The 143,189-nt window shown below is 40.5% G+C and overlaps 1 protein-coding gene across 3 annotated transcripts; it reads left to right on the top strand.

Annotated features, from left to right (window-relative positions):
• The first annotated feature begins 23,435 nt into the window (after positions 1-23,435).
• Positions 23,436-142,305, top strand: FOCAD (focadhesin). 3 transcript variants are annotated; one of them, XM_086628996.1, is made up of 43 exons: positions 23,436-23,492; positions 27,132-27,206; positions 28,739-28,893; positions 34,257-34,361; positions 41,661-41,762; positions 44,268-44,472; positions 46,686-46,892; positions 47,340-47,427; positions 48,115-48,314; positions 53,478-53,735; positions 64,563-64,667; positions 65,155-65,256; positions 65,783-65,913; positions 67,505-67,631; positions 81,046-81,180; positions 81,571-81,621; positions 82,276-82,359; positions 83,863-83,995; positions 88,523-88,711; positions 89,506-89,627; positions 100,305-100,397; positions 102,939-103,027; positions 105,164-105,205; positions 107,674-107,782; positions 108,509-108,625; positions 110,119-110,357; positions 112,739-112,828; positions 120,172-120,319; positions 121,907-122,026; positions 122,983-123,105; positions 123,915-123,992; positions 124,374-124,445; positions 124,621-124,723; positions 125,933-126,013; positions 127,117-127,245; positions 130,559-130,674; positions 131,909-132,169; positions 132,802-132,891; positions 136,120-136,297; positions 137,897-137,994; positions 138,843-139,094; positions 140,242-140,317; positions 142,232-142,305. In XM_086628996.1, the coding sequence occupies exons 1-43, from the start codon at positions 23,436-23,438 to the stop codon at positions 142,303-142,305; spliced, it is 5,409 nt and encodes a 1,802-aa protein (XP_086485122.1). The 3 variants fall into 3 exon arrangements, with proteins under 3 accessions (XP_086485122.1, XP_086485123.1, XP_086485124.1); XM_086628997.1 differs by lacking the exon at positions 34,257-34,361; XM_086628998.1 differs by lacking the exon at positions 64,563-64,667.
• Positions 142,306-143,189: the final 884 nt, after the last annotated feature.

Here is a 143,189-nt window from a genome sequence, read left to right as displayed (position 1 = left end):
CAAAGACCCTGGCTCGAACAACTACACAGTTACAAAGGTGAAGGCAATTTACTAGTAGTACTATCCAGTACTGCTAAAACAGGATAGACCACAGAATAATTATACAGCTGCTGAAAAATTAGAGACATTTGGGTCATGTTCTTAAAGGTATTTAACTACCTAAAGGTTCGTGTAATCAGCCACTGCGATGCTAAAAACACTTGCACATTTTATGTCTGCTGAAATAACTGGTGGAGCTGTAGGCTTCCCAGTAGGCACCAGTCCCTGTGTTCAGACACCTTCAGACATACCTACATCATGCTGTGAAGCGTGGTGCACAGATCCCAGATCCCTGACTTGGATCGAACATGAGTCAACATTTCTGCCCAACAGAGAGCTAACCCTGGAAGCAGCATAGCTGTGTTAGTGCAGCATTGCACCTGACCTAACAAGAGCTATGTTTCAAAGCTCTACTGTCAGTGGCTCCACAGAAGGCTGAAAGGAATTGCTGCCTTTCTCCGTTATTTTCTTACACAATACAGATACGTCACAAAAAAAAAAAAAGAAAAAAAAAAAAAGAAAAAAAAAAGGAGACTGTTTCCCAGCTCACTTGGACATGCTGAATTGTCTTCGGTGTTTCAAACACAGCTGTTTTAAATTTCCATTTGAAGTTCAATTTTTGTGACCCAAATGCTTGGACTGACTTTTACATGGGTCTTGTTTTCAAATGTTTCAGAAAAGCAACTAGCTGAAACAGCTAATATTACTGGCTATAAAGGAAACCACAGTGCCTTTTAAATAGATCATCAGTCTGAAATTCTCTGTATTTGAGATCTTTTAATTTCCTTAGGCAGACAATAAATAAAATGATAGCCCATTCCTGAAACAAGCCAGATACTTTGATTACAATGTTAAGATGCTGGTCTGAACCAGAGCCAAAACTTAAAATGAGTCTAGAGCTGATCTGACATATACAACAAAGAATACGTACGAGCTGCTTTTTAATGTCACTCTGGCTGCCAGGAACTGATGGCAAAATACTCTCTCTGGATTGGCCTTTTTTTGAGTTAGCTACATAGCTGAACAAATGCCAAATGGCCTGGGCCAAGTGTGCACCTGTTACGAGGTTTTATTGGCTTGTCCACTTCTAATCACAAATCAAACAGAAAATATGCATGTTAGCTGGTAATATACTAAAGTCTTAGTCAGTGGAAAAGATCTTTAAAATCAAGGGCTGCATGTTTTAGAAAATAATATAAAATAGATTATAACTCGCTACCACCTACCTCAGAAGGACATAGTAATGACAAAAGATAAATGCAAAAAGTGAGTCTTGGCTATGCACAATATTACAGTATAGAAGGTTAAAAAAAATGTTTAAGAGTCTCTAGGGATGCATAAGGAAATCTGTTCAGAGTGGAAAATGTTGTTGAGAGACCTACAAGGAAGTATTTAGTTTTTGATTTCTTCTCAATGGTGCAGCCCCTGGAGGAAATGCTCCTGTTTGTTAGACAAAGAAACACAGCCAAATTCTCTGCTCAGTTCAGGCCTGTGTAATGACCAAGTTCAGAGAACCTGTTCTGGATTTCCACAACCATAGCCAGGACACAGTCTGGTCATGCATGCAAGGGAGCTACCAAGGAGTAATTTCACTGACATCGTGTTCTCTGTTCTTGGCCTGACAGGTGAGCTCCCGGCTGGAAATCAACCAAAGAGTGTGAAGGAATTACGTGATTGTCTTCACTCTGCATCAGGTTCTTGTGCTGGCCGCTGTATTAGTTAGCTTAGTCGGCCGTTATCCAAGACAGGAGTTTATATACAAGATGACCAGTATGTCTTGGTCATTGACTACTTGTCTTACGCTACAGCCTGGTTACAGGAGTATCAGAAAGGCTGAGTAGTCTACCTTCACACTTGCTGTTGCGAGAACCATGAACCAGCCAAAACCTCCTTGTTCCCAGTATCATTAGAAAGTGAGTGAGAAGCTGGAATGGCTTAGCATTACCTTAGTTAGAAACTCCTGGGAAAAAGCAGAATTCTTATCAGTGACAAGGTCTTAGTTGTCCTCATCTTTATCGAACTCATTCTTACACTCTCACTGTGACTCAGAAAGTAGTTTTAGCCAGATTTTATGAATAGGCAATTGAAATAAATAATAAGGGATTAAATGACTTGATCAAGGACAACAAAATAAGGCATGAAGTGGGGCAAGCAGTTAAACCTAGTGAAGAAAAAGCTTGTCCCTGAAAAATAAATTGAAAAAGTAGAAAAAAAATCTGTCAACAAAGGTAGTATGGGAGAACAGAGAGACTGAAATTTACAGCTAGCTCAAGAATTAGTAACAAATGCTTTGACAAATGTGGAATTTGGAAGAACATTGCAAAGTTTGAGGAATGTATTATGTATGTATTTGCAGAAGCCTGACCTTAGGGGCTAGCTAAGCATATTCCAGAAATCCAAACAGTAATCATACAAATGACAAATAGCTACTTCTACACATGATGAAGTTGTAAGGCAAGACTGTCCAACATATAGATAGATGCCTGAAAGCCAGCTAGTGATCACAGCATTGCAGGGAAGCTGGAGGTAATTTTTATAAAGGCACAGAGGGGAGCAAAGCTGAATTAAGATGGGTGGAAATGCTCTGCTGGTTGCTGGAGCAGGACCAGGGGAGCTGCAGCCTGTATATTCTGACTTGCCATGCGGAGCTCAGAAGCCATTCCATATAAGCTCTGTGTGGTCCACTGAATTCAATAGAATTTAACAGCAGAGCAGCTGCGCTCCGTTTACACTCGTCCTAATGGTAGGCACCCCTCAATGCACAATGAATTTCCTATCAGAATACATTCCATCACCATACGACATTAAATCCAGATACTTCTCCATACATTTACAATTTCAAATGAAACTCCTCAGCTCTCCAAAAGACACAAATGCAAAAAGCATGGTGTCCTGATCTAGTGCAATTTCCACCTTTCTGTGCTCCACTGCGTCGTTTTTACCCATTCCCTATTAATCTAATCCCCATACAACATATTTTAAACTGACCAAAACTATCAGTTTTATCTGCTTCAAATTGCAAATACATACAAATACATGTGTGAGATATATATACTATATATATATACACACACACACACACAAATTCAGAGAGAGAGCTATAGTTTCCCAGTGCATCATTCATCAGTGTTCTGTACTTGCATCCCCATCTCCAGGAAATCCTTGAGAGACTAGAGTGAAAAGGGGCACCACTTCCTATGAAAATGGATGCCAAGAGGCATGCAAGTCATTCAGGGGAGTACTTGGATCATATAATCTGCTTGTGGAGCGCAAGCCTGGAGGCAGAGGGGTCAAAATGTACTTGTTCTAAAAAGCCCCTCTTCAGTGGGAGTAAGTTTCACAGACACTTTGTAAGGCCAAGAAAAGATGGAAAGTTTAAACTGCTGTAATTTATCTTACTGCAACCTGGAAATCATTTCAATACAAGTGGTTGCATTAATAACGAGATTAAAATCTCAAGGGTTCCAGAATGCAGACTCAAATGGAACCGAAGGAAATTTAACTCCAGTGAGTCCAGAAAACGTAAGTCATCAGAAACACAGCTCTAAAAGATCCCTGAAGAATGTAACTGGCAGTAAAAATATATAAGATGGAAAAACAGAAAAAAAACCCAAAACACAACAACAGGCAAAAGACAAAAATGCAAAAGCACCTTAAGCAGTAACAAAAAATAATATTTCACCGAAGAATTTTCAGCAGCAGATTCACTCATGTCATTAGTCTTTCCTCATATTGCTGGTCCCTTTCACGTAACTAGCATTGCCTATGAGAAAAGAAGTGCAAGTGCTTGCAGAACTTGCCAAAAAAGGCTCACATCAGCTCTTAGTTATAGTTTTTGCATTGACGGTTTAAGTGAAATCCAATGGACTTCAATGAGAACATTAAAATTAAAGCCTTGTCTTGCAAACATACACTGAATAAATCTAAACAAATTAGTAGTCTTATTAACCTCAATGGCAATGATTGGAATGCTCATCTATTTTAAATTACTCCTGAGTAGTCTTCTCACAGATTTATGACATTAACTACATTAACTAATGCACGCTTAAATAAATGTAGAGTCTAACAGACTTGTGTTTGTGCCAAAAAAAAAAAAAAAGAAAACAAAAAAGTCTTAAATAGAAAGCTGGTCCATCAGCAAAGACGAATTAACTGGAAGGACTAAAGAGACCTTAACCCTTGCCATTGATCCATGCTTCCCTGTGCTCCACAAGCATCACCCACATTCTCATCTGCTCTATAGTTTCCTAACTGACTGCATGGAAGAAGAAAAGTGGTGGCACAGCATCCAGGAAGTTGTCTTTTGAAGATCTATGTCACTTTCCTGTCTTTGGCATAAAAGCTGACCCAGGAACTTGTCCTCATCGTAGGAATTTTGAGTATGGTCCTTTACCCCAAGTTGGAAGCTACCCATAAAACTAATCCAGCTAACAGAGGCCATTCTTTACATATTTTGTAAAATGAGCTTTTTTCCCGGATACTGAAATATTGCTTCACCCTCGACCACAGAGTCTAGCCAGATTCTGCTGCTCTTGGAACAGAATCACAGGGCATGATTCCGGAAACTGAAATGCCTGTGTTGGCAGACATAATACAGTCCTCCTTTCCGACATACATGTACAGTTGTGATTGGCAGAATTGTATAGCCATATTGCTCTGAGACGAGCCATCCAAGAACTGAAGGTTACCAGGTGACTACCAGGCATTTAGGCAGGTGGATCATGAAGACGATAATTTTAATCTCACGTAGCCTGAAATGTGCTAAAGTAGGAGATCATCTGTTTTAAACGGGCACTTTAATCTTTTGAAAGTGGAGCTGAGGCATAAAACAACCTAAATGACATCCTTAATTGCATTCCTTGAATCCTCCTTAGGTTTTGCTGTGCTGCATTTTTTTGTGTGTGTGTAAGTGAAAGTAGAATGCAGTTTGTTGTTTTGAAGTCACTTGTATACCAGACTCATGTTTTGTTTTGCTGCAACTGGCAATCTTTTGTCTTGAATGCAAAATCTAGAAGATTATTAGTAATTAAGGTGCTGCCATAATATCAAATCTTATTTCAAAATAAAAGTTTTAGGGGACTTCATAAACTGATGGGAATATAGAAGAAGGTAGTGAGGTGGCCTCAAGGATTTGCAGAAACATTCAAAACATTTGACAGTTTAAAGCTGTAATATGTTTCTGAAAGTCACTTACTGAGTTTGAATTTCCCACTAGGATTCTGATGTTCAGATAAAGACTCTTCATAATTACTAATCGCTTCAGAGAACAAATGAGTTTCTGGAAGACACGTTATCTTGTTGCATTGATCATCACAGGTTACGAAAACACCAATGAGATTCTAACTTTATGTTTGAGTAAGTATGACTATGAAACACCTATTCTTACTTCAAAGCAGAATTCTCGCTCTCTAGAAAGACATTAAATGTTGTTTCTAAAAATCTGATCCAAAAAATCCTCTTTGAGACTTACTGAGGTTATCTGAATCACTCTTGAAGATGTGAGGCAGCACTGAACGCAGTGTCAGCCCCTGGTGTACACCACTAGTGACTGGTCTCCAACTAGGCATGATGCTGCAACTCACAAACTTCTGAGCCTGGCAGTGCAACACAATGGATATCACTTTCTGATACATTAAAGAATGCACAGGGTGTTCATACCTATCAGTTAAAATCATGCTAGTGGAATACAGTCTACATAATAGTAAGCAGAGTTGGAAATTATTTCTATATTTCAGAAGAACACAAAAGAATGTCCATTCAACCTAAAAATTCTTGTTGTCTATGAGTCACCCAGTCAGTGCTCTCTTTTTCTGAAAATACACTAAGAACTCTTAATATAGTTGCAAGTCTGCCTGCTCTATCTTACTCATTGGAGCAAAGCTAATTTTCTGGTTTTGAATGTGAATTTCAGAGAAAATTATGCTGAGTATACACATTATGTCCTAGTGAAAGATACAAATATTTCTGCAATCTCCCCACATCCAAATATCCCCAAAGGAAAATGTTGCTCATCATAGAATCAGAGAAATTAAAAGACAGAATGAGCCTCAGGAAATCATCTAGTGTAACCCTCTGCACACAGACAAGATCAAAGATACGTGGAACTAACTCAGATCTCTGACCTTCACTTTATCTTGCTCTAGTTTCATTATGAAGACATGGGCAAATCTCTTTCTTTCTTCAAGTTTCCTGCCTGTAAAATGGGATAAAACTATTGGAATTAGCATCTGAACAGTCCTCTGAAATTTAGCATTAAATATGACTTCCCTCTCTCAGTTACAAACTATAACTGTGCTTTTGATCCCACATATTGGAGGGGCCTGATATAAACAGAATATAATACATAGGAAGAGTTTCAGCTCTTTTCTGTCAGACTGTAGAAAATAGTTCTCATGACATGATACACAAATGCATTTCTAAGATTACAGAGAAAGACACAGATTTCCCATAGATTTCAGGAGTATCTTTATTTGCATTAGCTGAAGATCGTTTGATAGACTTATGTAATTATTAATCAGCAAGTCTGAGCAACTAGTTACAGACATTTATTGAAATTAGGAGCAGAATGACCTGTGCAAGTTTGGTTCAAAAAGCAATTCAGGATTAGGATATTTAAAATGTGGCCTACAAGATGACAAGTACATTGCTTTGGGACCAAACTCTTCACAGATGCCACCGTGGGCTCTCTGAAGCCAATGAGAGCTTTACAAACAGGAAAGCTGGAAGCAAATGAGAGCTTTTCAAGAATAACGGATCTCAAAATGCAGAAAGGAAGTATTTACAGTGAACTTGCACAGTATTAAAAGCTTCCCGGGATTCCTTTATTTTAACTACAGTCACGCCTCAACAATCAAAATCTGATTGCGATTTTCATTTGTGCTCAAAACCAAATCAAATTAACAAATTAGCAAATGTATAAACACCAGGAGATTGCTCAGACAGATAAATGACTCAACAATGCCAAGGCACACTCAAATCTACGTGCAAATCACAGGAATAAAGCAGTTTAGTGCTTTATTCTCAGTTCTTGTCCAGATGCTGTGTGATTCTGCTTTGGCTACTGCCTGGTTGTACATAAAGCCTTCTCTCAACTGACTTAGCTGCTGCCTCTGAACTGCACAGTACCCTCAGCTCCATCCAGGTAACAGTGCTCAGGATCTCACGGTCAGATTCTAGGGGGTTTTAAAATTTTTTTCTTACTGTAAATCTCCTCACAGATACACTGCTGGTCTTCTAGCAAACAGAAACTATATAACGTTGGATATTCAAATATTCAATTTACATATATTCATTGCAAAAGGGTTTGGACTCTACCTGATTTTTTCATATTTAAATCAGTCTATGCAAAAAAAGAAGCTTCTTTCCCCTGAAGAAGCCTAAAGGAGCTTCAGGCACGGGAGACTCTAAAAGCAACAAGAAAGGTGGGAGTCCGCACTCAGTAAGTGACGTGGAACTGTGCTGTACAGACCATCTCAGTGTCTAGTAAATAGAGATGGGATATTGTGGCAGGACTGGTCGGGTCAGTGCACGACCCAGCCACCAGACACTCTACAATTGGAGAAGGCTGTACAACTCAAGGTAAACAAGCTGCTGCCTCCCACCACTTCCCATCTGTCCACTTGCATCCATGAGCCAAAGTGTCAAATACAACAACGCTTACCAATCCAAAGCCATTTCACCTCGCACGCAAAGTGCCTGTATTTGAAGGACAGTTTCCTTGTCTTGTCATTCGATCTGGATATACGACCCAGGAACCCTCAGTCAAATACTTAGCACTATTTCCTCAGTGTAAAATAATTATTATGTTAACGTATGTCACAAATACTTAATTACAACTACTGAAACTTACAAAGAAATTTACTCAGTCTGAATTTTGCACCAGATTTGACTCATTAATGGTTTGAAGTCCACCAACAAGATGTACTCTACTGGCTCTAGCTTTACTTGACCAATCAATCCCTTTGTCAACATAGCAGCACCTTACAGCCACCCTTAACAAAACCAGAAGGGAAACAGTACCTCATCCAGGAATGGAGGAGACGTCATATATCTGGAAATGTAGCAAGCTCGATGTAAAATGTGCTAATCGTCCTAAGCAGCCTTCACTTGTAGGACAAGAAGTTATTTAAATTACAAAAAAAAATTGGATCTTTAGTATAGTGAATCCTGGAAAAACTCCATATTAGTCATTCAGTTGTAGATGGACATTTTCAGTCAGCTCCCAAACAAGATCAAATAATGACTGGATGGATGAAGAAAAACCGTGGAGAGCATGAAAGGGGAATTGGAAACTAAGAAATAACACTTCTTTGCTCACAAGACCATGAAATATGTTCCTACACGTAAGTATAACTACCTTGAAGGTTTATTAGATTTTGTTGCAGCCACTAAACAAAAGGAAGGGATGAAATAATATCATTTGACATTCGCTTTATAGGCATGTTTAAAGTAAAACTAAAAATGATAAATGCAGACAAGAAGAGGTAATTTGGGTTTTATTTCTTTTTTTTAGGGAAAAATTTAGCGTATTTAGGGTTTAATACCTCACTATCTTGGTGCTCTCTGCCACTCACTATAATCAATGGGAAACTGAAATGCTCCAGCAGTGATAGCGATTAGATTTTGCCAGAGGATTTGTCTCAAACTTTCTACATTTACCCTCCAGCAGAAAAACTGCTGTATAGTTACAAGCAGCTTAGCTCTTCTGCGGGCCTTGCATGCACTAATAGCAAGGGAGTTTTTAATCTATGCACTGCTGCAGGATAAGGTTCAGTAAGGCATTTCAAGCCTAATCTCGTGAGTTGCAGAGCACTCCCTGGCAAGTGTTAAGCAATTTAAACTCTCATTAATCTCAACAGGCTTTGAGGATACAAATCAGGGACTTTTTGCTCAATTTTACCCTCATGCTGAACTTCCGTTGAAGTCCATGGAAGCTCTATGTGTGCAGAGTAATGGCCCTGCATAGCTGACTACTCTTTGCAGTAAAAGCAGCTGCATCTCAAAGTTTAACGTGTTTTAAATAAGCCTAAATGTTAGTAATAAAGACTAAAGACATAGCTGACTTAGGCCCATTTGCTAAAACCATATTTCATTATCAGGCTTAAGAGATCTAAAATAAATAAACAGTAGCAAGATTTACTGCTGTTGATTTCTGCAATATATTCCGATCTGTGACTTTCCTTATTCCTTTCCTTCATTTTTAAAGCTAGGATTGCTTTCTGGCTTGGATAAAACTCTATACAAGAAATGAGATATGCAGATTAGGTCATTATCAGTGCTGTTACTGTATGATTTTCATTTGGATAATAACCTTCACTGGGAGACCTCAAAGCACATTACAAAAGCTGCCAAGAGAACCTTCTGGCATTTCTTGGAGAGCATTACCAGCACATCACTCCTCAGAGGATGACTGTCCCCTGACAAAACAACTTGGAATGCCCTAGAAAAAGTGTAACCGGAGCCAAGGACTCCTGTCTAGTGTCTCTCCTGGAGAAGAATTCACAGGCCAGTGAATAAGGCAGTTTCCATGAATTGACTGACCTTTGCAAAAACTCTTGTCACAGGAACTGGACGGTGATAAGCCTATTTGGCAGCCCAGTCCAAGCTAAGTGAATTCTACTTTATTGTTTTACGTACAACAGACAGGCCACATTAAGACCAGCAGGAAATCATGTTGGAGACACCTCCCAGAGATGTCAAATTTCTTTCAACTTTGACTAGTAAAAGGAGCTTTTGTGGAATAATCTGCAGCTGGTATGAACCACTTTGAATCAAATCCAATTATGACTTTGGCATTGATGCTGCCTTTGTAACTCCCAAGTATTTCTTTTACTTTAATGGAAGACCTTGGAAGCTGGGGACGCCACTTCTGGGAACTACAGAAAGTGTACCTCAGTTTCACAGCCAGGCTCTAGGAGACCTGCAAGTTTAAAGGCAATCAAGAGCAGTATCTGTGACTTTAAGCATGTCCATTAAGAGACATCTACTTTTTTCCTGCTTCTGAGGTCTGGGCATAGAAAAAAATGGTATTAAAATAGATTGAGACCATAGGACAGTAAATGGTTTCATACAGATGATGGATTCCTTTTCTTCTCAAGCCAGGACTGAGTCTCTGGAGCTACCAAAAGCCCTTTGTGAGAGTGTTTGGGTTACGTACACTCAATGTCCTCATGTATCAGTCCTTAGATGACCTGCATGAAAGTTGGGGTTTTGAAACAGTGCTGGAAATCAGGCACCAAAGTGAATTTATCCAGATAACGGATGTGATATCACTGACATCCTGATGCCAAGCATGAAGCCATGCAGGTGAGGTGCTTCTCAAAGCAAGATGCTCCACAGTATAAACAGGATCAGAATTGTCATCACCGAAATATTTCAAAAGGCTACATGCTCCTTTCCCCTCAAGAGATCTCATTGCAATTTTCATTCAATTGAAAGCCATTTTAGCTAATGCTTCTTTGGGCAGTAGCAGACTTTGCACTGTGCTCAGAGACCAGGGGTCTCCCCTCTTGGGCTGAACATGGAGCTGACACATGGCTAGAGAAGTTTCCTTGGTTATCATGATACTAATATTCACTTTGCCTGTCTAGACAAGTTCTGCAACATGGCAGCTTCAAAAAGAAAAACTGATTGGCTAAAAGGCTATGTAGCAACAAACAAAAATAGTTTTTACCAAGGTGAGCGAAAAAGGGAAAGAGAACAGCAAAGAAGCATGCCAAATGCATCCACATTCCCCATGTCTACCTACTGCAAGAGTGGATGTGGTGGCAGTTGGGACTCGCTTGCTCTCTGCCCCAGCAGCATGCAAGGCAGGGACAAGCTGTATTGGGAGTCTTGGGGAAGACATTGTATCCTAGGAGTCATTGATCTCGAACAGGCCATGTCTGCTCACTTTGTACTAGAGCAGCCTGTTATTAATGCAATCTTTGGAAAAGGTAACGTGTACGAGGAACAAGGGACGGAATGTATTGATCCTGACCAGGAGACCACTGTACATCGAGGAGTCAGAGACCCGTATCACAGCTGACCTGAGGAGGTGCAGGACTGCACTGTGCTGTGCTGCACGTCCAGCGTGGCTTTCAGGGCTGCGTTATGCTGCACAGGTCCCTTGGCACAGGACAAGTTCACCCAGCGCGCTGTAACCAAGGAGCCCGCATGCAGTGCCCGCTCGCTTCTGGCCATTAACGCTACTCGCGTGGCCTTGCCCTTATGTAAAATGCTGCATGAAGTTCTCATGCAAACATCATAGAATCATAGAATGGTTTGGGTTGGAAGGGACCTTAAAGATCATCTAGTTCCAACCCCCTGCCATGGGCAGGGAAACCCTCCACTACAACAGGTTGCCCAAAGCCTCATCCAACCTGGCCTTGAACATTTCCAGGGATGGGGCAGCCACAACTTCTCTGGGCAACCTGTTCCAGTGCCTCACCACCCTCTGAGTGAAAAATTTCTTCCTTAGATCTAATCTAAATCTGCCCTCTTTCAGTTTAAAGCCATTGCCCCTTGTCCTATCACTACACACCCTTGTAAAAAGTCCGTCTCCAGCTTTCCTGTAGGCCCCCTTTAGGTACTGGAAAGCTGCTATAAGATCACCCCGGAGCGTTCTCTTCTCCATGCTGAGCAACCCCAACTCTCTCAGCCTGTCTTCATAGCAGAGGTGCTCCAGCCCTCGGATCATCTTCGTGGCCCTCCTCTGGACTCGCTCCAACAGTTCCATGTCCTTCTTGTGTTGGGGACTCCAGAGCTGAACACAGTATTCCAGGTGGGGTCTCATGAGAGCAGAGTAGAGGGGCAGAATCACCTCTCTCAACCTGCTGGCCACACTTCTTTTGATACAGCCCAGGATACGATTTGCTTTCTGGGCTGCCAGTGCACATCCTTTATGAACAGAGTTGTTCTGTTGTAAGAAAATTGTACAGCAGCTCGAACAACCAAAAAGGAGGAACCTTTCTCCACATATGGGATCTACGCAGCCAGCCAGAAGAAGATCCATCTGGGGTCCGTTCAATGCTGCATGAAAGCAGGATTCCCACTATCTGAAGGGACACAAGATTTATATGCTATCTCCATTCCTCTTTGTGTTCTATCAGCTATTTTATTAAGCCATTTGCTGCCAAGCATTTCTTACTGAAATCCAGAAAGAGCCCCGCACCGCCTCTCTCTGCCACCTCACCCCCACTCCCTGGTACAGAAGAGGGGCACCCCACTCACACCCTCTACTACTGGGAAAATGCTTGGCTGTGCAACTCTTCCACCAAGTCAAACTTAATGTGATGGGGGAAACTCACACTAAAATTTCCACAACAAATGCCCTGCCTTCCCTTGATCTGATCAGCAGGCGAAGGTCTCAAAACCCTTAAGACAGCCAAGTTCACTAAAAGTCTTTTTTTGTCTGCTTCCAAGTAAAACTAGCAATGGCCAAAATTATGACCTGTTTTACTGCACAGACTCTTCCCTCTCTGTTCAGCTTTTATTTCTCTAGCCTGACTGAATAATAAATTATAAATACTTCCTAAACTTTCAAATATATAGCCATCTACACCTATTTATAAAACACCATGAAAGATTTTTAAGCATATTTAAGATTCAATGATTTCACAGACAAATTCAACAGGTTTTGGGTTTAGCTGTTACTTAGGTTACTAACAGAACAGGGTACCAAGCAGCATAAATCGGGCCAAATCCACTTCATACATCACTGTATGTCCTACCGTGTCTCAAGATCTAAATGGAGAAAATGAGACCACAAATATTGCACAGCGTGTCGATAACGAACCAACCTGTCAATAGTGAGATGCTCTTGGACAAAGCAGAAAGGATGAAATGGGAAGAGGAGACTGAATGCTGCATTTTGATTCATGCCATCGTCCACAGTCACCTAGAGATACACTGAAATACATCACTGTGAAAGGTCCTCTAGGTCCTTTTAGCTGATCTTGAGATACTGCACCTCCAGCAGCAAGCACACTTGTGAGCCCATTCTGGGCTCAGCGTACTGCGCCACATCACAGATACTTGTACGTGCTGTTTGCAAAAAGTTACTGTGGAGAAGTCGTGTGGAGAAAACAAGCAGTCTACATCAACTGTGGGATCTGACTGATCTTCATTCTGCATGGACACACATTGGTAGCTCAAGAGAATACAATTTTGTTCTCTGAGTCACTTTTGGTTGGACGAGGCTTTGAGCAACCTGGTGTAGTAGAAGGTGTCCCTGCCCATGGCAGGGGGTTTGGAACTAGATGATCTTTGAGGCCCCTTCCAACCCTAACCATTCTATGATTCTATGGCTTTTTCTGGCTCTTGAAGTGTCAATGCGTACTTTTGCATCGATTCCATGGTAGCAGGGGCCGGATCCTTTGGATGCCATAAACTGCCTATAGCTTTAGTTGGTGAACCTGGAACCAATACATTAAGATACTAAGCAATTTCCTAATCTTTTAAAACTAAAGAATTGTTAAAAAGAAATAGATGGACTTGCTTACATGTACTTTTGATTTGATTTTGTCAGCATTTCACTACTTCCAGCTGAAACCAACTCACAGTACACATCCTTGAGTTACATTAGAGAACAATCTAGCCCTTTTCAAACAAATTCCTTTCAAAATATTTGCGACTTTTTCTGAAGATCTTTTTAGTGAAAGCCGTTCTGATTCTTGTAGAAGTTGCCTGTCACTTCGGTGTTCAGGAATGGAACTGCTGTTTTGTGTTAAACAATCTTAATTGAGAATACAAACTCTTTAGCATGGGGCTTTCAATCTGTCGGTAGCACAGTGGTCGTCAAAATACATCAGAGCTGAGCTTAAACTGCTCGTCTGCCTTTGAGAAAGCTGCACAACACACAGCTTTTGAACCTTCTTCATGTTCAGTGTCTTCCTGATGCCCCTCCAGCTTGCTGATCACCGCTTGTTGAAATATTTGGAAGACCGAAGAGACTCACTCTGCAGCAACTTTGAAGCTGATAAAGATTTGGGTGGGTGTTTTTCATATTTAGAGAATATATAATGAATTACCTTATCCTTTACAACACAAGGTATATTGCTTCTGTTCAAGTCTTCGCAGTTAAGCTTGTGTTTCAGTTCGGATGGAAGGAAGACTCCGAGACTTCAGTTTCCGTTTCGATTTGGATGGAAAGAAGACTCCGAGACTTAAGTTTGTGTCTTGGCCTGGATGGAAGGACGACTCTGAGACTTCAGTTTGCATTTCGATTTGGATGGAAGGAAGACTCCGAGACTTAGGTTTGCGTTTCGGTTCGGACGGAAGGAAGACCCCGCACCTGCCCCAGCACTAGCAGACCAATTCGTGCCTCGCACCCCATACGTAACGCTGCCCTCACCGCGCGCTCACACAGCCGCATCCCGGAGAAGCGCCCCGGGGACTCAGCCCCGTGTCGCCGCGGCGGCAGCGTGTGAAGACACCACCGGGGTCGCGTCATGGCGCACAGCACCTGGCACCGCCGCCCGCCCCTCCCTCCGCCCGCCCCGCAGCCGCCGGGCAGACTGCGCATGCGCCGCGCAGGCGCTGGCGGTGCTGCGGGGGACCGAGTCTCCGGACGGCGCCCGCGTCCTCTTTCCGCCGGGGAGCGGGTGGGACGCGCTGCTGGAGCCGGCCGGGCCGCCCGGCGAGGCGAGGAGAGGTAGGGGATGCAGAGCGACGGGAGGCGGCTGTAATGTCGGCGCGGAGTGCACCGCTAGCGCTGCGGAGGGCGCAGGGCCGCGGGGCGGGCGCCGGGCGCCCGCCGCGCCCGGGCGGGAGCGGGGACCGAGGACCGAGCCCCGGCGGGGCAGCGAGGGAGCCGCTTTTCCGCCGCGGCCGCTCCGGGGAGGCTGCCGGGATGTGGCCGTGCGGGGCCGGGACGCGCGGTGCGCGCAGCGGGGTGGGCGGCCTCCGGCGGGGCCTGCGGGGGTTGCTGCGGGGGCGGGGGCGCTGGCACGGTGTCAGGCCGGCAGCGAAGTAACCACGACTGCTGCTGTGGGTCGGTTCTGGTCACTTGTTTTTTGTCTGTACCTGGTGGCTTTTAGGAGTTGTGAGGTGCCGCACATGTGACACAGAAGCGGGAGGAGCGTGTGCGGGTGTTCTCACGCTGCTGGTTTGTTGGGAACAGCGGTTTGAATCAAGGAGCAAAAGGCAATAAATACAGCAAGTGTGCTCTTAGGGCTCCTGATATGGACCAGGTCTAAAGGCGTAATGCCGTGACAACCCCTCTCTGGCTCAGCTTCATGAGCAAGGCTTGTCCTTCTTAGCGTTAGGATGCTGTATTGGATTTATGTGGCAAAGTTTTGGTAGCGTAGGGGCTACTGGGGTGGCTTCTGTGAGGAGGTACCAGAAACTTCCTCCATGTTGGATGGAGCCAGTGCCAGCTCCAAGACAAGCTGTTGGCCAAGACTGATCCACTTAGTGATTGTGGTAGCACATCTGTGATAATGTATTTAAGAACGGGTAAAAACTGCTGCACAACAGCGGCTGGAAGAGAAGAGAGAGAATGTGAAAGAAACAACCATGCAGACACCAAAGTCGGTGAAGAAGAAGGAGGAGATGCTCCAGCCATGAGGGCGGCGATTCCCCTGCAGCCTGTGGTGGAGACCTGCACCATGGTGAAGCAAGTTGTACCCTTGCAGCCTATGGTGGTCCACAGTGGAGCAGATATCCACCTGCAGCCCATGGAGGACCCCATGCCAGTGCAGGTAGATGCCCGAAGGAGGCTGTGACCCTTTGCAGAGGAGCCCATGCTTTAGCAGGCTTCTGGCAGGAGTTCTGACCCCATGGAGAGGAGCCCATGCTGGAGCAGGTTTTTCTGGGAGGACTTGTGACCCCATGGGAGGCTCATGGTGGAGCAGTCCATTCCTAAAGTATTGCACACTGTGGAAAGGACCTACGCTGGAGCAGTTTGTGAAGAACTGCAGCCCATGGGAAGGACACACATTGGAGAAGTTTGTGAAGGACTGCCTCCTGTGGGAGAGACCCCGTGTTGGAGCAGGGGAAGAGGTAGAGAAGTTTGAAGTAAGGGAAGTTGACCCCAGGAGGAAGGGAGGAGTGGGAGGAAGGTGTTTTTAGATTTGTTCTTACTTCTCACTATCATATTCTGATTTGATTGGTAATAAGTTAAATTAATTTCCCTGAGTTCAATCTAGTTTGCCCATGACAGTAACTTGGGAGTCATCTCTCCCTGCCTTTATCCCGACCCATGGGCTTTTCGTCATATTTTCTACCCTTGTCCACTTGAGGAGGGGCAGTGATAGAGTGACTTGGTGGGCACCTGGTGGCCAGCCAAGCTCAGCCCACCACAGATGCTTACCATTCACATTGATTATGTTGGGAAAACAAGCAAGGGTCCCTTTCTTGTACTTTGTCTTTTTTTTTTTCCTTATCTTTAGGATGTGTTTGTATGGGGTGAGTTTATCTGTGTGGTTGATGGTGCAGAGTGCCTCTTCAGCCATGAAAATAGGAAAAATACAGCTTGGGACAAACAAACAAAAAAGATGTCAGGAGAAGTGAGCTGTAATTATTTACAGCTTAGCAAGGTAGGCTGCTGATGCACATGGGATAAGTTTTGGGATGTTTAGTAGCTTGTGTATGCCTGCTGAGACCAGCTATTTTGGCAGGGTCCTTCACACTGTCTTAGGAGAGGACTACTGTAAGAATCTGCAAGATGATTATTTCCTTTCATAGTGTTCCTGTGTTATTTTTTATTTCTAGAGGCAGGGAAATAACAAAGCTTGCATGGAGCTTGTTTTGTATATGGCTGGATTTGTTTCAGGGTGATGCTGCTTCTTTTGCAAGGATTGTATTTTGTATAACACTAATATATCTGTTAGCTGCAACATGGAAATAAATTATACAGTGGTCAAAGTTGTTAACGTTAGCAGAATCTTCTTTAAGTGGTGGTGGTTTTTTTTTTGAGGCAGAATGCTCTCCCAGATGTTGTAAACTGGGATGAAGCTTGTCAGTAGTTTTCAAGGCTGTTGTTGATAGGCTGTAGAGACCCTTGCCAGCTCTCATGAGCCTGACCCTCATTGCTCTTGTGGTAAAGACAGTCAAAACCAGGAAACACTGTTCTGCTGTTGCTTTCACAATTCTGGGGACTGGTAATGGTGCTGTTCCTGGGAAGGAGAGAAAGGGCTGCAAGAAGTACTGGTGCTTATACCTATTTATAGAAGGGGCTTGGCATACTGACAAGAGTGGGCAGTAGACATGGTTTGTAAAGATGACAAAGCAGTTGTTCAGAATTTGTTTTTTTAAATTAGTAGAAAATGGTTTCCACGTTAAAGTAGCTACCTAAACTGAAGACGGGGGAAAAAACCCTCACCTTTTTGTTTCCTTTCTTTCTTTTCACAGTGTCTTTTTCACATCTTCAGTGCCAAAAAGCAAGACACTAGGTTAAGAAAAGGATTTGCTTGGGTTTTGGGGTTTTTTATACTGACTCCAGATTTAGGTAGTGCTGAGGTTCTGTTTTATAAATCATACTTGGAATTTTCTGCATTGATTTTTGGTTATCTTTTGGCTCTGCATTTATTACCAACAGCAGCTGTGCTTCTTCTAAATGTGGTATTCTTACTGTCTTTGTCTCATTATATCGTCACTCTGAGTGCACAAATTGTACGATGTTTCTGTGGAGGTTATTTGCTGTTGGGGAGACTGGAAATGATGCTTTGAGAAGTGGGATATAAATGAATAAATAGCATTGTGGGGAGTTGTGCCCAGCTCAAGAGTGTATTTAGCAATTCCTAACCTTTTCCTGATTGAAGTTTTGAACTGCTAAGTTCATTTGGCCTCCAGGTGCCAACATGAATGTTAGGTGAAAGTGTATCTCTTCAAAGCTTTCAAAGAATAGTAGCCACTACCCTTTGGCTGGGTACTGCTTCCTTAAAGTTTTCCTTTTGCTGATTTTTAAATTTGCTAAATGTTGTCTGTGAATTTTTTGCGTTTTCTCAAAAGAATGGAATGTTATTGGTTCTCTGACAGCACTGCCAGTGATCACCTTCCGTGATCTGTTTCTCTGGGAGTGCAAAGTCAGCAGAGAGAAAGTAAGTGCTCCAAATAATGCATAGCAAGAAGAAAGACTTATTGTTGCACAGATGAATAACCATAAAATCATGTGCATAGATTAAGAGAACTATAAAATAGCATTTAATGTTTGTATTTTATTGGAGTGAAATAATAGCGTTCCGCAACCTAGTTATGAAGAGATATTCTATTAAGTATGTATTTGAGATCAATAGCTTTCTGCTCTTTGTCCCTGTGCAAAATGCATTTTCGAAATAGATAATAAAATATATTAAAAGTAAGCTTCATTCTCTTTTTTTCTCTTCGCAATACTTGAGCATTATATACTTCAGCCTAACTATATTAACTATCTAATTCTTAAAGCCTTCTTGCTTACTATTAAGCATGTAGTCAAATCCACGTGCAATCAGCAGACTCCTTTAATATCGACAGAACTGCTTTGTTGAATGATGATGTCATGATGCTTGAAGTTCTTTTTGTACTTAAGAGTGATGGTGTTATACTTCTAGCTTGTCAGATTTCCAATACTATGTGTTTCAATGTGCTCTTCAAAAAATGCCATTAAAGTTGGATGCAGTGGATTCCTGCATTTTTTGCCATGTTTTCCAGTTGCGTTGCCCTGTAAGCTTTGCAGCAATGTGCGGGGTGGTGTCTTTTTTATTTTTGATTCATCTGGTTCCCCATTCTAAAGTTCAGGTCAGAAGCTATGCAAGTGTCTGTTCAGTTGAGGATGCAGCTTTCTCCCTCTTTCTGCAATGAGGTTTTATTTCCTTGTGACACCTTTGAGTCAAGAAGAAGTGGTATGAGGAAGGCCAATAGCAAAGTACAGACCTTCAGGACTTGAGGAGAGCAGATTTTGACTTATTCAGGGGACACTTCCATGAGACCCTGTGAGAGGTAGCTTTGAAGGGTAAAGAAGCTCAGGAAAGCTGGCAGAGCTATAAGCACTGCGTAAGGTTCAAGAGAAGACCATCCCAATGCTCAGGAAACCAACCAGATGTACTGGGAGACTAAACAGTGTGTTCCAGCACAAAATTGGCAGCATACAGGAGGCAGGAGCAGTCTACAGAGGTGCTGTTTAGAAACGTTACTTGAGCATAATAACAGAGATGATATTAGAAAAGCCAAAGCTCAGTGCAAGTTGAAACTTGCAAGGGATGTCAGCAGCAACAAGAGGAGCTTCTACCCTTATATTAGTAGTAAAATGTCGAACAAAGAAAAGTAGAACGTTTCCTTGATGCTAAGAGCTGGCCGATGCCCTTGTGAGGTTGCTCTCTGTTAATCTTCCAAAGGTCATGGAAATCTACAATGACTGCAGAAAGGCAAACGACCCATTTTTGGGCAAAAAGGTCAGCATGGAGTACAGCAAGCATGTCAACCTTACTTCAGTCTGCGATAAGATCATGGAGTGCATCCTCTTGGAGCACGTTTCTGGGCAGGAGAAGTAAGGGGAGGAGGACCCAGTCGACTGCAAGCTAGTCAATATCACTTCAGTCCCTGGGAAGGCTGGGGAACATGTCTTTGGAGAAGCCATTTTTAGATGCAAGAAGAATAGGGAGTGACTAGGAGCAGTCAGTGTGGATTTAACAAGGGCAAATCATGCCTGCCTGACCAACCTCAGTGCTTTCCATAACACGTTTACTTGTGGTGTGAACAACAGGAGGGCAGTGGATGTTGTATACTTTAGCAAGCCCGTTGATACAGAATTACATTGTCTCCCTGTCATAAATTGGTAAAATATGGCCTGGGTAAGCAGACAGTATAGTCCATGGAAAACTGGGTGGATGATTGGGCTCAAAGGGTGATGGTCAGTGATGCAAAGTCTTATCAGACTGGCAAGTAATTATGTCCTGCGGGCATCAGTACTGGGCCCAACGCTGCATAGTGCCTTCGTTAATGATTTGGATGATGAGATGGAGTGCCTTCAGCAAATTTGTGGCTGACACAAATTGCAGAGAGCATTCAAAGCACTGGTGAGTAAGGTGCTCTTCAGGTGGACCTGAGCAGTCTGGAGAAATGGACTGATGGGAACCTCTTGCAATTCAGCATGGAACAGTGCAAGGTCTTGCATCCGGAATGAAATAATCCCATGCATCAGTACAGACAGGGGCTGGCTGTCTAGGAAGCAGGTCTACAGAAGAGACGCTGTTGGGGTGTCCTGGTAGACACCAAGATGAATGTGAGTCCACAGTGCAGTGTGGCAGCAAGAAAGGGCAGCTGCATCTTGTGCTGTATTAGTAAAAATGTGATGTCTGTGACCATGATTGTTCCCTTCTGTGTGGCACTTGTGAGGTAGCGTCTGGAGTGCTACACTGAGAATTGGAGCTCCCCACTACAAGAAGGACACTGGAGCAAGTCCAGTAGGGGCCACCAAGAAGGTCAGGGGTCTAGAGCACAAAACATATGAGGGGAAGCTAAGAGAACTGTGCCCAGTCAGCTTGGAGAGGTGAAGGCAAAAGAGAGACGTTATTGCTGTTTGCAACTGCCTGGTGGGAGGATGGGGAAAAGATGGAACTAGGCTGTTGTCAGAGGTGCACAGCAATAGGATGAGAGGCAACAGGCACAAGCTGACTATATACAAAGAAAAATTTTCTTATATACACCTGAAAATTCTCTTATATACAAATGAAAATTCCTATTAAGTATAAGAAAACGTTGGTTTTTTTTACCATGAGGGTTGTTGAGTATTGGAACAACTTGCCCAGGGAAACTCCATCCTTGGAACCTTTCAGGACTTGACTGGGCTTGGCATAGAGCAAACTGATCTAATCAGACCAGTTTTGATGGGAGGATTGGACTAGATGACGTCTGGAGATCTTTATTCCACCCTAAACTCTGATTCAGTGGTTCTTATTGAGAAGAGTAAACATGGGTGTGGATTTACCAAGGAAAAATTACGCCCGACCCACCTGATTGTCTTTACTAAGGATAAAATAACTGGATTTGTAGACAAGGGGAAAGCAGTAGATGTCGTTTACCTCAACTTGAGCAAGGCTTTCAGCACTGTCTCCTACAGTGTTCTTGTGCCAAAGGTAGGATGGTTGCCCGCTGGCAGATCTGCCCTCTGGACAGATGAGAGGAGCAGACTGATGGGAACCTCAGCAATTTCATCAGGGACAAATGTCCTGTCCTGCCCTTGCCCTCACAGTACAGCCTGGGGATGGGCTGGCTGGGGAGCAGTTCTGTGGAGATGGCCAAGGACCCTGGCAGGCTGTACCCCAGGCAGTATGAACAGGGCATAGCCTGGGAGCCAGGCTGGGGTGGGGCTTATCCCACTCTCCCTAGCACTCGTTAGACCTCATATCAACGTGTCTGGTTTTGGATCCCCCAGTACAGAAGGGACACTGACCAGTAGGAATGAATTCAGGAGAGACCATGGGGGCAGTGAGGCTGGAGCCTTTCCCCTGTGAGGAGAGGCTGGTTCAGCTGGGAGGAAGGACAGCTTCAGGGATACCCAACAGCAGCCCTAGCACCAATGTGAGGGGAATGAAGAAGACAGCCATGTGGCAAAAAAAGCTCAGGCTAGTGATGAAAAGTTTTATGAATCAGGACAGCTCAGTAAGGTGGTGCCTTCTCTGTTCTTGGAGATGTTCAAGCCCTGATGGGACAAGGCCCTGAGCAACCTGATCTGAGTGCATAGCTGAACTTCCTTTGAACAGGAGGTTGAAGTAGAGGTGTCCTTAGGTCTCTGCCAGCTTTAATTATCCAATGATCCTGTAAAATTTCCAGGTGTTCCATATGCACGTGCAAGTGCCTTTGCTGAGGCTGAGTGACAAAGATTGAAGAACTGTTTATACTGTATTTAAATTAATTAAATTGCATCGATGTAGCTGCTGCATTGTAATAATCTTGTGGATGTTTAGTGTAGGTTGATTGAAATTGAGGATTTGTTTCTGATGGGAAATGGATAGACTTCTAGTCTGCCTGAAATAACTGATTTGTGCTTCCATTGAAAGTATGGACTGTGCTTCTAATGATTCTCTACTGTAGTTTCTCCTTTTAATATCAGTACTATAAATTACCTGGTGGCAGATAGCATATAATTCCGGTGTGTTTGTGTCAAAACTACCCAGGAAGGAACCTTCCATCATTTTGCTGCTTGCTAGATAGAACTGGAGGGGGTTGTTTTTCTGTATATACAAATAGATTGAATGCATCTAGATCTGCTGGAGTTGCTAGACATACTCAACATGTGTAAGTATGTCTGGAATTGTTTGCTGTAGTGATGATATGTCTTTTTTAAAAAAGTGAGATGTCAACTCTAGTTTAATTTATGTTCATTTATTTTATGGACACCTATTGTCTCAAAACGCAATGAAATCTGTTCTAAAATGATACAAACCCATACTGGCATAATTCTGAGTACAGTTAGGAGGTTTTTTTTCCTCCACAAAACTGTGATTCACAAGTATATGGGAATATTATGCTGTTCAACAGCCAGGAATTTATATTCCTTGAGGTGGTAACTGTAGGGTTTTCCTGCTGTGAACAGAATTTGTTGTAGCCCATGGTGCATTTCCATGTTTCCAGGGTTTGGTTCTGTCTTTTTGAAAACAAGTGGCAAGACTCTGAACGCATCACACTGATAGCATATCTTGAAATTGGAGTACTGCGCATGTGGGGTTTCTCAGTGCTTATTGCAGAGGTTACCCTTAGGTTTTCAGCAAGTGCTGTGTGGTGGTTTGTTTTTATTTAAGGAAGCCATCCCAAGTGACTGGAGGTGTGTTTACAGTAAACTGAAATGTTTTAATGTTTGCTGTTGGGCTTCATTTTCAGTGGTGTGCAGCATGGTAAGCTGAGTTGTGATTTCTCTCCAATTTAGGTTCCTGGGAGCTTATGGGTTCCTGTGTATTCCAACTTATAGATAAGGGTGTTTTTGTCAAATGTTCCAGTCCCTAACTACAATTACCATTTACAGGCTCACAGGTGGGTCTTTTGTTTGTTTTAATTCTTTTTTTGCATGAAATAATTGAAAAAATTGTGGAGAATTTTGCATTTTAAATCACGTTTTAGAAACGGTGAAGACTCCTCTGGAGCTGTCCTATTTTCAAGTCAATGAGATGTGCTTTGAGAGCATGTATTCTTGGAAGCATTTTAAGTGTGAGTGTGCTGTGCCGTATGGAGCTGTGTGTTTACTCCAGCTTTAGGAAATGTTGATCACCCATGCTTTGTGCAAGACCAGTGAGTATTTGGCATTTCTTGGGTTTAAGCCCATAAAACAAGGTGATGTGGTAGACTTAGGAGGCAGAAGAAAATTCTCTAACACTTTCATCTGCTGTTAAGTACAACATAAGTCTTGTGGGTTTTTTTCTGGCAAATAGCATGCTTTCTTTCCTAGTCCTAAGTATATTTTTTTAATCTCTCTTGCAGAGTGAGCGTCATATGACAGAGCCAAAATGTTGGATGACATCAAGAAGCGGTTTGAATTTCCTAATGCAGTTATTCAGTCACAGGTAATTTTTTTAAAAAGCATTAAACAAATTGAATTGTCTCTGTAAATCTTTGTTCCACGGTCTGCTGCCTGACTGTAAGAAGGTGATAAGGAAGAGCGTTTTTGGGTTTTGGGGGTTTTTTTGCTCCAAAGGCAGAAAACCATAGAAATAGGGTGTTCTTAAGTTGCAAACAAATGCTAACTGCCCTCTCTGTGTAATCCAAACATTGGGCATAATTGATGATCACTGTAAAGTCTCTGTGGGAAAATGAGAAACTTTTCTGGGACTGAAAGGTTTAAGTGGGGCCGAGTGGTTTTCAGTGACCCTGTGATCTCAAGAGAAGCCAGGGGTTACCAGATGTCATCTGTGGGATCAAATATTTGACAATACTTTACAGAACCATCTTTAGGACTGATCTGTTTTCTTCCTGTATGATGAGAGGTGATGAACTGCTGCAGTCTTGTCTGTCATCGAAGTATAACTGTATACAGCTCCACTGTGATCAGCTGACCAAACCCCTTTATTTTCAGATTCATGCATTGACTCCTGTTCACCTGAGATTTTCTCGTGTGCATAAAGTGTTTATCGTAGTATTTTTAGTGGACAGGAAGTAAGTCAGTCATAGGCTCTGTTTAAAAAATACACTTCCCTTGCTTCGGCCCTCTCTCATTTCAGTGTTAAAAACGTATCTCTTCAGCTGTAAGATCATTGCTAACTTTCCTGTTTTCTTCCTCTTCTGAATTCAGGATTAAATATGTATCCACTTGTTTGATGGAATAAGTTGAAGGTAATGCACTCTGTGCAACCTGGTGTCTCTGTTGCCTTTTCAGTTCGATTCAGTCCACATTGGCTTACAATAATTAAGTTTGAGACACACACAAGTCCCCTTGTGATCAACTTGGCATTTAGGAGAGGAAGTCATGTCCCTGAAAGCCACAGTTCATCTGAGGTCTAGCAAAGGGTCTTGTACTCAAATTAGTTCACATCATTACCGAGCCTGATGAGTAGGACTTGGCATCTAGTTAATGTTTCTTCAGTGCAGAATAGTGTCCTCGTGGTACAAGTATTGCTGAAATGCCTTGGCTCATTACTACAGCTGCACATCATTAAGGGCTACTGGTGTGCTTTGGTTGTTTTGCTGGTTTTCACTTATGTTCTGTGACCCCTGAAAGGCAAGCTGAAATCTGCAAACTGTCATCAGGCCAGGATTCATGGCAGATTCTCTTGGTTGGTCCCAGAAAGAGAAGACGCCTGTTCTGCAGAGTATGTAACCTACACAGATGAGGATCAGTGAAGTGAGGAACTTGAACATAGTCTTTTAGGTGAAAAAGTTTTGCTGGTGCATCAAGTTCTTGGAAAGTGGTGAGCACTAACACGCATTTTGACTTTCCTATATAGCTCTCTGCAAAAGCCAGTTTCTGTTGATAAGCCCCTTTCCCAGTGTATTGGAAGTGTTTTAAGGATTTGACTGTGAATTAACTTCTGAAGTTCCTTATAGGCAGGAAAAAGAAAAAATAATAGAATATTCACTTGGTAAGTGCACTTAAAAAGATCTAATCTGTCTGGGGAGCATGTTGTTGCTCTTGCCATGCAATAGCTGCAGACAAAGAGAGATAAATACCAGAATTTGTTCCATTTTCTCTTTCTGTTTTCACAAGAGTAAGATTCCCAAATAATAAACTGTCTTTTTAAGTTAAATGTGATAAAGTATATATACAAACCTTTGAAAAGCATAATTCTTGTAGTCTAGGAAGGTTTAAAGTGTCATCTTTCCTGGAAACATGAACTGTTGTCTCAGAGTGCTACTGCTTGTCTTGACAGGCTAGCAACTAGTATCTAAATGAAGTTGTCCTGGTTTTTGCTGGGACAGAGTTATTTCTTCTTTTTATCAGCTAGAAGAGCTCTGTTTTGGTTTTAGTCTGAGATTGACTATGAGAAGACTGTTGATAACACACTGATGTTTATAGTTGGCACTGAGACATCATAGATTTTTCAGCTTGCCATGTTTTGCCGGAGTGCAGGAGCACAACAGGCTTGGGGGGACCATGGCCAGGACAAAGGGTCCACAGCTTTCCTTATGATTTGAATTTAGGATTGAAGGCTAAATTGGCCAGTTAGGTATTCCATATCATGCAGCATCATGCCCAGTATAAAGATTAGGGTTAATCGAAAAGAAGGACTTTTGCTTTTCCAGAGGCGCGCACTCTCTCTCTCTGTCTTGCTGTCTTGTCGGGCCTCTAGCTTGTCTGGGATTGTGGTGTCAGGACTTACCTGTTTCGGGATCGCTAGCGGGGACAGGACAGACCTTGGTCACTGGGTGGTCAGCAATGATACTGTGCATCACTTTGTATATATTATTATTGTTATATTATTATTATTAAATTGTTCTTATCTCAACCCACGGATCTCTTTCCCTTTTTTCCTTTAATTCTCTTCCCCATTCCCTCGAGAAGAGGGAGGGTGAGCGAGCGACTGTGTGGTGTTTAGTTACTGGCTGGGCTAAACCATGACAGAAGTGTAAATAAATCCTGAAAGGAGAAGGAACCAGAAAACATGAAAAATAATCCGTTCCTGTCTTTTTATACACTAATGAAACAGAAATGTTACTACTGTTTTTTTCTTCTTGGCTTTCTAGTTTTCTTTTCCAAAAGTAAGGATCTGTCCTTACCGTAGAAGAGCAGATGCAGCTGCTGCTTTGGGTACACTGATAATCTGAAACATTTTTCTGGTCTTAACTGTGGAAAGATATCTCTGCCTCTCACAGAAAGGGCTTTCTGTGTAGCACCATCAATGATTATGAAACAAGACAGAGTAAGGCATTAGAAATGAGTCAGAAGACAAAAGGCTGGATTTGAACACCTTGAAGCCTTTGAGGGTATTTCAGTATTTCAATCCACATTTAGATTTTTTAAGGCAGTTTGACAAAGTCAAACATTCCTTCTATTAAAATAGAATGAGATACTTAATCTTAAACCTCAAACATATGCTGTTCTCTAGGACTGAAGCATTGTTTTGGAGGACCTTGAAAATTTAAATCTTATTCATGATCTGTGCTACAAAATAGCTTTACAAGGAATGCTGTTAACTTTAAATGCCTTGTTTAAAGTAAAGGAAACATTTCTGGCAGTAGGTGTGCTAGAAGAAACGTCAAGTGCTTAAGGTATGATAGTATGTGTGTCATGAATGTTTAGCAAAACTTGTGATGCAAGAATTGAGACAGGTTAATTAGATTTGCTGTGTTCTGCTTCTGCTCCCCTATGTAGTAAAGGGTTTTAATAATTACCAGTACTGTTAAATAGACTGAGATCTGTACAACAGTGGAGGTGTAAATGCCTATTACAGTCGATGCATTAAAATATCTGCAGTTCCTGAGAACGTACCTGATTGTTATCCTATAAGAGATTCTGTACAAAGAGACCCTTGGATCTATGTGGAGCCCTGTGAAAGTTTGTTTCTCTTCTGCCTCAGGATAGCAGTAAAAATCAGCATGCCAGCATTATGGAGACCATAAAACATATTTTAGCTTCCGTACCAGTAAGTTTGGTATTTCAAATCATGATAAAATGATTGTAGGCAACAGCAGTGTAAATCTTTCCTAGTGGAGAAGTGAAAAATAATGCTTGATATGCATGGGTTTTTTTATTTTTTTTTCTCTTTTAGGCAGTGAGTCATCTGATTGCTGCAGTACTGAAAGAAAATGTTTCTTCAGAGAAGATCAGCCAGGCATCTGATCAGGTCTGTGATATTCTTTCACTTCTATCTCCTCTCCCATCCATATGTGCTTACGTTTTTCTATGGCTTCCCCATTGTGTAATTTCAATAAATCCTAGAGGTTAAGTAAGGTAGTTAATAATATGCATCTGGGCATATGGGTAGAAACAGTAAATCTCTGGGACGAGAAAAGCAGTTTTATTTCTATCAGAAGTCTTTGTGGCAGAAATCTTAATTCTGCAGAATACCAACATCTAGCTATGCTCTGTTTAAGAGACTTTTATTTGACTTTGTGCTACTGCAAGTCAAGTGCCGTATGGTGAGACATCGTCACTAGGGTAGGAAGGTCTTTTACATCACAATAAAAATTTCAGTGTGACATTTCACATACCTGTATTAGTGTTATATTTCGTATTAGCTAGGTAGAGCTTGTATTTCATGAAAGAGCATGATGCAAAGGCATAATTAGCCTTGTAGTTGAGTCGAGCTTGCTTAAACGCGGGTCTGGCTTGTTAACTGAGAGGCATATGAAATGCTGGCATTTGCAAGTGTCACAGCAACCCAGGAGAGGTGTTAGTTAGGATTTGCTCTTCTGGGTTTTTCTCTCCAAAAGCTGATTTGTACAGAAATGAGCAGATAATGATTTGTGGGGTTTTCGTCCCAGTCTGAAGTCTTAAAAACCAAACAAATCCTGAACTAGGAAACCCATACCTGAAAAGTGGTGAGTTTTGGTGTGAGGGAATGTTGGAGGTGAGTAGTTTCTTTAACAGAAACTCTTCCAACAGTCCTGATCATAATCATGTTTCCAAATGACATTCTGTTTTGAGCTACGAGCTGACTTTTCCCATTTAGTACTCTATGAAGGTATTAAACTGAAATACAGCAACCCCTTCTAAAATGCTAAGAATCAGAAGATTGTGCCACTTAGATGTTACAGGCTCCCTTTTTATTCAAGAGCATTTCAGACTTTGGTTGTTGAAAAATGTTCCTTGTTTCTCCATTTGGAAGCCAAAAAGTCACCAAGCTAACCTAGGAATCCAAATCTAGCATGAAAACAAGCAGCAGTTTTGAAGGATTCTGCCCAATCTTTGTGCTTACTAGCAAACGGAGAGAACTGAGAACTCCATATAGCGAGTAAAGATGACTTACCTTTGGATAGCCCTTTGCATGCCTGCCTCTAGCTGTCTGCTTGCTGTAGGCATAGCTTGACGTAGCAGTTCCTGAGTTGTCTCCAGGTACATCTTGATCTTTTTATAGAAAATGAAATGGATGATAGCCTACCGGTATAGGCACAGCTGAAAAATTAGTCCGCCTTACCCCCTTCGCAGAGACTCCTGTCCCTGTTGAGGGCCTAGGCAGTAGGTGGCAGAAAGTGGGAGCTGTCCTGGGAAAGGCCTTCCTTAGGTGTGGAATCTGTACCCCAGCTTCCCATCTTGTGCTCTCTAAGACTTCAGGAGAAGCTGTTCAGTAGGTTTTTACTTAGAAGCATGTTTGAAATGGATAAAGAGAAATCAGTGTCAGCCTTCTCATTGCTTGTGTCATGCTTTTGACTTCAGACTCCTGCTCTGAACTTGCTCTGGGAGAAGTGCTGCAGCGAGAACGTTGCCGTGCGAACAGCCTGCTCTGAGGGATTGGTGGCACTTGTAGTGGAGAAACATGCTGAGCTCGACTATGTTCTTCATGGAGCTCTCAACTTAGTTCCCTCAGCAAGGTATTGTTTGGTTGCCTCATTTTGTGATTTTTGCCAGCTGGTTATCAGTCATTGTTTTTCCCTTGTAAGTACAGGTGAAGAGGAGAGGTTCTGTAAATGACAGTATTTTCAAAAAAGTGGTAGCATTAAGGACTTGCATTGCCCTACCACTGTGCTGAAGACTGTTGTTTTAATCTTGGCAGCGTGGGTCGGACTGGAGAACTCAGAGTATCCTGTGCGTGTAAGCTGAAACGGTTAGCAGTTCAGACTAATGCTCTGAACTGTGGAACCTCAGAAGTCAATGCACTGCCTGGTTTTGTTGCCTCTGTCACAGGGAATGGGGAAGCAAATGGCAGCTACTTCCATTATGGAGGAGGGAAATAACTTCCTAATCACTCTGTCCAACTAACTAGTGGCTCAAGTAGTCACCATGTGACTGTGGGTAGGGATTAGGAGTTCTGGGCTTTGTTTCCTTGTCTGCTGAGGAAGAAATCACTTTACCTAACTCTGCAGCTACTTCCTCTTAATAAAATTCTGCAAATATAATGCCTGCATCTCACAATGGTGTTTTGAGCTAGACTGACTATGCAACATACTGAGAGAATGCAGTTGTGGAGGAAGAAGATACTGCATGAAATTTATAAACGGGAAGTCAAATGATTATTGGAAAGATGTTTCCATTCAAATCTACCAACCTTATAAAGTTCCTTGGGTTATCTTCCTCTTCTGATTTTTGATAGCTAACTGGATTTCTGCACTAAGCCTTCTCATTCTCCTGCTAGAGAATGCTAGAGTTATTTTTCGTCAAGCCAGCTAACTGGTGCAGTAGCTGTGGTGTATTACACTGGCAGGCTCAGCATAGAGGTTGCAAGAACCACAATATTCAAGACATTTTTCACCCCTTTTAACCTTCATATGATCAGTTTTATGGTGAGGTTTCTCATGGAGTATGTAGGTTTGAGTTAACCTTAAAAACAGAATGAGAGTTATGTACTGAAAGGACTTGGATCTGCCCCATTCCTACACCATTCTTAGATTATTTTTTTTTCTTTTGTGAAACCAGCACACGTGACTGATTGTTATAGTAAGTGCTGGCAAATTACCCAGGAACCTTTTAAGTATTTTCAGCTTATCCCTCCACCCATGCTGTTACAATTCAAACCACTATGGGTTGTAAAGCAGCTTTTATATAGCCTAGCCACAGAAGCTTGTGGGTTTAAAATGCCTGTAGCCTCAGGAGCTGATTAAACAGACAATTTCAGATCGGTTCATTTCAATGCTGATACTTTTTTCTTGACTCTTTTTAGAATTGTAGCCTGCTGTTCATCATCCTGTTCCCTGCCAAATTTTCATCCAGGTTTGCTCTGTGGCTTTGCACTACTATGTGCACAGTGTCTCTAAAATAAAGTAAATATGAAATTGGCGGCCAGCAGAAAGTGACATGCAACTGTGGAGCACCTTGTAGTGCCAAATGGAGTTAGGGGAATGTTTTATTGGCAAAGACTCATGTTGTGTTCTTGCTTCTCTTCCTTCTGTTATGATGAATTTAGCAGGAGCTTAGTGCACCTGGTGGGTTTTATTTTGTTTACCAAATTCTGAAGGAAAAGTGTTTTTCTTTGTCAGAGGTGAACATCCTGTGCTTGTCTGAGTTGACTTACGTGATTCACATGATCTGCTCATTATACAGATGTGAATCTATTCTTGCCTCCCTGGTGCATCACTGTACCGTAACTGTCTCTTAGGCCCACTGTTCAGTTTCCTCTGATGCCTCTAGACTTTAAACTTGATGGAACATGATATTTATGCGTGTGTTTGTGTATGCATGTATGCGAAATATGTATACATGTGTAAATATATGTATATATAGTAATGAGAACCTCATGAAGTTCAACAAGGCCAAGTGCAAGGTCCTGCACGTGGGTCGGGGCAATCCGAAGCACAAGTGCAGGCTGGGCAGAGAATGGAGAGCAGCCCTGAGGAAAAGGACTTGGGAGTGCTGGTGGATGAAAAGCTCAACATGAGCCAGCAATGTGCGCTGGCAGCCCAGAAGGCCAACTGTATCCTGGGCTGCATCCAAAGAAGTGTGGCCAGCAGGTCGAGGGAGGTGATTCTGCCCCTCTGCTCTGCTCTCGTGAGACCCCACCTCGGATACTGTGTTCAGCTCTGGAGTCCCCAGCACACGAAGGATATGGAGCTGCTGGAGCGGGTCCGGAGGAGGGCCATGAAGATGATCCGAGGGCTTCTGCTATGAAGACAGGCTGAGAGAGTTGGGGCTGTTCAGCCTGGAGAAGAGAAGGCTCTGGGGTGATCTTATTGCAGCCTTCCAGTATCTGAAGGGGGCCTACAGGAAAGCTGGAGAGGGAATTTTTACAAGGGCATGTAGTGATAGGACAAGGGGCAATGGCTTTAAACTGAATGAGGGCAGATTTAGATTGGATATAAGGAAGAAATTTTTCACTCAGAGGGTGGTGAGGCAGCGGAGCAGGTTGCCTAGAGAAGTTGTGGATGTCCCATCCCTGGAAGTGTTCAAGGCCAGGTTGGATGAGGCTTTGGGCAACCTGTTGTAGTGGAGGGTGTCCCTGCCCATGGCAGGGGGGTTGGAATTAGATGATCTTTGAGGTACCTTCGAATCCAAACCATTCCATGATTCTCTGATTCTATGATCTCCAGCTCTCTGTTTAGATGATGATGGGAAAACTCTGGCCTATATTCAAAAATGAATGAGCATAAATATTCAAATCAATCTATTAAAAAGCTGTGAAATAATGGATTATTGTGATCTTTAAGAAATTGTCAGAAGGATTTCTGTTGTGTATGTGTGTTTTCAGAATGTTTTGATCACATGAGTGTCCACACCTGTAGGGGGTGGGGAACTCCTTGCAATATGTCATACCACTGTGCTGCTTGTGGTCAGGAGCTGAATGCAAAGCCTAAATTAGTCATTCTGCTCCCACTTCCTGCCTGGGAATTAGTACCAGCATTACAGGAGTTTCAAACAGGGAAGCCTGTTTCCTTATTGAGTGTTTTAGGGTTTGTTTTTCCCCTTACTGCATAGTTACCTAGTTGAAGCTGAGGAATATGTTAGCAAACTCCTGTTTAACCGACTCTTTCTAGCCATGAAGTATCTAAAAGGTGGTTGTTCTCTTTCTTCCCTATAGCCATCCAAAAGTCTTTCCTTCCTCCTCCGTGTGTTACGTTGACTGTATAGAGATTTGGAAGCGTGCTACACACCTTCCCGTTGATGGCTTTGCTGCAGAGTTCTGTCGAACCTCATGTTTTCTTGGATAGTCAGGTTTCAGTGTTTTGAGAGCCAGGTTCCATGATAGCCAGTCATTTTAAAGATTTTACAGGCACATCTTACAACTGATCCATTTTTGGAAGAAAGAAGGAAAACAGAAGCATATTCTGTCAGTTTTGATCTGGATCAGTGTTTTCCAGCACGGTTGGCACAAGTGTGAAAGGCATGGAAGAGACAATATACTTCTTTGCCTGTATCTGGAATATGAAACCAAACATTTATTGGCAGAGAGGTCCACTGTGGGAATCTCTGGATGTTCCCTGGTGTGCCATACTAGCTTATGGAAAAGAGTCTGTCTGCAGGTGGTGATAATTATAGTGAAGGTCTGGCAGGTAAGTGGTGTTTGCCTCTGTGTTCCCGTTTTCTCTTTTGAATGATGCGAGGGGTTTTTAGGTTATGGCTCTGTAACCGTACGATCCTTTGCCTTTGCAGTTTTTGAATCTTCAGTACGGTGTTTGTGAATATCAAATCATGATATTTCTCTGTGGTTGTATGTTGTTGCCACACATTGTTGTGCTGACGTTGGTCCAGCCTGTGTGTGTAAACCCCCGTCTTTGAAAAATGTTCACATCAAGTCTCCCTATCCTTCAATTAGAAATTGCTTAAATTTGTTCAGACTTTTTGGTACAGCTTAACAATCTAAATGTATTTATGTCCATTCATAGTTTAGGAAGATGTTTGTGGAGCATGCTGTACTGTATGCCAGACAGTTAATATTACTGTAACGCAGTAATGAGGATGATAGTGTTTCTCCTATGAGAGGGTTACATAAGTTCGGCATAATTTCTTGTTTCCAGCTTGCCATCTGAGGAGTTCCTGCAGTTTTCCATTCACTGATGGAGAAGAGGAATTACAGATAACATAGATTTTTCAGATTTTTTTTCCTGCTGGAAAGGAAAGAAGGGGAAACAGTTAAAAACCCAAAAACTAAAGAAACCCAAACCAACCAACCAAAAAATAACCACAAAAAAAAACCCCGGCACTGAATTATGTTTTTCCTCCTTTATCTTGCCCTGTGTGATAGATGTAACTTTGTCAGGTGACAGTCTCATAATGGTAATTGTGTTAGCTCTTCCTGTTCCTTGTGTGAATAAATTGAGGAGTCATTGTGGTTTATTAACACGAGTGGCAAACTATTTAGCAGATTGTTAGGGGATGATGATGCAGGTGTATAGCATGTTCTAGATGAAAAGTCAAAGAATCAACTATGACTTTTTTTTTCCTCTGCTTCTGCATTTTTGCCTTGTGAAAGAGTGTTTTGTTGTAGAACCCAGGCTGTTTTCTTGAGAAGGGCTGGGATTAGATCTGGCATGGTTTAGTTGGAAAGGTGTGGAAAGCACTTAATTATGAAGAGGAGAGCCAAATTTTGAAAGTTGTCCTTTTAATCTCAGCCAAGCAGTCATAAGTTCTAGGCTTCCTGATCTCTTTACTGCATGGTCACGGAGCTTTTTTTCCCCCTTGTGGTGGACTCTGTTAGTTTCTCTGTTGTGTCTCCAGGAGAATATAGGAAATCCTATCAAAATGCCACAAATACAGTGGTTTCTTGAGTTTTCCTGAATGGTAAATTAAACAGAGTAGGAAGAGGGAGATAAAGTAGCTGTATCTGTCTAGTCCTTGGCTTCTGAGATCAAAAGTCAGCACAAACTAGATGTCTAAAGTGTCTTTTCTGACAACGTGATTTCTCTTGCTAGATAGTGGCACGGTTGAAATTTGTGTATCATGGCGGATGTTTACTTATATATTTGCATTCAGAGAAGAGTTAATTTTCCTTTTTTGACATATTAAAAGCACCAGTTTCAGTTAAGCTGGGGACAGCACGTTTAAGATATGGTAGAAGCAAACAATCAAAAGTTTTAATTGATGCATTAATTATTCTCTCTGCTGTTTTGCTCATTTTGTGAAAAGGAAAACAAAGACATGTGGATGCAGAACTTGTCCAAAATTGTGTAGGCAGATGTGAGGAGGTCCTTAAGGAGAACTCAAGATTTCTTGAGCATCAATGTTTGTTCCTGGATTCCTTCTCTTATGGAAGAATCAACTAATATCACTACATATATGACAGTAATTTATTTCTTTTTGTCAACAGGAATGTGCATGGTTTAGTAAAAACTATTTCGAAATTACTACAAATTCAAGCTATTCAACTGGGAAAAGATGGAGATGAGGCTGTTTGGAATCTGTATGGAATCAGGTTAGTTTCATGTTGATTTTATTTCGATTCTGTAATAACTTTTTGTCTGATTTCCCAAAAAAAAAATAGATTAAGTGTTGATACTGGCTTTCAGTCTGTCTTCTTTTTTTTTTTTTTTTTTGTATTTTTTAACTGTTCCGGTAATCAAGCACTGGCACAGGTTGCCCTCAGAGGTTGTGGAATCTCCATCCTTGGAGATATGAAAACCTGACTGCATGTGATCCTGGGCAGCCTTCACTGGCTGACTCTGCTTGAGCGCATGGGTTTTACCAGATGATCTGAGGAGCTCCCTTCCAACCTGAACAGTTCTCTGATTCTGTGATTATTTTCTTTGGTTGAAAGTTTTAAGAGGTTTTATAGTACAGAGGTAAGATTGCCACCATAAGCTCAAAAGGGGCAATGGCAACATGAAGGCTGTGCTTGAGAAAGAATAAATAAATACTGAGACTTGTTCAAATGCAGTAGCTGGATGATTGCTAATGGTCCTTTTAATAAGTCTTTTCTTTTAAGACTGTGGACTGCTTCCCTCTCACTTGTCTTTCCTGCTTTATTCCTGTTATCGAAGTAGGGTTCCTGAATGCTTTTACTGTTTAAGTGGCTGCCATGTAAAAATAAATTATTTAGCATCCAGACCTACTCATATAAAGCTGCTTGTCATGCAATAGCAGCCTTCCTAAAGGGACACATTAGTGACTTCTTCCGGCTCTTGAGAACCATGAGTCAGTGCTGATATAAACGACTATTGTATCTTTTTCTGGAGAAGATCCCAGCTTGGTAGATCTCATGAACACTTTTTAAGTTGCTTTTTGTGCAGTTCAGAGATATCATTGTAGCAGGCTGTAGCTATAATGCTTTAAGGATATAAAATACACTATTTGGAAGACAGGAATCATATCTTTGCATAAGCAAAATTAAATATTGAAGGAAAGTGAAACAGACTTTGCAGTGATGAATGCACTTACATTCCTGGGATCTTGTGTGCCTTTGTTTTTCTAACTATATCAGTTCTTTCTACAAAGTTCACACTATTATAGAACAGTTTTTATTGAAAAGGCAGGTAATGAAGGATAGTAAGATGGAATTCTTTTGGAAACTTTCTCTTTAGTAGTAAAATAACTTGTTTAAAGTCTCCTATTAGAAGAAGCTAAGTTCGAGTGACTTAATCCAGGCTCCTTGTGAAAAAGAGGGTAGCAGGATGTGGCTGGAATAAAGAAAGAGCCTCTCTCCAGTCAGGTGAAGAAAGATTATTACTTCTTCCATTCCAAAAGAAAAATTGCTGGTAACATACAAGGAAGGTGAAATTCAGAATGGTTTGAAGTGAAGTAATAGAGAATTGAAATTAAGCAGCAAACTTAGCCAATATGGTTTTTTGTTTTCCCTTTTGCTTCCAGTTGACTTTAATCAAGAGAGATGTCAAATTGTTTGACTTAGTTTTGAATGCCTTGTAGGTCAAGGCCCTGTGATTTTTGACATTTGGCTTTTGGTTTCTCGTGTGCAGAAAGGCCTGTCAATTCAAAGGCTTGTTACGTAAGAATTTTTGTAGTTTTGTTCTATCAAGTGCCATTAGAACTTGATTTCTGGAAGAAATAAAAGAATGTCTACAATAACTCAGCAGTGGTAACCTCCTGTTACAGTGTTCATACGTTATGCTGTAAACGATGCAAAAGTATTCCATATGGTGAAGATTCAAAAAGCAGCAGTATGTTCTCAAGTAGCTTGCTATTGTCGTCTGTCTTAGGAAATTTTAAAATTAGTATTACAGAGTAATAAGTGTATTTGATTTAGACTAATGTTAATTCTGGACAGTAAAATCACTTCTATAATACTGGTTCTTGTGATGATGTAATATCATGAACAGTTCCTGAGAAGAAATGGGAGAAAATAAGTCCTGCAGTTTTGGAGGTTTTGCCTGGTTATGTTGTGTTTTGTTTGTCTGGGATGGAGTTAGCTTTCCCCTAGCAGCCATCATAGTGCCATGCTTTGTGTTTGCAGCTAGAACGGCATTGATAACACACCAGTGTTTTGGCTACTACTGGGCAGTGCTGCCTCTCCAGCCCACTCCGACCCCTTCCAAGTTCAGTAAGTTCAGTAAGGGCAAGACTTTGGAAGGAAACATAGGCAGGACAGCTGACCCAAGCTGACCAGAGGGGTATTTCATACCATGTGATGTCATACTTGGCAGTAAAAGCTAAGAGAAAGGAGTCGACAGCGGCATTCATCATTAAGGCGTTTGACTTACGAAGCAACCGCTACCTGTACTGAAGCCCTTCTTCCCTGGAAATGGCTGAACATCACTTGCTGATGGAAAGTAGAGAATCAGTTGTCTTGTTTTCCTTTGCTTTTGCATATGGCCTTTGCTTTTCTTTATTAAACTGACTTTATCTTGACCTACGAGATTTTAATCTCATTTTCTCCTTGTCCTGCTGAGAAGGTAGAGTGGGAGAGCAGCTTGGTGGGCACCTGGTGGCACAACTGGATAGGTTTTCTGATTTCATCTGGAGAAGCCTCTCTATTTTAATGCTGGGATTCTCCACTTTTTGTAAGCAAGTTAACCTTGGAAAAGAGTGGAGTTCCTACAGAAAGTGGGAAATGTTCCTTTTATCCTAGTAAGTTGGCAGAAAACTACCTTATATATCACTGAATTCTGGGATTCCTAATTGTTTCCATAAGCTATGTGAGTACCACTGGCTGTTTTTTCTTTTTCTTTTTAATAACTTGTATTCCAATGGTGGATAAATACCAAAACAAATATGCTGGGGTTTTTTAAGGATATGTGAAAAAAGTGATGTGATTTTTATGAATTAACACATGGGCTGATAGGCACTTTTTCTAACAAAGTTAGAACCACCTGCAGCGGAGGTAGTCTGCAAGTTGGTCTCACTGTGGACTAGAGCTGAGCATTCCCAGTGGATTTATTATCTCTCATCTGGCATAAAGTTGCCTGTTTCCTCTGCGTATTAATCATAGAATCATAGAATCATAGAATGGTTAGGGCTGGAAGGGACCTTCAAAGGTCATCTAGTCCAACCCCCCTGCAAGGAACAGGGACAGGGATATCTCCAACTAGATCAGGTTACTCAGGGCCTCGTCCAACCTGGCCTTGAACGTCTCCAGGGATGGAGCATCCACCACCTCTCTGGGCAACCTGTTCCAGTGTTCTACAACTCTCATGGTAAAAAATTTTTTCCTAATATCCAATCTGAATCTACCTCCCTCTATTTTAAAACCATTACCCCTTGTCCTATCACAACAGGCCCTCCTGAACAGCCTCTCCCCATCTTTGTTGTAGGCCCCCTTGAGGTACTGGAAGACCGCTATAAGGTCACCCCGGAGCCTCCTCTTCTCCAGGCTGAACAGCCCCAACTCTTTCAGCCTGTCCTCATAGGAAAGGTGCTCCAGCCCTCTTATCATCTTTGTGGCCCTCCTCTGGACCCTCTCCAACTGGTCCGTGTCCTTCTTATGTTGGGGGCTCCAGAACTGGATGCAGTACTCCAGGTGAGGTCTCACGAGGGCAGAGTAGAGGGGAAGAATCACCTCCCTCAACCTGCTGGCCATGCTCCTCTTGATGCAGCCCAGGATGCGGTTGGCCTTCTGGGCCGCAAGAGCACATCGCTGGCTCATATTGAGCTTCTCATCCACCAGTACTCCCAAGTCCTCCTCAGGGCTGCTCTCGATCCATTCTCCGCCCAGTCTGTATTTGTGCCTGGGATTGCCACGACCCAGATGTAGGACCTTGCATTTGGCCTGGTTGAACTTCATGAGGTTGGCACGGGCCCACCTCTCCAGCCTGTCGAGGTCCCTCTGGATGGCATCCCTCCCTTCCAGCATGTCGACAGCACCACACAGCTTGGTGTCATCGGCGAACTTGCTATCAATAGTAGTAATAGTAATAGTAGTATAGTAATATAGCTGTCCAGTGACCTAAGCTCACACTGAATTGAGTGGGAGGGCAGGCAGGAGGGTTTTTGAAGAGCGCTTGTCAGCATTCTCAGTTCAAGTGAGTCATGACGTGCATGTACAGAAGTTTGGCTATAAATTTTTGCTGGAAGACTATTAACTTTTTTTAATGAACTAGTATTTTACATTATTCTTAATGATTCGCCATGCATGGTTTTTATTATCTTAAAATTCTGGAGAGCTGCCAATTTTCTGAAATCAAAATTCAGAGCAGGTAGGAAAATGCTTTAAAGATGTGTGTTTGATGGAGTGAAGTGCTGTTCCAGTTTTCTGAAAGGGCCGGGGTCACAGCTGCACATGCAGAAAAGTATGTTGACTGCAGACGTTGTTTCCTTACACAGAAAATGCAATCTGTGACTGAATTTGTGCTCTAAATCAGATTGGAGCTCTCTTGTGTTCAGAGCTGTAACAAAAAGTTTGAGATGACCTAAAAGTTAAAAATAATTTTTGTTTTGTTGTTGCCCCTCACGTAATATTTATCTTTGTTTCCCTGGGCACTTTTGTGTTTACAGGTGGATAGCTGCTGTATCTGCTTGTGCATTTTGCTTTATCCTGAACCCACTGGCAATAATTTAGGGTAGTGGCACTGTAATGTCATTTAAAGATATGTGTTTTACAGTGCTGTGCTAGCAATTCTTAAGTTACTGCTGTCAAAAAAAATTGGATCTACGTGCCTTATTTTTCTGCCACTAATGGCATTATCCAGTGAATCTTTTTCAGGCTGTGTGTTTTGTTGTTTCATTGTCAGTCACTGTTCAATGGAGAGCTTAGCCGATATCTTTCATCATGCAGTTTTATTAGATTTCAATGCAGTTATATTAAATTTCAGAGCACAAAAAATCTGTCATAGAAGGCTTGCTTTTTTTCTGGATAATAAGCCATTTTAATTTTAGACTCGGTGTGTCACATGTGCTGACTTCATGAAGGTTCCACTGACTTCAGTGTCATAGCAGCACTTAGATCACTGGGGACACGTTGTTCTCATTAGAAAAGGTAATTAATTCTTAAAACATGACAAAGATGTGGAAATAAGCAGCTGCTATAGTTCTATGTGTCTATACAGAGCTGTGCATTTTCAAGGTGCTGGCATGGTATGTGAACAGTATTGCTAGCTTGCTGCCTAGTAGATGATCCTGTCTGTAGTCTTGTTGGATTGACATGCTAGACAGGCAACAAGTTTTTTGCCTCTTGCATCCTGTCATCTTTGAAAGTTACAATGAGACAATAACCTTATCCTTTCTAGTCTTTGTACACAGATTGTAAAAGACTCTGTAACTTTACTAAAATGTTTACAGAATCAAGTAATGTGGACATATGAAGACCATGTATGTATGTTAACAAATTTTAGAGAAATTAATGTGGGAAGTGCCAGGCTTCTAGCTCCAAATATGAAGGCCAGACCTGTAACATGTGCACACTTTGTGCGCTTAGTTAGCATCTGTTTTCTGAACATGCTTCAAGAAGTTCATCACAACAGCCAGCTTTTCTGAAAGTCCCTGTGTCTTCAGTTATTTATTTGTCTGAACAGAAACACACCTCTTTGGAAAAAAAAATTGTTTGAGGAGCAGAGGAAGAATCCAGTGAAAAAAAAAAACGTACCAAAAACTATTTTCTGAGCTTGATAAATGGTTCCAGTGACTGATTCTTCCTCAGTGAAAATACATCCTCTTTTTTTCATTCTGAATTTGCCAGTTTCAGTTACTAACCTCTCATTCTTGAGTCTCTTGGCATTTCTTGCTGTATGAAATTTCCGTTCTTGATGAAGGTACTTAAGCTGCAATGATCCTATCCCTTAATCTAATCCTTGTTAGCTTGTACTTACACTGAGAGATGTATTTTTCTAGGCCTTCATGAGACAGCCATGAGAATAATTAAACTTCTGCAGATTTTTAATAACTGACTTGAAAGATGGGCACCAGAGTAGACGCATAGCCTGTAGATTGAGGGAAACAATTATGCTTTTTTCCCTGACGCTTGCCAGGTGGTATCTAGAGTACTATGTCCAGTTTGAGACCCTCAGTACAAGAAAAGTGATAAACTGGAGCAAGTTTATTGGAAGGCCTCTAGGGTGGTCACAGGGCTGAAGCACACACTGCTCGCTGAGGGAATTAAACATGTTTGGGCTGGAGAAGAGACCAGGTGGAGGGGACCTAACAGCAGCCTTCCCAAGGCCAACTTTCCTCTCTTGCTGTTAGGAAAGTTGTTTCTGCTCTGAGGGCAGGGAGGTATCTGGTTGCCTAGTGTTAAGCTGTTTGTGTCCCAGAGAGGAATCTACACTGCTCTGCTTGTAGTTGGCTGAAGCAGGAAAGCAAACTGGGGGAAATAAGGACACTTAGCCAGCAGGTGGAAATAAGAGGGCCAGTCATAGCAAGGACAGTGGGTAAACTCCAGAAGGAGGTGATGGAGGTAGTGATGCCTTCACATCACCAGTTCTTTCTGATTTCCCACCTCTCCAGGAAATTTAATGTTTGGACTCTCATATTCTGTTTTGCTTTCTTATGCCAACTCGCTCTAGTTGAATGACTTTGATTTTGCTTCTGAGAGAATAAATTACATGCTTCAGGCTCCCTTCCTGCCCAGCTTTTCCTCCACCTGCTACTGTACAAGGCTAGTCACTGTTTGATGCGAGCATCACACTTCTAGACCGTGTAGATGGCCTTCAGTCATTGCCTTTGAAGGTGGGGAAGGTGTTGGTGATTGATTCTTCTGAGAAGAACAGGTGACTACTAGACCACAGTGACCTTTTCAAATGCAACCAAAATCAGACAGCTGGCAGTGGAGAGGAGGTCTCTAGGCTGGTGATATGGCCAGCCTTCCTCCTTTCCTGCCTCTCTCCCTGCCTAAAAAAAAAAAAAAAAAAAAGGAAAAATAAATAAATAAGTTGGAAGCAGATTTAAAGTGGTAAATGGGATGATGGTCATCTCAGTTGGTCTCAGGTGCTGAAGGTTCGTACCTATGCTTGAAAGATGGACTGATGTGTGACTTTGTGGTTCAGATTTTTTCTGTGGGTATTATTTGGAGCCCACTGCTACAGCCTGGTTCTGCTACCAAGGACTCAAATCAGGCCACATGTTTGAACAGTGATCCTTAGACATTTATTTAAAAAAAAAAAATCAGACCAAGACTTTTCGAATAGAGGTTTTGTTTTAATCTTGTTTCCTGAAGTTCCTGTAAAATGTGCCCTTTTGACAGTGTAGCAGTCTTGGCAAAGCTGGTAAAGGGAGTTGGTAATATGAAGGGGTTAATTTGTCTGTTTCTACAACTACTTTTATTTTGAAGATAGTTATTTTGCACGTTCACTTTCTGTATTATAGATTCAAATGTAATTTCTTTATGTTTCAGGAACACTCCTCATCCATTAATCAGTGTCCTTGAAAACAGGCCTGGTTGCTGGCCAGTTCTACTGCAGCAGATAACAGCATTTTTCCATCAGTGTCCAGAGAGGTAAATGAATGAATAATTAAAAAATAGCAAATGTAGATAACTGCATTGTATCAATGTAACTTTTTTTCTTGAGGGCAGCTGCAATAAGTAGTAAGAATTCTGTCTTTAGAAAGAGATAATTATAAAATTTAATTACATCATTTAGAAGTTACAAATAGAATATTAGTAGAATACTAGAGTAATCCATAAAAAATAGATTTTCATATTTTTTTCCTTTATGTTGATATAATATTTATGGATGTGGAAAACCATGCAAAATTGACAGCACCTTTGATTTTTTTTTTAAAAAATAAGCAATTTTGATTATTTGCTTTGTCAAGATTGTGATTGCATAGTCAAATAAGATGACTAATATGCAGGTATATCTCATCTAACCAAAATGGTGGTATGATAAAGGGAAAGAACAGGCATTGATAGTTCACCATAAACGTTGAGGTCTTTAAAAGTTATGTATGCTTCTTGATTTTAAAAAAAAATAATAATTTAAAAAAAAAAGCAACAGGAAAAAATCAATGCCACAGCCTTATGAAGTATCTTTCAACAATGAACAAATATTCAAGCTACCAACAATTTCATGGTTACCTCCAAGGAACTTGTAGAATCGTGGAATGGTTTGGGTTGGAAGGAACCTCAAAGATCATCTAATTCCAACCCCCCTGCCATGGGCAGGGACACCCTCCACTACATCAGGTTTCCCAAAGCCTCATCCAACCTGGCCTTGAACACTTCCAGGGATGGGACATCCACAACTTCTCTGGGCAACCTGTTCCAGTGCCTCACCACCCTCTGAGTGAAAAATTTCTTCCTTAGATCTAATCTAAATCTGCCCTCTTTCAGTTTAAAGCCATTGCCCCTTGTCCTATCACTACACGCCCTTGTAAATAGTCCCTCTCCAGCTTTCCTGTAGGCCCCCTTTAAGTACTGGAAAGCTGCTATAAGATCACCCCGGAGCGTTCTCTTCTCCAGGCTGAGCAACTCCAACTCTCTCAGCCTGTCTTGATAGCAGAGGTGCTCCAGCCCTCGGATTATCTTTGTGGCCTCCTCCGGACCCACTCCAGCAGCTCCATGTCCTTCTTGTGTTGGGGACTCCAGAGCTGAACACAGTATCCGAGGTGGGGTCTCACGAGAGCAGAGCAGAGGGGCAGAATCACCTCCCTCGATCTGCTGGCCACACTTCTTTGGATGCACCCAGGATACAATTTGCTTTTTGGGCTGCCAGCACACATTGCCGGCTCATGTTGAGCTTCTCATCCACCAGCACTCCCAAGTCCTTTTCCTCAGGGCTGCTCTCAATTCATTCTCTGCCCAGCCTGTACTTGTGCTTGGGATTGCCCTGACCCACATGCAGGACCTTGCACTTGGCCTTGTTGAACTTCATGAGGTTTCCACAGCCCCACCTCTCCAGCCTGTCAAGGTCCTTCTGGATGGCATCCCTTCCCTCCAGCGTGTCCACAACACCACACAGCTTGGTGTGGTCAGCAAACTTGCTGAGGGTGCACTCGATCCCACAAAAGCCTCAGTGTAAGATACTAAATGGTGCGGCAACCTTCAAGCCAAAGGTTGATTCAATTTTCCGTGAATTTACACCTATATGTATGCTTTTCAGATAAAAAGTATCTCCTCCTGTTTTCTGGAAGACTCATACAAATCCAACAGAGCAATAGTGTAGTGAAATAGACTTGTGTATTCTGTTGTTCTGAGTAAACAAATAAGATTATTAATTTCTTGAATTTCTAGTGGGCCTAGATTACATGATCAACAGTAAGATTTGAAAGCAGAAATGTGGTTTGTTCAATTTAATTGATCAGTATTTTTAAAATACTGTTTGCAGACTTGTTCTTCCACTCAACTGCTAAATCTGGGACTCATGAAGAGTCCTGTCAAATGTCTGAATGATGGAATGAACTGTGGATTTCTTGCTGGTGGCTTGTTTTGAATTAAAACAAGAGTTGTTATGGCTGAACAGAAAAATATCTTAAACTTCCTTTGCTGCTTTTCGTGCAAAGGTTTCTACAGAATAAAGTTCTAGACTGAGAACATAGAATCATAGAATCATTTAGGTTGGAAAAGGCTGTTAAGAACACCGAGTCCGGCCACTAACCAAACACTAGCAAGTCCGTCACTAAACCATGTTCCTAAGCATGACCTCAAGAAGCGTCACGTATGTTGATGTAGATCGCTGAGCTCTTTGTAAAGCTCTGCATCATCATAATTAAAAGTATCATAATCTGCAAGTGTATCTTCAGTAGTATTCACTCTTAAATATTGAGTTGTTTCCCAATGGCACTTCATTGTGTGGTTGCTATACAAGGTCTCATGACAGTACTTCGTCCTAATAAGTCAAAGGTTTTATTTGTGAGATTCAGTAGTGCCTCTCATAACACCTTTCTGTTAGTTGCATCCAGTAAATTATTGAAGGGAATGTCACATGGTATGGGTTTTCCTTGCTGTTTGTTAAGTTTTCGGGAGAAAGCAGTCTTGGCAAACTTATTTCTTGAACTGCAGGGCACAGAGTTCATGTGTTGGCATAATGGCTCCATTTCTAAGATACCTGTATTGTGAACCCTCTCAGCTACGGGAATATGCTGAACTGCGAATGGGTTTGCTGAAGGTCTTACTTCAGCCCCATGGTCCAAAGCACAAAGGAGCACCCTCCGTGCTGGAACGCCAGATTCTTCAACTTCTATATGATTTGATTCCACACCTTCAGGTACAGTTGTTGCCCAGCTCCACCTTTTACAAATAAATTATATCAAAGTGATTATGATTTTGATGATGATGTGCAAATATAGCATCCTCTTCCATTTCGTGTAGACCTAATTTGTCTGTAGTACAGAAATCTAAACAACTGGCTCTTTCTGGTAGAAGGTGAAACTTTTTAATTGTTCAAATCTGATACGCTTGGTAAGCTGTAAGTTTAAACACGTTTACCATAATTATTTGCCACTGGTTGCCACAGTAAACATACAGTAAACTTGTAGAGGTATTCATGAGAGAGAATGTTGTTAAATGGTAAGATATTTGTCAAAAACATGCAATTTTTAACTTAACATAGATAATATTAAAGTGAATATTAAAGCTATAAGAAGCATGATTTAGGTACTCCTAGGTATTTCTTTCTCACTCTTTGTAACAGAGGGATTAGTGGATCCGAAAACAAAACTTAATGCCTCTGGAATATGCTAAAGCTTTTGAGTGTATTTTTAAGTGCACAGTGATACTTGCTGTGAGCTAGAGATTTAATCTTTCTGTCCCCTGTGGTTAGGGCTCTAGGGTGTTGGCTAAGGTTAATAGCTCTGCGTTACCTCATGCTTTACTGTGATGTTGGTTAAGCTTTTTTGTACCTGTGTACCTTTTCCCTCCTCTTTAATGTTAGAGCAACATCTTCAGTTTCAAATATATTCAGTCAAACATGAGGTGTTCTGGTATTATTGCAATAGAGAGAGGATTTGATAGTATTGATAATGTAAACCTAAACAGGCTTGATATGAGAATACTTGGTAGCATGTTCTTCCTGAGGAATTTTACTAGTAAAGTCTACTTTCTACTGGTTTGTACTTTTCACAAGCTTTTGGATTAATAATGACTTGTATTATATGCATTTATCTTGGTTCAGATCTACTCTGTGATGACAGGTACATGCTGACTTTTTCTAGTCACAGGGATATTTCTGATTTTGTCTACCTGAACTTCAGTATAACACAGTGTCCTAAATGTGTGACCAAGCTTCTGACTTGGTAACATTTAGCCATAAAAATGGCACTGAAGAAGACTTATAAAATTAGTTATGAACCTTTCCTTCCTTCATGCTTGTTGGTACTTTTTTTTTAAAACTAGAAATCTGTTGCATTTTTTAAAATTCAGATTAATAGTTGGATGTTTTTGTCTTCCCTGAGATAGAGCTTTCACAATGGAAAGGGGAATAGTTACCTCAAGAAGCCTATTTGATGGACTTTTTATAACCTGTCATTGCTTCTCCTTCTTTCTCTGAACCTCAAGTTCTTCTTGTCCTTCCTTTAAGCTTAGCCTGATTTGATCCTCTGTGTTGTATAAATGTTGAAATGCTTCTTAGTCATTTTGTCTGACAATATCAACCAAGCTGTCAAAAGTACAGCTTGTCAACTACAGACTTTTGTGCTGAAAAATTCAGTGGACATGACACCTGATAAGAGCAGATTGTTCATCGAATTTGTTCCAAGGGACTAAAAATTGGGATGCTATCCTTAGTGCTGGCTCCAGAGTCAGGATCGAAACAGCTGGGTTTGTCTGGAACTAGAATTTTCAAAAGCAGAAATGCTCTCATCTCACACATTAGGATTTTGAGGCAACCTGTTTCTTGAAATCCTTTTACTTGTCTTTCAAGTATGGATATACTATTTTTGGGTATTGCACTCAAGCTTTTCATTTTTGTAGTGGGTAGATTACACGCCGCTGTAGAAGGCGGTAACAGCACTGCCTTTCTCTTCTGAGACGTGCGTTAAAATCTTGGTTACATTACAGAGGAAATATCCTATAGCAGGATGTTTCCCTTACAAGAATATTTAACTCTTTTATGAAATCTCAACATAATTTGGTTTACGTTGCTGAGAGAACCCCGAGAGCTGAATTAATTTGGTATTGCTTTTGAGGAAAAAAGGACTTTTCTCATCAGCTACCAAGAAATCTTTTTATTCTTTAACATGTTTCTAATTTTACTTCAAAACATTAAAATGCAGTTCATCTATTGTTTTTTCAGGGAAGTTGGGTAAGAGGTTTCTGGATTTAGTTTATAAATGCTCTTTTTGAAGTCTTAGTAATATTTGTATTGGAAACATTGCAGAACTAATACAACTAATTCTAAACTTGGGAAGTTCTGCATAGATAGGAAAGGGGAGCTGAACTAGAATGTGTTTTGATTTTATGTTGTTAACTACCTCTCTACAGGTTAAAGACTTACTGCAAGTTACAGAAGCCTCGTTTTTTCTGCAAGAGCTATTCCTCAGCCTACTGCGCTATCCTGTGTTTTGGAAAGTTCAGTTATCCCAGTTTTGTCTGCAACTGTTATGCTTCTGTGAAGTGTGTTTAAATGTAACGGGAGAATGCTCATCTTTGATCTCCTTAATAGAGGACAACTTTTTGCTCTTGAAAGAGGTATGAGTTCATGGGAAAAAAGGTAAAATAGTTGAATTTAAAGAATGTCACGTTTAAGACAGTATTCAGAGACATTGATACATGGCATTCATCTACAAGTGAGCAGTGTTGCAAAAGCTTCTAATATTTTTTTTCTTGATTGGAGACCTTCAGAAGGCAAAAACTTAACTGGTTCTGTCTATAATATCAGTTGACCTTTTAATATGGGAGTTGGTTTAAACAAAGCTAAAATGGTTTGAACAAAGTAACAAATGAAAATGTGGCAGTTATTAAGTTAAAATACTATTTTTACACTATTCATATTCTTCATTGCACGTGCTGTGTCGCTGTGTGTGCACTCACTATGGTTCACAAAGAAACTCTCTACATTTTGGTTGTTACCCATTTGCACTGTTTAATGCCATTGAAAAAGAAAAAGACTCTAACCTCTTTCTTTTTTCATTGTAGGTATTTCCAGTGGAACAGTGTGTAATTGGGCTAGCGCTTCTACTGCTGCAGACACCAGAAAGTCAGCAGAAGTCTGTCTTGAGTCTAGGTAAAGCTCTTCTTGTGCAAGAGGAATCCATGCTCTTAAGACTGTGTGTTTCTTCATGTTGATGAAAATAAGCACTGCATTCCCCTGAAGTTGGATTGGGTGGTAATTTTTTTTTTTTAATAAGCAGGATTTTTTCCTGAATTTAAAAAGTAACACTTGATCTAATGGCAATAAAGGTAATTTTTCCTGCTACACTGACTTTTCCACATGGATGTTACTGTATTCTAAGCTCCCTACTGTCTTGAAGCTTACCAGTTTCATTTTTGAGTCAACAACAGGATATTCTCAGCTGACATTCGTGCATCCTGAGTGGTTTCTTTTTACAGATCTTGAAAGAGTAGGCCTGACAGTCATGGCAGTGTTTGGCTGAGCTTTGAACTTAGCAGTTGTGATTAGTGGAGTGATGCCAGTAAAAGCACAGAACTGTGCTATATTCCGTTATTGTGTTTTGTGCTGCCATCAACTACTTTGCTATGAACAACAGAAATGTATAGGGGTCTAAACAGAATTGAAGTTTTACCAAAGGTTGTTTTGTATTTCAACTCTAGTATGCACGTTACTGCGATTCTGGAGACTGTTACTTTGCTTGACCAGAGTGTTTCCTAAAAATGTTTGTCATGCCTAAAAGTACAAATTATGTTAGTTCTTTTTTCCCCCTATGTGATCTTTGTACCTTGTCTTAAATAGCCTACAGGTTCCTTTCCTGTTCAGAAACCCAGAACTCAACCACAGCCCTTACTCTGGTGATGCCTGTACTACAGATCTTATCTTCTGCAACAGTTGGGGACTGCCTATCAGAGGATGATTCTGGAAATACCAGGCAGCAGCTGGCTGTAAATCTTTTGGGAATATTACGGGAGGAAGGTGTGAAGGATAAAAAGGAATTGGTAAAGTTATATGGGTTTTTTTCTTTCTTTTGGGACAGCTAATGGGGGCATTTAACGGTATTGCTGCATTATGCCTAGCTACTTGGGAAAGACTCTACACATGTGACACGTTGTATGGAAACACTCAAAAATGTGTAGTCCGTAAAACTAGACTACTGGTAAAGTGGAAGTGTGTTTATATGCTAGATACTGTTTTACTTAGGAGGTGCAATTTTTTTTTTTACTTTCAGAAACCACATAGATTAAAGAATTGACCTGCATTATTAATCAAGTCACAGGACTTAGTATACATAAGCTTGTTTTCTACTCACTTTGTCTCTTTCAGACTTGCTTGTTCTACTCATCTATGTCCTTTTCCTTACCATTGTACGTGACCGTTAGCTACCGTTCTTTCTCCTTTGCCAGAAGAGGGTTGCAAAGTGCATAAGTGTCACTTATCAAATTTCGGCTTTTTGTCCTGGATATTTTGATCTATGCTGGCTTTTTGACTTTATTTATTTACTTCTGTCCCACTTAGCTGCCCTCCACCCATTTGTCCCATCTCTTCTGAGAAAGGTGACATCAAGTCTCTTTGATCAAGAAATGCTTAGCACTGTGGAAGCTAAGCTCCCTTTCTGCTCTACACCCCTGTTATATGGTGTAGGGAGGGTGGCGGTGTGCTGAGCTGGAGACAGAGAAAGATGACAATTCTGAGTTCTGCCATGTCTTCTTGTCCTGGGATCCCTCTCCAACTCCATCTTTCATTTCCACAAATCTGAAAAGGCAAGGCCATTTGTATTTGTAATGAAAGATAAATGTTTTAAAGTTCACTGAAGCCTAAACTCCTTATTCTGCTCTGAAAGAGTAGTCTGTGGAATGGCTTTAAGTACAGAAGGCTGCTCACCTCCTCTTAATGGGACTTTCCAGGTGGAAGCCTGTACAGGTGTCGCTAGGAGTTTGTTTTGGTGAGAGCTGTTCCAAGTACTTCAGTCTTCTGTGCTCTGTGTTACTGGCCCGTTGATTTTATTTTCTGTGGTGTTTTAGAAGCTAGCTTAATGTTTTACAAGACTACTGGATTAATGTAGGACACGGATTACAGTACGTTGTATAACACTGGCTTTCTGCAGCAGGACTTTATTGTACTAATCCTTTTATTCTCCTTACTTCAAAAAGTGTGTGCAAGCTTTTCTGTGAAGGACTTAAATAATTTGTGGTGACTTTAACTTTTTCTGATAACCATGTTAAACTGAAAAGACACTTCTTTTTGTTGGGAATTCTTTAACAGTATCTTCACTTCTGTCTCACTGATAGACATCCTGGAGTTCATAGCAAGTAGCATGGCAGATCTTTGGTAATAGATGTTTAGCAATGAGAATGGGGAGATGAATGTTCATTTTGCATAGTTATTGTTTGTAAAAAGTATGCCAGTAACCTTTGCTTCTCAACTGAAGATTGGAAAATGTAGAATTTCTGTTTAATGTTCCCATGGTTTCAGTCCATTTGCGTTGTAGGATCAGATCAGTGCTGAGAATACCATCTTTATTAAATTATCCCTACTTAGACTTTCCTTACACTGGAAATGGGAAGAATAGAGGTAGGAAAAAGAAAGTAAATGTTATGTCCGTAGTGAGCAAGCTTTGAATAAGTATTTAATTAAGTTACGGTATATTTTCATAGAACCATAGAACAGTCCAGGTTGGAACGAACCTCAAAAGATCCTGCCTTTCATGGGAAAGGGAGCCTGATGAGATTTAGCACCCTGTCCGGTTGCATCTTGAAAACCTCCAGCAATGGGGACTCTACCTCATCCCTGGAGACGTTGTTCCTGTGAATAATTGTTTTTGCTATTTGTTTCTTACATCAAGACGAAACCTCTCCCAGTGTAACTTAAACCTGTTGCCCCATGTCATCTCCATGTGTCTCCTTGTGAAGAGAGAGCTTCTGTACTCTTAGTAGCTGCTCTTCAAGTACTGGAAAACTGTGGTGACATCCTCCTTGAGCCTTCTCCAGGGTGAAAAGACCTAACTTATAGGGCAGGTTTCCAGCCCTTTGATCTTCATGGCCCTCCTTTGGACCTTCTCTAGTCTGTCTGCATCTTTTTTTTGAGTTATGGAACCCAGAACTGGACCCAGTACTCCGGGCGTGGCCTGACAAGCACTGAGTAGAGTGGAATGATCACCTCTGCCTGCCAGAAATGCCCCTGAAGATGCAGCTCAGGATCCAGTTTGCCTTGGTTGCTGCAGCAGCGCTCTGCTGGCTCATGTTCAGCGCGTTGTTCACAGGGAGCCTCAGATCCCTCTCAGCAAAGCTGTTCTGCAGCCACACAGATCCAAGCCTGTGCTGGGCTCCTTGGTTATTTCGTCCCAGGTGCAGGACTTTGCACTTGTGTTTGTTAAACTTCATACGGTTCTTGCTGGCCCACTCTTCCAGCCTGTCCAGGACTCTCTGAAAGATGACTCTCCCTTCTGACATGTCCATCTCACCACCCAGTTTAGTGTAATCGGCAAAACTGGTGAGGGTGCTTTCAGTCCCATCATCCAGATCATTTATGAAGACGGTGAACAGCGTGGGGCCCAGTACGGATCCCTGGGGGACCCGCTTGTGACAGGCTGCCTGAGTAGAAACCATTGATCACCACCCTCTGAGTGCAGCTTGTGAGACCATTTCCTGCCCGTCTTGCGGAACACCCGTCCGGTCTGTGTCTTGCCAGCTTGTCCAGGAGAAGGCTGTGGGAAACCGTGATGAATGTTTTTCTGAAGTCTAGTTAAGCAATGTCCACTGCTATCTCCATGTCAACAGAAGATGTTGTTTTGTTGTGGAATGGGATCAGGTTAGCCTGGCATGATTTGCCTTTAGCAAATCCATGCTGGATTATCCCAAGCACCTGCTTCATTTGGTTTGTAGTAGTTTCTAGGAGGACTCATTCCACCTCTTTCCCAGGGACTGAAGCAAGGCTAATGGGCCTGTAGTTTCCTGGGTCCTCTCTTGGGCCGTTCTTGTAGACGAGTGTGACATTTACCAAACTCTTCCAGTCATCAGGGATGCCCCCTGATCTCCACGATGTTTCAAAGACAGTAGACAGTGGCCTTGCAGCCGTGTCAGCCACTTCTGTTACCACCATGGGCTGGGTTCACCCCAGGCCCACTGATTTGTAGAGTTGTGTCCTTGCAGGGGGCTGCTACTGGTGGGTCGACATATACGTTGTCATAGCTCCTTGGTCCTGCGATCTGAGCTCCAGCTGCACTAAAGATGGAGGAAAGAAGGCATGGAGAACCTCCGCCTTGTCAGCATTATTAGTAACTTATTTCCCTGCCCTGTTTAGTGATAAGCCTATGTCTTACCTGTACTCCTCTACTGCTCACATATCCGAAGAACCCTTTCTTACTGATGTCTCTGGCCATGTTCTGAGCCTTAACCTTCCTGTCTGCATCTCTGCATGCCCTAGCAAGGTTCTTGTAGTCCTTAATGGGTATATGGCTGCCTTTCCCTAGCTGCTATGCTTCTTTCTTGCTTTTAACCACGCTTAAAAGCTGTATTTTCTTCAACAGCTTTTTCTTTTTGGCAGTGATGGTAGTATCAAATATTTCTACATGTAGTCCCAAGATTCTGAAAAGTGCTAGGACACACCTAACCTGCACTTTTACTTTGCCATTGGGGGATTTTGTATATATCTTTCAGTGTTGGCAGACTGAAATTTTCTACCTAACGTGCTTGAATGGGGTGCAGCATTAAAGTAAAAATGTGGTGGTAGCTTGTTTCATGCAGCTGAAATAAAGGGATAAAGGAGTGAGTACAATTGTGTAGCAAAACCTTTCAAGAAGTAATGTGGAATGAGAATTATCCATATAATATTTCATACTGTACCAGTTTTAGCAGTTTTTTCCAGGCATTTAAAAAAAAAAAAATAAGCCAAAGTACTCTAATAGTCTGGTCTTGATTTAACATCCTACAATCTTGTGTGGGCAAGCAACTAAACAGTGCAGCTTATGGATCCTGAAGTCTCCTTAGCCCACTGTATGTCCTTTGGTAGAGTATAAATACCTTTATCAATAAATGGCAATTTCACAACTGTATCCAGAACAGAATTTTGGCTCTGAGTGATCTTGCCAGCCAGAGAGATGTCTTTATAGATTGCAGATTTTTTTTTTTTTTTTGCATACAGTGGTTGTAATGCATAAGTAATGGAATAAGCTAATTTTAATGTTATTTTTAAAAGATCATCTAAAGTACAGGGATGTTTTACCTTTCATTAGCCAAAATATATTTAAATTGCATTGAACAGTGTGATTAAAATAAAATTCTGCAGCTTTATGGAGAACAGACATTCAAAAGTCTCTTTTTCCCTGGTAATTTAAAGGTGAGTGGGCCCTGCCCTGCCCTGTTGTTCATTTGGAGACCTGTCTTCAAATAGTTTCTTGACCTGATTTTTATATAAATGTTTTCATCTAATTACTGCCTGCGCACTACTGCCTTGATAATGGAATGACATTTCCGAAAACCTTGTGTTTTCTAAGGAAGCAAAGAGTTAGTAGAAAAGAGATGATTTGTCTTGAATTAAGCTTTTTTTGTTTTAATGGAAGACTTTGAGCTTCCACATTAATTTGCAGGAGCTTTCAAGTATATGTACTTTTACATATATAAAAAACCTGAGTTAGGAGGATTCCTTACTTGTATTTTACTGCCTTCCTGCTTCTAAATGTTATCTACCATGACTGCATCTGTAGAACATTTTGTTCTGAGAAGTGAAACAGTTAAACAATGTAGTTGGATTAAGTACTATCAAAAGTTAAAACAGTTTATGTAGAATAATGTAGATGATACTTAAGCTTTTGTGATGCACCTGTCATTGTCAGGAACAGAAGCTTTTAATGTTCTCCAGTTTTATTGTGCTCATCTTAGTGGTGAAGTAGCACTGCAGTTAGCAGCTGGATCAGGAATGATGGATGCCAAATAAAGGAGGAACTCCTGAATAGGAAATTAGCAACTTATTCAAACATCCTTAGTGCCAGAATTAATACAAAAGATTGTAAAGAAATGTATTGCAATTTATTCTTTACATTTATTGCATTGAGACAAAAAAAAATGGTTTGGATGACAGAACTGGATAAGTTATGTTTTTTCTTTGCTCTTTCATGGTACCTTATTTGTTTGTTTGAGAATTTTGTTTGTTTTACTTGTTCTCAGGTGACCTGCAAACTCCTTTTCCCCATAACCAGCTCTTACAGCTCATTGTATACAACCTGGAAGATCATAGAGCTCATGAAAGAGAAGTCTGCAGTTACTAACTGGTTGTCTTCAGTAAAATCACTGCTACCTGTTACAACTCAGGTCCCTGCCCATGTTTTTCTTCTGCTGGCTTATCTACTGATCCAAGAAAATGGCGACAGTCTTCGTGATGTACTCCAGGCTACTACGGAAATAGCCAAGGCTGATTGTTCTCAGGTAAAAACTTACTGTTAGTGGACTTTGTTACAGGAATTGGGCTGGATTCTGCAGCCCCAGAGAGACAGGCTGCCAAAGCTTCATGACCCTAGGTCCAACAACTGTCAAGACTGTGCCTGTATTCCTAGTAGGTACAAGCACACGCAACACACATGTACACCACATATCTGTCCTTAAATGTATGTAACACAGGCATGCAGATCGCTCACAAGAACATGAAACAGCACCAGAGGCCCCACCTTGCTCTCCTTTCTGGCTGAGCAGGATGGAGGTCTACTAGTGGGAATATATGTATGGATATGTACGATATGTACGGCATGGATCCCTCCAGCAATGGGGCACAGATGATCAATGTGTACAGTAGGAGGTCTCTGGATCCCAGTCTCACCACTTGCTGGCATCTGGACATATGAGCCCCTGGGATCGCAGCTCCACTGTGGTCCCTGGTGCAGACTGTCCCTGTCCTGCAGAAATACACACACACGTGCACCCCCCTGCATATTCACACCCTCAGCTGTCTGGGACTCCCCTGGCCTCCAAGTAGGCAGCCTCACTTGTGGGCTTGCTCTTAGGCACACACATATACACGCACATGCATATACCCACCTGGCTGTAACTCGCCTTTCGTGTAGCACTTACAGCAAAATATGTGTTATGTCTCTGTATTTTTTAGTTGTTTAAGCTTAGGAAGAAAGACTGGCGCATTTGTTGATATTATCTAATAGTATGAAGATACAACATCCTCATCCTTTCAACTTCCTCAAGTTGAAAAGAGGCTGCTAAACCAGTTCTGACTTTTGATGACCTCATAAATTACTCTCTGTGTTCTTTTGTGGTTACTGGAGGACCGCCAAGTCCCTTGTGATACCTATATTTGTGCTTCTTAAAAATATACACATAGTCTTTATCTGCTTCAATACTGAATTCAAGCCAGGATTATGCAATGTGCTTATACTTGTCTACATAACTTGGAAAGATAAATGGGGATTCCTAGAAACAGTGATAGGTAATGCGGGGGGCCGTTATACAGAAATTTACAATTTTTTATTGTAAAATAAAAAAAAATCTAGGGAAGGGACAAATGTTGCTTCAAATTTCAGATGTGAAATGAAGACAAGATTTACTTGCTTCTGTATTTTTTTAAATTGCTTTCTGCCTCAAGGAGTTACCATGCTCTGCAGAACAAGAGTTGGAAAAAGATTCCGCTTCTGGGATATGTGGTTGATGACTTACAGTGCTGAGCACTGTAGTTCCAGACCATGGAAGCAGTCCAGGATGGGATTTCTGTTGGACACATACAGAAATGCTGTGCTAAACCAGGCCTTTTATACAGTGCTTTTGAAGATAACTGTATTTCTTAAGCCAGAGGAGTTTTTAAACCAGATGACTGCTTCATCTGTTGCGGGTTGCCTACTGTTCACCTTTTGTGTTTCTTCTCAAATCTCTTTCTGGCTAGCCTTTTGTTTTGTTGTTTTCTTGAATGAACTTAAATTGATACAGATTTGGGAGCATGTTATGTCTTCAATTTTTTTTTCTCAGTTTGACTGAACTTTATCGATTTTAACTTTATTGTTCTTTTAGCATTACATTCAGTCATACTTTTGATTGTAGTTATGTTTTCTTAAATGATGCTAGTTCCAGGTTTTTTGTTTTCTGTCTCGAAATTTGTTAACTTATTTATTAAAGATAAGGGTTTGTTTTTTGGATGGTATGTGGAAAAAGTAATTCTGACTCCTGCTCAAGCACACAGTAACAGATTGAAAAGTGCAGTTTTCAGTCTAGAGAAAATTGCAGGATTTTGCTGTAGAATTGCTGATCAGAACTGTGAGTGTTATGTGGGCATGGAAGAACATGTAGAACTGTTAATTTACATGAGTTGTGACATTACTGCTCTGAAAAAGAGTGAAATGTATTATTTACATGTTAGCCAAACCAACCGTAGCTGGGTTTCCAAGAAGTTTGTAACCTCCAAATACATTGAATCATTACATTTCTCACTACAGCTTGAGGAAATGGACCATAGAATACTTGTAAGGAGGAATAAAAAAGGGAAGGTTTCATTGATCTTAAAGGGATTTTTCATTGTGGCATCAGTAGCATGGTATTGATATTTTTTTTTTGTCTGGAATAATCATAGAATGGTTTGGGTTGGGAGGGACCTTTAAAGGTCATCTAGTCCAACATCCCCTGCAATAAGCAGGCACATCTTCAATTCGATTGGATTGCTCAGAGCGCTGTCCATCCTGACCTTGAATGTTTCCAGGGTTGTGACATCTACCACCTCTCCGGGCAACCTGTTCCAGTGTTACTCCACCCTTATCATAAAAAATTAACTCTCTATATCTAGTCTGAATCTGCCCTCTTTTAGATTAAAACCATTACCCTTTGTCCTGTTGCAACAGGCCCTGCTAAAAAGACTGTCCCCATCTTTCTTATGAGCTCTTTCTTGTAAGTACTGAAAGGCTGCAATAAGGTCTCCCCAGGGCCTTCACCAGGCTGAGCAACCCCAACTCTCTTAGCTTCTCTTCATACGAGAGGTGTTCCAGCTCTCTGATAATTTTTGTGGCCCTCCTCTGGACTCGCTCCAACAGGTCCATGTTTTTCCTGTGGTGAGGACTCCAGAGCTGGATGCAGTAGTCGGGTGGGGTCTCAACCAGAGCAGAGCAGATACGGATGCAGCATATTGGGAAGAGGTATAGCAGTTAAGAGAAAATTGCTAACTAGACTGAAGGGTACAGCCAACTTGAGGGGTCTGCAGCACATGTGTAGCACACTTCAAATCACAAGCAGCCATCCGCTGAACTGAAAAAGTTACTGAGCAATTTGCTCTTAGAGTACATTCATTCCTGTTCGTGAATTAAATACAGAAGTGTTGTGCTTTGCTCATTTTATTGTTGTTTGAAGTTCCTGTTTTGTCCTGTGCATTAGTTAGTATGGTGTTTGATTTTAGTGAATACACAGGTGGTTGCAGACTCAAGATGACAGTGTTTATACAAAGCCTGAACTGCAATGTTGGTGTTTTTTTAAGAAGAACCTGTAAGGCTACACAGCTTATTTAAAGCTCAAAGTACAAACAGGATCTAGTTCCTCGATGCTTCTTTTCAAATTTATTCAATATCCTTGGTGTGCTCCTTGTTGAATTGTGTGTAGAACAGATGCCCTGGGATGTTACCGTTCTGACATCAGTGGAGATACTGAGCTACTGGAAGTTGGAACTCAGAAGTTAGGCATCTGGTGGAAATGTGCAAAATGAAGTACTTTTTGTTGTTTTCAGGATATCTTTTCCCATTCTTATTTTGTCCACCTAATGGTTGGTTCTTACTTTCTGAGAACAGCTGTTGTGTTCTTGCATTTAGATAAATTCTCTTAAACTACAGTTATAAAATTCTTTCATTCTGTTGTAGCCTTGTGCCTCTTCTAGAGGATGGTTAAGTAACACAAAACAAGGAAGAATTAAAAAGCAGAAAAAAAGTGTAACAAAACATGCGAGCGAGTCAGAACCTCACAGTACTCTTCTCAGAGTGAAAGATTCTCTCTGACAGCTGTGACAAGAGGATACTTGAAGCTGTTTTTGCTGCTTCATGCAATGTTTGGCTTCCTTTTAGTTTGTCACCTCCTTCTTTCCACTCCATTTAACTGAAGATACCAATGCTGTGTGGTGTTGAAAACCTTATAGTGAAAAATGCTGGATCACAAAGGCTCTGGTGGTCTGTGGCAGGGAGAAATCAATGTACTGCAATTAGGAAAAGTAAGCTAGGAACTCCGACAATGTAAAACTCCCAAACAGCCTATGCTCAGAGAGCCGTTTACCAAATGGTGGTGGTATTGCTGCTGAGCACTAGGTACCATGGCATTTCTGTAGGGAGTAATTCTCTTCTGAATTTCATTGGAGTAAACTGGAATAGCTCCCCTGACTTCAATGAACAGTTTTAGAGGTAAATTTCAGTGCAAGTCAGCATAGTTACAGAAGCTTTAGGCAAATGCAGGGAGAGGAATTTAACCTGAAGTTGTTCAGCATGACATGAGTGGATTTACCTGCTTTGTTTGTTCTGCTTATTTTAAGCCTAAGCTTTTGTTCACCATTACGGCAAATACAATTGATGTTAACAGCCTCTTGAGCTAACTGGTGATCTGACTATGTCAGAATTAAGAAGCTCCTCAGGCTGGGGAAAAAGTCCTTCCTGATGTTGGAAAAAATGGCTTGTGCCTAAATGCAATGAGAAGGTGAAGTCTGAACTGCATCGTATTTTCTGTTTGCCTGCTGATCAGCAGAAGTCTATGTGAATTAGAAACTGCTGTTTAAAATGCAGAATTCAAACCATAATTCGTTGATATCATCTAACTGGCTCACATTTCCTTTGCTAACAGGGACTGCAAATGGTGAGCTTTTAGTCTTTTAAATTACTGTGGGCTTTAAAATACTTTTCTGCAAAATATGTAAAGTATTCAGGTGTCTTTGTAGTAGTATCATGAAGCAATCAGTGTAATTGGTAATACAGCAGGTGTTTGGCTGGGTAATGTTTGGAAATTTAGCAGGAAAAGGATATTGTGCTTAATTGAGGTAATATTTCCCTTCTCAGTCCTTAGTTAAGTGCAGCCAAGAACACCTGAATATTCTCCAGTTAGTAATATGCAATGCATTGCTGTCTTTGGAATTACTTTTTTGTATTATTCCAAAAGATCTTAATGCTTTAAAACTGGGATTTGCTGTCAGCCTCAATTGAAATTGGGATCAGCTGGCATCTGTCTTGACTGACTAGTTATTTCAGTTTTGTGTCTGCTTAATGGGTCCACAGAGATTACGACAGTGTGGCACAGCACTGCACTGAAAGGTTTTCACATTGTTTCTTGGAGGTGCTCTTTCTAGCACAGGAAGAATTACCTAGGTCTTGGCTAGTCTTCCACTTCCAGTTAAAGTAGTTAGTACGGGAGGAGAAAGCATTAAAGCTCCTGGATGGGGGAAATAACTGGTTAATTTAGTAAACTCAATGGCTACTGTGATGGCAGAGTTACGCTTCAGGAATTGCTTTATGTGGCTCTATGTTTTACTGGGTTCCACGTAAATAAATGGTGCTTTGTAAAAGGTGGGGAAAGTGAGTGGTAAAACAGTGATCAGAATGTCCTTCAAGTTGAGAAAGTGGAAAGCTTATCACAACAAACTTCTTAAACATTTTGAGTCTTCAGTTCCACAGGGCACTTTCTGAAGGACGCAGTGGAAGGTGGTGTGCAGCATAGTAATTAAAAGGTTGTTTTGAAGAAGAGAAGAAGAAAGTTAGGGGTTAGATGTGGAAAGAAGAGAACAAAAAATGGCTGTTAATCCCAAGTTCATTTTTAAACAGTCACCTATATTAACTTGAATCTGTTCCTTTGGTGTTAGCAGCACTTGAACACCCAGTTTAAACCCGGATGTTTTGTGACGGTAAGAAGGTCTAACCAAGTGAATACAGGTACATTCTGAATTCCATGTCTTTGATTCATGTTCAAATCAAAGTAAACTTGGGCTAACAGACCTTGGAGCTCGGCCTTGCAAGAGGTAAATAAAATATCTACAGAACAAAATGAAAAAGTGTCAACTTTGCAGCCAAACTGTGGACTACCTGTACAATAGCAGAATATATGGAAGTGCTGAGATGTCATGGCGAGCATCATGGCATAAAAAGAATTGTATTGTGATTTTGCTTTTTTTTTTAAGCAATTGAAATAGTCAATAATTCTGCTGCTAATGAGCTTCTCTTACTTTGTGTTTCACATGGTTAGTCCTTATAGCTGTGGATACTGAATTGAAAAGCCACAGGTGATTGTCATGTAAAATCCGAGTTGAAGAATTTTGTTTTAAAACAAAGCAGGGTGAGAAAGAGACCATGTGCGTTGAGAATGCTATCCTCATTGCTTTCATGTATATTACGACTCCACAGGGGGGGTTCACAAACAGGATCTTACATTTCCACACTGAATGTTGCTTTTATAAGGAGTCTGTTGTCTCTGCAGTAGATTAATGGAGTATTTTAAAAACCTTGCCAGGTTTAAAAATAACCAAAATTGATTTTGCAGACATTGTTCTGATTATGCTTTATTTTTGTTTTTTTCTTACCCTCTCTATGAAGAGAGCTTACAGAGGACTTCTGTGTACATACCTGCTCCTTCCCCACTGGGTAAAAGCCTTTTTATGGTGCTAGATTAGTGATTATATTAGATCTGTTTTTAGCTGAGATACTTTGGAGTAATGATCTGAAACACTATGGAAGAAAATCCAGAAATCTTCTAAGAAGGCTGATGAATGAAGAGTAGATCATGGTGTTTTAGACTATCTTAAATCAAATTGCAGAGGCTGCACTGACACGTGCTGTTCATGAAAGACTTAATACAGTCCTAAGTGAATGAATTTTCTTGTTGTGCAAAAACTGTTATTACACTCTGTGTGAAACCAGCTGTGCTGCAAGGGGAAGAAATTAAATCGTCTGACTGAGAGGTCACTGATGAATAGTAGCACAAGATCTATTACCATTATTAGAGGATTATGAGGCCATAGAGGACGTCCGTTCTTTTATAGTCTTCCAACTGCTGGAATGAAATATTTCAGTGGTAAACGTCACCCCTCTGGGAAATCCATCTAAAGATGCAATACTTTGCTTTCTTTGGAGGCTGAGAGTGCATTAAAAAAAGTAAAATACGTTTTTATTCATGTAGAAAACATGTTTAAGGATATCTTGAATTGCATTTGACTGGCTCAGGTGGTGCCTGTTGGTATTGTTCTGTGTCTGATTGTGTGAACTTCAGAGAATAGCTGTAGGGAAACAATCGTGTTGTAGTCAGATCTTGTGGACAAATTCTTCATGGTTGCAGCTCAGTGGTTACGATCCTGCTGAAGTACAAGAACTTGAAAACCTAACTTATGTTCTTTAAAAAGTGCTTCTGATTTTTGAAAGCAGTTTATTTTATGGCTTTTATAAACGGAAGCTTACCTTCATTTGTGAACTTATCTGAAAAACTGATTCTTTCATCTGTGTGAATTGTTCCATACTTTTGCTTACTGGAGCAAGAAATGCCAGCGTACTGAAAGCTTTCCAAAACCTGCTCGTTTCACTGCCTTGCCTACTGGAGAACTGTACTAATGCTACCTCTTTTCCAAAATTCAGCCCAGTGTTTCCCAGTAATAAAAACTAGAACTTTGCAGTGACATTTATTTTGTAACTTTTGGTTGGCTTTTCGTGGGGCACGTCAAATGAACTTAGTGTTAAAATTGACCCTAAAGAACCCTTCAGGATAGGCATGCAAGCAAAGAAATGGTGGTGGGAATGATGTGATGTCCTGCATTTAGAATTTAAAATGCAGAGAGCGTATGTTAATACGTGTTTGGATTATATTTTTTTGAAATGGATTTTTTCGTTTGAACTGGACTTCATTTGACGTAGTCTTTTCTGGCGCTCTCTTATTCTTTCTTCTGACACAAGGGCTGCATAAGGACAATTTCCTCTTCAGTAAAATGCAAGGAAATGTGAAGGAACAAGAGAGTAAGATTATCTTTTTCCCCTACTATCTTCCCTGTAGCTTGTGCTTTTGAAGAATAGCTGTCCTGTAGCTTAGAAAAAAGAAATCAGACCACCGAATTCCAGAGAACGATAACGATTCTCAGACCTGTTATTTAATAAGTGTTTTGTCTCACATATTTAATCTTACTTTAAAAAGGAGAGTTATTGACATACCTTGGCATCATTTTTGAGATGCAAATTAATTTTAAAACAAAACATAGTCTTGAAACCCTTCTTTATGTTGCTAATGACAGACTTGACCTAGCCGCTGTACCCTCCGGGAGCATGGGGATGCAGAAGGCAGTGTTGCCAGGCAGCATGCCTGTCCTTCTCTGGAGCTGCTTCCTACCCACTGGGAGCTAATGAATTGTTGTATGAGCTTTTTGGAGCTATTAAACCCTTGATGAAGCTTTAACACAAATTTAATACTGAAATTAGTCCCAGCATTGTTTATCCATTACATGAGGGAGATGGAGAGAGGAGCAGATTTGCTGTACTAGAACATTTTGGTTTTTTCTGGGTCTTATAATTTGAATACATGGTTTAAAACAAGTGTACATACTTAAAGACAACAGCTTTAAGAAAATATGTAACTGGCCTTATAGTAGCAAGTGCTTAGTCTTTTCCTGAGAAGTTTGTAAATTGAACTTAGCATCTGTTTACTAGATATTATTGTAACAGTCGTTGCAGAAGTCTAATTTAATACTTGTTTAGTGTAGAAAAAACTTGGTAACTAGAAAATTAATGCAGATATAGGACTTGGAATGAACTTCTGATCACAGCTAATGAAGTCTAGGCCTGAGTAGGCTGACTTCAAAGGATTTGTATGCTTTTATAGATGAGGATTATTAATATAATTTATTTTTATTATCATTTATTTTGAATGTTATGAACGGTGGTTAAGAATGTTCACGCTGGGGCGAGGTGCTGGAAAATATGATTAAAACCAAATCTTGGTGGGTGACTCTTTCTTGTGGTCGATATGTTTAACCCTTAGCTTTAAGGTAATAGTAGTGTTTATTATAGATTCAGCTTTTGGGAGTGAAGAAGCAAAAACCAAAAAACACTGAAAAAAAAAAAAAAAAAACAAAGCCAAAGGAATGCTTGAGTTGAAAAACTAAATTTGTCATTAGAGCTTAGCTTATTCAGATGAGCCATTTTACCATCCCCTTGTACGCTGATGTGTGCTATGATATTGATATGCACGGTTAGATAAAGAAATAACCTCCACTGAATTTTCTCTGAAATATTGAAAACTGATTGATGTGTTTTATTACACATTGGCTTTGAAACCCACAGTTGCAGCCTGAATTCCTATAAAAGCATTTATACAGATTTCCAGTCTTGTTTGTGTAAATCTAACAGCCTTGTGATGTGTGTAAGGCAAGATGTTTAAGTAACTCATTTGCCATTTACATTTTCTGTGTATAAAATATTTTAATACATCTAATGGAGGAAGTCTTGCTCCTACAACTCTTACTTCAAAAAGTAGTCGTTGTGTGTGTAATGTTCGCTCAAGTGTTGTGCTTCATACGAAGTTTTAGCTTGACAGATCCTGCCTCATCTGTATTTCTGACATCTTATTTCTATTTTGCTCATCTGTCATTCAGTTTTTATGTAAAAGATAACTTAAAAAATTTAATTTGTACGTGTTGTAGTTTAACTACAGTGGGCAGCTGAGCCCCAAACAGCCGCTGTCTTGTTCCTGCCCAGTGGGATGGGGGAGAGAATCAGACGGGTGAAAGTGAGAAAAGTCGTGGGTTGAGAAAAAGACAGTTTGATAGGTAAAGTAAAAAGCTGTGTACGCAAGCAAAGCAAGTGAAGGAATTCAGTCACCATTTCCCATGGGCAGGCAGGTGTTCAGCCATCTCCAGGAAAGCAGGGCTCCAGCATGCGTAGTGGTAACTTGAAGACAAACACCATCATTCTGAACGTCCCTTCCTTGTTCCTTGAGTTTTATTGCTGAGCATGACATCATATGGTGTGGAATATCCCTTTGGTCAGTTGGGATCAGCTGTCCCAGCTATGTCCCCTCCTAGATCCTTGTGCACCCCCAGCCTATTTGCTGACTGGGCAGTGTGAGAAACAGAGAAGACCTTGATGCTTCCTGAGAGTTTCTCAGCAATAGCTAAAACATCCCTGTGTCACCAACACTGTTTTGGTCACAAATCCAAAACAAAACCCCATACAAGCTACTTAACTCTATCCCAGCCAAAATCAGTACACAACAAAAGCTGGAAAACTGCCCAACTTATCTTCAGTCCAGAGGTCTGAAAGAAAGGGGGGTGAGGGTGCTAGCTAGGAAGATGCTTTCAGTTTGGAATAAAAAGGTGGGAAAGCAAAGCACTGTTAAATTTGTACTGAAAGTGCTCCTGTCTGTGAAAGTCTACTCGGATGAATACTACCTTAAATTCTTAGCCACTTTTATTGACTTTCCTTTGAAAGATTTACAGTAAAGCCAGTCTTCTGTTTAGGCAGGTGATGGGGTGATTACTGCCTCTACAGCTGGTAGAAAACAACCTTGGGAAATAGAGAGAGGGAGACTAGTCAATTAGTCAAAAATGTGGGGGAATTTTGGTTTATAAAGGGATTTATTCTATTTAAGAATGTCAAGTACTATTTGGAAAACTGGAAAAAATAATGTATTGTAGCTAATTCCTTAGTTATTAAATACAGATTCCAAAACAAAGTTCTTGAGTTTGTGGAATCACGAGTTTGGATGACTCAACTGTAAAGATAGTCATGTCTTGTAAAACAAACAGTATTTTTTTTTGTCTGTAATTTGGAACTAGTAATTTATAGTTTTCACTTTCAGGGTATCCCCCTGGAAGTTTTGTACCGTATATTAAAGAAGGCAGAAAATTACATTGTATTATATGACAGGTTTGTAGGATATGATAATAGCATGATCAGAGTTCCTCTGTAATGATAGAACTAAATTGGAATGGTTTCTTCATTGATTTGATATGTAGTTTAATGTACCATTTTCAATTATATGTTCCTTTCAGTGTGCCTATAATGGAATTTCAAATGAAAATTAATTTATTGTGGAAATTAATTATTGCAGTGGTTACAGCTAAACATGCAGAACAAGGTGCTTTTAAGACGATAACTTGAAATAAATTCTAAGTCATATGAAATTAGACTTTGCAATTTTCCTTTCTCTTTCCTATTAGAATAAAAAATAATGCAAAAAGGTAGGAATTTCTAACATATTCTGACAAGTTCACTGTCATATGTAAAATACTGTGTTGGCAACCTAGTTCCAGGTTTACTTCCTGCTTTTGTTTTATTTTAGGTCCCAAATCTGATCCCGGTTCTGGTATTTAAATTGGGAAGACCATTGGAGCCTGCACTTTACAGAGATGTATTATATACATTGCCTGCACTGGGTGTACACAAGGTCAGATTGAAAAATTTTTAGTACAACAAAAACTGTATCAATAAGAAGTCACTTGTTTATAGAAAATTATTTAGACTGAGTAACACATAGCTTGCTTAAAATAACTGATTTGCAAGCTTTAGCATAACTTTCTAGTATTTTGGTTGGGATATGACAATTGTTTTAAAGAGTGAAATGTATGTTATGCTTTGGCTGCATGATCATTATATGTATATCATTATATATATGTATTGTCCAGCTGAAGCTCCCCCCGCTTCCTTCTGCCCCCCGCTTCCTTCTGCCCCCCGCTTCCTTCTGCCCCCAATGCTCTTGGACTCACTATGCACTTTTTTCAAGTTTTTCAGAAAATGTCTTCCAGTTTGTGTCTGACATTGCAGTTGGATGTTCATCTCCTTTTTGTATTTGGTGATAAAATAATGATTTATACGTTAGTCTTTGTTCTTGGATGTAAAAAATAACTGACATTTTGTTAAAAAATTTGTTTCAGGTTTGTGTAGCTCAGATTCTACGCGCCATACACATGCTGGGGAGCACACCAAAGCTTAGAGCAATTAGTTTGCGACTGATGACATCCTTATGGGAAAGACAGGTTAGAAAATTCTTGTAGTGTCACTACGATAAGTGTAATTGAAAACCTTCCTTACCTCTAACCAGGGAAGAGAGTTAATTCTGGAACATTGCTTATACCAGTGTCTCATTGTCAGCAGTATAAAGTAAATAGTGGAAGTGGTGTCTATATTGATTCTGTTTCAGTGAAAAATTTCAGTAGCATGTCTTTCATGAAACCTGCTTTTCATTTCATCAGGTCTCATACTGGAATTAGAAAAAAAAAAATTGTTTGAACGACAGCTTTCTGCTTTTCATAATGTGCAGTAAGAACAAGACCTTAGTTACATAGCAATAATTTGCTTCTCTGTTTATGAAGTAGCATGAGATTTGATCTGGAAAAGCCAGTTAGATCTCAATGCAGCATTGGATTCCAATAAGGAAGAAAAGTGACATATGATATGCAATAAAAGTGATGTTTGGAATTCATGTAAGAGTGCTACCAATTGAAAATCCTGTCACCAACTTGTGAAGATATGTTGGTAATTTCTAAATTGAATCTCTTCTAGGATCGGATTTACCCAGAATTGCAGAAGTTCTTGGCGGCGTCGGATATGCCCTCTTTGTCCGCTGACAAAGATACTCAGTGGGAAAAGCTGATTGCTAAAGCTGCTTGCATAAGAGATATATGTAGGCAGAGGTGAGCACACGTGTTATCCGTCTTGTGTCTTTGTAAGAAGACTTTTTTATTTTTTCTGAAAAGCTGCGTAATTATTTTTACCTACTCTGTTATATTAATTGTGAGTGATATTCTTCTAGTTGTATGAGATACTGACTCAGGCATTGCTGATCTCAGCAGCTAGTAAGTTTTGGGGTTTGTATTGTAACTAATAGAAATCATATGTAAGTAATGGTAAAATTAAAAGGTCTTCATACTGAAACAAAACGTGTATCCTGTGCTGATAGAGGGTAGAAGCTTAAAGCCTACCAGTTCTAAATTATTAGAGAGGGATGAAACAATAGAAGAAACATCTAATGATGCGCCTATCGTTTGACCTATTCAAAGAAAGATTGGATGCTTTTCTGAAAAGTACACATTGTCACATGCACATCACCGCTCCTTATTCAGATACAGTAGTGACCACAGAACCCAGATGTACAAGTCTACCTGGATGATATACTGATCCTTTCCAGCTCTAACAATCCATGAATATCAGTACTTCATGATAATTTATAGTTCCTATAAAGGTTATTTTTAAATGCATTATCAGTTACTTCCTGGTTTTATGTACACAATACCATCTCTTCCCCTTACCACCTATCTTTTGGGTTCCACATTTCGCTTTCCTTCATGAAGGTCAGTTACTAACAGCTGGAAAAATTCATGTATCTTTCAATCATCAACGAAGAAAAAAAACCCAAGTAAATAAGCTTTCCTTTACTTCTTCAATCTTCTTTAATTTAGCCAAACAGCATTTCTGAAGAAATAAAAAAGTGAAAAGCAGGAGATAAATTTCAATGCAGCAAAAAATATTATTTTTGCCTGCTAAGTGGTGTAGTTAGAGTTCAAGTGTATGCACATTGTTTGTGGATTTAGAACTTATTTGGAAGAAGGTGAGAGCAAACAGAGGAAGTGTGAATGTTCCGTGTATATAAATCGCCTAGCCAGGTGCTATTTACTTCATGTTCTTACAGAAACAGTATGAGAAACTGCTGAATAAGCAGTTGACACCTCCCCCACCACTGCCCAATAAAACTGAATAGATACTAAAAGACTGGAAAGCCAACAAGTAGCCTATGCAGTCATTGAAGGATAGACAAATGATGTTGCAGCAGTAAAAAATCGGGATAAGTGTTCCTATCTGATCTGAGAGGGCCAAAAGTCTTTTGCTGCCAGAATCTTCACCAATACACAGCAGCGAGTACTTACAGAAGACTGTAACAAAGAAGCCAAGAATATTGTCTTTAATAGCACACATGGATTTTTCCTTCTCAGTCACTTGAATGATGTAGTCTTCCATCATATGCAATGTCCCTGGACAAAAACTTCCATAGCTTAACGACTTGATGATCTTTTATGTGGAACTTTATGCCTGCTGATTTAATTTTCTGTGGCACTCAGCCTTTTAGAGCTCTCTGTCATATTCTCCCTTGTATTTTTTTTTCCCCCAGTTTTAGTATGGTTTAGTTGTCGCTTAAACAAAACCAATGCCTAATGAATTTCTGTGCATAAAATAGAACTTTTGTGTCTGCATGAACATTGCCTTGTATCTTCCTGTTTTTTCCCTTAGGCCATACCAGCATGGAGCAGACATGTTGGCTGCAATTTCCCAGATGTTACATGAATGCACAAAGCCTGACCAAGCTTCACCCGCAGCCATAGTGTTACAGGGTCTTCAGGCGCTTTGTGAGGCGGAGGTGAGATTAAATTGGCTTGTCCCTGTGTTTTGTGTTTTACTTGTGGGTCATGGACTTTTTCCTAGTTGGCTTTTTTTTAAGACTGCATTGGATTGTTGCAGCTTTTTTTTTTTCCTTCTGACAAATTTAATTGCTGTCTTATAAAAATCAGTTAATTGTTCCTGGAAATTTGTACTATGAATTTCTACTACAGCAGGTCAGGCCTTCAGTGCATGGGTTGGAATTTTAGCTCAGCTTTGCTGTTTGTTTTAAAGACATTCTTTCATGCAACTGAAGTTGCTAAGCCACTATCCACCATATTTGAGAAGTTGTGGCAGTCCGGTGAAATTCTCACTGACTGGAAAAAGGGAAACATAGCCCCCATTTTTAAAAAGGCAAAAAGGAAGACCCAGGGAACTACAGGCCAGACAGTCTCCCCTCTGTGTCCAGCAAGAAAACTGTGCTAAGACATGTGGAAAATAAGGGGATGATTGGTGATAGCCAACGTGGCTCCAATAAGATCAAATCATGCCTGACAAGTTTGGCATATTACGACAGTGTTGCTGTGTTGGTGGATAAGGGAAGAGCAACTGGCATCATCCACCTGGACTTGTGTAAAACATTTTACACTGTCCTGCACAACATCCTTGTTTCTAAGTTGGAGAGACATGAATTTGATGAATGGACTTGGAGCGCGACCACCCTTATCCACCAAGAGTAGCAGTCAACAGCTTGATGTCCAAGTGGAGACCAGTGATGAGTGGCTTTCCTCAGGGGTTGGTATTGGGACCAGTGCTGTTTAACATCTTTGTTGGCAACATGGACAGTGGGATTGAGAGCACCTTCAGCAAGTTCACTGACAACACCAAGCTGTGTGGGAAGGGATACCATCCAGAGGGACCTTGAGAGACTTGAGAGGTGGATCTGTGCGACCCTCATGAAGTTCAGCAAGGCCAAGTGCAAGGTCCTGCATGTGGGTCGGGGCAATCCCAAGCACAAGTACAGGCTGGGCGGAAAATGGATTGAGAGCAGCCCTGAGGAAAAGGCTTGGGAGTGCTGGTGGATGAGAAGCTCAACATGAGCCGGCAATGTTGACAAGGGGAAATGGCTTTAAAATGAAAGAGGGGAGATTTCGATTAGATATAAGGAAGAAGTTTTTCACCCTGAGGGTGCTGAGGCTCTGGAACAGGTTGCCCAGATAAGAGGTGCCCCATCCCTGGAGTTGTTCAAGGCCAGGTTGGATGAGGCTTTGAGCAACATGTTCTAGTGGCAGGTGTCCATGCCCATGGCAGGGATGTTTGAACTAAATAATCTTTGAGGTCCCTTCTAACTCAAACCATTCTAATTTTCTATGATTTTTCTTTTGAGATTTGAAAACAGTGGCTGTTTGGCACATAATTCTGGTTGGCTGAAAAGTATGTAAATAGTTATAATTTTTGATATCTTCTTACTGGCCTGGCCTGCTTGATCTCATTCACATAGCGTACCTGATAGGGAGTGAGAATCTCTTGTAATGGGGAGGCTTCTGTTTCACCCTAATTGTCATTCGCAGCTTACTGATGAATAGGACAAGTAAGCATTGCAATGTGCTGCCCAGAGAGAGGTTGTGCTGTCTCCATCCTTGGAGGTTTTCACATTCCTTTTGGATACAACCCTAAGCAACTGAGTCTGATCTCTTGTTTTGTGTGAACGTAGTGTCTTTACCCAAAGTACTTATTACAGGAATAGCATTAAGAGTATTAGTTTACCTTTTGTGGGACTTAGGGGGAAGGGCTAGCCATTCTCCTGCTTTTTTTTTTTCATAGGTATAGCAATAGGCCTTTAGTGACTAGTGTACAGTGACTTGTACGTCAAAAATGTAAAATACAGTTTTTGCCAGGCCACATTTCTTATTTCTGGGCAAATACTTTGTTTTATTTCCAGTGATTTCAGCAGAAGCCACTGTACTTCCTATGAGGCCATCTATCCTGGCATGTAACTAATTTCATGTATCAAGTACTGTACTCAAGCCAAGAAACACTCAAAAATGAAAATGCTAAGCATAGCATTTAAAAACCCCTTTCCAAGCTTTTTGGGGACATGGTTTCTTGCTGTTTATTCCCTCAGTTCACGTTTGTTTGTTTTATTAATCAGAAAGAAACCAGCATAGCAGAGTAACATAATCAACTGAAAAGTCGTGTGAGAACAAGTTTTGTTGACCGAGTTTAACATACAGTAGGAATTACAAAGCTGGATGTTGTTTAAACAGTGTACACTTAAAAACTGTACTCTTAAAATGATGGGTTTACTTTGAGATGTTATCAGAGGATCGTTACCACCTTCTTGGACTCAAGTTTCTGCCAGTTTCACTTTGTTGGGTCTGATTTACCCTCATTCTCTTTTTGCCTTACTTTATATCCTATGTCATAGTTTCTATTTGAACTCTTCAGCCCGTAACGTAAGTGCAAGTCCTTACCTGTGCAGATCTGCTGTTGAAGGGAGCTGCCAGACTCCTTGGATGAACTCTGTGTAGGTGAGGGCTTTCTTACATACTGAATGAGGCAAGTAAGTTAACTGGGCACCTTATTGGCCAGCATTCAGTCTGACTGGCCTGGTGAACACCCACTGTCGGAATATTTGCCATTTTACTTAATGTCCCAGGTACTTGCTACTGCTCCTAAAAGTACTGCTGCGTGTTTTGTTTGTTTGGTTTTTTTTTTCCCCATCCCCATCTGAACTGTGGGGGGAAACTGATTTATGCCCTCACTGAGTGAAAATTGTTTTAATAGCTCCAGTTTCAAGTCAGCTACCAGAATCCATTTCAGTGCATCTTCTTTGCTGGTGCAATTTCTGATTTTTGAAAGCTGGAAATGTAAAAGATACTGTGGCAATGTAAACTTCATTTTTCCTCTTATGAATGCATTATGTTATATTATATACTAATTTATGTTGAAGGGACCTTTAAAGGTCATATAGTCACAAACAGTTCCTCTTTCTGCCTCTGCACCCAACCTCTAGAGTACAGCACTAGCTGTAACAGGCGTTGGTCAGTGGATGGTGAGCAATTGCACTGTGCATCACTTGTTTGTGTATATTATTATTATCATCATCATTATTACTTTTTTTTTTCCCAATTATTAAATTGTTCTTATCTGAACCCACAAGTCTCCTTACTTTTTCCTCTTTGATTCTATTCCCCGTTCCCTGGGGATGAGAGAGAGTGAGTGAGCACCTGTGTGGCATTTAGTGGCTGGCTGGGTTAAACCGTGGCACTAAAGTAAAATTCTCTTATCTGGCTAGTTTCCTAGAATGTATTGCATTTTCAGAGGACAGCTTTGTCCAGCTGAGCAGTGACTGTGGAATCACAGGGCTTTTCCTTGGGGATTCATGACTAGCAGAGAAAGTTCATCACAAGGTTTTAGTCACCTGTTCCTCCAGAAAGACATCATGTCAAAGTTATTACTGCTTTTATAACCTATTAACTTTAAAAAAAAAACGTGTATGAAGTACCCCTCTTCTAGCTTCCTCCTGTTCCCATCCACTTGCTCCATTGTTTCGCAGTACTTCATTTGGTAAGAGGTTTTCTGTAGGACTACCGTTAATTATACCAAAAGAATTCTACAACATCAACCTCTTAAGAGTTAAAAATTATTTTTTTTAAAGGAAATTTAGTGTTACAGTGACTGAGGATGAAGTCCATTAATGACAGGCCAGAATGGACAGCTATACTCAGTAATGGTTTTGAAGTCCTCTAGCTTCTGTATTTATTGTGCATCAGATGGTGTTTAGTTAGGTTAAGTCACATTCCTTCTTCAGATCAATTCACCAAGTCTATTTGTATTATTTCCCAGCCTGACGATGTATGAGATCCGCTTCAAAAACAAGTATTTAGTTGTCAGCAGTGTTTGGACAGGTGAGACACGCTGTGAATTCTCCTTTTTCTCAGAATGCAGCAGAAAATTTTAAGTTGTGTTATATTCCAAGCTGCATTACATCTTTAGCTAAGATGAAGAACACACACATGCCCTTCTTAACAAATCTCTCCTTCCAAACCTCTCCTTGAATACTCCTAATGAATTTAAAATTGAAGTAGAGTTTAACAACCTGAATGAATTCACATTGGTTCTGTTGTCCTTTTGTAACAAAACAACGAAAATTTTTCTTCCTCTCCTAATACCAACAGTGTTTAAAATGAGAAAAAAAATTACTTCCTGCATGCTTCTATGTTATTATCTGAGTATGCAAGGGCAATGTTTTATTTTTGGTTGGGAAACATGTAAAGTAAACATGCCTTGTATTGTGGCAGAAGAGAATGTCATCATTTGAAGGATGTGTGTTTGTTTTAAAGGCATCCAATGAGAAATAAAATGCACGAACATACACCTGCACTATTTTAAAGTTTTTTTTTTTAAATTTAGAAAACTTTCCCTTTTGCATTCTTAAAGAGCTACAGTTTCCAAAATGCTAGTATTTTATGATTTCTGGATGAAGCAATGAAATTTTTCCAGCGTTTCCACCTGAACTGCAAAGCATCACAGTTTGTTTGGGACCCTTTCAGATCTGACACTTGGATTATTGAATTAAGTTTTCATGTTTGAGCTGGCATCTATCAGAGTGGCATCTTAGAGGGCCATCTGCTTTAGACTGGGAACTCTGTTGCAAGTGTTCCTTGCAAAAGCAGAAACATTCTGGGTGTTCTTGATAAATTTCTGTATTTCCATCAAATTAAAGCTGCTCTGAAAGGATCAGAACCATCATACAGTCAGGGAGTTTTTATCTTGTCAGAAATGCCAAAGGAGCCTTGCTCAGTGGCTCTAAATTGTGATTACCTATTTGAACACCACTGACCTGAAAATATTTTCAACTATGGTAATGTCTTTGCAGAAGTTGTGGCAGTCCGGTGATCTTTTGTGATTTCATTGAATAAAGAGTTTGATATAGGCTGATATTTATTTTTGTCACTGTGTTAAATTGAACGTGAAGTGGGATTTGAGTTCAGAACACTGTGTTCCCAGTGTGGTGATGGATCCTAGAAATGTGAGCAGTTCCTCAATACAGAGCTCTTTAACTAGCTGACAGAATAATATGTGCCTTTCTAATCTGAGAAAACACTGGCTTAGCAGAATTCCACAGATTCCTAACTGTTGTTTAGCTTCATGCACAGCTCATTAGTGGGACTGTGGTGAAGATGGTCCCGTTTTCAGTAGAGGTCCAGAGAGCCACAAACTGAGATGGGAGAATGCTTATGACAAGAGCATGCTTGCTCTGTCTTATAGTTAAGACCCTTCATGCTGCTCAGTCCTGCCAGCATCTCAGTGTTCTGCAGGACTTGAGCCTTCAGTTCTTTCGGCTTATAATCTATATGAGACTGGAGCTGTACACTTTTGAACTTTGGACAACTAACTGTTATCATGCATCTAGGATTTTGTCTCAGTGCCTGGCCAGTACCTCAAGACCCATCCAAACTGAAGATTCTTTTTAATTTCCCGTGCCCCCCACTTTAGGGCTTCACATAGTGGCAGTGTTATGATGAAGGATCAAATCTGAAACTTCACTGGCAAAATTTTTTGATGGCTAAAGCACTTTCTTTTGTTTCAATCTCCTTTTTATTAAAAGCAAACCCCCTAAATACAAATACTAGGAAAGCAAATAAAACGGTGTCCTTTATCTTTTGCCCTCCAGAACAATACAAGAGCAGTGGTGAGTGAGGAAATGGAAACATTTGACTGTGAAAGGCTGAAAAGACCCACCAAAGAAGTGTGAATGTAATCGTTAACATTTTTTCTTTAGTATGATCCAGCTTTTTTTCCTAAGGCATTAGTCTCTAAAGTAACACAGCTTGTTAGGCTGTGTGTTATGTTTGATGTGCCGTGATCCTGACTGAGACAGCATGTTGGCAGTTGCAGTCCAGTAAGACATTTTGGCGCATGTTGAGCATGCTGGAGACTGGCGAGTCCTTGGTTATGGAAACAGAACAGTCAGCAGTTGCACATTGTACCGTATGTATATTGCTGTACTGAAGAATGCATCCTTCTGCAAGGGAATGATGCCTATACTCTTCAATAAAACATTTAGCGTTTGGGAACACAGGCTGTTTCTTTTAGCCAGTAGAAAAAAAATGGATTTCTGCTGAACTTTTGCTACTCAAAATAGACATGTATCATCAGATTGCAAGTCAGTTTATATTAATAAAATCTCTGCCAATAATATGAATGTTTTATACATACAGTAAAGAAAATAAATCCATTCTGTTTGTGAAAGGAAAAAAAAAACAACATTAAAACATTTTATAGTGAAAGTATTTTGGTGTTGACAAAACTGCTGAAATATGATTTATTCACTATGGTACTATATCCTGTACGGCAGTAGTGCTTGTGTGTACATGAATATGTCTGGAAAACAGTCCTCAGCAGAATACTGCATAAGATACAGCCTTGAACAGAGAAGACTTCAGGGGGACCTAATAGCTGCCTTCCAATATCTGGAGGGAACCTACAGGAAGGCTGGGGAGGGACTTTTTACAAGAGTGTCTGCTGACAGGACAAGGGGAAATGGATTTAAGTTGAAGGAGAACAGATTTAGAATAGATCTTGGGAAGAAATTCTTCAGTACAAGGGTGGTAAGACTTTGGAATAAATTGCCCAGAGAAGTTGTGGATGCCCCCTCCCTGGAAGCGTTCAAGGCCAGGTTGGATAAGGCTTTGGGCAACCTGGTGTAGTGAAGGGTGTCCCTGCCCGTGGCAGACGGGTTTGAACTAGATGATCTTTGAGGTGCCCAGAGAGGTTGTGGATGCCCCCTCGCTGGAGGTGTTTAAGGCCACGTTGGATGGAGCCTTGAGTAGCCTGATCTAGTTGCGAGGCGTCCCTGCCCATGGCAGGGAGGTTGAATTAGATGATCTCTGAGGTCCCTTGCAGTCTATGCCATTCTATGATTCTGTGATTATTGTAATACTATTGTTGTTTGTGTGTGAGAGATAATGGACAGCCAGTGTTTTTTGCATACTAAATACATGTGGTGCAAAACCAGTATGTTGTTTCTTTGTAGCTGATAAAAGACATGATATATGTTGTTCCTGCAGATATCACTTAGCTCCATCTGCTGTGGGGTTTAACACTGAAAATGTTACTACCTCTAGTTGTCCTAGACAATTGTCACAGAGTGCAGTTTGCCATTGCTAAATCTGCTAAATCGGCTAAATCTGAAACTTCTGTTAGATTGATGCCTATTTTTTATCGCCTGTTTTCACCTGTTAGCTGAAATTAGGCAATGTGTGTGATCTTATAGGAAAGGGTGAAATAAAACCTTGTTGGCTAGCTAACATTTTATAATCTTCCTAAATGACAATATCAAATAAGACTCCATGTATACACGCCTTTACTTCTCTGCTTATTAATACAAAGCATATTTTCTGTTTCCAGACAACTAGCTCATTGCCAAGTTAAAATTTCTAGATAGTCTAGTTTAGTAAGAACTTACAGTTCTAATAGATGCGTCTGTCTTTCTGAATAATGGAAGAGATATTTTTTTACTCTTGCAAACAATGTGTTTCGAAAGATGGGAGAGACTAGAAGGAGAATGGGTTGAGAGCAGCCCTGAGGAAAAGGACTTGGGAGTGCTGGCGGATGAGAAGCTCAACATGAGCCGGCAATGTGCGCTGGCAGCCCAGAAAGCCAACCGTGTCCTGGGTGCATCCAAAGGAGCGTGGCCAGCAGGTTGAGGGAGGGGATTCTGCCCCTCTGCTCTGCTCTCGTGAGACCCCACCTGGAATACTGTGTTCAGCTCTGGAGTCCCCAGCACACGAAGGACATGGAGCTGCTGGAGCGAGTCCAGAGGAGGCCACGAAGATGATCCGAGGGCTGGAGCACCTCTGCTATGAAGACAGGCTGAGAGAGTTGGGGCTGTTCAGCCTGGAGAAGAGAAGGCTCTGGGGTGATCTTATTGCAGCCTTCCAGTACTTAAAGGGGGCCTACAGGAAAGCTGGAGAGGGGCTTTTTACAAGGTCATGTAGTGATAGGACAAGGGGCAATGGCTTTAAACTGAAAGAGGGGAGATTTTGATTGGATATAAGGCAGAAATTTTTCTCTCTGAGAGTGGTGAGGCAGTGGAACAGGTTGCCCAGAGAAGTTGTGGCTGCCCCATCCCTGGGAGTGTTCAAGGCCAGGTTGGATGAGGCTTTGGGCAACCTGGTGTAGTGGAGGGTGTCCCTGCCCATGGCAGGGGGTTGAAACTAGATGATCTTTATGGTCTCTTCCAACTCAAACCATTCTATGATTTTATGCTGGGTTTTTTAGTGCAGAGAAACACTAAAATTATCTTTCTTAATGCCTTTGTGGAACATGTTTAGAAACATTCCTGCATTTGATTTCATTACATGGATTTATATTTCTCTTTGACTAAGTCTTCTGTTGCTTTGCTTTTGATTTCACAGACCTGGAAGAAATTTTCGTGGTTTTGTCTCAGATAGTTTAGAGAATGGTTTTGATTTGCAGTTCTAGTACGTTTTCCCTTTAAGATACTGAGTCTATATCCTCATACCTTGTTGTATCGAAGCTATTTTTTTCTTTTTCCTCTAGATGTTCGTTCTAAGCCTGCATTGTTATGGGTTTGTATTTTTCTTTCTTTGTTTTTTTTGTTGTGGTTTTGGGGTTGGGAGGACTTGTTTTTTGCAGAATTTTTGATTTGGTTTGGGTTTTTTTTTCTCCTTTTGCACCTTTTTTTGTTGCAGTGGAGCCTGAAATCAGAAAAGCAAATGATAGTAACAGAAAAATTCCAGACAGGATTATTTTAGGTTTGGTGGCGAAATCTGAAATGTGAAGTTCTCCACAGGGAGCAATGTGAGGTTTGACAAAATGTTGCAGGGAAATTGCTCAAGTTTTCACTAAAATACATGGTTCCTTACAGAGAGAGCTGGGGCAACTGGAAAAAATATCATAAGAAAAAAATAGAATGTTTTAGTACTAATACTATTGTCTAGTCAAGGTTCCTCTGGAACTCGATTACTTCTGTTTGACTTTTGTATAGTTCTTCAGTTAGAACTGTACCACGGGCTGAGCATCTTACAGATGTTTTTCAGTGCCTAGCAGTGCAAAATGCTGTACTGACTGCTCGTTGAGCTGTCATGTAGATGTTTAAAGGTGAAAATAAACCAGGTGAGGCTTATTTTTATACAGGAAGGTCTAAGTAGGATCAATTATGTTGCTGCTGTGCTGTAGTTAGAGTTAACAGTGTAAATGTGTAGTCATTATTTTCTTCACTATGCAAAATTGATTAAGTGTGGTGAATAGCTAAATAGTAGTTACGACCTAGTAGTCTTTCGGTTTTATAGAAGGTAGGAAGAATACAGAAGACATCACTGATGGCAGCAGCATCATTTCTAACCCTTAGAGACATCCTGAAGACCTAACCCCAAATGTTCTCAATATGACCTGATGCAGTGAGGTCTTTCTGACCGTGTGGATGGTCTGAAACACAGGCTTATTGATATATGGGCGACTCCTTGTTCCTATCAAATGTGCATTAGTCCTAGAGGTAAATGTTGACATTATTTTGATATGCCAAACAAAGAGCATAGATGAATGGTGTTCAAAATAAAAGAAAAAAGAGATCAAGATTAATAAGCCTTACACTGGAAGGAGTGGATATGGAGCTGGCATATGCAATATCCCTATTTTGCTCAGCGAAGAATCACTGCAGGAGCTGGTGAAATCAGCTATTGAAATCATTGTGCCCTACCTGCAGCTCGAAAGCTGATCTTTTCACTGGAGATCTTAGTATTCAGTCTGAGTTCTAGAAGATGAATACAAACACATGAGCGTACAAGAAGGGTGACGTGCATCATAAACACATCTTGTGCATCATTGAGCTAGTAGTTATCTGTTACTGTAGGTCTCATGGCAGAGAGTAAGCAAATAGTGAAATAACTGAATTTTTAAGACAAAATCTTACCTAAGAGTACATGGATGAATGTGAAGGTGCTTATTTGACTATCAGACAGGTAGATGACTTAAACTGCTTGTTTGAGCTGATTTTGCAGTGTAAATTGTTCTCTTCTTACTGAAGGAGAAATGAGGTGAGGATAATGGGAATAGGGGTATTAGCTGTGAAAGGATTTGAAGTTGAAGGTGAGCGTTTCATTGGATTCCCTTACCTTTCCAAAAGGACCAGAGAGATTCTTACTTGTTGAACACTTTTCATCAGGTTGGAAGGTGAGAAAGGCCATTTGCTTTGACTCTGTAAGTTATCATAGATTTCTAAAAGCTGCTGAATTGGTGTGAGAAACAGTCCGAAGAATTTCCAGTCTGATTAAAATTTTTCGGATCACTTTCAGACTTGAAGAAGAACATATAGAGTAGGCCACAGCTCAGCTTGGAATCTTCCTGTACACTGTTGTTGTTCTTCATGTTATTGCTTACAGCTTTCAAAAAATTCCTCTGAACCTACCATATTTGTGCTGTGCTGACTTGCAACACTAGGAAAAAGATAAAAATAAAAGTTCGCATTTCATCTCTGATACTGCTGCACAGCAGTAGTTACTTTACTTCAGGAGGACCTGTCTGAAGAAATCAAAATGCTTTTGTAACAATTAATCTGTACAACTCTGCCGTGAGTAATCCTTTTTTTTTAATCTAGGAGAAGTCAATGCCTCCACTTTTTTCCAAAGCTTCAGCAAAATAGAACTCCAGTGTCTGCTTCCTCGTCCTTTCATATGACCCAGGAGATTAGTCTTTTCTCTGTATACTGTAAAATTTTGTACTAATTATGTATGGCACTGAGTTGCCAGGGACAATATCTCAAGTGCCTTGATGACAGGTTGCTTAACAATTTCAGAGACTCATGACTTTGAATTAGAGATAGTTTGAGAAAATGCTAAAGTAATCATGAACTTCAGCACAAAAAGTGGTTTTATTTTCAGTGAGACTGTTCATGTATTTAGAGCTAGGCTGACAGTCAAGTGCCTCCTTGAATTGAGGTCTGAAAAGTGAAGCATGTCTCCAGAATGTTTTTCTATACAGCTTGCCATGAGAGGGAACTACTGACTTGAGAAATAGAGCCAATATTTTCATGTTTTCTCTGAAACAACAGTGTAATAATACAGAGGTTGCTATAAATATGTTTTGTAATGCGCTTCGTTCTTGTTTTTATTCCATCTGATCTCTGTGAGTCCCTTGAGTTGCAGTTGGCTAGGGAAAAAAAAAGCCAAGAGATTCGCTGTTCCTTGTCAAACACCAAATGTGACTGGGGAGAGGGTTTGTTGTTTGGTGCTAAAGAAACCATTCAGTTGTGAGAAACAAGCTGTAGAGCTTTTTTTTCCCCCTCATCCTTCTTTTTTTTCTGTACAGTTGACAAAATCTCATGAGGATTTTGGCTATTGATGTACATAATTAAAAAAATATTCAGATCTATTGAGCTGATGCTGTTTACCATGCTGTAATGCTTCCCTGTGTATGTTGGATCTGCATGATAATTCTCTTCTGCTATTCTTTTTGCCACCAGGGTACATGTATCTAGTACTATTAAATTTCTTAACTTAATTATTCAGCTTTCCCTACCTTTTATAGGAACTGAAGAGCAGGATAGACTTCTTTCTATGCAGTTACATTTTTGTTGGAGGATTTCAATTTTTTTTGTTGTTTTTTCCCAGTGATTTCCAATCTGTGAAAAAATACCAGCCTTAGAACCATAACCTGCAAGGTGCTCTGAGTGTTTAATTTTATGATCCGTACTGACAAGTTACTTCACTTTTCAGGGTATGTTTGTCCTATAACGAAATTTTGGTCTCCTGAGTTGGGAGAGGGAAACGAACAAACACAGTAAAAAAAAACCCAAACCAACAAAAAGAAAAAAACAAACCAAACAAAAAAAACCCCACAAACAAACACACACACACACAAAAAAACGCACGGAAAAAGCAAGATTTTTCCCGTTTATGCTGGATTCTTTGTAGCATGGAAGCCTACAGATACTCCTGGCTTTACCTGCCACTGCCAATATTTTGTTGGGATCTCTTGAGGACCTAATAGCTGGTATTGCAGTAGCGTATCTAAAGTAATTTCAGGTTCTATATAATGCACAGTAACTTTCTGGTTTCTAGTAGAACTGCAGAGGCAGTTTTAAAAGACTGACATTTCTATGTTATCAGGACTTGGAAAGCAAATGACAAGACTCCAAATTCATTATTAACAGAATAAAAATAAATTCTATGATTTTCAAATCAATTTCACAGTTTTCATAAGTTAACACTTGGAAGCATGATCATAGAATCATAGACTGGTTTGGGTTGGAAGGGACCTCAAAGATCATCTAGTTCCAACCCTCTTGCCATGGGCAGGGACACCCTCCACTATACCAGGTTGCTCAAAGCCTCATCCAGCCTGGCCTTGAACACTTCCAGGGATGGGGCATCCACAACTTCTCTGGGCAACCTGTTCCAGAGCCTCACCACCCTCTGAGTGAAAAATTTCTTCCTTAGATCTAATCTAAATCTCGCCTCTTTCAATTTAAAACCATTGCCCCTTGTCCTATCACTACACACCCTTGTAAAAAGTCCCTTTCCAGCTTTCCTGTAGGCCCCCTTTAGGTACCGGAAAGCTGCTATAAGATCACCCTGGAGCCTTCTCTTCTCCAGGCTGAACAATTCCAACTCTCTCAGCCTGTCTTCATAGCAGAGGTGCTCCAGCCCTCAGATCATCGTCATGGCCCTCCTCTGGACCCACTCCAGTAGCTCCATGTCCTCCTTGTGCTGGGGACTCCAGAGCTGAATGCAGTATTCCAGGTGGGGTCTCACGAGAGCAGAGTAGAAGGACAGATGATGTTACTATCATCTGTGGTTTCCTGACAGAATTATTTATTTTTTTTTATGTTTCTGGTTTGTTGAAATGATTTCTCCCACTGTAAATAGTAGGAACTAACCTTCTTATGTAGGGCTAATGAAGCTATGGCATTAGTGTTTATTTTTAGTTTGACATTTTCCTGACAATTTTTGGATTCTTGCTGTTTTACATTCTTTTTTTTTTTTTTTTCTTTTCACAAATTTGGTTGGATTTGGTTGTGTTTAAAGATTAAGGGCATTTCGTTTTGGAGGGCTCACAGGGAACTCAGCTTCCTGGATAGCTTCTTCTGCTTTCATCCTGTCGAACTCCCGGAGACACCTTGCTTTTAAGCTCTTTTGAACAAGACGAGTAGATGAGAAGTGTTATATGAAGATACATCTACAGCTTTGTGTGTGTTGCTCACAATGTCATGTTTATTCCTGCTGCTAGCTGCTTTATCTGGTGAAGTGTTGTGCAGTACTACTGTATTAATAGTCTCACAGTATATTAATTGACATCATGCAAGTGATTTTTTTTAACATGCTTGTTTTTTTTTTTTTTTCTTTTTCCACGGAAAGTGCTGGAAAGAAATATTTAAGGCAAGTTGGCATTGCCGTTAGTAATGGTGCCTTCCACTTTCTCTCCAGGTTGTTTGCATCCGTTCCACATGGAATGCTCTGTCACCAAAGCTGAGCTGTGATACAAGACCCCTCATTTTAAAAGCACTGAACGAATTGTTTGCCTTGGTTCCCTCATTAACAGTGAATACAAACGAATATGAGGTACGTATTCATGGACTAAGATGAGTCTCTTCTTTTAGTGTATCTTTGTATACGAGTTTTAAATATGCCTGCTTGTTTTTAATATCTCTAAATTGCACCCACTGCCTAATTCAGTGTAATCTTAATGCACAATTCCATACAGTTTCACAATTTTAGCTTGCATTAGTGGATCTTGAGAGATAGGCAAGACATTCCAGTGCAAGGCTGATCAGAGGTTTCCCTCTCCCGGAACATGAGGACATGCGAATGTGCCTACAAGCCTGCTCCCCTTCCACTTCCCTAGCTCAGTGCATGTTGATGTGGCAGCAGTTTGTTTCAGGTAACTGCCTGTGTTTCGCATACTTATTTAGTAAAAGAAAATCTGAATGCCTGTTTTGTTTGCTTTTATAGAAATTCAAAGCTCAAGTTATCAGCTTCCTTTGGAACAACACACAAAACAAGGTAGGTGATACAACTGCTGTCAGCAACTGGGTATTAAGTGTTATACCTTCCTGTCCAGACAAGATTGTCAGTGTCAGCAATCTCATTTTCTAATAGGGTTTTCTTCTTGTTATTGATGGTTTAACACTGATTTTGGAGCATTGCAATGCACATGAAAGGTGGTAACTGATGGTCCTAACATCTGCCACTGCTAAGGAGAACTGTAACACGATCTAGTTAGACTCCTCGGGTAGATTTCAGCCTCAACATGGTGAAGCGTTCTTGGCAAAGCTGCAGCTGTGACAACTAACTGAGTTCTTGGGTGGGTTATTGTAATACAGTGAGAGTGTTGCACCATTGCAGCCACGGGGCTGGTCGACCTGAAATATTTTAGTTTAAATATAGCTCAGATATTTCTACAGAAACTACCTTCACGGCGTAATGGAGCGTAGCAATCAATGTTCACTATCAAGCCTGGATAATTGGTCTTGCTAGTTTGCACTGTATTTATAAAGTAAGCAATTGAGAGTGTGTCTCAGGAAAACATTGATGCTTTAAAGCCTTTTTCAGCGTTTAGTGGTTAGTGGATAGGCTCTTTGTATGTAGAGTTTCCAGTAGGTAGCAACACCATATGCTGTGCTTGTGATTTTCTGTTTCTTCCTGTTAATTTTCTAGGATGCTGTTGTAGCCATTTCAGCCTACAAATCACTCTCATCGTTTGGCTCTGAAGAACATACAATTCTTCATCTTCCTGAACAGGTAGCAGCAATGTTTTATCTTTAATAGTAAGGACATCTGACACTTCCATCTGACCTGGGTTGTATCCTCTCGGAAGGGAAACAGGGCCTTGTGCTGTCTCTACCAGACAACCATCAGGGCCTCATAGAAGGATTATGAGCTCCTGCTGGTGAAATGGGATAATATTATGTATGATGAGCATAACTAAAGACTTATGAGAGGGGAAAGGCACAAACAGAGGCTGAGTGAGGTCTAAACAGTGAGAAGGTAGTTTTTCTTCTTTCATTAGTTAAATCAGGAGGTTATGTTTTGGGCATCTGATGTTCATTTTGTGCACTTCTGTTAATGCTTGCAGTTGTCTTGACACTAAGCAGCTCTTGTGATTACTACTTCATCCATTGCAGTCACACTCATGCTTAGTGCTTTCTTCCTGAAATAAGCAAGTCAGTTTGAAAAGTAGATGCTATTTTTGAAATTAAGCTGAAAACTTTTCCTGTGTGTTTGTTCTGAACTTTTACAGCGTAACATTTTGCTTTTTTATTGATAAAGGCACACAGAAAGGAATTGAGGTGCTTACTGGAAAGCTTTGTAAGTCTGTAGAGGGCTGTTAAATCTGAAACTTAAGTCTGATCAGTCAACTCAATAACCTTTCTTTTTGTAAGAGTGCAAGTAGATGAGCATATAAGGTCATTTACATGAAAGGTGGTTTTTACAATAACCTTGTAAGAGAGACTAGACAATTATCAGTGGTGCACTGTTACTTTATGGTGTAGTAATTTTCCTATAAGTTTTTATTTACTGCATTATTACAAGAGTAGCTCCATTTATGTGTTGTGACTGGCTATTATGAAAAGATCAGAATAAGAAAATTTAAAATTAAAAAACAAACTTGCTTTATATAAATCGATGAGAAGAGTTCAGCATAAACCTTACAAATGAAAAAATGTTTTGCAAAGAATAGCACAAGATAGAATGAGGGAATCTCTAAGCAGTGCTGCAATACTACATCTTCCATGGTAGTACATAGCTGAGTATTATTGGTGCTGTTACTTTACACTCGTTAGAAAATGAATAAATATGTTTTCATTGAAAGCATTGTAAATATGTTGCAGTTTTTCACATCCTGAAAGCTAACATGGAAAAATAACATCTAACAGAAATACTCTGTGTATATTAAAGTGCTAATATAAAACATTATTTCACTCTAAGAAGAAGAAACAGAGTGAAAATGAAGCATTAGTAATATTAGTTTAGTTTATAAGTGTCAAGATTAATTTTACTGTTACAGATATGGATTTACGTACCTGTGTGATTTTTATCAACCAGTTCTGCCTTTCACCGAGGTAGAAAAAAAGCTTTTATTCCTTCAGCTTGAAATTAATCAAATAGAGTGAAATTAATGAAATGGATAACTTTTCATATTTAGTTGGTATTTTTGATACTTTATTGATACTTGGAATCATGAAAGGTAATGAGGATTTGGAAGTTTTATGCTGACATTTCATTTTTTTTGTAATCTTTCAGGCACGACCAGAAGTTGACTCCCTGGAGGAGGCAGACATTAATGAAGATGAAGAGGAGAAGGAGGTGGATCTTTTTGTTCCGGGTTCTTCATATATCAAACTGTTGTCTCTAACGCCAGCTCCTGTTTTAGGAGGTATAATATATTCAGTATTTGCAGATTTATAAGCACAGTGACTGTATGAACATGTGGCTTTCTTATAATGGAGTGTTATGTTAAAATGCAGTCTTTTTTTTTTTTTTTCCCTCCGGGAAAATATCTTACCAAATTACAGGAAAAAATGCAAAGTAAAAGTTCAGAGGAAAATAGAACCCCTAGCCTATTTTTAGGAAGACAGTGGATCAGAGGTCCTGATGGTGAAAACAGTGCTTATAATGTAACTTAAAAATCCTTATCTATCCTATAGGAAAAGCCAGTTGCTTATTATTTACTTCGGATGCCCATTGGTACATCACAGTGCAACTTCAATAGGGAGGACTAAGCAGACGTTTTTAAAGGAAGCCCTATATTTTAGCCCAGCATGGACTGAATTAAAAAAAAAACACACTCAAAACCATAGTGTTTTATAAACAGAGTATTAATAGTATTAAAACAATACTGTATACAAAATCCACTTAATAAAGATATTAGTGCTATGCTTAATGCTTCATTTGAGTGAGGCATTTGATACTGAAGTGTGCTCCAACAGACGGTCTCTGGTTGATGCACTTCTTTTGATACCTGTGCAGTTGAATCACCTTTAGTATTTGGGATTTTTGATGTTCATTTGATTGTTCTCATTAGTGCTATCTTTCACTTCCAGTTACAAGATCGTGATGTTAGTGCTGACACAGGCATTGCTGTCTCACCGTTTGTAGAACGCCTGGGATCATGATGTGTGATTGCAAGCTGTAAACATTGCCATGAGATATGAGTAGTGTTTTGTAGTATTTTCCCCCAGTGGGGTCTCCTAGAAAGATCTATTCATTAAATACTGCATGCATTGGAGTATGGAGTATGTGCAACCTCACCTAGAGAGTATATATGTGCTAACTAGTAAGTCGTGGGAGCTTTGTGGAGAAGACTGACATAACCTACTTCAACAGAAGAGAGCAATGTATCTGGGCAGAAAACTTAGGCTGAGCAACGGATGCTGAGATAGACAACTTACCAGGAAGATGGGAAACCAAAGTGGGCTTCAGAGAAAACAGGCTGAATACAAAGATGCAGCTACCACAAACTGGTATAGAAATGTGTATGCAAATAGCTTCTCCAAGCCAAACATTCACTGAATAGATTCTCCCTCAGAGGATTCTTCATCTTCTAACACTATTAGTTAGCACAGAATACAGAACACTTGAGCAAAAGCTTTAGTGACTGGCAGGGGTACTTGTTGTGAGTTAATTACTCCACTGAAAGAGTATGAAACTGGAATCCTGATGTTACACATTACTGAGATTAATTCATTGCTTCCTTACTGCTTAGAAGGAGAAGGGCTGAGATGCTTTTTAAAAAGACAGTCTCTGTTTCTCAGACTTTCCCCTGAAGTCCTTGTTAGTGCACATCAAATCAAGTGAAACTTCTAAAGGAAATTTAGCTTGCTGCTCATGAGATCTCCATTCTTCTTGCTTTTCCTTGGTGATTCCTTAAACTCTGAATTGCTGCTTCTTTTTCTTTCCTCCCTCTTTAATCCTTGCAGGAGGAGGAAAATCTTTAGGTTTTTTCAGCCTCCACATGATTCTTCCTGAAGAGTTGAACACTTAATACTATGGCAGCTGCAGTTAAAAGATTCCAACCACAAGGTGGGCTTGGTGCTGGCATTACTATGGAATTGTGGGGTTTTTTTCCCAAGTGCCTTTTCCAGCTCTGTGGGACAAAAATGTCTAAGCTTGCAAACAGATCTGTAGGGCCTGTTTCTGCAACAGAGCTGAGGAAAAATTAGGAAACAAAGTAAAAGTATGCTTTCTAAGGCACTTGGTTGGAACATGCTGCAGTTCCAGTTCACCATAGCTGTCTGCTTATGTGAAGCATTGGAAAGTGAAGTTTTATGTACTGTTTTCTCTCGAAATCCTGTAAAACTGATTTGTCATGTCAGTTTCCATATTGTGTCAAAGCATTAGAGTCCACAGGGTAGCAAAAGGGGTATGACAGCTTTATTTTTAATTTTAATAGTTTTTCGTTCTGGGTGTCTGAGACTTGTCTGAAACCTGGTAGTCAAAGAATTAAAAATAATCCCATATAACAAACTATAAACTTAAAACAACAGCGATTTATTTATTCTTATTATTGAGAGGTATAGCTCTGCAGGAAGGATGCTAAGAATTTTCTTCTTGTGATGTTAGCTACCTCTTTTTTTTTTTCCTTCAGACATTGCAAGCATTAAAATATGATATTCTAGCATTTGCTGCACATCTAGGTGTTTCCTTAAATTTATTCAGATTTTCTAGTTTGGGTTGTATCTGGCAGCCTCAATCCTTGGGTTGTATATCTTGCCTGAAAAATAGCTTCTGAATGGCTCGTAAGTATTAAGTCCTTTGGCATAACTGGCAAGTGCAGTAATATGACAGCGGTGGTATTACCTGTGCTAGGATGTCTCGGTGAATGTGGATGGTTACCAGCGGAGAAAGAGCTGTCCTCTGTTTCAGAGAACTTCTTTTCTATTGCTGCAGCCACCCTAATCAAAAAAGCTCTTGTAAAAGTCTAGAGCAGGTGTAGGTGGGTATTGATTTCATGTCAAATTTAGTTTTTGTAGAAGAGTATACAGCGTTGAGGACTGGGGACAAAGATTTATAGTTTCCTTCTGAATCACTGTAGTGAAAATTGCTAACTGCATTCTGAGATTTTTGCTTGAAGAATATTGGCATTACAGGTGGAGAAAAAAAAAATCTGCAGAGGAAGGTGCCCTTCCTGCCATGCTACAAAACCCTATCAGATTTAGACTAGCTACTCTACTATGAAGTTGAATCCGGAAAGAGCATTGCTGAAAATCAGGGGAACTTCCTGAAAATCGGAAATGTGAGGAAGTTCCAGCATAAAACTGTTTTATTCCAAGCTGCTATAGGTATTTCTTGGACCCAGAAAGGATTAGTGAGTGCCCTTTTGTCTCCTTTGTCCTCTAGTTCCTAGTGAAAGCAGGACTGTATGTGACTTGGGAACTTGTATGCAGAAGTTTCAAGCCTAGTGTGAAACAGTTGTTATAAATCCCCTTAAACCTCAGCTGTGTAACAAAAGTGCTGACAAACTTTTAAAGGTGTCAGGTTTGCAAGGTGCTGGTGTACATGGTACATGCAGAAACATGACCTGTTTTTCTGACGTGCCTGTAAAGACTACTTCAGATTGACTTCACAAATGAACAATAACTTCGCATTATTTCCGTATAAATTTGAACTTGGTTAGAATATTAAATGGATGCTTGAGAGCACAGTTGTACTGTCATGGTAGCAGAAATCAAGGCAATACGTCTCTTTCTCTGTATCCCTTTTTTCCATGTACATGCATGCTCTTCATCTACCCTCTTTGCATTGTGCTTCTGTTAAACCTCCTTAAAAACAACCTGTTTTTAGAGACAGTATTTTTCACTATGTTGGTAAACATCAGTTTTATTTCTCATTGTCCTTCTGCCAGCATGTGCCAGTATTCCTGGTGTGACAGTCAAAAAATGAATCAACAGCTCATGGAAAAGTTAAGGCTATTTTTATGATTTTTGTTTTTTAAGCCTTAGTGTCATGATTTAGCCCAACCAGCAACTAAATGCCACACAGCTGCTCACTCACCCTACCCTGCCCCCAGGGAGTGGGGAACAGAATTAACACGGAAAAGGGTAGAGACTCATGGGTTGAGAGAAGAACAATTTAATAATAATATAAAATTAAAAGTAATAATGATAATAATATATGGGTATTTATGTATGTATAGTGATACTAATATATACAAACAAGTGATGCACTGTGTGATTGCACACCACCTGGTGATCAGTGCCTGTCCCTTCCCAGCAAATGATTCTGAAACAGCTAAGTCCTGACACCACAATCCTGAACAAGTAAGAGACCTGAAAAGAGAGTGAGAGAGAGCTAGAACTCTTAAGAGTCCCAGAGAGCCCTCAAAAGGAGTGCCAAACTTTGCGTTTCACTAGTTTCCCAAACTAGTGAGCACGACGTTGCATGATATAGAATACTCCATTGGCCAATTTAGCCCTCAATCCGAAGTTGAAGTTCAAATCAAAAGGGGAGTTGCAGGCCCTGCTCCCCCAGCCTGTTGTGCTCCTGCACAGTGGCAAAAACACGGGAAACTGAATGGTCTTTGCGTCTCAGTGCCAACTGTAAACATCAGTGCACTGTCAGCATTCTTCTCATAGCAAATCCCAGACTAAAACCAAAACACAGAGCTTTTCTAGCTGCTAAAAAGGAAGACTAACTCTGTCCCTGTCAAAACCAGGACACTTAGTATGTGATATGAGTTACTCAGAGCCTCTTGAAGTTGCAGTGACAGCAAGTATGGTGTCAGAGACTTGCTGAGAGTTCTCAAGTCTTTGATCTTGAGCTTTCATCTGAATGTGTCATTACTAGTTTAGTTAAGCATACCTCCTCTGAAGCATAGGTGTCATTTTGGGTTTTCCAGAGTTTCTCAGTCATCAGGCTCTGACGTTCCCTTTTCTCTCTCCTCATTTTCTTGGACTTCATCCAGCATTTGAAGAGTTTGCAGCGTCACTTGTGAAGCAGGAGATGACCAACATGCCCCGTGGTGTGTATCATTCTGCCTTGAGGGGAGGGACCACACGCTCAGAGCAGGGGAAGACCATGGCAGGTGTTCCAAACTTCTTGCTGAAAATGTATGAGAGGAACAAACAACCAGGCATGACACCAGGCCTTGCAGGTAAGCTGTCACTTTCTTGAAGTTAGACAAGTATACGTGCCTTGACCCAAAGATTTCTGGGAATCTGAGAGTGAATCCATTTACGAAACAGGAATGTCTTACACCACTTGCATGTGCTTACATGTGCTTATTCCCACCTGGAATACTGCATTCAACTCTGGAGTCCCCAACACAAGAAGGACATGGAGCTGCTGGAGTGGGTCCAGAGGAGGGCCATGACGATGATCTGAGGGCTGGAGCACCTCTGCTATGAAGACAGGCTGAGAGAGTTGGGGCTGTTCAGCCTGGAGAAGAGAAGGTTCCGGGGTGATCTCATTGCAGCCTTCCAGTACTTAAAGGAGCCTACAGGAAAGCTGGAGAGGGACTTTTTCCAAGGGCATGTAGTGATAGGACAAGGGGCAATGGCTTTAAACTGAAAGAGGGGAGATTTAGATTGGATATAAGGAAGAAATTCTTCACTCTGAGGGTGGCGAAGCACTGGAACAGGTTGCCTAGAGAAGCTGTGGCTGCCCCATCCCTGGAAGTGTTCAAGGCCAGGTTGGATGAGGCTTCGAGCAACCTGGTGTAGTGGAGGGTGTCCCTGCCTGTGGCAGAGGGGTTGGAACTAGATGATCTTTGAGGTCCCTTCCAAGCCAAACCATTCTATGAGTCTATGATTCTACATCTGATTTTAAATTGTTGGCTTTATTAAGTTTGCTCTGCTCTGGGTTCTCCACTGACCTATGCAAGACTTGTGAGCAATTAATGTGAGTATTGTCATTGACCTTTCTTTTCCTCTTCTCTCCTGCTTTAAGCTGGCATGTTGTTCTGTTACGACCTTCCAGTCCACATGGGCAAAGACGGCAAGCCTATTAGTCGGTTTCTGGCCAGCAGGGGACGGAATTTCCAGCAGACGTTGACAGCCCTCATTCATGAGGTAAGCTGCGGGATTTTCTCCCCTTTTTAGAAGTATTACACTTTCCTTCCCTGCCTTACCACCTCATCTGTTTATGCTCATTAGGAACCAGCATCAGCTAGCAATGGCATGTATGAATGTATGATCATTAACTGAAGTTGCTATGAGGGGCAACTGACTTGAATCTAGCATGTAAATAGTTTCGGTTTTTTAATGTTTTCACTACTGAAGGACCTGCTCTGAAAATCAATAGAACTAACGGAAGCTGACTTTTGCCTTTATCTGCCTTACAGACTAGTATATGTGCTTTATACCTGTTATGTGTAACTGGTTGTAGGTGAATAGCAGGTCTGAACAACGATGGGGCTCTGTGGGGAAACGATGTCCACACCTTGCCAAGACTTGGTATTTTATTCTGTCTCTTACATGTTTTAGCTCCCTGACTTATTAAGCTTATGCCACTAAAACCGTGCAGTTACCTTTGGTGTGGCTTTGGAAAAAGGGCGTGAAATAAGCCCCCGCTTAATCATCACAGAAAATAAAGTGCTTGTAACAAAATCTTCCAAAAGAGATTTTAGAATTATGGTACTTTCATGGTTGATACGAAAAGTTGATCTTTGAAAGTTTTGGAGATCAGTCAAACAGAATAAATAGTCAGACTAGGTCTGGGGAAATAAAGTGTTCTTTTCCCAATTTTATGCCAATGAGACCAGTTACTAACACAAGTGAAAGTATATTAATCTCTTTCGAAGTTCATAAAATAGTTCTGTTAATATGATCATTTTATATTGCTGCAGAGGTTAATTACATGCATCTGAGGGTGAAGTTTCTGCTTACAGGACATGAATAAGAATGTATGAATTCTATCAGCCTGATATGAGAAAGAGAGTGTAAATGATGATTAAAAAATCTTCTGTAAAATTTAGATTGAGTCTTAGGCAGTGTGTCCAGAAATGAAAACAATGTATGAATAGCTGGACATTTTAAAGATTATTTTTTTTCCCCCACCCCACAGCAGTACCAATTCCTGTTCCACTTTTCCAGGACAGAAAAGCTTAAATGGGTCCATTACTCTGCCTTTCTCTGTCCCATGTACAGGCAGTTTGATGCTGTTCAAGATAGTTTTGATTGTATGCTATTTTGTACAGAGGAACCTTTTATTCAGAGCACGGGATGGATTCTGTGTTGACAGTGAACCAGAACTGTGTAAAGAAGGAAATGTTTTATCTAACAGTCATCCTGTACTTGTTACAGAAGTTGGAAGAGGTGGAATGATTGAGATACGGGTTGCAGGTGGGAGCGTGTCCGGGTCGTGATTTTGGTTTGTGACTGGCACTCAACAGACCTGGAGCCTTACCTGCCACACAATTCCTTCATGATGCTAATAAAATCACTGACACTAAACGCTTTCTGTTGTGAAATAAGGATAGCACAGGGTTTGAGTGGGTAGGTTGCCTGTGCAGGATTTGAAGAGTTTCCTGTTTACAAATGGAAAGCCTGGCACAGAACACAGGTGTCTGCAGTGGAAAATGCATGGGGGCTGCGTTCTGATCCTGTGGCGCATCCACATGGCTCCCTCCTGGCTTTGCTGTCAGGTCCTGCTCCCTGCTTGTTCACGCTGCATTTGTACTGATTCACTCCCTTGGTCGCTTTGGAGCAAACGAGCTAGTTCCCTCAGTAGCAAACCTGTCTGTGGCGTAGTTCACCTGAAGCCTCCAGTCAAGAAAAGTGAATGGGTACCACACTGAAACGGACTGCTTCTGCTTAGTGCAGTCTTCCAGCTCTGTACCAGCTCTCAAACACTTCCACATGCTAGCATACGTATGAAATGTTTATCCGTCGTACAACATCTTACCATTTTGGTCCTTCTGAACTGAAAAGCCACAGAAAAGTAGTAATCATTTCTTGTGGCTGCAGAGACAGCACATGGATCCCAGTAGAAGTTAGGGCAGGTGGTACAAGGATGAAAGCCAGTCTGCACCAGTTGGTCAGGGGTATAGAAATCCCTCCCTGGTGCTGCTACGAAGGCAACATCAACAGGGTTATTTAGTACTTCAGGTGGCAAGTTCTTCTCTCAAACTAGTAACAGTAGTAAACAAAAACCACCCTTAAACACAGATCTCGAAGTGTCTAATCATTTATGCAAATTTAGCAGATATTTTCCATCTTGACATCTATACTGCTAAAGAATGAAAGCAGAAACTGGAGATAACAACCCTCATCATCATAGGAGAGTGCAAGTAAATTAGTGAATGTTTTCTGACTACTTGGGTGCTCCAGTGGAGAGTACCAGGGGAAGTCCACAAGGATGTTGTAAAATTATGTCACAGGAGCAGATTTAGAGTAATGAGTTATGAATGAAGCGCGGACTTGCGTAACATGCAGAAAGAAAAGCTCTGCTTTCTACGTAGTTGCTTCATTCAGTGGGACCTGGGTTCAGTGCCAGAGGTTCTGGAGAAAAACATCTTTAATTATATTACAATAAAAAGCATGTATTAAAGTGTTATATAAGCTGAATGACAGTGGGGTGAAGATCAGTTCTAAACTACTATGTGGTAAACACTTGCCTGTTGCCCTACTAAAGCAGCAAATGCAATCTCTTGTTACCTGTACTTATTTGTGTGTACTAACAGTGATTATAACATCCAGCGGCACATCAAAAATTTACTTTTCTTGTGCTAACAAGCAACCTTCCTAGAAACATAACCTTAAAATGGTTTGCTTGGCAAAGTGTGGATTTTTTTGCTGAATGCGGTGAACTGGATGGAGTTAGTGAATACATACCAATGACTGGAGACAGAAATATTTTGTTCAATGTCTCAGTATTTTACAAAGACAATTGTTTCAAGGTGTAGTAAAACTAAAAAGAAATCCAAGTATGCTGGAAATACAAACCTCGACACAAAACATCTTCAGACAATCTTAACTGCACCCTTTTAGTGAAAATTCCAGTAACTATAATTTTGATCAAAATATGTCAGTATTTCAGTTCTCAGCTTACACTACTTTAGAAGACAGATTTTCTTGTTTCTTGCCTTTTTTTTTTCCTCGTACATAGAGACAGTTGGAATTGGTGTTGTCAGGAAAAAGGTATTTGAGACTTTGGGTAGAAGAGAAGCGTGTCCTTGGGCTCACCCAACTGAATTTCATGCCTTAGCATTTGTTTAGTCCTCAGTGTTCTTCTGGGGAGCAGAGTTTAACAGTAAAAACAGGGAGCTTAAGCTATAAAGTGATCATTCAAATAGCAGTATTGGTCTAAGAAAATGGAGTTAGTAGGACCTAGGCTCATCTTTTCCTTGCAGTGGCTATAGGAATTCACGTGGTTTTGCAAAGTCAGTGCTTCAGAGCTCAACACATAGCACCTTAAGCAGGTTTTTTATGGGTTTTAAATTACTGGGATGACAATTTGCTACTGCTTTGACTCCTTTTATTTTGGAGTTTTTTCAACTCTTACAGTGACATTTTGAGTAAAGTATTAAAAAGACTTAAAGTTGCCTTTGAAGCATTGCAGTCAGCATAAAGCTCCGAGAAAATTGTGAGGTGGATCTAAGCACCAAGAAACTACAATTAATTGGGAGATAGCGAGCATCCATTTATTTTTACCTCTAAAAATGCCCAGCAGTTGGCATTTCCTTAGTTAGGGATTACCAGTCATCAGTATAATTACCATACTGGGATAATAACATTTTTATCTCTGCAATGATTTGATCTATGCTGTCATCTGTAGAATATGAACCTATAGGTTGTGTATCTGTCTGTATCTGTGTATGCTTAGTTGCCACGATTACACTTAGTTTCCTGAAAACTGAGGCATAGGGAAGGGCCTGAGGCAACCAGATTCATGTTTGTGAGATTCTTGGTGTGAAAGTGTAATGCCTGAGGTTCTGCTGCCCAAAAAAAACGAGTTATGTGAGGTTTGTATGCAGAGGAAAGAATTTCTCGTTGTGTGTTTAAAAGTCTGTAGAGCATACAAGTAAAAAATACCCAGGTTTAGCTGCTATTCAAATCTAACAGTAACAACAGTAAAAAAGTAATTTACTGTTAAACCGGGCTAGACTTAACTCCATCTTCTCGGTGCTGTTCCGGCTGAGGGATTGGATGCAACTGTAATACCTGTCAGCAGGGTCAGATTAAGATGCAGAAGGTTTTTTTGATGCTATTTGAACTGGTATCTCATGGGAGGCAGAACATATGTTCAATAAACAGTGGTGCGTTTGAAATGCTGTACTGCTCTTTACTGGTCACTGGTGACTTGAAAGAGGAAGGTCGTCTTCCCCCCACATATAGAAATGTGCTGTTTGACGGATTGTTAACCCCTCTTTGAGAGGACATTTATGTTACTGTTGTCACAGCGGTCAGAAGTCACACAGACCTTGGGTTTTCTTTGTTTTCTCTACAGCTGCCTGGATCATACTGTACAAGAAGTCCTGAGGTTGATCGCAGTCACCTGGGCTAGATGAACTAATAATTACCTGTGGTTTTCAGGTTTTGGAGTAATTTTTCCTAGGAGTTTATAGAATAATCTCGTACCAACTTCACTTATATGTGTCCTGAAAATGAATATGGATGAATAGTCACATAGGTTCACATCATGCACTGTATGTTTTGATGGTTCTGTAAATGTATGATTTGGGTTAAAGTTACCAGGCTTTCAGCTAGCTACCTGTCTTTTCTTTCTTCAGTGGAGGTGAAGGGAACAGTTCATGCTATGTGCAAAAAGCACAGAGACAGCCTCCTTTTGGCACACAGATGTGCTAAATGGTAGCTTTGACAGTTTGAACCAGTGTAGTGTTTTTAAAATGAAGGAGAATGGTCTTGCCTTTGCATGTTTCTCGATATTCAAGTGCTTTCTTTGTGTTGGAAATAGCACAGTTATTTTGCCCTGATAATTAGTAATAGATACAGGCATAATTGCAAAGTTGGGTGCCAGTGGTGAATTGTACAGTATTAGATGCTGCTCTACAAATCATAATCGTGTTAGGCACTCTGTATACTCACAGAAGAAGCGTTCCTTGCTTCTGTTTTAAGTGTGTTCATTAGATGTGCTGTGATTACATGCATCTTTGAGCACGGAAATGGAAAGCTCCCTTTGTACATTTCTCCCCTGGTTTGATTTTGATGTAATCAAGCAACTCAAGGGCTTATTCAAACTTTGTACATGAACTACCTTAAGATGATAGTTGGATTTTCTGGAATAGAATTTGCTGTATTCTTCTGTGCCTGCGCATTTCAGTAGATGCTGTTCAGATTATGAACTACTTTGCACTCATTTCCACTACTGAATTTGCTGAATGTATCTCCTCCAATGATGAAACAGTATTCAGGAAGTAAGTTTGTTGGCAGGTTTTTGCTTCTCTCCTCTGTAGTCTAATGTGCCTTGGAAAAAGACAATTTTTTTTCTCACAAAGGAATGCTGGAGGGAGGATTTGGAAATGTACACATGCAAGTATGTTAAAAAGAGCCTTAAAGCAATATTTGAGATGAAATAAGATGCTACTTCACTATTTCATTGATATAAGTATGTAATGCTAGCCTTATTTATGAAATCACTGAGGCTGCACTTTGTCCTATATGTGAGAGGACATTTAAATTCATGGCTAAACATTTCACTGGCAGATGGATATTGCCTAAAACACATGTTCACAGCCACGTTTGTTAGAGATGAGCTGAGTTTAGGGACCATGTGAGTTGGCAGGGCTATTGAGGTGGAAACCTGTTGTACTTAGTAAAAGAACTTATTGAGATTTCCAGTCTTCCTGCTCTACAGCAGATTTTAAGATAGGCTATAAATATTAATGATGTCATAGTTTCTAGGTTCTTTAAACAGTGTTCCTTACCTCAATTAGATACCCGAGGAAGTGTTAGAAACTGAATTTCACTGTTGCATAAATTTGTGTTGTGTGCCCTCTGCTGGCTATGCATCCGTGCAAAACGACTGAGGGATGTACAAATATCTGTGGCAGCACGAAAGCTTCAGTGATGAAAGAAAGCTCATCCAGATCTTGCCATGGTATTTGATTTTTTTTTTTTTTTTAATTGGGAGTGTAGTGGAGAGGGGAAGTGAGCTTTCAGATTTCGTTTGAAATTGCCTTCCAGTCTCGCAGAAGCATGCAAAACTTGTGCCGTGTGTATGCAGAAGTGTTGAAATACAGGAGTAGCACCTCCTTTGGTTTGCCAGCATTTCCAGTCTTGGGTTTTGGCCAACACAGTCTCTGCTTGTGTGCCTTTTCAGGGAGACATGTTCTTCTTAACCAATCAAGAGGCTCAGACAACTAGCTCCTAGCTCATGCTGTTTCTAATTGCCTCAGATGTCAGGATGCAGCTCTGTCCTTGAAAACTACTTGGCAGCCTGGTCTGGCTATGCTGCCTCCTCAGAACATCCCAGGACCAGCATGGCAGTGTTCCACAGCCACTCGTCCTTGGTTCAGAAATCCCTTGAGCCTCCTTCTCTGTGCCTCCCACCTGCTCAATATCTTCTTACATGTAAATTGCACTCTCAAAAGAATATGAACTTCACTTAATTTCAGCTTTGTCTATGCTTGCTAATACTGGTTAACCAATGCTTAATGTAGTTGTTGTTAGCCTTGTATATCCAGTGATAAAGGAGAAATAAAGACTGCTGGTTTCCTGTACTGAAATGACGAGTATCAGCACTGCTTATGTGATAATCTTCAGCACTATGTCCAGTCATTTTCAGTCGCAGATGAATTTTACTTGAGTGTTCTTATTATGTTAATATGTTCTATTTCCTCTTGTCTTCGTCAAATTCCACATATCTGCAAAGAGTTTACTGCCATGAAGAAAGTTAATCAAAAGCTTGATTGATGACCAGTTCTGCTGGTCATCAAGCACATTTGCAAATTTTGGGCAAGATATGCAAGGGCTAATAATACATTCCTGATTAGACCGTGTTGTCTGGTGACTTTAAATGCAACAGTACACCTAAACCTCTGTATTTCCTGCATGAGCACCTGATGTGTTTTGAAGGCCTGCTTGTGCTCTGGTGCACAAGTGAGGATTACATGGTGAACTTCATAGATCACCATGAGACCAGACAAATCTAAATGCCCAAGTCTAAAATAGTTTCAGAGTAGAGGCAAAAGGGAATACTGGAGTTTCTGCACATGCCTTGGGAATCTAAAGCAAACAATTCTGACTGGAGCCTTAGTTGCTCATCAGCTTGATGGAGGAATTGATGAGCAGAGATGAGAGTGGGGTGTGAACAAAATTTTGGCTGAAAACGAAGGACTAGTGTTATTGAGTCATTTGAATGTCATGGTTTAACCCAGCCAGCAACTAAATGCCTCGCAGCTTCTCCCTCACCCTCCCCTACCGCCAGGGAATGGGGAAGAGAATTAAAGGGGAAAAGGGAAGGAGACTTGTGGGTTGAGAGAAGAGGAAACAATTCAATGATAATAATATAAAATAAAATAAAATAATTATAATATATGAATATTTATTTATGTATAATCGTACAAATATATGCAAACAAGTGATGCACAGTGTAATTGCCCACCACACGGTGATCAATGCCTGTCCCGTTCCTGCAAATGATGCTAAAATAGCAAAGTCCTGACACCGCAATCCTGCGTGAGCAAGAGACCTGAAAAGAGAGTGAGAGGGAGCTAGAACTCAGAGTCTGAGAGCGCCCTCGGAAGAACAAGAGAGCTTCTTCCTGGTCCACCCTCATCTGTATAATGGGCATGACGCCGCATGATAATGGAGTACTCCACTGGCCAATTTAGCCCTCAATCCTAGGTCTAAGTTCAAATCCTAAAGGGAATTGTGGACCCTTTGTCCTGGCCGTGCTTCCCCCCAGCCTGTTGAAAGGTCCTTGCTGTCTCCCTACCAACTATAAACATCAGTTCACTGTCAACATTCTTCTCACAACAAATCCCAGACTAAAACCAGAACACGGAGCTCTTCTCGCTGCTAAAAGACTAACTCTGTCCCTGTCAAAACCAGGACAATGAGATTTTTTTGTCTGCCAGGTGTATCTGTGTTGGCTGTGGTGTGGAGTAGCCAATCTCTTGGTTGATGTTTAGGTTGTATTTAGTTGTATAGTGTCCTAGTTTGAGCTGGGACAGAGGGGTTTTTTTAACAGCTAGAAAAGCTCCATGTTTTGATTTTACTCAGAGGCTCACTCTGAGAAGAACGCTGATAACAAGCTGCCAAGGACTTTTCAGTGTGCCGGAGTGCGGAAGCACGGCGGGATAAGGGGTGAGCATAGGTGGGACAAGGGGGACACGATTCCCCTTGTGATTTGTGTGGAACTTAAGACTGAGGGCCAAACTGGCCAATTAGTATTCCATATCATGCAGCGTCATGCCCAGTATAAAAGCGAGGGTCAGACGGGAAGAAGGGCTTTTGCGCTTTGGCTTTTGCCGCTTTTGCTCTTTTGCGCTTGCTGTGTTTTTCGCTCTATTGCTTTTCTTTTTTTTTTTTTTTTCCTTTCCTCTCTCTCTCCCAGTACTCCCACTCTCGGAGTACTATCTCTCCCTCTCTGCCCCTCTCTATTTCGGGGCCTCGCGTTCGTCCGGGATTTGCAGTTTTCGGGACGAGACGGGCTTCACATACGAGGGGGTGGTGAGCACCTACATTGTATTAAATCATCTGTATTAAATCACTCTTATCTCAACCCACAGGTTTCACGTTTATCCTTTAATTCTCTCCCTCATTCCTGGGGGTGGGGGAGGGGGAGTGACCGGCTGTGTGGGGGGGGGACGGTTTAACCTAACCCACGACATATAGATGTATTAGTACTTACTCAAAACTGTTTTAAGTTTGCCACTGACAGTGGGCATGAAGCTTTAGCATGACCCTTTGGTTTTTGTTATAAAATCTGTATAAAGAAAGAATATTGACTGCTTTTATGTGGATCACGAGGGGCATAAAATAGAGGAGGTGAAGTAGGAAGACTTAAGATAATTAGCAGACAAGGTAAGTTCAGTTGTTCGTCTTGCTTTACTGTCCTGTACAGAGGAGGCCAGTGGAGCACATGATGGAGAAAGGAAGGTTTTGTGTACTTTGAGGAATGGAGTGTTTTACATGTTAACAGTGACTAGTGTCTGTAATAAAATAAAATAGGAGGAGTAAGAAGGAAGAAAAATGAACTTTTGAGATTGAACCTGGCAAGATTAGTTACTCTCGGTGGTCTTTGCACAATTTTTGATCACAGCTCACAGGTTTTTCCTGAAACTCAGGGAGTCTGGCATGTTCTTTTAGTTTAGACATAGAAAGTGTCGGCCTTAAGCAGTGGATACTGAGATATATCCCATCTCACCTCACCCTGACATGTTTGCCTTTCCTTTATTAAAAACTGATTACCTTGGAAACTGCTGAGATTAAATAACTTATTCCTGATGATTCCAAATGGCTATGATGACTTTTTTCATCTTTTTGGTAGAGGCAGACAGTAGAAATAATTGGATGTAGCAAGAAAAGTCAATTCTGTATGTCCACCGTGGAATAAGATGAGCTGTAACAATGCACAGCCATCATTTTAATTACAGAGTTTGTTGTTTGTGGGTCTGAAAACACAGCAGTTAAAAAAGGAGAGGATACCTGAACTCCTATCTTACTTTTATAAAATGTTGCTGCAATTAAAACAGTCATGGAGAGAGGGAAATAGAGACTCTTCTAATTAGCTGTGATACACGTTTTTTGTGAGATAATACATTTTCATTTCTAAATTGTGTAACATGCAAATTGCGGAGAGGGAGGTGCGTGTATCATGCAGGACTCTAATGTCTGGGAAGACTTTCTTGGTGGCCTTGAATTTGTGACCCATTCTGTTTGATTTACCCCTGTAATTACTTTGTGAAGCTACCAAGGGCTAGAAAATAGCTTGTTACTGAGATCACTGTATTTTTGTTTTTCAATATCCTCTGAAAAAATCTTTGAGTCGGTTTGCTATGGTGCTTACTGAAGAGAAAAACCTTGGGCTTCTGAGGAAAGTCTGTGCACATACATCAGATTGTGTAGTTGACTTATTCTTTTGTTGTGAGTTGGAGGCTGTCGTACCTGTATGAGATTTGGAGGCAGATAGGGAAAGCTGTTCCATGTTTCCTTAAACTGTCTCTGAGGCGGTGTTGTTTTCCTCCTGTTGATTCTATAGTGGTGCTTTCTAGAAAGAAACTTCGATTTCTTTCCCTTTTTTAACAGTTTCTTTCCTTTAAAAATGTTTGAAGTATATATTTGAACACTGTTATATATACCCCAGTCATGGATACTAACTGCTTTTGAATAATCTCCCCTGTATTTAGATAGTCATCTACTTGTATTTATTTTAAGTGTCTGTTTAAAGCTTTTAGAAGCACCTAAGATTTACAAAAGCTATGGCAAACATAAACTGCACTAAGATTTTGTTCTGTACATATTTTTGTCTATTAGTGCTACTAAGTGTTATGCTTATTGCCGCGTAAAATTCCACTGCTCTCTTTTTAGAGTCAGCTGTCTGTTGAACTATCTGAAGCAACCAATTTTGTCTGGCCTGGGTAACGAAGTTGAAAGTAACTTGGTGTGGGTAAAACCAAAAAGGAGAACCAAATACATTATCATTTTGGTTTCCTACAGCCATGTGTAATGTCCCGTGGGCGCGAGCAAATGGTTGCCTGCAAATCACAGGCTGGAGAACATACATTCTGCCTATGTTAGACGTAGTGTAACTACTTCTACCCTTTCTGGTGTGTTGCACAGGTTAACATTCAGCCTTCTGAATGGCACCGCTCCATACTGCTGCCACAGTCCTGGTTAGGATTTATGAGTCGAACCTACAGCGCAGTCCTGCAGGTAATTTTGAGGTACTTAATATTAACGTGGGGAAATACACTCTATAACCTGGAGAGTTGTAAAGTAGGTATGTTTATTTCGCGTAGGTGCACGGGGCATCGCTCCACCACAACCGTGCACACCTTATGGCAAAACAAGAACCAATTTATAATGCAAAGGCATACATGACTCATCACCGGATCATAGAATGGTCGTTAACAGTTCCCATTATCTTATCTGCTCCTTCTAAGGTCGTTACTCACAGACAATAGGGTTCCGGTAACAGTTCCTGTTACGTTTATGGCTTTAGATGGCTTTAGATGGCTACTTTTGTATAGTATTCTTATTCTTGCTTGAGCTTCAGTATTTTGCTAAACTATTTGCTGTGTTGCAATGCCCGACTGTTATTTTCCATATCAATATTGTGTACATTAATGCTCATTCAAGTGGTATGAGTTTTATTTTTACCCACAAGAGCATCCATGCAAATTACAATAATTTAAAAATAAAGCTTGACATGTTTAAAAATAAAATTTACGAAAAGGAAATAAAAATGAGTCTTCAGTTAATGGCACCACAATCTGGGATACTTTGTAGAAGTATAACTTCTGCTTACAGTTCAGGTTCTTGCAGTCTTGCTCCTGTGTCAAGTTGCAGAATGTGTCGGTTCTTAGAATTTTTAGACTGTGAAATTTTAGCTGGAGCTCTAACCTATTATTTTGGGTAGGAATTTTGTAATAATAGTATCACAAAGGAGACAAGCTATCAAGGAACAATTCATTAAATAGGACTTCCCTTAACCAGCGTGTAATGCTTTCGGGCTGTTAGGGACTCTTGATTTTTCTGCTCCATCTAATCATTGGGAAGTATCTTAAAACCTCTCTTCTGTTGGGTTAGCTGACCTGGTATCTAGAGCAATGTAGTGTCATTTGGTTTTTCAACAGGAAAATGATCTAAAAAACTTTTAACAAATAGCTGCCTTCTAGAAGGCTTCTGTGCTACTAGAAGGGCTTATGTGTTTTTATTTCGAGGCTGCATCAGCTGTTTTCGGTGTGAGCAGCTCAGGTTGCTGAGCAAATTCTAGAAGCTTTGACTGTCCCTTGTTTTTTATTATGCAGCAAAACATATGCTTCTCTGACATTTTCAAACCAAATTTTATCTTGCCCATCGGCAAAAGATCAGATTCTAAGCCGAGCCAGCCCTGTTACAAAGCAGGCAGCAGCTATTCTAATTGTAATTTCAGGTTGTCACTACAGAGGGAGCCGTTGTTGCTTACATTTAATTACTTTCCTATTTTGCCTCTCCTCTGAGGCAAGATTTTACAAGAAGCTTTGCATTTACCAGACTTGTTTCTGAAAGTCTCTCTAGGATTTCATGCCATTTTACAGGGCAATGGAGCCTATTTTTTGTTATTTCTGAAGTCCCTCACTGGAGGCCTGTTATCTTTATCTACTCCGTATCCTTCTATATCGCATTTCATCTGAGATAGCCAAAAGAGATAACAGTATAAGATGAGTAGTTTCAATAGTACATAATTCAGTATTTCTGAACAGCTAGTAGGGTACAGTTTGAAGGCAGATGTTCAGAGTCCAGTTCACCAAAACACTTGCTTGAGGATTTTTTTCTGTTTGGACAGTTGAAAGTCCTCTTGCGTTTTATTATGCCTACTCACATGCTTAAGCACTTCTGCCAGTTTGTGGATTCTGCATGTTTTTGAGGCTGAAATCAACCTCATCATGATGATCCTGTAGGTCTTGATTTAGTACAGAACTTAAGCCAATGTTTCTGTGTTTTGGGAAATTGCAATAGGCTTTTGCATAGTTTTTATGCAGCCTTCTCTTTAGTCAGTGTGTTGTATGTGCTCCTTCAGTCTCTGTAGAGAGTCATCTCTTGAGTGACATCTGGATTTACAGGATTGACTGTCTTGTATTCTCAGGTTTTTATGTACACCCAAACTACAAGCATTCAATACCTGAAAACCACGGCTTGTGTGCCTATATTATTCACTTAAGACTTAATAACCTACTGAGGAGTGTAACTGACAACATAAAGTTGAGATGCAGTTGTCTCATGGTTGGAGACTGAACAGTAAAGCAAAGCTGTTTAATATGTTTAGATAACAATTGTTAAAGGCCAGAATCCATATCATCTCCTTTAAGGTACAGAAAGAGCTGTTGTAGGAGGTCACAGGGAGGTTGGAGTCATAGAAAGGAAAAAGATGAGGAATTCTGCTTTAAGTGGTGAAACAAGAGACTTAACATTTTGCTGTTAGAATGCATTTTAGCTACCAGGCTTCTACCCCTTCCTAAGGGAACTTGTCTTTTTGCATGGACTAGATGAGATGTCTCAGTGTATCTGGGCATTTGTGCCTCTGCAGCTTGTTTTCCTCACTCAGAATAAAATATTACAAATCCTTTTACTTAATATATTGTGTACTACAGTGGAATCCCTTATGAAAAGCCTCAAGTGAAAGGCTACTTCCATTACCTAAGTGTTCTCTGAAGAAATATTTGATGATCGTCCATGTGAGATCCACTTCTGACTTATTCTGTAATTCTGCAGGGGAGGCAGGCAGAGCTGGAGATGCAGTTAAAACATGGAAAAGAGGATCCTGAAGAGGTGCAGTACAAACAATTTACAGCCTGGCTCTGGTAAGGAAGTGCCTCTCTGCTCCTGATCACTTGTCATGGCAAGTGAGGGGTCAGAGGAAGGCAAGACTTCAAAGCCTTTAGTTTTACAAGTTTAAATATGAGCACTAAAAAAAAAACCCACCACCAAACAAAAACAACCAAACAAAAAACCAACAGCAGATACATTGACCAAAGCTAGGGTCAGAGCAGAAAGAAATAAACTATTATGTAACTGTCTGTAAAGATTCCCATATGCATGGATTCACAGGTACCTTCCCCTCTACAGTGTCTGAAACTTTGTAGGCTGAGCAACTGGAAAGAATGGAAAACTGTATTTGTTTTGTGTTATGTTAAAGCAGAAGGATTATACAAAGAGCAAAACTTACTTGTAGAGATTAAGTGAGCTGTCTCACTGAAAATAGCTTGATAAAAGACATGTAAGCCATGTTATTATGTGTGTCATAGTGAACTGAGGCACACCTCAGTTTGTGTGTTAAGTTGGCAATGTTGAGGCTGAGGATGTTATTTAAAGCCAAGAACGTGATGCACATCCTCATCCATGTCCTCAACTACTTCTGTTTCAGTCAGCTGAGGAGTGTGTCTCATCAGGATTTAGACATGTATGTATATGGCCAGGGGGACAAGGTGGGAAGTGGGAGACTTCAGATTGAGAAAGAACTACATATCCATGGACAGTATAAATACCTGTTTCTGTGCTTGTTCATAAGTGCCTTGGGAACAAAGAATGTACAAACAAAACCAAGGTGCCGTTTGCCCATTTCAGTCAAAAGGTGTTACTAATCCCACTCAACAGGAATACAAAATTTGTGTCTGTTGTTTTATTCCGGGTAAGTCTACATTAGAGGCTTTCATAGTAAGATCCACAATGATATGATATTGTAGAAGACCTTCTTTAGGTAGTAGCAGCACAATTTTCTGTTGTTGCTCTACCTGATCCCTTTCTTGATAGGGTACAAAGAGAAAACATTTCCTGGTGAGAAGAATGCCTGTAGCAATGCTGCTTTTGTAGATTTCTCCTGAACTGATTTCTACTCTGTATTTCCTAAATAGAGTTAATGTAAGCTATGTCAAAAATGAACAGAATTCCCTTTAACAGTAGGGAAATCAAAGCAGTACGTGAACTGTGAGCCCAGTGTTAGCTTTCATGTCTTTTCCTGTTCCTACCTAATTGCCTGGTGCTCAGGGCTCTTAACTTCAGTGCCCATTGAGTGTTTGTGTTGTCCACCGGGTTTAACTTGATTGTGAACAGCTCGAGATAAACTTTAGTGTTAACGCTTTACAGTATACTGTGCAGTGTTGCATTGGTATTTGCTGGGTTGGTGTCAGTGTTTATAGTGTGGGTGATTTTGAAACTGTGTGCAAAAACGGTGTAGTTATGAAGGAAAGCCTGAGTAGGTCTCTTTTAAAGCCTGAGTATAACTCAGTCTGATAACATATGTCCCTGTTTTACAGCACATGCATTCTTTATCTTCTAATCATGTGTTGTGAAACTGTGATTGGAGCATATCTTTTTCTGTAGAATGACAGTCGTGGCCACGATGGTATTACGTGTTGTAGTATATAGATGATGTCTTTCCTCACCCAGACCTGGCAGTATAGAAGATTCACTGGCATGTCTGCTTCTGTCTTGATGTGAATGCAAAACTTAACAAATGCAGACAAGTGCTAGCCTGTTGTAAATCAACTACAGTAATGTGTAAAAAAACTACTCCTGTGGCTTTCACTTAAATGGATTCAGATTGCTATACCAACTAACAGCGTAACTGTCCACAGCAGCTTCCAAGAGTACAGTAAATGTTGGATACATTGTTATGGTTGTCCATTGTAAAACATTCTCATTTTATTACGCTAAGACGTAGCACAGTGATCTGGACACTTGTGTTTAACAGCTCAAAGTGGCAAAGTCAAGTAGGAGCCCTTTATAATAAACATCAGTAGTGCACAAGAGCATGAAGAAACATACGTAAGCACTTCCACAGTTTTAATGCTTGTGATTAATTTGCACTAAGTCTTCTGATAGCTAGGTGAGATAATTGTTTACCTAAAATGGATGCATGTCAGGCATAAAGGGAAATTACCTGAGTTCATGCTATAGTATAATGGACGTGGTGTAAATTCTTTCTGTTTCTGTTGCAGGGTCAGAGATATGTTGACAGATGTCATCAAAGGTGCTTCCAAGTAAGAGCTTCTAACTTATTACAGGGGAGAATGAGTTCTCTTTTGTGACAGAGATCTAAGATAATACTTTCTGCAGTTGGTTATTTGCCAGTTTCATGATTTCACATGACTGCTGTTCAGGAAAGGAACTCTTCCCCGCCTTGTTGTTTGGGATTTTTAACACTGTCTCTTGTCTATTAGAAAGGCTGATGTCTAATGTTTTGAGTAAAGTCTGAATAGTGCTATTTGCACTATTAGTCTGTTCTTTTTTTAGCTAGCAGACTGTTTGCCTCAAGCAGCTTCATTTATCTAGAAGTTGGCTGGTCTTTAGCAGAGTATGGGCTCTTCAAAACTATCCCACTTTCTATTAAGGTATGTTTCTTGTGCCCCCGAAGGCAGGATATTACATGTTTTCAGATTATTAGAATTAGCACGTGGCTTTTAGACAGCAGTAAGTGTCTCAACCTTCCTTCATAGGCTGCCAAAGTGTTTTGGCTTCTTCCTTTTCACTCTCCGCTGGCAGCTACCTTCATATTATGCTTTGCTTAACATGAAATTTGCCACTTACAGCAGGTCAAGATAAAGTGTCAGAAACAGTGAATCCTGGTAAGAGCAAGTACTTAGAAAATCTTAAATTGTAAAGATGTCATCAGTGAAAGAATTACAGTGAAATCTCACACACCATTTCAACATTGGTATTCTTGTATAAAAGACTAATTTGAAGTACTTCTGCAAGTTGAGAGTTCTGGAGATTTTAATTAAGACTTCCCATAAAAGTTTGAATTTTTTCCTTTTTTAGCTTATCATTGTTCAGATATTGAAAATATTCCCAGCTGTTCATTTCCTTGTATGTTGGTCCATCTTGAAGGCTTAGTTAGAAGGGGTGAAGTTGGAAGATTTGTTTGGTGTTTTAGCTACTCAGTAAATACTTATGGTAAGATAAGGTAGTAGAAAGAGATAAATAAAGGAGGAACAATATAATAAACTTTAAATATATCATAATCTGTGTCTCAGAATTAAAGTTGTTATTTTAGTTATAGAAGTTCATTAGCAAAACTAGTTTAGGTAGAAGCATTGCCTAATTTGGGAGGGAGTTTGAATTTTCTTTAGGTAACAGCAGAAGTTATTTCCTGTGCATAGATCACGTCTTTAGAACTTACTGTGTTTAGTGACTTTCTTTTAAGAAAATAGAGGCTTTTTCCCCCCATATTTTCAATAGAGAGTAAGACACTGCTCTTTTTCCTCCCGGAGCTTGTTAGGATGATGATTTTTTACCTTCGTTACCTTTCAAGCATCCAGCTTTCTTGAGTGTTTAGATGTAGAAGCTTCTCTGTGAGGTACATCATGAAATGTAACCTTTCAGAAGTTGATGATCAACAACAAAGGTTCCATACATAGATTAAGAAATTATTTAAAAGGTACAGGGAGATTTCAAAGAAGTTAACTAAGAACCTAGTTGTAATTACTTGTAGGTATCTGTTATCTGAAAGGAAGTAGTTTCAGAGTTCCAAACAGGAGAGGTTAATGATGTTCCACCAAGACCTATGTGTCTTATTTTAAAAAGCAAACCAGAAACTCAGAAAACATTTTTATTGTGAAAATGAGATCTTTGGATCTGGAACAAATGCCTGAATTTGTAGGTGTATTTTTACAGCAGCAGTTGAGGAAGTTTTTAGAAGCAAAGTACTGATGCAAAAAGTGTAGTACACTGTACTGGTGTGATGTAAGACTGTAAGTGGTCTAGTGCAGTCGTATTGTTCAGCTGCTTTTGTAAAAGAACTAGGAGTTCTAGCAGAATTATATTGCAAAATGTTTTTGTGAGAATGACCAGGATCTTCTCATGAAACAGAACACAGTTGCATTCTCTCTAATTTGTAGGTGGCAGATTTTTTTTCTTGAGTTCCTTAAAAGTAAAGGTTTGCACTGTGGGAGAAGTTAGTACTCGGAGACGTGTCATTTTCCATGATTTTAATGTTTTCACAGCATAGAGAAGTAATTCAGAATGTTTTTTTTTAAGCTGAGATTTCAGTGATGGCTGCTCTGCTAAATCTCCTGAACACATGCTGTTGCAGTGAAGTGACACCTGCCTGTCTAGCATTCTCTGTTTGAAGAGCATTTCAAGTTGTCCTGCGTAGAGATTAGCTAAGACCAACTGGTGCGTTTCTGTCAGTGCTGCTTGCTCTGCAAGGTGACTGTCCTCATTATAGTGGAAGCAAGCTTCTGGTTTTGTACAACTTTGTGTGTGCTAGACTTTATATAAGAAACAAGCAAAAAGACTGAAACAGTTCTCTTTTCCATTCTTTCTCTAATTCCTGAAGATGAAATGCGATAGACTTTTGCTGAGCTAGAAGACAGCCCAATAAAGTTGCTAGGTGCAAAGACCTTCCCTCCTGGACCACCGGTAGCATGAGTTTCCTACGTTGAGAGACGTGTTTGTTGCCTGCATCTCTATTATTATCTCTTTTAACTGTTTGCCTTCTTCTGTCTAGAGACAGCCCAGTGGTGAAAGGAAACTCTATTTTTGCCTTAACTGGTCTTGCAGTTGCTGTAGCCAAATACGAAAGCAGCCTTTCTTCAGACACTGAAAGGATGCCTGAGGTGAGTCAATCTGGGAAAGAGGTTCTCTACTCTGAGTGGAATATAACGAAGCAGCATGACCAGGTGTTTGTTGTGCTGGTAAGTGGATGTGAAGTACTTCACATTTTGAAGTGAAAATTTCACCCTGCTCAGTGAATGCCGTCTGGTAGCTGCTGTGCAATTACTGTTCAAAAGCAGTCAGAGTGTGTAGGCGCCTTCTCACAAGACACACAATGACTACACATTTGTTTGTTGGTTTTGACAGGGGAGATAGAGGTCTAGTGGACACTGAAACCCAGCCAGCCTCTTTTCTCATCACTTTTACTTTCACTGAGTACTACTCCATAAAAAGTAGTCTGATATAAGAAAAAAATTTTTCATTCTGAGGGTGGTGAGGCACTGGATCAGGTTGCCCAGAGAAGTCGTGGCTGCCCCATCCCTGGAAGTGTTCAAGGCCAGGTTGGATGAGGCTTTGAGCAACCAGGTGTAGTGGAGGGTGTCCCTGCCCATGGCAGAGGGGTTGGAACTGGGTTATCATTGGGGTCCCTCCAACCCAAACCGTTCCATGATTCTATGAAGGGTCAGCACTGACAAGTAAATCGTGCTACTTACTGTACATAAGAATGACAGAGTAATCTCATTTCTGGTGGATCATAGCTGGAACATCAGCTGCTGAGCTTCTGTTCAGGTAGGACCCGATTTAAAAAAAAAAAAATAACTATGAGTATTTGGGTTGGATTTTTGCAGACTGAACCTGATTTTCTTCCCACAAAACACTGGATTTCTATGGTCACAGAGACTCTCTTTAGTATTGTGAATAGCCGCTATCACCCTAAAGGTCAAGTCTTCCCATGGTTCTACCAGGTATGTGTTGTGATGTTAAAGGCAAGTGAATATATCTGTATATCTGGAGTTCTAGTGTGGAGCTTCCTGGTTCTGTTTGCCATGTGGTAGTTTTAATACAGGAGAATAAAAACTTTTCTTGCTTTTATCTTTTTCTTTCATTGTGTTTTCTGCTTATATTTGGGTTTGCATTGATTTTTTGTCTTTATTACCAAAATAGTAAAATCCACATGTGAGGATACGTGAATGAAGGAGACTTAAAAAAAGCCCCTTCAAAACCTAGAATATTCAGCATGTTTGTACAAAATAAAACCACCTAACATCAACAGACTCCTCAGACCACACTATCAAACTCTTGAGTGATTCTGACACCATTCCTTAGGGCTCTGAAATGCATACTTTCTCAAAATCTAATAGTTATGGAGCCAGTGATTCTTATTTTACAGCACCTCTTCAATCCATAGGCTCATATCGTATGGCCACATAAGCAGCAGGCAGTTCTGCAGTAAGACCTGGAGGTGTGACCAAAAACTCAGTATAGACCTGAAGGAGTAGGTATTGCTAACTCTTGACTGTCAAATTGTAGTGAAATAAATGCTAGACCAGTTGGATGTAAGGAGATTTCAGCTACTTGTTTGGCACTAGTAGTTTTTGCCGAATTGTTCTGTGACAAAATTTCATTTCTAAATTCTGGGGGTTTTTGTGGGTTTTTGTTTGGTTTTTTTTTAATAAATGATTAAATCTTATGCTTGTAAAATCGTAAGGCACATAATAGAAATCACTGGCTTGCAGAATGCCTCGAATGCTGATAGGACTTTTTTTCTTTTCATTTTCAGAGTTGCATGTGGAAGTTGATAAATATACATTAGGCCATTGCTTATAATCCGTCCATTGCTTTATAAGTAGAGATAGCTGTATGGATTTTACTTTCAAAATGGAAAGGAATAAGAAACCTTTGTAAGGGATCTTTCTTCTAGAATGCTGGTTATTATCTTGCAAGATCTCATGATATTTTGTCATCCTAAGTGTGATGATTTTAAGGTAGTGCTTTTTCCAACTCACTAAATCCTTGGTGTGTTGTAATTACCGAAGTATGTTAACATCACTGCTGGTTTCTGTTTGCCCTTCTGATCATGCTGCTCGATATTTTAACAAGGAAGGTGAAAGCTAGAATAGACCAATGCATTTATGTGCAGACTAGCTGTTAAATTCTAGTTGCCTCCTGTCTTTTCCTTTTTTTACAGTTTCATACTTAACAGTCTTATTTACACTTAGAAATTATATTCTGAATTATCCTAGTTTTAAGGTGCTTACAATGTAAGACAAATGGAAAAGTTACCATAGGTAGTTTCATGAAATACTGTTTATTGCCGGCTTGCAATACATCTTTGCTGCATTTTACTGTATAGGTATTTATTTTAAATTCCTAAAGTGCTGAGTGTTACTACCAGGAAAGGAGTTTAATTTCCCTCCCCCGAGAGGAAAATTTAAAAAAATTCTTTATGTTTTTCTAGAAATCCTATTCAGGTGAAAATACTGCTAGTATTATAGCTCGTTCCTGTGCAGCCACTGCTTTGTCACTCCTGGTGCCAGTTTTCATTGTATCATGCAAGGAGAAGGTTGAGGAGGTCCTGAATATGCTGACTGAGAGGTTACCTGGGAAACCAAATGCTGATGAGTCTCAAGCTGTTCAAATCCACATGGGCCTTGGTTTGGGGATGTTTATCTCACGTTTGTATGAAGAAAAAGTCAGGTAAGGATTACACCATATGTAATGTGGTTGTGCAAATAGCTTCCTCCTTTTTCCTGCATGTGGCCTTAAGTTCTGAGGAATTTGAGTGTTTACAAGTCACTGGCAAATGATTCTCAGGGGGCTTTGCAACGTTTCTTATAAGGTGTCCTTTATTATTAGTCCTCACCACCCACACCCCAGTGCTATCCTGGATATTTTGCCATTCTTTCAGATGGATGATTAATTTTCGTAATATCCTAAGGTGCATTTGCAAAGCAGTCAGCTAGGAGAGTCACACATATGCTTTTAAAGGGAACTAGCTGCCCCAGGAGACTTAATTGTGAAATAATTCATAGTTCTCATCGGTTTCTTTCTAAGTGGTAGTCTGGAGACTGGATAGCGTCCGCTTCATGTGACTTACACGTGTGGAGATGGAGCTACAACAGAAGTAGTTAGTGGGCTGTCTTTAAGGTGTGCTATTACAGCTGTCTTGGCAGCAGAGGTGTTCTGAAGTTGGTCGAAAATGCCTCCTTTACAGAAGGGTTGGCCTCAGTTGCAAATTTCCAATGATTCCACAGAAACTAAGAAGTATGTTTGGCTCTATATTCCTCCAGCTTCTTGACTTCTAGGGATTCTGTCTGCCTGTGTTCTAATGATAAATGTCTTAATTGGTGCACAAGCACAGGTATGAAACAGATTTGACTGTCAGTTGTTAATTTGCTCAGTGAAGCTCATGTTTGACACACCTGCCTTTGTTAAAACACTGCTGCAGCTTTGCTCTTCTGATCTTCGTGCTTTGGTGTCTTGATGCCTTGCTGCCTCAGACTTGGCCACGTGATTTGAGGATGGACTGTCTCTAGATTATTGGTCAGTGATGACAACTGAGCTACACACAAGCATTAAAAGGCTCTTAAAGAGAATGACGTTAGATCAGCTTGATATTTTGGAGTGTGTGAATCTTTATTTTGGGTTTTGTTTGATTGGCGAGGGGTGTTGAAATTAATAAGTTTATCTAAAATTTTTTTATGGACAATATCAGTTTTTACTCTTCACTGCCCTGCATAATTTCGAAGCTTAATCTCACACATTCTTCCAAGCGTTGACTTGCAACAACAGTAAAACTTGTAGGGATGTAGCTATAGGTAATATCAAATCATAGAATATGCTGATTTCGCTGGAATAGAATCACAGAATCAATTTCCTGTTCAGAAGAGCTACGTTTCTAAAGTAAGCTGTGTGTTTAAGAAGACTGCAGCACCAGATTCAGGGAGAACAATGCTGGTAATACACTTTGTTTCAGTTTGTAGCCAGCTGTGGTATGCAGGTGTCCATAGTGATCAAGGACTTTTCAACTTGTTTTTACTAACCATACCAGATGTTCAAGAACCTGGAGGAGCATGGCCAGGGCGATTGACACATAAATTGGCAAATGAGTATTCCATGTAACATCATGCTCACCATAAATTGGAAAGTTTGCTGGGAATGGCCTATCTTTCTCAATGGTTGCCATTCCTGGAGGGTCTCACGCATCATTCTGCTCCGGAGGCTTGCTTACTCTTTGCTAGGATTGATGTTTCAGGGCTTTCTCCAGGATCACTAGCTGGGAACAGGCTGGACATTGATCAAGGGGTGGCGAGCAGTTGCACTGTACATCCTTTGTCTGTATATATTATTATTGTTGTTATCAGTATTTTATTTCATTTTATTTTATTTCAGTTATTCAATAGTTCCCATCTCAACCCATGGGTCTTCCTTCCCTTTCCCAGTTCCTCTCCTCGAATGGGGAGGGGTCACTTGGTAATTAATAGGGCAACTGGCTGTTGTTTAGACCTGGGTAGGACTAAAATTAAACAGAGAGTTAGTTTGTGTTAAAATGTCCTGTTCATTAAGAAAACTATGTACATGTTTTGTGAGAAGGGAGTCCCTGTGACATCTTTGGAGTGAGAGGTAAATGCTTCCTTTTTTGTCAAGAAGTTAGGCAAAGACATGGAGAAGAGACATTTACGGAGCTAATAACTTAAAAGATCATGAATTTTCAGCTTATAAATAGTTACAGATCTAGCTGAGGTAATGTTATATCGGTATCTTTCTCCCACCATCAAGCATGTTTTACAAATCCTGGGTGCTGGGTTGCTTTCTGGGTGTTGTAGCAAAAATGGTTGCCAGTTAAGGTCTGAATGTGTTTTTATTATTTGTGTACTAGTACGTTTATATGAATGTGACACAAATGACCAATCATATAGTTGTTGCTTACAGACTAGTATGAGAGCCTGTTATAGCAAGAGAAGAACTCTATTTACTGGTACATTCAGTCTTAGCAGGAGGTTTAGTATCCTATATGATTTAAAGAGCAGAGCTGTGTGTTAGATTTTTCTTGTTTCAGTTTTGTTTTGTTTTTTTAGTGATGTACCTGGTCAACAGATGAACTTCGTTCTCATGAAGTCCCTAGATGCACTGGAAGACTGCTGCTTTGACACTAGTCTGGAGTACAAGTGAGTTTCCTTTATTACTGATGATATTTTGTTTTATTTTGAGCTCCTCCTTTTTAATTCATGCTTTTATTCCTTAATTCTACGCAGAAGAGTGTAAGAATAAGATAAGGAGATAGTATATTCTGAGTACTTTCATAGAATCACCAACTCGTGCAGACTGGCAAGGACTGTCGCAGGTCAACATCCCTCCTCAGAACAGACTCAGACATGGACTTGGACTGCCTTGCCTAAGGCATCACAGTCAGGGTTTGAAACCCTTAGGACTGGAGACAGCACAACATCTCTGGGCCCTGGCTTCCCTTTTGTGCTGTCCTTTGTGCAAATATCTGATGTTTTAGCTGTGAGGCCTGCTGCCTCAGCCTCCCACCATGCAAAATCCCAGCTACATCTCCTCTGTCCTTTCCTGTCAGTGCTATAGAAGCTGTTGGGTGCCCCCAAAGCCATCCCTTCTCACGAATGAACCAGCTGCAGTCTCACAGCCTCTGCTCTTAGGGGAAGGGCTCACTGCCTTGGTAGCCTCCCAGGAACTTGTTATGGTTTTGTTGGTGGGTTACTTGCATTCAGAGCAGTATTCCAGGTGTGGTGAGCACAGAGTAGAGGGGTGATCCTTCCCCGGGCTGTCATTCCTGTGTCCTTCTCATGCTGCCTGTGCATTGCTGGCCCTCATCACTGCCTTGGTGCATGTCTGATGCTGGCTCAACTTGCTGCCCGCTGATGCCCAAGAATGTACCCAAGAGCTTGTGCCTAGCTTCTCTGGTCCCAGCCTCACTGTTGCCATGTGCAGGACTGTGAGTTGGTTCCTGTTGAATTTCAGGATGTTCCTGCTGGTTTATTCCTCTGTGTACCATCTCTTCCAAGTAAGTGTGTCCATAAGTAAATATATCATAGAATATAGAATCATAGAATATAGAATCATAGAATGGTTTGGGTTGGAAGGGACCTTAAAGATCATGTAGTTCCAACCCCCCTGCCATGGGCCAGGAAACCTTCCCCTAGATCACGTTGGTCAAAGCCTCATCCAACCTGGCCTTGAACATCTCCAGGGATGGGGCATCCACAACTTCTCTGAGCAACCTGTTCCAGTGCTTCAACACCCTCAGAGTGAAAAATGTCTTCCTTATATCCAATCTAAATCTGCCCTCTTTCAGTTTAAAGCCATTGCCCCTTGTCCTATCATTACATACCCTTGCAAAAAGTAACTCTCTAGCTTTCTTGTAGGCCCCCTTTAGGTGCTGGATGACTCCTGTAAGATCTTCCTCGAGCCTTCTCTTCTCCAGGCTGAGCAACCCCAACTCTCTCAGCCTGTCTTCATAGGAGAAGTGCTTCAGCCCTCGGATCATTGTCATGGCCCTCCTCTGGACTCACTCCAGCAGCTCCATGTCCTTCTTATGTTGAAGGCCCCAAAGCTGAACACAGTACTCCAGGTGGGGTTGCATGAGAACAGAGTGGAGGCACAGAATCCCTTCCCTCGACCTGCTGGCCGCTTCTTTTGATACAGCCCAGGATACAGTTGGCTTTCTGGGCTGCCAGCGCACATTGCCGGCTCATGTTGAGCTTCTCATGAGTCAACAGCCCCAAGTCCTTCTCCTCAGGGCTGCTCTCAATCCATTCTCCCTCCAGCCTGTACTTGTGCTTGGGATTGCCCCGACCCGCGTGCAGGACCTTGCACTTGGCCTTGTTGAACTTCATGAGGTTCTCACAGGCCCACCTCTCCAGCCTGTCAGGGTCCCTCTGGATGACATCCCTTCCCTCCAGCATGTCCACCACACCACCCATCTTGGTGTCATCAGGAACTTGCTGAGAATGCACTTAATGCCACTGTTCATGTCCCCAACAAAGGCACTAACAGCACCAGCCCCAGTACCAACCCCTGAGGATCACCACTCATCACTGCTCTCCACTTGGACATTAAGCTGTTGACTGCAGCTCTTGGAATGTGACCATCCAGCCAATTCCTTATCCACCGAGTGTTCCATCCATCAAATCCATGTCTCTCCAATTTAGAGACACAGATGTTGTGCGAGACAGCATCAAATGCTTTGGTCAAGTCCAGGTAGATGATGTGAGTTGCTTGCCCCTTATCCGTGATGCTGTAACTCCATCATAGAAGGCCACCAGGTTTTTCAGGCACGATTTGTGCCTAGTGAAGCCTCATTGGCTGTCTCCAATCACTTCCTTTTTTACCATGTGCGTTAGCGTAGTTTCAAGGAGGATCTGCACATATATATATTAAAAAAATACTTTATATTTGAACATATGTGAGTTATGCATATGTGCGTATGTAACACATTTTTTTCCATACAGTCCCTCGTACGGAGTGACAAGAAGCAATGACAACCACTCCTAATCGCTGCCAACTCACAAGTAGAAGCTTTGGCCAAGTGTAGAGAACAAAACAGTCTTGCTCACAGGCAGTGGGAACATCCCAGCAATTCTAGGAGCCGGTTGCTCATCTTATCTGCACATGTTCCTTAATGAAAGATGTTCATTAATGAAATCAAGTCCTTCCTTGGTGCTCTTGGGTGAGTGCCAAGGTGTTCAATGAAGTCCAGCTGCCTCTGCATTGGAGTCTGTTACTGCCATGTGCATGTGTGTACAACACAGTGTGAGCTCTGGGAGCTCCTCACATGGCTTATTTATCTGGGAGAGCCAGTCTGTTAAATTAGCAGCCGTGATGGCATGTTGGATACTGAGTAAAGCAAATACATTTCATTTAACCAACTGAGGTTATGCATCAGGTGTCCCAAAGAGAGGAGCAGCCCACAGGCAGGGCAAGAAATTATTGAAAGATATTGCACAATTACTGACGTTGGCAAACCTGGAATAATTGAACAGTAAAACACAGTGTCAGTTGCCATTAAACAACTAACATAATGTGGTGTATATCTTGCCCAGCCGTCATTTCCCTTTTAAATCACGGGAGCTGCAGTATCTTTAATGCCTCAGTGTGATTGCATGGGGTCTTAGTTGATTTTAAACGTTTTTGGGCCCAGCTCTTCCCTGCTTAAAGGAAACTGAGCAGTAACTCCTCTTTAACTTTGCGCTTTCCTTCTCCCATGGACCTTCTGAAAAGCTGTGAGGGATGACAGTTGCACACCACTGGGCTGTGAAGCTGTATAGTGTAGCCAGGATTTGGGTTGCTTCTTGTGTGGCACAGGGTGAGACACGTGGTGCACAAGGGGCTGTGTCAGCTGCATCACTTGCTGCTTGTTTGTGCAGCCTGTTTGCTGGAGGTAAATACCTCACAGAAAAGCCAAACTAGACGTTTCTGGCAGCAAGAGGTTGCCAGAAGAATATGAAGCAACAGCAAGCAGGAGAGGGAAGATTGAAGGTTGGGTAGTTTTTTTTCATGTTTTTTAAAGGTTAATGGTAAGCCAGTGTCTAGTGTGAGCACGCTTTGTGAGCAAAGAAGTAGCGTAAAGCGGCAAATGTTGCAGATGTGTCCAAGTTTGTTGTTCGTCCACTTTTAAACTGCTCTTCCAAAGCAAGGGCCTTTCCAGCCTTTTCATCCAGTATGATAGGCGCAGCTGACTGGGAGACCTTTTCATCAGTGTTTCACTCCTGCTTCACTGGCAATTCTCTTTTTCTGTTACAATAGGTTGCAAGGTTTTTTTGAGGCTGGGTATATTATGCAGTACATAATATATGTATGTGGGAGGATGGAGTTCCCCTTTTTCTTAATGCCAGCAGTAATCCTATCCTCTCCTGCAGCTGCTCGGAGGTTACATACGACTGGGAGGGCTCCCAGTACCTGCCTGGTACCCGCCTGTTGCCTCCCCAGGGCACGGGCCGCACTGCTTGCCGCTGGCCCCCACCACCCCCCTGCACCTTGCCACCCGGACGTGGCATGCCTGGTGCTTGTTTCAGAAAGTGCCTCTCTGCTCCGTAACACGCTTCTCCGGGGTGCTGAGTGGGACATCACAAATGCTGAAGGATGTTATTGAGAAAGAGGCTTTTGCTGAATTTTTGTTTTGTTTGGCTTTTCTGCCTCAAGTGTCTAGGTAAGAAAGTCGTTTATCAATGCGTGTGCTGTGCAAACTGGAGCTCGCACAGCCACGCTTCACTGATCATGTCAGCCTTGATAGCAATGTTGGGTTTGTGTATCATTTTCTTCATTTAGTTAGGAAAATTCTCTTTTTAAAATCAAGAGGCAGAGGGAAGAAAAGGTAAGAGGAATGAATGAAGAAAACAGTTGTTTTCAATAAGCAATGAGAATCTTTCCCTGAGCCAGTGTTTTAGCCTGGTGAGAGTCCACTTATGTTCCATAAGAACCTCTGTGTCTGTATAAGTTGCATAAGACAGTCTAAACTTAATTTCCTCTCAGAAAAAGTCACTGTGAGAATAACGCTCATAAATCAGTATGCTTTTATCTGTCATGACCACACAGAGGAAAAAAAAGAAAAGAAAGTTATAATCTTTTAAAGGGGGAAAAACATTTCAGATGGTTAAGCGTGTTAATATGATACTTCTTCATTTTCTGACAGGAAGAGAGTTTCATAGTTTGCAGAGCCTTAGGAGCTTTTTGTTCCTGATCTCATATGGAGTGCACTCAGATGTTATCAAGAAGACTGGGAGCGGACCTTAAATCTGCCCTTGGGTTAGACAGAAACTGGAGTAAATATGTTTTTTAAATATACCGATAAACCAATTTTCAGTATACACATGTATGGAAAATGTCCATGACAGGTGATTTAGACAGTTCTGTGTGCTAGTAGGTTTTGTCAGACTTACTGCTTACAGAAACTTATTTTTTCTCCCAAGCCTAACCTACATAGAGCATAGGTTCAGCAAGCATGTACATTCATGACTGTTAACTTCTACAGTTATTCATGTAGTTTACATTCAGTAGCTTTTTGTCAGATCAACCTCAGTGTACTGGGTGGACAGGGGAATAAATAATTAAAAAAATATATCAAAGGCAGAGTTCTAGTTGTAACGGTACAGCATATGGGTAACAAACATAGCAGTACATACAGTCCCTGTATTGGACGGGTTTACTCCCCCTCCCACCCTAGCCTTGCTGCAAACAAAGAAAAACGTGCGTTGAAGGTTGAGATAACTCTGACCTTTTGAAAGGTTTGCATGTAAAAATTTTTGGTAAATACCAAGGGGCAGCAAAGTTTTCTGGCTTGCCTTGTTACATTGCCCATATCGAGGATGAATTCTCCAAGCCCTTTGCAAATACACCTTTTTGTATAAAGTTATTGCATGGCAGAACTAGCTTGCATCTGCAAGGATAAATATTGGAGAAATATTAAGTAAATTATAAACTCTGGTACATACTGAGTAAAGATGTGGTGAAGAGCAAATTGTTATGAAACTCGAAATACACAGTAGCCTTCCTTTAAATTGCTGTGTGGAGCATTAAACAACTTACTTTTTATGGAGCTGTTTGATTAGGCTTTAAGGCATTTTCAGTCAAAACTATCATACTTTTATGTTGTTCTTACAGAAACCTGTCAAGCTCCACTGGCATCAGGATTCTCAGAAAAATATCAGTATTCCTTCATCCTAAAACACAAACCTTTTATTTTGTTTCATGGTTTGTTCATGAAGTCCTTCATTCTGTGATGCGAGGGACTCTACTGCCCTGTATGCTGCGAAGTTGCGTTATTGAGACAGATGACAGTAGAGTCAAAGATGAGTCAAGACAGTAGCACAGTATGTCTGAGGCACTAAAACACATAAAAGGTGCTGGGAAATCTGAGATGTCATGTGGTTGAAGTGCACTTAAATATGAATTTCATGTAGATCACAGACAAGGAGGCCAAGTGAAAATACTTGCTAGTTACGCAAAGGGGAGCAGAGGGGATGAAGTTTTACTTTTTCCTTCAGTCTCCGCTTATGTTTTGGGTCTTATACTTAGAGTCAACAACATAAGAAATTGTAGCTCTAATTAGGAACTTTGTTTTCTTGCTGTGTATTTTTTTCAACAAGCAATAGTGTGAAATTGTATGTAGAACTCTTGCATATAAGCCATGTCCTTATTTTGTTGGCTGTTCATGAATTCAGATGTGCCAGTTAGTTAAAAATTCCCAAAGTTTGTTTCTTCTTCTTTGCTGGAAAAGTAAGACACCAATACCAAGACACCACTCCAAGTCTTCTGGCCATGCTCATCATCTTCTTCCCCAGTTGCTGAAAAACATAAGCTTATAAATATGACCAAAGTTATTCTCAGAAGTTTCTTTTTTACTTAGCTGAATAAAAGCTATAACTCTTCCCATTTTTAAGTTGGAAAGTAGAAGCTTAGAAGAATGCCTTGGATCCTAGCCATATTCATTTGACTGCTTGCTGCAGGCAGTGTCTGTTGTTGTCATGCTCAGGGAGATGTGTGAGGGGGAAAAAAGTCTTCAGGTAAGAGCTGCTTCTTTAAGCTATTGTGTACGTGTGCCAGTGAGAGATCACCTTCGGAGCAGTTGAGTATCTGCTGTGCTTTTAGTATCTCATGATGGCAACCAGAACTGTTTGGGACTTTTCCGACAAAACTTTTCAGTATTATGACTGATGACGTGTGGAAACTGAAACTTGTTGTGGGAGCACAGGTGCTGAATTTAGTAAGAGTTCTCTGGTCCAGAAAGGAATTTCTGGTCAAATATGAAAAGAGACAGAGACCGTGAAGCTATTTGTGCCAGCTGCTCTATTAAATTTTGTACTTTGAAGCTATGTTCTTCTTGTTGCGATTTTAAGTATCCTCAGCATCAAACTGTTAGTTGTGCTGCTCTGTTGAAGCTGGTCCACTGTTGCATATGGATATTTTAGTGCCTGTGGGTTAGAATGTATATCTGACACTCATGTTCTGAAATGCAGATGAATACCTTAATCTGTGCAGCTATCTTAACTGTTCTCTGGCTTAATCACTCATTTCGTAATTTCTGCAAACTGAAACAGCTCTTGCAGGAGTTTGAGAGCCTCAGACCCTAGTACAGCCAGCGGACCTGCAATTAGTGTGTTTAACTGGGGTATCAGAGTTTGGGATATCAGTTTAAATCAGATGTAGAAGTTTGGATCCATACTTCCTTCATCCTAGTTGGCGTGCTTGTTAATAGGGGTATTGGTTCTTCAGGGGCAGAAGGAATAACGAGGCTGTATGTGTTGGATTTATTATTTTAAACACACATTTCCTTCTTATGCTCTTCTTTCATCCTGTGTCTTCTGAAAAGTATCACCTATGTGTGAAATAAAAACCATTTGTAAAACTGACTGTAATTATCCACAGGGCTAGTTACCACGTAAGGTCTTTTTACTGAGTGACCCATTTGCTCAGCAACCCATGTTGGGGTGAAAAGAGAGTTCATAACAGCCAAAGCATACTTAATCCTTTTTTCTTTTGTGTTCTTTTTAAGCACTGGATGTATTTTGGGAGTAGGACTTGTTCTTTCACTTATGAGTCACAGTAGCCAAACAGAATCGCGAGTACATGTTTCCACTTCATTGCGAAAACTCTGCAAATACCTGGACAGCAGTGAGGACCAAAGCAGATGGGTCCAGGAGGTATGACCTATTTTATGGCAAATTTTACATCTTCCTTTTACTTTGTTGGCTCCCTTTAATAACTATAGGCTTTTGCTGAAGCCAAATTGTATCTGTAGTACTGGCATGCTGGGTTTCTGTTATTTCTGTCACAATATATGGTTTTATATCTGCTGAAGAAAAGAGTTATAATAGAATAACCTGTAATGCTGCACAAACATTAACAAATTACCTGAAAAGATAATAAATATCATTCTTTGAAGTGCTGCTTTACTTCTTTAACCTCAAATTGTTGAAAGTTGGGTGCTGAGTAACTGTTGATATGGGTCTGTCTTATATACAGTTGTTCACTGCTCATCTGATCTACTAGAAAGCAGACAGCAAGTTGCTGTCAGAGAGAACCTTATTGCTAATACTGCCTCCTTCAATATGTTTCCTTTCTGTTTCTTCCTGTTTCCTTCTTTAAAAGTTGCTGTCAATAGCTAATCTGAATCTTGCACTTGTGAATGCTGCTATGGCCCCATTTGTTGTTCTCTTTATAACTATGTTTTGAAGGCTTAAACTGAGCTTTTCTAATTTTAAGCATACATTTCAGTTTATTTTGCCAAGATATGTCCTGTAAGTTTTGACATGGTCCGTGCACTAAGTCTATAAACTCATTGAGGTAAAACTTGAGAAAGAAAACTGGTAAAATTGAAGGAGTTTACAACAGGGAAAAAAAAAAAAAAAAAAGAATCAGAATAAGCAGATGTTTTGCACAAAAAAAGCAACCCTGTACTTGTTGTATGTAAGCCTGCAGCAGCTGAACAGCTGAGTTGCATAAACCTCTGTTTTTTCTAAGGGACTTAGCAGAGATTGGTAGTATTATTCCTTTTCCTGTCTTGGTACTGCTCTGAAAGCACTTTATTAAAGTTCTTCTTTTATGGAGTTTAATTTTTTTGGCAGTACATGTGTGTTGGGAATTACCCTTTTGCAGTTTATGGCTCCTGCATTAAAATGACTTACAGCTATGAAACCATTTATCTCTCCCCAGAGATCTCAGAGCTTTACTGAATTTAAACTAGGTTCAATACAACAACTTCTGAGATGAAAAGCAGCTGCTGTTTAACATCATGAGATCGTTTGGGATGAGAAGCAAAACCTACCCTTTTCAATTAAAATCTCTGTAAGGAATTGTGCAGATAATTACATTAGGAAAATTTGGCCAGCATCCTAGGATGGATGCTACTATATTCATGACATACCTCCTACATGCTCATCTTCTGGCCTTGTGGACCTGCTTTTAGCTGTGATGGGATCACAGCATGCTGTGTATGCTCATTTAAATAATCATCAGATAGTTAGGTGGAGAAGAATAACTATGTTTGTGTGGAAGATATGGAAAATCAGGAGTTTGACCTTCGTAAAACCGGAGTACTTCCAAGCTTTAGTTGTATTTGTTTAATGTTAGCATCAATGAAGAATCTTTCAGAGAGGGAATAAGTATCTGAAAGTACAAATTGAAAGCATCTTGACTCTTTTATCGTGCTGGCAGATTGCTCCATGTGCACATTGCTACTGTGAATTTGATCAGACACTGGTTAACAGAATTAAATATTTTTTTTTCAGGTACTTGCCTATTCTGTGGCCTGTTCCTGTGTCTCTGCTTTCAGTGTTGGAATCATAGAAGCAGCTGAGGCTGAGGAGGCCATGAACAAGCTACGGACCTTAGTGGAAAATAATCAACAGGTCATAATTCAGTGTTTGGGCTTCACTTCAGTTCTGTTTTTCTCTTACCTATCTAATATTCAGTACTACTTTACCCAGACTGTAACTTCAAGAAAATTATATGAGTATTAACCAATGTTGCGTATGTTATGCATACAGTGCAATTACCAAGACTACCACTTGATCCATTGATGCATTGTCTACAGGTGTATAGCAATTACCAGACAGTGAAATAAAAACATATTTTATATGTTGGATTGCATTTAGAGGGGAAGTTGGTACTTTTGAGTTCTTCATGTCTTTAGTCCCTGCATCCTGCCAATTTTTGTCTCTTTTATAACATATTTCTTTGGATTCTTTTTTCTTAGTAGGAAAGAGAATCTTTCTTTCTGAGATGTACTGTGCTCTTCTGAATTTTTACTTTACCTTAGCCTTCAGACAGTGCACCATAACCACAGCTACAGCTTCTTCCAGGTGTCTGTTTCATCCCTAGTGTCCTAGAGTTACCCTCAAAAAATGCCAAAAATAATCTCCGTATCTCAGTGCATGTTCCTTTTAGTTAAATGCCTGCCAGAAAAAAAGGGAAGAGAAAAATTAAAAAAGAAGGGCAGTCATTTTGAATCAAAGGCTGCTATTACACTGATCAACTGTTTGGAATGTTTATCTGGAAAACAGGAAGTCAAAACAAACTGCCTTTGCTACAGCTTTTTTATCTTTGTATCAGAAAGTTTGCTCTAAAATAAAGGCTCCAGAGCAATCTATGTGCCAAAGATCAGTATTTAATCTCAGAAAATCCTGTGTCACTTGACATGAGAAAATACTTGAAGTAAGAAAGCATCCAGTGTTTTAGATGAAGGCATTACTTCTAATTATTGAGAAATAATAAATATTTAACTAGTGTTTCAATAATAAATCCTAAAAAGAATACAGGATCCTTTCGAAGATTGTTTTTTTAATGTGTCTCTCTCACCTTTCAGACCCACGGTTTTGCTTTAGCTCTAGGTGCAATAGTACATGGATTGTCAGCTTGTGGTCATGGGAAAGCTGAAGACCTGAGTAACAAACTAATGCCAGCCTGGATAAAAATTGTGCTTGCAGAGGTAAAGGAGTTTGAATTTATATCCTGATTTTTGGGGGGGAAGTAGGGGCAGTAATTTTAAATGACCAGTAGGGACATAATTTTCCATACTTTTGCAGGAGTGATGCTAGAAAACTTTACAACTATCTGAACATGCTGTTTGATTGATATTGGGAAGCAGAGATTAATCTTTGGGCGGTTTGCTAAAGAAAAAAAAAACTTTCTCTGCTTGGATGATTTATGGGAGATGCTTATCTCAATGAGATCTTAATTTGGACATCATTACTTAAATTTGGAACAATATCCAAGGATAAAATCTAAGTTATTAAATGAAGGTGCCTTGTGAAATTAGGTGCTACTTATCAAAACTAGACTAACAGAATGGTGATTATATTGTGTCAGTTGTTACAGTAATTTTTATCTATCTCATTGTAACAAAAATTGTGTGCTTGAAATCAAACTCTAAACTTACACATTAAGACTGCAGCTGAAGATAAGTATCAGTAAAGAAGCAGTATTTCAGAGTTGAATTGCACTGGTGTACTTTGTGGAATACAGACAGTGCTAGAAGAAAGTGATTTGTCAGGGAGAAATGGATGACGATTTCAGATCGGGGGAAGAGGAGAGGGGAACTACATATAAAGCCTTCATTCACCAAGAGGGGGAAGAATAATTAACCAGCAGGCTGGAGCCTGACCTGAAAAAGTTTTGGGGCTGAGAGGCATACAAGTGATAGCAGTCATGGTTTTTAAGTTGGAAGAAACAAGTGTTTTATCCTACAGTGGTGTTGTGTGACCACATTGACTCACTGATCCTGAATTACGTTTCCAGGGTTCTCCAACAATGCAGCGTCTGGCTGCTGTCAATGGGCTGGTTGCACTGGTGGGCTCTGAAGGAGGCGTGATACAGGTGAGAACATGCAAGCAAATGGTAACCTTTATCTCTTCTAGAAATTAGGCTAGAAAGCAAGATGGAATGGCATCCTCTGCATCCTTAGAGCAGTGGTTATATACCAGGGCATCTCATTGATGCAATGGTGAGTCCTGTTGGGTATGAACCAAGCAGGATAGAATTACAATTTCTAAAACGGGATCTATTTCATTTTCCCATCATACAGCCTATGCGCAGTGCCATTGGCAGTTTACGGCCACGTAGGCTTTCTCCTTTTCTCCTTCACTCCCCTACAAAAAGGCATGTGTGCAAATGTGTTTTTCAGCACTTGTTCTCTGTTTTGTTGTTTTCTTTTTGCCTTATAAAATTCACATCATTTTCTTTCTTTTTCTCTGGCAGCTGAAATCTGAGAGCATTCAGTCCTCCCAGTTTCAAAGGAAGCTGAATGAAGTCATCAGAACCCTTACCCAGGTAAGAAGGTGGTCTCTGTTTCCTGCTTTGGATAATGCGCCAGGGTACTGTGACACCTCGCACAGACAGGCCAAATCTATTTAAAGAAACCACGTAATGTGTGTATCCAGCTTGAATGAGGCAATGTAAGGAAATTTGTCTAACTAGTGGTTTATTGTCTCAATTGTCTCAACAGATAATCAGTTTTTCGGGGCAGATTGGCCTTCAGACAAACGCAGCAGGGCTTTTAGGACGCCTTCATATGTCCTGTTTGTCTTCTACCCAGAACAGAGCATCCGGTAAGATGTGTTATTCCTGCTGCTTAAAGAACGTACAGAAGTAGCACCTAGCTAAAAAGACAGCAAGGCACACATTGGACAATACAGGCTAAACATGGCAGCCCTATTAAATGACATGACAGCCTTTGAGTCAGAGACCTCATGGTCCTATGTGTCAGATCTAAAGGTTGGAACATGAAGCAGGAATCACTGTACTGAATAGGATCCCCTGAATTTCCTTTTACTTGCAGTATCGAAGTAAGGTTCTAAGTTGTTCTGATCAAACTTGTATATTGCTTCTATCTTTATTCTTTTATGGAATAAATTGTAAAGAAGTTTTACATTTCATATGGCATGTGTGTTTGACATTTACGTTATTTACTCTGTGCCCTGAAAACTGATTCATCTGCTGCTTATTTTAGCACTTCCCACTGTATAAAAAGCCAACTCTTAAAAACTGGTCCATAGCAAGAACAAGCTGACTTTTCAGAAGTGTTTTTCTAGAAGAGATCTTCTCTGGATATCTGAAGTCTAAACCTAGTGTTCTGTGCCCTTTCAGTGTAACAGCACAGAAACTCATATTCTGTAGATCCGTCATTACCTTCTGGTGTTGTTTCAATATCCATTGGTAAAATAAAGGCAGGATCACACTATTGATGCAATGCCAGTGAACTAGGGAAAATAGGGAAACTAATGAAGTGGAACTAAGGAATGGAATAGAGAAACTAATGAAATAGGGAACTAATGAAGTGGAAGCTGTTCACTTCATTGTGAACCAAGTTGGGAACCAGTAACCTGAAGTGTAGATAAACTTGCTTATCATAGAAAAAAAACATTCTTGGAGTTTCTACTTTTAGTATAATCTTGGCACACATGCCTAAGGTTAGATAGATATGGAATGTCTCTGTCATGTTGAACTTACTAAGCTTTTGAAGCTCTCCCTTTTAAAGCTTGACTCACAGTGGCTGATACCTTTTAAGGAAGTTCTTATCCTTGGCTTCAGTTGGTCAATGAATTTGTTTTTTCAGACCTTGCACCTCTCACCGACACAAATGTTTAGCTTACCTTAAAAGTGGAATGGCCAGTGCATCTATCAATAATCTTATGGTCACCTGCAGAATTAGTTAGCTCAAACATAGCTCAGATTGGACTTCAAATTTACGTGGGAGCTGGAGGTTATAATTTCTGCTGACGTGTTTTAGTATATGAACAGTCTTTTTGTCTTCTCAGTTCCTCCAGATTTCAGCTACTTGCCTGAAAACAGCTTTATCAGGGCAGCCATGGACTTTGCCATTGAAAGTGGAAAGAAAGGTAAGAAGGGGTCAAACTAGAGTATCTCTCTGGGAAATTTGTTATGACTATGAAAAGTGACCCTAATAACTTGCTTTTGTTACTAAAAGAAATTTTCCAAATACTCCTTTGAACTTCACTAATGTGGGATATTTAATCTCTAAACAAAAAAAATGAGTAACACTCAAAAAGATAAGGTAGAATTGTGTAGTTAGGGCTTTAGTTTTCTCCACTGAATTTTTATGACTTTTTAAGCCCTTTCCCTTTCCTCTTCCATCTGTGTTTGTGAGATGAAAGTATCTTCTCTGAGGCAATGAAAGTCAGGTCACTGTAAGCGTTAGCATATATCTTTAGCAAAACTCCATCATCAGGCAAACTTTATGCTGCCCCTTATTTCAGTGATCCTAAGTTAAGATTCTCTGTGACAGAGTGGTATTCAAGTGGGTTACTGCTATATATGATAAATGCAAAGGAACTTAAGTATGCTGTTACATGAGGAATGCTAGTGAAAGAGAGATGTCTTGGAGTATTGTCTTAAGGGAGCTAAAGCAGAGGAAATTATTGTTGTGTGGAGCTAAGTGAGCTCACTGCTGTCCTGTGAAGCAGGCATTGCTTTCAGTAGAGCTAAAAATTCCCCATGCCTTGCCTCCAGGAGGGCTTTCACTGAATTAACTCCCTGTCTTTAAGTAAAACATTATATAGCAAAGGTTAGCACCTTCTGACAATTTTTGTGGTCTGCACCTACAGGATGGGAGAGGAGAGCAGTGTCAGAAAACTTTGCTGTTCTGCTACTAACAAATGCAAAAATATCACCCTACTAGATGAGGAACTTCTGTAATTAACTCATGAATTGGTTCAAGGAGAGGGAACTAGGATGTTTCTATTTATCAGTAGCAAAAAGCCTTTTTGGTAGGACATTAATGTTAAAAATGCAACTTGTGATTACAAACAAGAGATAGCTAATTCTCAGATACAAAAAGAAGTAACAGAAATTTTATAACACTTTCCAGTTTTTTCAGTTCTTCACTACAGATTGGTCTTCAGTGAAGTGTTCACTTTTTTTTTTCCTGAGCTCTAGCCAAATGTGTGTGTTTAAAATTCAGACTCTGAATCTTCTGTTGTAGGCCCTGAATCTGTCCCAACTGAGATGGTGAAAGTAGCACTGGCACCCATTGCGTTAGTTGGAGAAAGCCATCAGTATCCACCTGTAAACTGGGCATCCATTCTTTCTCCTTTGATGAGGCTAAACTTTGGTAAGATTAATAGTTTTCTATTATGTCTTTTGTACTTATCACAAGACTTCTTCACTAACACAACTTTCACAAACTTCAGAGCTCACTTCAGGGCTTGTGGTCATTGCAGAGATTGAAGTGTTTACTAAGCTTTCAAGACCAACATTTTATTGTTTACAAGTGTATATTTCTGATCACTCTGTGGAAACAGTTTGTTTTAACTCAAGAGAAGACTAGAGAAGATCAGAGCTGAGAAGTTTGGAGCTGTATTGGAAGGAACAGGCTGCCCAGAGAGGTTGTGGAGTCTCCTTCTCTGGAGATGTTCAAAACCTGCCTGGACACGTTGTTGTGTTATCTGATCTAGGTGGTCCTGCTCCGGCAGGGAGATTGGACTAGATGATCCTTCGAGGTCCCTTCCAATCCCTAACATTCTGTGATTCTGTGATTCCCTAAAACACTGGTGAAATTGGACCAAAGTTTTCATTTGAACTATTTACAGTAACAAGAGCCGATCGTGAAACTCAACTGATTCCATGTTTTTTTCAGTACCCACTAAATGCTGTTCTAGTGCCTGTGTCAGAGGCTGCAGACAGCTTCATCACAAGTTTGAACTGCTCTGTAGTTCATCTAGCTATCACTAGTTTAAGTATTGTGTTGGACAGCTTGTGTAATGTTTTTCTGCTCAGGATACCTGTCAGTGCCTGTTTTGGTTGATACAAGTATCTGAGTTTCAACTTCCTTAAAAAAACCAAACAAACAAAAAAACACAAACTACTGTGCAAAGTTCTGTATTCTCTTGTTTGGTTCCACTGAGTTTTGTTTCTCCTGATTTATGTAACTGTTACTACTTGCCTTGAACATTCTTTTACAACTCAGTTGGGCAAATGCTGTTGTATTTAAATTGATGTGCTGTAAAGCCCAGAATCATAGAAATCAGTGAATTACCCCATGAGGTACAACCACTTGCCAAATACAGAAAGATTTGGCTACGTATTAAACATTTTTGCTTACCTTTGAACTGCAACTTCTGTTTTACTTGGTATTCTTGTAATTGGTTGTAAAGTCTTTTGTAAGAGTAAGGGAAAGAATTTCCTGTACTGAGCTCTACAGTCCATGCTGATATGCAAATTTTTGTGCGATGATATGAACAGCTGAAACTTGTTAAAGGTATGGGGAAATTTTTTAATCCTGTTTTTCACTTGGGAGTCTTACTTTTGTAAATCAGGGGAGTTTCGCAGGAAACAATACGTCAATTTTGTGGCTATGTTTTATTGTCTTCAGACAGCATCATAGTCTACACACCTTTCTCTAGATTATGTACACATGCAGAAATAGGTCTTGCTGTGTGCTGATGAGCAATATTAGTGTTGTGCTAGATAGTATAATGCAGAGCAATTGTATGATGACGTAACAGTCCACCTAGAAATGTGGCACCCTACTGCACTTTTTCTGGAACAACTATATCTTGAATATTTTTGTGAAAATTATGCTTTATGCTCAATTCTGTTGGATGCTCTAGGTCACTGTTACTCATGTCTGAGAATTCATGGCTGTTTTTATGAACCTTAAATGTTTCACAAATTCTACTGTGAAGACTTGTTAATTTGAAAACATGTTGAAGGCAAGAAGGGAGAGATTGCTTTCCAATCTTACAAGGCTTATTGCAGTTGTTGCTGCGCAGAAACCATATGATGTGACTGAAGTCATACCTGTTTGTTTTTCAGCAGCACTGTGAAGTGAACAGTCGTAGGCAAATCATAATCTGTGTCTTTGCAGTGCAAGCTATTGAGAGAATTTCTGAACTGTTTACCAAACTGTCTTGTTACAATTTCACCCTTTCTGAGTTCCGCAAATGACTTAACTTCTGGTATAAGATATTTTGTTTCGAAGAGCCTGATACCTGAAAAGGAAACTGAACTTTCCAAGACTGGTTTTGGAGTTTTAGAAAGCAGATATTCTTTATTGCAGTGCTGGGTGCACGGGGGATTTCTCCTCCTGGCGTGCACACCCGGCTTCTGGGCAGAAAATTAGTTATACACTACAGTCATGCATAATTCATAACATGTTTACATATTCTGAAACAATTGGTTAATTTTCTCTCGCTTTACATGTAAATTACTTCACATGCTCACTCCTCTTCCTCCGCCCCTTTCTTTTGGGTCTGGGGTATGTTTAGGGCAGGTGGTTCATGAGTCACTGGTCGCGATCCCCCCCTGCTGGAATTACCTTTTCCCCAAGTCACTGCACGTTCACAGCTCAGAAAAACACAATCACAAAGTTTATGCAGTTTCTGGGATGTTCTCTTTCTTCAAGGGCAGACAGTTCTTGATACAGAGTCTCCTTTTTAAACACCCCTGACAGCTTCAAGGATGGACATCTCGTTAGTTTCTTTAGGTATGCGTAAATCACCCACTGCTGACTGAACCCTTCATGAAACTTGTACACAAAAACTTTAACCCCTTTATTGTTGGGTAACAATACTAGATTCTTAAATCTTCGCTTCGTTCATGCACTAGTGTTAGTGAACTTTATAGAAGTCATGCTATATAGATCGCCACTGTCCTTACTGAAAGAACATTTTAACTTGCAAAGCACCTATTTAAGTTTTATGCTGCATGTAACACTAATGTGTCGTCTATCTAATGGGCCAAATGCTAGTATTGCTTAAATTGTTTCTCCTTGTGTTACTGTAGCAATCATTAACTATGTGGAAGTCACTCCATTGCTCCAAGTATCTCTTTGACATATTTATGACTAGTTATTCTATTAAAGAAGCAGGCTGTACCAGTCATTAAAGGGACTTTAAAGAGAAACCAATAAGGATTCCATAACCATCATAACCTCTATGCACAGTAAGGTCTTCCCACATGTTAACCTGTAGAATTCTGCAACCCAGCACTCACAGCAGTAACAGTGACTAGCCTCAGAGATATTATATGAACATGGGGTACCTGGAAGAGTAGAAACATGTGAACAGATTCTAATTACTCCTATATTTAGCAGGAAGGAATATTGACTCATTTCTCCTTCTGTAGATGAAGTCTTTATTTGGCAAGGAATTTTTTAATTCTTACTTTTCTTACCGTTCGCACGTCTTCATTCTTGAGTGAGTTGAAATGAACTTTGACAAATCTTGATGTTTCTTGCTGAAAGTGTGTGAATGGGAAGAGGAGACTTCTAACATGTATGTGTTAAAAGCTCTAAGCAGCATCTCTAGAAAAACAAATTTTAATGTAAAGCTCTAATAGAACAATAACCCTCCTTTATGAGTTGAGAACAAATTTAAAGTGAAATTAATTTCTTCATAGCTTCTGTTTGTTTTCCTCTGTTTTAGGTGATGAGGTGAAACATCTCTGCCTTCAGCTGGCTGTGACACAGGCCCAGTCATCTCAAAACGCAGCAGTGCTTTTGGGGATGTGGGTGGCACCTCCCCTTGTCTACAGTCTTAGTGTACGTATGTCAGAAAAATTGTGGGACCTCAGCACCTCTTTCCTGTAAGATTTCTCAGTGATGATGTCTAGGATGTCTCACCAGAAAAGGATTACTGGGTTCACTATTCTGCAGAAATATTGTTTGGTAAATATTTATAGTGAGAAAAAGGCTATTCTGAGGCCTTGAAATTCAAGGCAGACCTAAGATCTGCTACATTGGCTTTGCTTAAATTGCTTAATGTCTTTTTCCTCGCTCTCATTTCATGCTATAGCTTTGGTAGCCTAGAGATATTAAGTTGGCATGGCATGTAGAGAAAAAAAGTACCTTTTATTATACCAGCTGATAGTCTTAGAAAAAAGTCCAACCTATCTGTCCAAAAGCTTGCCTGCTTCTTCCAGCAATGTCTCTTGACCTAGTAAAATATGTTACTTTTTGAAAACCTTGTTTTAATTCTGTAGTCAATAGACTAACCCGTAGTAGTGGGCTTATCCTCTACTACAGTGCAGTTCTTCTTACAGATGCATAACGTGGACTCCATGATATATTATGTAAAACTCCCTGAATCCCACGGTGCACTTGACTGTGCAGTTCTGTTAGCTTATACAAGTTGAGGAGCAAGTTCATGATAATTCTCAGAAAATCCATTGTGGATTTCTGTGATCTTTTCCAGTTCTTCAAGGAGTGTTTTTGTGTTACAATTTTTAATTCATTAGTCTTCATAGATATATAAACACTTAGTGGCAATTTTAAGATACAGAATTGGTAAGGTACCAAAAAAAGAAAGATTTTGTGGTGTCTCACTGCAGTGGGGATTTGAGGTCAGCCACAGAGCATGTAAGCTTTGGACTCCTTCAAGGTATATTATTCATTCTTCCACACTAGCTGACAGTATTACTGGTGCCGGAACTATGATACTTCTGTACTTGGCTGTCTATTCAGTCTGTATGCTTTACGTGTGAATTCAGTGGTCACCATGTAGGGAAATCACAATTATCCTGCTGGTACAGATATCTATGATTCACTTAAAAAAAGTTCATCAGTTTTTAAGGAAAATAAAATATTGACATGTTTGAGCTTTTTAATTCAAGCAATTCTTCAGAAGAGGGAAGAAGAATTGAGAAGTATTTGTAACATTGAGTGGTTTTTTTAAGTGGTGTTTCAGCCACTTTTTTATCATTTCATCCTTTATAACAATAGTTGAAAGTCAGTGAAGACCTGAGTCTGAAACTAAGCAAAATTTTTGGCTTTTCAGATGAAAACCCAGAAATACCTTCTCATGTCCCTACCCCTGTGGATGAAACATGTTGCAGAAGACAAGCTACAATCTTTTACAGAAGTGTTTCTGATACAACAATTCGAAGTGAAGAACCGCACAAAAAATCCAGAAAATTGCCAGTGTGTTTTACAGGGGCTCATGCAAGCAATGAAAGTTCCAAACCCTGCCCAGTGCTGCTGGAGTTTTCTGTGCCAGGCTGTGGAGAAAATATTTGAGCTTCTACCAAATGAGGTTCAGGTAAGGAATAAGTATGAGGTGTATGAACTCTGTAACTGAATATTTTTGCTGATGGTAAGTCCCGTCTTTTTTCACTGACCCATCAGATTTCAAACATGAAGTAGACATAAAGTTTTTAGCGATAGTAGTTAAGATGCCTGCATAGTTTCAGTTTGTTACTTTCAGATATTCTTTAGAATATGACTAAGTCATAAAACCAATTTAATGTACACTTTTCCCTCATAAATGATTTGGTAATGGAAAAATACAGTATTAGTACTGAAATAAATGTTTTTGAAACAGAAGCAGAGAGCAATTAGAAGTAGTATATTTTTCCCCCACAGAAGATTCAGCTTCTCGTAGTGATTTAAAGAAATCATCTAGCTACAGAAAACATCTCCAAGGAAGGGCACTTTTCCGTTAAAAATAAAACAAACTCTTTGAAATTTTTCAGATACCATTTTCCTTAATAATTAAGTACATTGAATTCCCCAGCAACTACAGAATTTCTAAAACAGAATAAATAAAACAAGGCTAGAGACTAGATTAAATATTCATCATGATAATTAACAAAGTTCCTGGACTCACCAATTTTAATGATGAAGAAGAAGAATCTGGAACATCTAAACATACATTTACTTTTCTGTTTCCAGAGAGGCGAGCTGGAGATTTATATCGATGTAGCAAAATGTATCTCAGAAATGGCTGATTCAGAGGTTGATCGCATTGTGCAAATCTCTAAGGTAATGATGTTTTACTCCTGGTCTGTTATCACCAAATCACGTGCATCAAGCCTGTTTTACTGTTTTTCTTGTCACCAGAGTGGTTTAGCTCAATAGAGCATTGATTGTTTTATCTGCCATGCAAGTAAGAGTGTTCTGGCTCTAGTTTGCAGGCAGCAGAGAGAAGCAAAAGTGATAAGAGCCCATATCCAGAACTTTCTCAAGGCGACTGAAACACTACTGATTTCGCCTGGGAGCTTTGAACTGGAGACCCTAAGTAACTTGGTCAAGTTCAGGCAGGGCTCTGTTAGCAGATCAGGAATCCTGTTAGATCTTCTAAATCCCAGACCAGTGATGCAAACAGCAGACCATAGTCCTGTTCAGTTAACATAACCACCTACTTGAAACAGACGGTAAATGCATCCCAGTGACTAGCTGTGCTTAATCTGGTAGATCCTTGCTTCTATTAAAAATGTGAAATACTTTGACTGAACAACATTTCGCTCTTCATTTAATGCGCTCTGTTTGCCTTCACACTCAAAATGTTTGCTGGTGGATGAGGTGGCTAAGGATGACAATGGAATAGAAAAGCTTTCAGCTTTTCACCTTTCAGGAGCTTTTCACCTCCTCCAAGCTCAGCAGAGGTGCATCCCGATGAAGAACAAGTCGGGCAAAAAGACCAGGAAGCCCGCGTGGATGAGCAAGGAGCTCCTGGACCAACTGAAAATGAAGAGGTTAGCCTATAGAGGGTGGAAGCGGAGACAGATAGCCTGGGAGGAATACAGAGAAGCTGTATGAGTGACCAGGGATCAAGTGAGGAAGGCTAAAGCCCTGAAGGAATTAAATTTGGCAAGGGATATAAAAAGCAATAAGAAAAGCTTCTATAGGTATGTAGGGGACAAAAGGAAGTCCAAGGAGAACGTAGGCCCCCTCCGGAAGGATACTGGTGCTCTGGTTACCCGGGACATAGAGAAGGCTGAGGTACTCAATGACTTTTTCGCCTCAGTTTTCACTGATAAAGCCTCTTGTCTTACTGCCCAAGCTGTGGAAAGAACTAGCAGGGACTGTGAGGATGAACCACCGCCCACTGTACTTGAAGAGCAGGTTCGGGAACATCTGAGGAACTTGAAGGTGCACAAGTCCATGGGACCTGATGAGATCCATCCGCGGGTCCTGAAGGAACTGGTGGATGAAGTTGCCAAGCCACTGGCTATTGTATTTGAGAAGTCGTGGCGGTCTGGCGAGGTCCCCGATGACTGGAAGAGAGGGAACATAACCCCCATTTTTAAAAAGGGGAACAAGGAGGACCCGGGCAACTACAGGCCGGTCAGCCTCACCTCTGTGCCTGGCAAGGTCATGGAGCAGATTCTCCTGGGAACCATGCTAAGGCACATGGAGAGCAAGGAGGTGGTGGGTGACAGCCAACATGGCTTCACCAAAGGCAGATCGTGCCTGACCAACTTGGTGGCCTTTTATGATGGGTTGACAGCATCGGTGGACAAGGGTCGACCAACGGATATCATCTACCTGGACTTGTGCAAAGCTTTTGACACTGTCCCGCACGACATTCTTCTCTCTAAACTAGAGAGGCATGGGTTTGATGGATGGGACCACTCGGTGGATAAGGAATTGGCTCAGTGGCTGCACTCAGAGAGTAGTGGTCAACGGCTCGATGTCCAAGTGGAGACCGGTCACGAGTGGCATCCCTCAGGGGTCCGTGTTGGGCCCAGCCCTCTTCAACATCTTTGTCGGTGACGTGGACAGTGGCATGGAGTGCACCCTCAGCAAGTTTGCCGATGACACCAAGCTGTGTGTTGCCGTCGAAACGCTGGAAGGGAGGGATGCCATCCAGAGGGACCTCGACAGGCTGGAGAGGTGGGCCCGTACCAACCTCATGAAGTTCAACAAGGCCAAATGCAAGGTCCTACATCTGGGTCGTGGCAATCCCGGGCACAAATACAGACTGGGCGGAGAATGGATCGAGAGCAGCCCTGAGGAGAAGGACTTGGGAGTACTGGTGGACGAGAAGCTCAATATGAGCCGACAATGTGCTCTTGCGGCCCAGAAGGCCAATCGCATCCTGAGCTGCATCAAGAGGAGCGTGGCCAGTAGGTCGAGAGAGGTGATTCTCCCCCTCTACTCTGCCCTCGTGAGACCTCACCTGGAGTACTGCGTCCAGTTCTGGAGCCCCCAACATAAGAAGGACATGGACCAGTTGGAGAGGGTCCAGAGGAGGGCCACGAAGATGATAAGAGGGCTGGAGCACTTTCCTATGAGGACAGGCTGAAAGAGTTGGGGCCGTTCAGCCTGGAGAAGAGGAGGCTCCGGTGTGACCTTGTAGCGGTCTTCCAGTACCTCAAGGGGGCCTACAGGAAAGATGGGGAGAGGCTATTCAGGAGGGCCAGTTGTGATAGGACAAGGGGTAATGGTTTTAAAATAGAGGGAGGTAGATTCAGGTTGGATATTAGGAAAAAATTTTTTACCATGAGAGTTGTAGAACACTGGAACAGGTTGCCCAGAGAGGTGGTGGAGGCTCCATCCCTGGAGATGTTCAAGGCCAGGTTGGACGAGGCCCTGAGCAACCTGATCTAGTTGGAGATATCCCTGTTTGTTGCAGGGGGATTGGACTAGATGACCTTTGAAGGTCCCTTCCAGCCCTAACCATTCTATGATTCTAGCTCACCAGTGGAATCAATTAGCAGTGGAATTCTTAGCAGCTGAATTACTAAGGAAATAACCTATGTGGAAGGGCTTGATGGTTTCAGATCAGGTTGTTACAAACAAATGTCCGTGACAAAGCCATGTTGTTCTGTTTAGTGGCAGATTCACTAGAGAATCAAGCATTTAAATACGTTAGGGAAGCTGAACTTGCATCTTTGAGTTGTTATTTCCACACTGGAAAATGCCGTTTAAGAAGACCATTTTTGTCACTGCAGTGAATCTGTCTTGCAAGAAGACTTGAATCTCCAGAACTTTCAAGCTGGCCCATCTCAATTTAAAAGGGAATGTAAAATTTAAAGCAGTATAAAAACAGTCAAACTGTACTGAGTTGCATTTTGGACTATTTAGAAGCGTGTCAAGTTAAAGTAACATGTACAGGCTTCTGTTTCATAATTTGTCTTCAAGAAAATTGAGCCTGCTACATAATCAAAAAGTTTCTGCCTTTCTGTTATAAAGGAGAATGCAGCATCTATGGTTCCCACAAGAAAGGTACATTTTAATTTAACATTTTTTTTAATTGCATTGCAGAACAATATAGAGAAGGCCACATTCATGAAAGTGTATTTGATTTCTCAAGGCAGACTGCCTCTGGTGAACTTGAGTGCCGTGATTGATACTGTGGCAGGATATGACCAGAAAAAAAATATTCTATGGATGCTCTTGCAGAGTTTCTACCATGCTCGTATTGTGAGCCATGAAAACACAGGTAAGGTCAGGCGTAAAGAAGCATCAACAACAAAATCAACACACATCGATGGATATTCCCTGATTCTTTAAAAAATAATTTTAAGATGGTTTAACGTAAGAGTTTCCAGATTTCTCTGTATTAGAAACTACTCAATCTTCAGAACTTTTCTGCTCTTCAAATACTTGTTTCAAACATTACATTTTTGTTTTTCTCCAATTCTTTGCGTTTCTGTGGATCAGCTACAAGTCATTTACTCAGCTAGGTGGTTTGCAGACCAGTGTTTTAATTAGGTCCATGTCTCCTAGTCTTTAATTTAGGCTTTCAGCATAAAGTAGTATTAGAACTGTACATAGCGCATCAGAGACCAGTAGTAGTGCAACTCTGCTAACCTTCAAATCTAATATCCGAGTTATTGGTGTGTGACACGGTAGATGGGGGTGTGTTCCCGTGAGGCTGGTTGAACCAAGGAGATAGCTTGCTTTTCTGAACTTGCGCTGAGTTAACATAGGAATCAAATCCCTCTTCCGTCTCTTCACAACCATAACAGATAGCTATCTGGTGGGTTAATGAGTTGGGCTGACTCAGCTCGGGCTGACTCAGTTGGGCTGACTCACTGATAAAGCAGTGGAACTGATGCAAGAGAAGTGGCAGAATCACAGAGGACAGATAAAGAAGGTAAAGCTAAGAAGATAAAAGAGGAAGACATAAGAACAGAGGGAGACAGGACTGAGGTCTCTTCATTTTCATGGCAGAAGGATCTTTGGCTGCCTGTGTTTGCAGAACAGCTTCAAAGCATTATATTGCTAGATGCTGTAGCTGCCAACTGTGAAGAACTCAAACAGTAGTGAGTTTTGAGGGAGGGAAGTGAGACTCCTTTGGGTAAAAGAGGAGGCAACATGAAATGGGGCCCATGTAAGGAGTGTAAAAATATGGTAGTGTATGAAGTGACATGGTCTCAAAGGTGAAGATGTTTATGAGTTTGTAGGAGGTAGAACAGATTTTGGACACAGAATCTGAATCAATGAAATCATAGAATCATAGAATCGTTAGGGCTGGAAGGGACCTTCAAAGGCCATCTAGTCCAACCGCCCTGCAAGGAACAGGGATATCTCCAACTGTCCCTGCCTTGGATTGAGGGCCGATTTTATTTGCATGCCTCAATTCTTTTTTGCTGATTCTCTCTCAAACCTCAATGTAGGAGGGTTTTCACAGCACTACCCACATTCTTGCCCAATGCACAGTGACATCAGTGCTAGATTTAGATGAAGTACTTTGACAAAAACTTCAGGGAGGCTTTAGGAGTCTGTAGTGGTCACATATGCAAACTGAATTAGCGGGACCTGCAGACGGCCCTTATGTGAAATAATTCACTCAGCATTCCTTCTTCTGTGTGTTCAGTGTGTTTCCTGTGTTGTAAGCAAAGTTTTTGTACTGCTTAGGTGCCCATATGCCTTCTTTCAGTGGCAACCATGAATCAAACATGATAGTGGTGTTGGTGATCGTTGTTCTTCCACAGTCAGTGCTTTATTGCTCTATTGATTCCCTATGTTTGCTTTTTCATGAAAAATGGTGCATTCTAGTGTTTTCTGTGAGTCAATGTTCTTGTTTTTCTTCCAGGAGTGCTGAAAAGAATGGACTGGCTGCTAGACCTGATGGGCTACATAAGAAATGTAGCATATGAGTCAACACCCTTACAAAATGTTCATCTTAAGGAGGTATATGCTGTGAACGTAATTTGCAGCTTTCAGGAAATAAGGAGGTTTTGATGTATTTCACATTCTTCCTCAGCAATAAGTGTTATTCCCCATGGTTTTATATTTTAGAATATTGTCGTCTTACCTCCATAGAGAAATTCTTCTCATTGCTGTGAATGTATGTGTATTTAAAACTCTTACTTTAAAATAACCATGGCGTTTAAATTACGATAGAAGTGAAATGCATCTAAAGGAAATCATTGCTTCAAATTTACTGTATTTAGAACAATTAAAAGGAAAATTTGAATTCACCAGTAGAACTGTCTAAGCAGGTAAAAACTCTACAGCTGCTGTTTCTGAGAGGGCTGGGCAGTTTTAGGGAGCTAATATTGTTCATTCTAACATCTCTTCAGCTGTTTTAAGTCTTCTGGTTGAGGACATAAAATAAGCTGCTACTTAGATGAGAAAGACTTTCCTTACATTGCTGCAATGTTTCCCAACCATTTGTAGCACCACAAGGTGACCATCTCTATTTCCCTCAGCAGGCAGCTTGCTGCAAAGAAGTTATTTCCCCAATTTAAATGAAATGTGGATCATCCTTCATCTAAAGGTTGATCTTAGAAGAGTGTAGTTTTACCTTCTTTCTATAGACATTTTAGTTTGATCTGGAGTTTAGAAAAAGGTTTATGCTGCTTCAAAGCATAGAGAATATTAAGAACTTTTTAGTTATTCCATTGTGAATGTTAGCTGAATTTTCAGATGATTGTTTTGAAGAGCAAGCCACCATCTGGATTTTTGGTTTGTTTTTTTTTCCCCCCCTTCTGTATTATTCATTTAATAAAGTATATTTTTGCCTTTTTCCTGTTTAGTGCATAGATTTCCTCCTGTGGCTCTTTGCCGCTTCTGTGGTGGCCTGGGCTGACCATGATGCACCATTACTGCTTGGCCTTAGTGCTAACTGGTCGCCATGGAAGCACCAAACTATATTACCGGAATTGGCTGAGGATCACGTTGGCAAGCACCCCACTGACAAGCTTACTGTGCAAGAGACTCTCACTCTCCTTCCAAGCAGCATTTCCCTGTTGTTGGCTAAAGAGCCTTGGAAAGAACAAACACAGAAGGTAAAATTGCAGGTGATGTTAAGCGCTTTCCAAGAGTCAGAAACCACTCCATTTTTAGTAGTCAGCTCAGGTCTTAGGTGGAGCAGTTGTTCCATCTGTATCTATAGGATCTGACTTGTGATCTTGTTTTTCTTTATTTGCAATCAGATATGATTTGCCTGAAAGATTGAATGTAGTTTCTCAAGTAAAATGTAAGAGTTTCAAAGAACAAAAAGCATTCCAATGTTGGGAGTCAAATTCTTAAGAGGGTACAGCTGAGATAGAGAGTTGACAGCTGCTGGTAGCAGGTCAGTCTTTTAAACACTGAAAGACAGCTCCTCTGGAGTGGACATCACCACAGTGGCAATTTAGGGCAATCAAAGATCTCCTGTGTAGTTTTTAGTGTGTGTAATTTCTTTTCAAGTATAAATTGAAAATAAGTGTGGAAAATTGTGCTACTTTGGCAAGCCTGTTGTAGATTGCTTGTGGTTGAGATATGTGGAAATATTGTTTTAATATAGATTAATAGTTAGCTGTTTTGTGCAAACCCAAATCCATTAAGGACTGGCTTCTGTACACTCCTGTGCTCCGAGTTACCACTGAAGTCAGATTTCAGAATGTGGGAGGAGCGCAGGAGTGGGCTATTAATATGCAATTTACTAATTAGGTTTTAGGGAAGAATTTGAGACTGTAGCCTGAAAATCATCCTGATAAGTGTGAAGTACTACATTGTCCTCCAGGCACCCTGTGTTGCCAGAAAAACAATGACAAATGAGAGATGTCAAAAGAGGGACAAAGGCAGTAAGAGTTCTGAAGGATTTGCAGTAAAACCTTTGGACAAGAGATCAATAAGAAAAGGTCATATTAATAGGTTAAAGGCATGAACAGGCGAGACAGAGGCAAACTATTTGATGTGCCTTCTTCATTACGAAGAATTATTACTGAGGTAATGAGAAGGAACAAAGAGAATTTCATATCCAGCTGTAGGAGAAATTGCACTGACAGTGAGGGTGTTTGGACAGTTTGGGCAGATGCTTGATTGGCCACTGCCTTTGATTAGATCAGTTTAGCTGCAATCACATGTGACCTGTCACACTGAAAAGAATTTGTAGTGTTCTGATACAGAGGCTCTTTTAATTGAGATTTTCCTTTATATTTCAACCTTTAGTTTATTGACTGGCTGATCAATATGATGGAAAGTCCTAAGGAAGCCTTATCAAAGTCTTCCGCGGACCTGCTGAAAGGTAGGATATTTTTAATTCAGTCCTTGTTTTTCCATAACTATCAATACAGATCAAAGTCCAGTTGTTAAAAGGGCTGAGATAAATCCATACTATAAGCACTTGTAGGAGAGCTGTGTTTTGTCTTTAAGGAAACCTTCACAGGTAAGTTAACATTCTTGTCTCTTAACACCTTCTTACATTTGCTGTCTCATCTGCTGACGCTTATGATGTAGCACTGAAGATCCAAAGGACCTAAAGGTACATCTGGTCCTACAAGCATATTTCAGTGATAGATCTGTCAATTGTTTTTGAAGTTACCCTTTAAAATAAAATACAATATGCTATTTGGAAACCCTCTGGTGCTAGAATAGAAGTCACATGATTTATTCAGGTGCAGCTGAAGACTGAACTATGGGAAAGGGATAGGAGACAGGCAATGACAGCCTAATAGAGTGGTCTGACAGGAAAGGATAGAGGAATGAGGGTTGCTGAGAAGATACGTGAAAAGAAAGATGGAAAGTACATGGTGTTTTGAGTTACAGTAATGGCCTGTAACCTATTCTTTCGCAGGAAACTCTTCTGAGCTCGCAGGAGGTGAATGTTGTTTCTTGGCTTCTCAAGTGCTGCAGGCACCCACAGTCCTGCTAGATGTGTTAGTCGTACAGGTCAGCACGTATCGCTCCCGTGTGCCTGCTGGATCTCACACCAGATATCCGGTGGTTTTACGGGATGTGAGGCAACACCCTAGAAAAGCAGTGCTACTTTTTAACGTAGACATCTAGTTGTCTGTGCAGCACGACTGCTTATCTGCCTGAAGATCGATGACTCTGCCGCATTTTCTTTTATTTTTTTTAACTCATTACCCAATTTGCTTCAGCAGGAAGCCACATAGATGTGAGAGAACATGCAGTGGCCGTTCGTCAAAGCAAGCTCTAGCATGGCCCTAGCATGCACCCCATTGCTCACCTAGAGGTGTAGGATTGTGAATGCAATCTATGCAAGGCATTTTAAGAGGTCACCATAAATACTTTCAAGTGAAATGAGTATGCCTGTGCCTCTTTCCATTAACACAAGGCACCTCCTTTAAATCACCTGATTTGTTGGACCTAAACATGGCTTCTTGAAATGCGCTTGTAAGTTCTTTGCATTACTAGGATAATTATTCTTGTTTTGAGAGTCTGCAGTCTTTATCCACTGTCATAAATTTCAGAATTCCCCTGTTGCCTCTGCTGATCTCCATCAGAAACAATGCTGAGGGTTCTTGGAGAATCTCCTCTGTGCATCAGAGGATTATGATACACACAGTATATTCTCAGTATGCCCTGATTGAGATGAGTCATTGTTTCCATTGAGCTTTCCGTTGTTTTCTGCTTTTAAGTACTAGAACATGAAACTCCCTTCTGGATGACTAGAACGTGACTTGTGTGGTTACTGGATTTTGCTTAAACACATGATCCTTTCATACTGAATTGAGGAATCGAATCAGTGAGTTGCATTTCCAGTCAGTGAATTGCAGAAAGGATTTAAGACCTTGTACTTTGTGCTTCTGTCCTTCCCGGTGCCTCCTATGTCCCCTGTTGTATCATGGCTCATTGAATTCAAACTTTCTGCAGTGTTGGTTGATCTATGTGCTGCTTCAAAGTGGTGGTCTAATTAGCAGGTGATGTGATACGATTTCAGTAAGAGACATGCCATAAAGTAGATGGAAGGCCTAGTACAACGTCACATTTCAGAGGGGTGTAGAGACTACTGTATCTTGTGAACAGCAGAAGCAGCATCAGAAACTGTCAGGCTAGGAAGTGAACAAGTCATGAAGAGATTCAGTAAAAGGACAACTGGATCTATACCTGTGCTAATAAAATGACTAGGGAGAATACTCACATCCTTTCCAGTCTGGACTGCACAAATTAATGTTGTTTGTCCTTGTCTTCACAGTTACACTTCTGGCCTTGAGATCTCTTGCGGAGTTCAAGAAGAAAGCAGTGTGGACTAAAGCTTATGGGTGGTAGCTGCGTGCCGTATCTTGTGCAATGAAGACAACTGTTCATACTTGAAAGCATAATATTACTGCTCAGGTGTCAAGAAGACCAATTTCAAAGAGCTTTCCTATCAGAAAGTTTTTGATTATTCTTTTTTTTTTTTAAATCCTTTTACCTCCTGCCAAAGACTCATAAGATGAAAAATGATATTTTGTTTTTCACTGGTGGGGTGTTGTTCTTTTACAAACTGTCTAGCATGATTTGAGCTGTGCTGAATCTAAATGAGAAACACACATTCAATTGTTTCATTTGGGTTGTTTCAGTGACACCTGGGAACCTCGAAAGCTGGAGTGGAATATTCCTTTAACTCATGAAAGCTTTGTGGGGATAAGTGGGGAAAAAAAAAACCACACTTGTAAAATCTGTTTGGATTTAGCCTATCTACTAAAGTATGTTTTAGTGTAACAGACTTCTGAATGTGTGTTATTTTTTAACCAATAACCTTTTTTTAGTAATAATACGATGCTTTTGCGCAGTAGTAACAACACATTCAAGGTGTATACTGTGAGCGTGGTTTCTGAAAGGGGTGCTACGCTTGTCAATTTTGCAAGGGCTTTATGGAGATCATTGAAATAAGTCAGTGATCCTAATGGCTGCAGTATCCTCAGCTCCAGGATGGTTGCAGTTTTTAACTGTTCTTGTTTCCTTTACCCTCTTTTGCAAATAAGGAGAGTTTTTCTCTGTCTTTATGCAAAAGGGACAGTATAGCAACTCTTTTTGCCATCTTAAATAGATTAGCCCCTGCCATTTTCCTTATTTAATGCTCTTCTCTTTCTAAAGGAATAGAGAACTTTTCCACTTCACAGTTTTGGTAAGACATATCTTAAAAGGGGTTTTGTTTTTAACAATCCTCC

The sequence above is a fragment of the Tauraco erythrolophus genome, chromosome Z (genome assembly GCF_009769465.1).
Source record: "Tauraco erythrolophus isolate bTauEry1 chromosome Z, bTauEry1.pri, whole genome shotgun sequence".
Taxonomy (NCBI): Eukaryota; Metazoa; Chordata; class Aves; order Musophagiformes; family Musophagidae; genus Tauraco; species Tauraco erythrolophus.
This window is presented reverse-complemented; position numbering and strand designations above follow the sequence as displayed.

Bases quoted from the DNA above. Each gene is read 5' to 3' on its own strand.
- FOCAD (XM_086628996.1), top strand. From the start codon at position 23,436: ATGTTGGATGACATCAAGAAGCGGTTTGAATTTCCTAATGCAGTTATT. The intron at 65,257-65,782 runs GTTAGAAAATTC...AATCTCTTCTAG, and splicing joins CATCCTTATGGGAAAGACAG to GATCGGATTTACCCAGAATT. The intron at 132,892-136,119 runs GTAATGATGTTT...ATTGCATTGCAG, and splicing joins GCATTGTGCAAATCTCTAAG to AACAATATAGAGAAGGCCAC.